This window comes from Ictalurus punctatus, chromosome 13, assembly GCF_001660625.3.
Source record: "Ictalurus punctatus breed USDA103 chromosome 13, Coco_2.0, whole genome shotgun sequence".
Taxonomy (NCBI): Eukaryota; Metazoa; Chordata; class Actinopteri; order Siluriformes; family Ictaluridae; genus Ictalurus; species Ictalurus punctatus.
Window position 1 is genome coordinate 12,261,662 of NC_030428.2, and position 143,323 is coordinate 12,404,984.

At 38.1% G+C, this 143,323-nt stretch overlaps 11 protein-coding genes and 1 long non-coding RNA gene across 17 annotated transcripts in view; 9 read left to right on the forward strand and 3 right to left on the reverse strand.

Moving 5' to 3' along the window:
* The window catches only part of LOC108273651 (uncharacterized), a 5,716-nt gene extending 3,209 nt beyond the window's left edge, over nucleotides 1-2,507 (forward strand). The window contains exon 3 of the long non-coding RNA XR_001814336.3: nucleotides 1-2,507. This exon is cut by the window's left edge and continues 709 nt beyond it. This is a non-coding gene — a long non-coding RNA (uncharacterized LOC108273651).
* Nucleotides 2,508-9,576: 7,069 nt separating this feature from the next.
* On the forward strand, nucleotides 9,577-47,297 carry fam20cb (FAM20C golgi associated secretory pathway kinase b). Its single transcript, XM_017484210.3, has 10 exons — nucleotides 9,577-10,382; nucleotides 10,998-11,173; nucleotides 11,865-11,943; nucleotides 36,847-36,939; nucleotides 40,897-41,012; nucleotides 43,052-43,232; nucleotides 44,397-44,506; nucleotides 44,597-44,678; nucleotides 44,815-44,874; nucleotides 45,352-47,297. The coding sequence occupies exons 1-10, from the start codon at nucleotides 9,865-9,867 to the stop codon at nucleotides 45,608-45,610; spliced, it is 1,674 nt and encodes a 557-aa protein (XP_017339699.1). The 5' UTR covers nucleotides 9,577-9,864; the 3' UTR covers nucleotides 45,611-47,297.
* Nucleotides 47,298-49,622: 2,325 nt separating this feature from the next.
* Nucleotides 49,623-51,848, forward strand: foxl3 (forkhead box L3). Its single transcript, XM_017482754.3, has 3 exons — nucleotides 49,623-49,862; nucleotides 50,581-50,749; nucleotides 51,050-51,848. Exons 1-3 carry the CDS (start codon nucleotides 49,759-49,761, stop codon nucleotides 51,470-51,472), a joined length of 696 nt encoding a protein of 231 aa, XP_017338243.1. The 5' UTR covers nucleotides 49,623-49,758; the 3' UTR covers nucleotides 51,473-51,848.
* A 3,079-nt stretch (nucleotides 51,849-54,927) lies between these two features.
* On the reverse strand, nucleotides 54,928-74,818 carry tom1l2 (target of myb1 like 2 membrane trafficking protein). 4 transcript variants are annotated; one of them, XM_017484198.3, is made up of 15 exons: nucleotides 74,695-74,818; nucleotides 73,917-74,001; nucleotides 72,730-72,808; nucleotides 72,421-72,570; nucleotides 70,931-71,065; nucleotides 70,619-70,765; nucleotides 70,414-70,530; nucleotides 70,089-70,222; nucleotides 69,964-70,012; nucleotides 66,087-66,252; nucleotides 65,876-65,996; nucleotides 61,629-61,704; nucleotides 61,077-61,136; nucleotides 60,562-60,598; nucleotides 54,928-60,174 (listed from the first exon to the last, which is right to left on the reverse strand). In XM_017484198.3, the coding sequence occupies exons 1-15, from the start codon at nucleotides 74,744-74,746 to the stop codon at nucleotides 60,020-60,022; spliced, it is 1,563 nt and encodes a 520-aa protein (XP_017339687.1). In that variant the 5' UTR covers nucleotides 74,747-74,818; the 3' UTR covers nucleotides 54,928-60,019. The 4 variants fall into 4 exon arrangements, with proteins under 4 accessions (XP_017339687.1, XP_017339690.1, XP_017339688.1 ...); XM_017484201.3 differs by lacking the exon at nucleotides 70,931-71,065; XM_017484199.3 differs by lacking the exon at nucleotides 61,077-61,136.
* A 376-nt stretch (nucleotides 74,819-75,194) lies between these two features.
* On the reverse strand, nucleotides 75,195-79,808 carry atpaf2 (ATP synthase mitochondrial F1 complex assembly factor 2). Its single transcript, XM_017484488.2, has 8 exons — nucleotides 79,429-79,808; nucleotides 79,289-79,333; nucleotides 77,465-77,613; nucleotides 77,276-77,373; nucleotides 76,959-77,039; nucleotides 76,741-76,853; nucleotides 76,039-76,154; nucleotides 75,195-75,860 (listed from the first exon to the last, which is right to left on the reverse strand). Exons 1-8 carry the CDS (start codon nucleotides 79,553-79,555, stop codon nucleotides 75,723-75,725), a joined length of 867 nt encoding a protein of 288 aa, XP_017339977.1. The 5' UTR covers nucleotides 79,556-79,808; the 3' UTR covers nucleotides 75,195-75,722.
* A 15,569-nt stretch (nucleotides 79,809-95,377) lies between these two features.
* Nucleotides 95,378-101,049, forward strand: noxo1b (NADPH oxidase organizer 1b). Of its 2 annotated transcripts, none has more exons than XM_017484470.3 (8): nucleotides 95,378-95,541; nucleotides 95,629-95,709; nucleotides 97,330-97,402; nucleotides 97,497-97,680; nucleotides 98,378-98,577; nucleotides 98,672-98,788; nucleotides 98,929-99,043; nucleotides 99,967-101,049. In XM_017484470.3, exons 1-8 carry the CDS (start codon nucleotides 95,476-95,478, stop codon nucleotides 100,496-100,498), a joined length of 1,368 nt encoding a protein of 455 aa, XP_017339959.1. In that variant the 5' UTR covers nucleotides 95,378-95,475; the 3' UTR covers nucleotides 100,499-101,049. The 2 variants fall into 2 exon arrangements, with proteins under 2 accessions (XP_017339959.1, XP_017339958.1); XM_017484469.3 differs by having other exon boundaries at nucleotides 95,379-95,541; nucleotides 98,926-99,043.
* Nucleotides 101,050-103,002: 1,953 nt separating this feature from the next.
* On the forward strand, nucleotides 103,003-109,094 carry rnf151 (ring finger protein 151). Its single transcript, XM_053685179.1, has 4 exons — nucleotides 103,003-103,354; nucleotides 107,898-108,066; nucleotides 108,160-108,256; nucleotides 108,396-109,094. Exons 1-4 carry the CDS (start codon nucleotides 103,003-103,005, stop codon nucleotides 108,888-108,890), a joined length of 1,113 nt encoding a protein of 370 aa, XP_053541154.1. The 3' UTR covers nucleotides 108,891-109,094.
* A 163-nt stretch (nucleotides 109,095-109,257) lies between these two features.
* On the reverse strand, nucleotides 109,258-118,711 carry tex2l (testis expressed 2, like). Of its 2 annotated transcripts, none has more exons than XM_017482781.3 (12): nucleotides 118,264-118,711; nucleotides 115,021-116,300; nucleotides 114,253-114,453; nucleotides 113,850-114,111; nucleotides 113,322-113,512; nucleotides 112,919-113,059; nucleotides 112,690-112,789; nucleotides 111,195-111,327; nucleotides 110,681-110,809; nucleotides 110,242-110,454; nucleotides 109,899-110,019; nucleotides 109,258-109,712 (listed from the first exon to the last, which is right to left on the reverse strand). In XM_017482781.3, the coding sequence occupies exons 2-12, from the start codon at nucleotides 116,287-116,289 to the stop codon at nucleotides 109,548-109,550; spliced, it is 2,925 nt and encodes a 974-aa protein (XP_017338270.1). In that variant the 5' UTR covers nucleotides 116,290-116,300; nucleotides 118,264-118,711; the 3' UTR covers nucleotides 109,258-109,547. The 2 variants fall into 2 exon arrangements, with proteins under 2 accessions (XP_017338270.1, XP_017338269.1); XM_017482780.3 differs by having other exon boundaries at nucleotides 115,021-116,322; nucleotides 118,264-118,710.
* An 11,208-nt stretch (nucleotides 118,712-129,919) lies between these two features.
* On the forward strand, nucleotides 129,920-131,411 carry neurl2 (neuralized E3 ubiquitin protein ligase 2). Its single transcript, XM_017482828.3, has 2 exons — nucleotides 129,920-130,858; nucleotides 131,105-131,411. The coding sequence occupies exons 1-2, from the start codon at nucleotides 130,138-130,140 to the stop codon at nucleotides 131,218-131,220; spliced, it is 837 nt and encodes a 278-aa protein (XP_017338317.1). The 5' UTR covers nucleotides 129,920-130,137; the 3' UTR covers nucleotides 131,221-131,411.
* A 430-nt stretch (nucleotides 131,412-131,841) lies between these two features.
* On the forward strand, nucleotides 131,842-133,795 carry msrb1b (methionine sulfoxide reductase B1b). The gene is made up of 4 exons (XM_047159432.2): nucleotides 131,842-132,024; nucleotides 132,257-132,399; nucleotides 132,887-133,001; nucleotides 133,129-133,795. The coding sequence occupies exons 1-4, from the start codon at nucleotides 131,970-131,972 to the stop codon at nucleotides 133,146-133,148; spliced, it is 333 nt and encodes a 110-aa protein (XP_047015388.1). The 5' UTR covers nucleotides 131,842-131,969; the 3' UTR covers nucleotides 133,149-133,795.
* A 945-nt stretch (nucleotides 133,796-134,740) lies between these two features.
* On the forward strand, nucleotides 134,741-140,159 carry meiob (meiosis specific with OB-fold). Its single transcript, XM_017484113.3, has 14 exons — nucleotides 134,741-134,832; nucleotides 134,961-135,061; nucleotides 135,343-135,400; nucleotides 135,539-135,670; nucleotides 135,769-135,841; nucleotides 136,485-136,680; nucleotides 136,788-136,888; nucleotides 136,964-137,016; nucleotides 137,109-137,204; nucleotides 137,363-137,461; nucleotides 137,566-137,710; nucleotides 137,798-137,984; nucleotides 138,530-138,616; nucleotides 139,839-140,159. The coding sequence occupies exons 2-14, from the start codon at nucleotides 134,996-134,998 to the stop codon at nucleotides 139,944-139,946; spliced, it is 1,401 nt and encodes a 466-aa protein (XP_017339602.1). The 5' UTR covers nucleotides 134,741-134,832; nucleotides 134,961-134,995; the 3' UTR covers nucleotides 139,947-140,159.
* A 64-nt stretch (nucleotides 140,160-140,223) lies between these two features.
* The window catches only part of mlst8 (MTOR associated protein, LST8 homolog (S. cerevisiae)), a 3,521-nt gene continuing 421 nt past the window's right edge, over nucleotides 140,224-143,323 (forward strand). Inside the window, exons 1-9 of the mRNA XM_017484114.3 lie at nucleotides 140,224-140,364; nucleotides 140,588-140,761; nucleotides 141,011-141,062; nucleotides 141,143-141,305; nucleotides 141,385-141,460; nucleotides 141,573-141,725; nucleotides 141,848-141,972; nucleotides 142,080-142,243; nucleotides 142,982-143,323. The exon at nucleotides 142,982-143,323 is cut by the window's right edge and continues 421 nt beyond it. Coding sequence (XP_017339603.1) covers nucleotides 140,633-140,761; nucleotides 141,011-141,062; nucleotides 141,143-141,305; nucleotides 141,385-141,460; nucleotides 141,573-141,725; nucleotides 141,848-141,972; nucleotides 142,080-142,243; nucleotides 142,982-143,100 — 981 coding nt within the window. The 5' untranslated portion in view covers nucleotides 140,224-140,364; nucleotides 140,588-140,632 and the 3' untranslated portion in view covers nucleotides 143,101-143,323. The remainder of the gene's footprint in view (nucleotides 140,365-140,587; nucleotides 140,762-141,010; nucleotides 141,063-141,142; nucleotides 141,306-141,384; nucleotides 141,461-141,572; nucleotides 141,726-141,847; nucleotides 141,973-142,079; nucleotides 142,244-142,981) is intronic.

The window sequence follows — 143,323 nt, forward strand, 5'->3', positions numbered from 1 at the left end:
ACGTATTCAAGTAGAAACTATTTAACAAATTACGCAATTTTAAAAAGTGCTGGAAAAGGTTGTTTTAGGGTGATTTCATTAAAAGGTTTCCTTAAGAACTTTTTAATTGAAATATCTTTCAATCTTTCCATCAATAAAGCTTTTTTGATGCTGCCACAGAAAACTAAAAATGTTATCATAAAAGCTACCATTATGTGGAAGGATGCTTGTGGTGGAAAATGGTTATTCCATTTATTGTGGAAACAAATTGGATAAAAACAGTTACAGTTACAAATGACTTGATAGAAATGTAATCAGTAACATAATCCAAGTGTCACAATATGAAAGTAATGTAATCTGATTATTTTTGGATTACTTCAAGGTCACATATGTAAATAAATTCAGGAGAAAAGTAACATGATCTGAAATACTTTTATTTAGAGATTATTTTAGAGCTTAAAAACACATTCAGTGTTTGGATTAGTTTTAATAAAATAATTTGTTGCTCGTGTGAGTCACAACAAATAATTATTTGCCTAGTGCTCAGTTCACCGATAAATAAAAGCTTATATTCCCGTGCATGGGTGTCTTGTAATTTTATTTAAAAAAAGTACATTAACACTTACTAGCACTTAGTAACACTTACAATAGTAACTGACATTTCAACACAGTGTTCTAAGGTCTCTAAATGGAAACAATGACTCCACACTGTTAGGCTGTGCCTTTGTTACACAACCTGGGCTATGTGCTCTGATAACTGATCAGATGATGTGGAGGAGAGAGGAACCCTCTGTGGTTAGAACTTAGTCAGAAAGTCTCAGTTCCCCTGTTAGTTTAAAACTAAATGCTGCATATGTGTGTATGTATATTTTTATTTCCAAAGGGCTCCCAAAGAGTTGTAATAAATCAAATGTAAAACATTACACTATGTTTATCACTGAAGCTAAATTTAGTTTCAACTTATGCTTAGGGCTGAGGTTTTTTATTATTAAGTATTGGTTAGAGTTCATATTAGAGTTGTTATGGTTAAGGTGAAGGCTATGGTTAGTTTTATGGGTTTAACTTTCATGAAACAACAGTTGCACACAAATATAGGTCCCCACAGAAATGGATACTGTCTGAGTGTGTGTCTCAGCCACTGCTGCAATATTTTTGCTCTGATGTTCTCTCCACCCAGCGAGAAGTACACTACTAGGTGTGGAGCATAATGAAGGGTCTTGTCGAGGCATGGCAAGACAAGGCAAAAGAGCTCAGAGTGAAAGGGTGCGGCCTTATTGGAGTTTTTAAAAGCTCACTTCTGCACCATACTGGCGACGACTAAACTCAGAAAAAATGGGCAAAGAATGCTGTAGCTGTGTTGCTGCCCTATGACGTAATGCTCTAATTGAATTTCTCCCAGGAAATTTCTGTCTCAAGTTGCCTGTGCAGACGTTCTGACCTTTATGGTATCAACCAGAAGTCACTTATATTGTAGTATTATTAAAGACAGAAGTTCATGCAAACGGATATGACATAGACATTAGGGTTTGTCTTCCAGTCCTATCACTAAGGATATTGCACATGTGGAATAGTAGACATCAGAAATTTTGGTTAGTGTAGAACAAAATCAGGATGAACACTCGACTTTGCATGGTGCAGTCAGGTTGGTTCTATTTTCTGTTCTCACCTGATGCACCGTATTTTTCAGCTGGTTAAACTCACTGCTGTTTGCTTACAGAAAAGGCCATCAATCACCACGGAAAGCACTACCTGTTCATCAATTATGCAGCTGTGCCACAACAAAGGGGGTTTCAAAGAAAACCAATTAAGGGCTTCTGTTTTAAACACTCAATACATTATCTCAATCTCTGCCACAAATAAAGTGCCAAATTATACATACCCATATGTCATCACAATACATTTATCATCCTAAGTCTGAAGATTGAAATAAAGTCTGTTACTTTATTAGAGACATGCAACAGAAGCAAGTTCTTATTTTTCATGCTCATAGATTACAATTGCCCTTTGTTGAAGCTTAAACTGTCTGATGTTGTAGTCCTGTCTGAGTTTTTTTTTTTTACCCTATTTTTTAGTACAAATTTGTTATAGATTTTTTAATTTTATGACTTCTACATTATCAAGTCAGTACAAAAACATTTTAGATTACCAAACATTAGTTTTCTAGCACAAAGTTAAATGTTATTAAATGTTAGAGAAAAATGTTGTATGTCATGAAAGAAGCGTATTACATAAGAGACACTTTTCAGACAAAAACCATAATGAAGGCTGCTGGGTTTTGCTGCAAATATAAGAAGCGAGTGTGACAGTCAAAATCTCCAGATGAACTGTGGCTGGGTCTGAAAGATGCTCAAACCTACCAGCCAATTTCTTTATAAAACTGCACAAATTGTACCAGAGACTACTATTTTTATTTTTTATTTTTAAAAATAATTCTGATATAAACCTGAAGTTGGTGTAACCTAAACTGATTTTTTTCTATTCTTGTCCTTTATTTTTATTTTTATTTTTTTAATTAAAAAGATATGTGCACAGGACTGTTTAGTTTTTTTGTTTGGTTTTTTTTTTTTTGTAATCCTCATCAGGAAATTACTAATGATGAATATATGAACACTGTAAACACATGGCTGTTCATTATTCAAAAGTTTCTGTATAAAAGTAAAAACCTTGCCACTTGTCTTTTAACTTGTGTCCTGTGGGATTCCAACTCTTACCAAGTCTCAGCAAGATGCCATGTAAACTTTTCTGGCAAAACAAACACACAAACATGTATAGAGTGCCTCCTACTCTGTGTTTCAGCACTTTGTGCTTTTTGATACTCACCCACATCCACACATTACTGGACCTTCACCAAATTACTTCAAACACCACTTATCAAATAATTACTAGAAAAAAGTGCAAAAGAATTACATTTGGATTTCAGAGGACGGAAAATATATTTGTTTTCTTAAGCAACTCACAGGAACACTATAGCAACCACTATGTACCACATATTTAATCACAGATGTCTCATATTGTAGTATCCCTTTAAAACTAGAAAATAAAACCTTACAGTACAAAAGATATGTTTTAAAGTGATAAAAAGGTCATGGAGATGCTGAGTCCAGCTGTTTTACTGAAATTGTTACTATTATGGTCTTGAAAGCGGATGGTATTTTATTGACTGTGGTTTTCTTTGCCTGTCTTTGTCTCATGGTTAGGCACTGAGGTGAGGGACAGAGTTCTGGTCTGAGTTAGTGTGTCGTGTCAGCTCCCTTCAGCACAAAACTCTGAGCCCACACCAAACAACTGCCACAACTCCACAAGCTCAAGTGCACATAGCCACATGGACTCAAGCCTTGCAATTTTAGCAGGCAATCAGCTATGGTAATAAAGGCCTTAGCAAGCAGTGTTACCTGCTACAGCCAAATGTCTTGTAACTTACAACCAAGAGAGGCTGGGAGTAGATACCCTACTAAGTCAGGGCTTGAATAATTGCAGGGGAGTGGTGAGCCAACTTCAGGATCTGAGACTCTGACAAAGCTCAGGATCATTCTGTAAAGCTCTGGATTGGATTCAACTTCATGGATGCATATAATGACACACAACTATGTTCAGGTCAATATGCACCTTATAGTAAAAGTATTAAAGTATCTTGCTTTAAATATGTTGCAATCCTCAGAGATATCGATAAAGACTTTTTTTTTTTTTTTTACATTTTTTACCTATGGCTTTGTATAATATTTGGCAAAGATCTTCTCCTATGCCTTGTAATGGATCGGCACCCCATCCAGGATGTCCCCCGCCTTGTGCCCCGAGTTCCCTGGGATAGGCTCCAGGCTGTCCCTTAACCCTGTGTAGGATAAGTGGTATGGAAAATGGATGGATGGATGGATGGATCTTCTCACATTTAGAGAGCTATTTAGAAGAAAAATTCAAAGTAGTAATAAACAAATGATATGGCCTACTTCATCTAACCAATCAGAACAAGAAAGCATCCTGATCTACTTACATCATCATGTCATTACTTCATTAGTCATGTTGCCTTTAAACAGAAATGTTAGGAGGAGACATCCTGTTTAAAATATGAATGGGGTAACACATAACTTTACATAAGCCCCACCTTCAGTCGCCTTTAAAAACATTATCAGACTCTTACAATTCCACATGCACACACTGAGATTGAGATTCAACTTTATTGTCAGTGTACACGAACACAGACAATGAAATGCAGTATTAGACACTCATTAATTATGCAGAGATGTGCATGTGCATTATCTGGAGCCATGAAAAATTGAGACGTTTATGTTAGTCCTTTTTCATGTCCTTACATTCTGCCCTGGAACATACAAGATGGCACTCGAATGCACATATTCACATTACATGCAAACATTCTGACATGATTGTGCAAACTAATGTCTGCACATGATTGTGCAAATGCTCAGCAATGAGGAGCTCTAGTCTAGGCAGTGTTCTAGGGCGTGACTTTGATGGGAACACTGAAAGGACAGGCTATGTTTGAAATCTGAGTTTCAAAACAACAGGCTACAGTTAACTCCAAAATTACTAACTACACCTCTAATAAATAATATGTACTTATATTATTGCTTCCACACTTACTCTTCTAGGATACTCTATATTTACTTATAAACATATTTCCTTGGAATTGTCCTATACCTGTAGCTTGCTTTTGTGCAAAGTATCATTGCAGCATATTTGATGTAATACACTCGGAGGGAGTGATCTTTTGCCCACAACTGATTGCTGACAGCTCAGTGTGCTGAAATAGCAGGTGGTGCCAGATTAAGAAGGTAAGGAACATCTGTCAGACAGAAATCCACTCAACGCAATATACATTATAGTGCTATATATACTGCTTGATTATTACTGTTCTGCATCTGTTTAGTAACCATTACTGAGTGAAAAAGCTGTATGGTGTGGAAAAAATACCATATACAAGATACTTCCAAATATTTAAAAAACAGAATCGCCATAGAAACAGGACCACTGTTTAGGTTCACTTGGTAAACAGATTGTGGGGAAAAACACTCTCATCAAGTTGAGTTTTATCAGCTGCACTCTTCCGTTAAAAACAAACCAAGACTCCTTTGGCTGTCATTTTCAGCTTTGAATATATATAGCTCTTGAGTAAAATAACTAACTGTGGCATAGATGACTGTTATTTAGGCAGGGTAAGGGGGTCGTTACTATAATCAGTGCTGACCAGTCATCCTTGGAGACATGCATTAAAACCCACACACTGAAATAAACACAAGCCTAACGCAATGATCTGAACCAAAGCCTTTCCACAGTTCTAGCTCCTGCTCATTAAAGCTGTCCGCTTGGGGCTAATTATAGTGGTATATAGAGCTTATGGGGCACTGGCACTGCATCATCTTATCTACATACAAACATGGAATCCAGTCTTACATGACCCCTCACTTTTTTTTAACACTCAAACAAACCGCATGTGTGTAAAGTACGGTAGAATATTCTGGGAATATACACCTGTTTTTATCAGTCTGTTGAAATGTTTAGTATCCTGTGTCAACCTGCTAGGTTGTGCCTACTCTGCTGCATATTATAATTTTGATATATGCAATATGTATATGATGATAACTTTGCATAATTCATAATAGAAAATGCCTGGGAAATGTGTATGCATGTTTGTAAGCTATGCATTTCTTCAATTTATAAAGCTTCCTGAAAAATGTCCATAGTGCTCATATGAGAGACAAAAATGGATCAACTGCAGTTTTTCATGCCAGATTATTTATAAGCTAGAAACCTCTTCAGTGCTCACTCAGTTAGTCTTTCAGATGGTAAAAGGAACACTTAAAGAATAACAGTGAAATGCAGTAACTTAATTTCTTAGTGTAATTCATTCAAACATCTCTCAATACTCCATCACCATTCAAGCAAAGTGCAGTGTAAATCTTTGACTCAATAATAAATAGACACATCACCAAATACTTTCACACTCTCACCCTATCTGTATCTATATCTCAGCTTCTATCTCCAGCGTAATCCTCCTTTCTCTGTCCTTGGAACTGTATCTAATGGTCTTGCCTGCTACCTTGCAAAGACATACGGTACCTGTTCATAAATCTATTCTGGCTTATTTAGAGCCGCTGCTGTAGTCAGCGCTTTGAACAGTGCAACTCCTCAGGTGCCTTTGCCATCTGCAGGACTCTAGCTGATGCCAAGCTGCTCGTCAGTGCTGAGGAACCTGAAACAGAAGAGCTTCTACTGCTGGACTGCACAACAGATATTCACTATGTCCTCTTATGTCCATTGTCTTCCTAAATACACAGCTCTGCTTTTAGGACACAATAAAGGGCCTGTTAGGAGCTCTGGTTAGGTTACAACCAATTACAGAAAAAGGCAGTGGTTATGTTAGTGTAAAAAAAGGATCTTCATCCAAAGTTTCTCAAGCAGTACAAATAAATAGAGTGGTTTCTAATGATGGGTCAGAAACAGAGGTGCTTATTTGGAAGTGAAAGCCAGCACTGTTTTGGGTCAATGCTGGTTTATCTAGGCTGACCTCAGGTGTTCATCCTAACTCAATGGATCCTTCATGAATAAAATGGGCAGACCCTAGACAAAGCATGACATTGTGTTGGTGTGGTCTAATGACAAAGACCCTCAGCACACTGTCATCTGAGTTAAACATCAGAATATCTTCTGCGATTGAGGTCTTTCAGCATGCAGAGAAAACGAGTGCTGTAGTGAACAGTCCTTTCTTGAAACCTAGAATCAATAATAATATGATAATAATGTGAGTGGCATGTAGTATATGATCATAATACTGTGCATGCATACATAAAGCATTTATATTTATTGAATATTGTACATTTTAAAGCATTCACTTCTTTCCATTTCCATTTTTTAATTTTTTTATTTATCTTATAAAATTCAGTGTTTAGTCTTTTTTTTTTTCTTTTACTGTTTCCACAACAGTTGGATTATGTTTTGTGAGGTTTCTAGGCTCAATTGTATTTTCACTATTTTAGCTATGTTTTTTGGCACAGTATGACTGAGCATTGTCTGTTACTTTGTAATCAGTGGAACATACTCTGACACATTTTATGTGACTGCTTTAGAGGAATCTGTCAGTGAGAAAGTGCTGGGAAAAATACCGGTGAGGAATACGGGTGACCAGAGCAAAAAAAACAAACATTTTTTTTTTATATCACACTGAAGCCACATACACAAGCCCCCAAAGTGCATGTACAGTGCAAGAATTATTTGCACTCTTCATAAAAATGAGCAAAAAATTATATATATATATATAAAAAAAAATATTTAAAAAGAATAACACATGGTTACCTTGGTTCTTAGCTCCTGCTTATTAATTATAGTGTTATAAGCGGGACCATGAGCTCTGCATCATCTTATCTAGAAACAAAAACAGCAACTGCCAGTTTATTAGGTACACCTACCTCATCCATTTAATAAGGTATCTACCGTATAATTTGACTGTAACCCATCTGTGCACAATTTATTAGCCCTTCAGTTAAATGGTATTACCATAGGACCACCACTAACCAGATAGAGCCTGGGAGGTAGACTGTTCTCAGCACAGCAGTAACACTGTCATGACTGCAGCATTATTACGGGGTGTATATTTACTGGCCACTTTATTAGACATCCTTGTTGTTTTGGTCTAACAGTTGCAGTTCTACAGCTCTTAGATTTCCAAACACAATTTGTGTTTGTGGACTATTCTTACCATAAGGTTCTTGGCCCAGATGTGCCTGATAGACTCAAATCAGTGCCAGGTAGTCGTGTTCGATATTTGACGATAGCCTAGCATTAAGTCATGAATGATGATGACGTAGAGAAGGACTATTTTAAGTATCGTGCAAATGACCTGCTATCCCATTTATACATCAGTTAAAAATAATAAATGCTAATAATCAATTTATGATTCTTGTCTTGGTTTGAATCTCGTTTAACAGTCCCTCCAGGATTTTGTGATTTTACGATCGCAGAAATGAACGTCTCAATATTCGTAGGAGCTTGCAATTTTTCAAAATTACCGTAGATTTACCGCAGAGCTGGTTCAAGATGCGTCATGTGACGTCATCACAACACGCATTCAGCCAACACTCTCTTCGATTCACGTGCGTCGTGAATCTTTGTCATGAGACTTTGAAAGACAGTGCAAAACAATTTTGTGCAATTGCAATTTCGCCAATTCAAGTAGTTTTCTGCAAAAAAAAAAGCACATCAAATTGCATTTAAAAAATGGTAAAAAGCTGCAGTAAAACCAGCTCCGTGAAATCCTGTACGGACTGATTTAAACTGGTACACTAATCTTAGTCATTCATTTGAGTACACTCAGTGGTGGTCCTATGACTGTCCCATCTCACTGATGGACATTGTAGAACATCCATCCATCCATTTTCTATACCGCTTATCCTTCCTTCAGGGTCACAGGGGAACCTGGAGCCTATCCCAGGGAGCATGGGGCACAAGGTGGGGTACACCCTGGACAGGGTGCCAGGGTGCCAGGTTTGGTGGCATGGTGGTGTAGCGGGTAACATTGCTTCCTCACAGTGGGAAGCCTCTGTGCACATTCTCCCTGTGTTTGTGTGGGTTTCCTCTAGAGTTCTCCAGTTTCCTCTTGCTCTCCAAAAGACGCAGGTAGACTGACTGCAAACTGAAAGTCTGTCTGCGTGGTATCCTGCATCCATCCCATCCCAACAGACCCATCCAGCGTCTATTCCCACTTCACACCCGGTATTCCCAGGATAGGCCCCAAACCAAGATAAAGCAGTTACAGAAGATGAATGAATATCCAAAGTAGGTGTAGTGCAGACCTACTTATTGAACACTCAGATGAAGCAAAACCCGGATAAAGCAGTGGACGGGGTAATACGCCCTCTTCTTGCACAGTGTGGAGTTGCAGACAGAAGCAACCTCAGTCTGGGCTCTGATTGCTCTGCTGAGCTCCACTGCTCAGCTTTAGCCAATCCCGTGTCTTTCTGAGTGACGCTGAGGCGGATCGGAGGAGCGCCCCTTTAACACACACACACCCCCACACACACACTCACGCGCACACGCACAAGGCGACGCAACAGAGCAGAGCGCGAGACGCTGACCGTTTCAGTCTTGTCAACAGACCGAAAAATAACAATCCTTCCCGCTTGTCATCGCGGCTTTCTCGACGGCGGTGTATCTAATGTGACATGTGAAACTTCCTCGAAGAATTTCTCGTCCTGGTCGAGGAGAGGCGCAGCGCTTTCTTCTTCTTCTTCTTCTTCTTCTTCTTCTTCTTCTTCTTCTTCTAACCTGCCCCGGGTTTTGTTTTCGGCTCGCGTCACGCTGTGTTTGATCGAGCTTGCTCTGTCGGGGATAAAAAGCAGGAGCGATCAGTCGCACGTTAGAAGATCCGGCGCGTCACTGCGCTCATGAGGAGCTCCAGTGTCTCACTGCGACCTGCCAAGTCCACATGTTTCCTCCAGAACCATTTGATTTGGATGGAAAGCGGTGAGTCGCACATTTCCAAAACAGACCGCAAAGATGTGCCGTTGCGTCTCTGTGGAGATTTTCATGGCTTCTTGTGATGCCTTTGAACTTTTCCAAAAAGAAGTGTAAGTGAAGCTGTAGCTCAATTCCGGAGCGTATAGCGTGACTCATTTTGACTTCTTTACTGGGATTTGCTTGTCACTGGGCTGGATTACACTTGAGACAGACGCGTTATTGAGAAGGAACTGTTTTCACATCCACAAAATCGCAGCATCCCGTTTGAAGCTGGCGCATGAAAGCCACGCTGCGCCGTGCGTCCTGCTCAAATTGGCCACTCGCGTCGTGTGCACCGTGTGCGATGTAGCGCGCCTGCTCACTTTCCTCCTTCTCATTCCCAATAAATCTTGGGGCTTCACCGAACAGGAGGGCCTGAAGATGATCCTCTTCCGCAAATTCCGCGTCTTGATCCTGACCGTGTTCCTGATCGCATGCTCCTTGCACATCATGATTGACTTGTTGCCGCGGCTGGAGGGTAAAGGCACCGGCGGCTGCTCCTGCTCTCACACGCCTAGCGAGGAGCCGCGCAACTGGGCCCAGCCTCCGGGCCGAGCCGCCGCCCCGGAACCTCTACCGCTTCACAAACACACTCTGCGAATACTGCAGGACTTCAGCAACGAGCCCGGCTCCAACGTGTCCTCACACTCGCTGGAGAAGCTCAATCCGGATGCCGAGAAGACGGAGGCGCGGAGGACAGGTGAACACCGCGCCAAGGCGGGACACGACCGGAAGCAGGAGACGCACGTAGCGGGGGTGAGGACACGCTCCAGACTCGCAGCGCTGTTCGAGCACCCGCTCTATAAGAGACCTTTACCTGTCCTCACTGACCAGGACACGCTGTTCAACGTCAACACAGACATCAGGTTTGACCCCAAAGCAGCGGACAACCAAGAATGGTTAGTTTCTTCCTCTGCTTTTCTTTATAAAGCCAAACGATTTGGAAAACATGTATTGCTCCCACAATGTCTTATTTACTAATTCATGAATGCACAATGAAGTATATTTTAATTAAAGGATATAAACATAAATTATTTATAGGCTCAAATCTATTTTTTAAATACACAAATATAAATGCGTAGCCTGATTTATTTTTACGTTTTCTGTTACACGGAATATATATTATTCTAAATATATCAGATGATGTATAAAGTATATTAAGTGGCTTGCTGTTATTAAAATAATTTGCTTTTTAAGTAATCTCCCTCTCTCTCTCTCTCTCTCTCTCTCTCTCTCTCTCTCTCTCTCTCTCTCTCTCTATATATATATATATATATATATATATATATATATATATATATATATATAGTATAGTGTAGTATAAGAACACAATAAAATAATTACACTCTCACTTGACGGTTAAATTATAAGTACTTGGTTCTGAAGAACTGTCTTCTGAATTCAGTCATTGTTTAGTATCAGCAGCTGGTCCTTTCAATAGCTATAGATGTGTGTGTGTGTGTGTGTGTGTGTGTGTGTGTGTGTGTGTGTGTGTGTGTGTCCATGCTCCACAGGCATGGACAGGAGAAGAATGGGGAGTACACCCCTACAGGTGAGCTAACCGCAGACTCCTACCCTAACTGGCTGCGCTTCCACATTGGCATCAATCGCTATGAGCTCTACTCTCGCCACAACCCTGTCATCGATGCAATGCTGAAGGACCTGATTACACAGAGAATCACCAGTGTTGGTAAGATCCAGCAGCTGGGTAATGCATGTGTGTGAGTTCATGAATGCTATTCAACGAGACAGCAGCATTGTTGGAGCTGGAAAGCTGACAGAGATGAGAATTTATTAATGTATTTTCTTTTCCTCAAACAGATGTGACGGGATTTTTTTCATTGTATGTAGGTGTGCATTGACTACAGGCTTCCTTTCATCTAATTATCAAAGTTAACTACACTGCAGTTTCAGTTTCAATGACATTTAATTAAAATGTGAATCAAAAAGAATACAGTGTTTGAATACATGGCATGTAGGCAGCCAAAGCTGTCTAATAAGAATCAGGCAGTGATTAGTTGGATGCAGCTGTGTTGGCACTCACGCATGCACTATTGACTAGAACAGTATGTAGTTTACTTACACTGCACAGTAGAAAATCAAAACCTGTTAAGGACAACAGCCTTTTTTTTGTTGTTGTTTTAACTCAGTGTCTTTATTTGTTATTGCTCATTCTGTAGGCAGAGGCCTTTGTGCCAAGCCCTACAAGAAATTCTCAACATGGTTGTTTCCTTTCTGTTTCCAAATTCATTGAATATATTTTCTGCACTGAATAGCATGTGACTTTTTAGGTTTAGTAAGAAAACGGTTGCTACATTAAGTGTGACAATGATGTGACTATGAGAGTTTATATGATGGGCTCACTCTTGTTTTCTGTAAAGCCATGAAATCTGGAGGCACGCAGCTGAAGCTCATCATGACATTCCAGAACTACGGCCAAGCACTCTTCAAACCTATGAAGTAAGTACTATTTAAATGGCTGCTGCAGTGTGTGTGTGTGCGAGCGCGCACGCGCGTGTGTGTGTGTGCGTGTGCGCCTGTAAATTAACACACGGCTGTCAGCGTGTTAATTTTTTATCTTTATGTTTAAACAGACAGAACTATACACACACACACACACACACACACACCCACACACACACCCACACACACACACACATATATAAGACAAACAGTCTTTTATTTGCTTTCCATTATTATTTGTTTTCAGTTTGAGCTGAGGCACATAGACACATATTTTCTGCTTGGAGTTCCTCCAGGAGCAGTTGCTTTCAGAATTTCACAACTAAAACACAGTGAATCTGTTGGCTCATGTCTGATGATATTAAAGGGATTGTAGCATTAGTCACAAATAAGTCCTAGAGTCGGAGCTGCAGTGTGTAGAATTCTTTTGTCAAGCAATCTTCCTCTGGTTTATCCTGACACTTCTGATTTTACCCTGTAAAATCGGCCTTGCTGTTTTGGGAGGTACGCTTTTAGCACTGCTGCTTTATTTAATTTGGAATCATCTTTCATTATAACCATTCAATAATGGCATTGGATTTGGGCCATTGATGGAGGATTTATTGTAGCCATCACAGTACGTTATAGAAGGTGGTTTATCTTCTGTCATAAATATAGGTTACAATGGGAGGGTTGCTGTGTGTGGATTTGTCATGCCCTTCTCTACAAGTAGTAATGGCCTCCCTATAATTTTGGAAGCTATAAAGGGCAGGAACTGAATCACCTTAATGTCGATCCACAGCTATTGTGCCATCTGAATGCAGGTGACCTGACTGGTGAAATTCTTTTGGATCACACTATTGTGTTTGTACTGCATTATAGTGACTCGCAGTTATACTTGGTTCCAGGGAGCTTGAAAGTGATATATGATGTAGGACTGATAAAATGATAAACATGATTATTTTATTCTGTATAGAATTCAAGCATATTAAAAACAAATATTCAGCGAACAAATCGTTTTCATTACACTTTATTATTGTATATAAATAAAGATACCATCAGTCAATAAACACAGATATGTAATGTGTTCTGTTATGGTAACTTTAGCTAAGCGTAGCAGTATCACAGTGGATGATGGTTAATACGATTAAAAACTACTAACTGTATGTCCTTAATGTACAGGACGCACACCTTAGTAACTATGACTGGTGATGAAAAGTTCCTCATATGATCTTCCTTTTAAACTGGTCGACATGACCACTTTCAAAAATCAAGACTAGCTGGTGTTTTCTTCTTCCCAGTTTTATGAATTATGTGAAGCACAGTAGGTCTGTTTATAAAAGCAGATCTGTCGTTCACACACATTTATTTGATGTGGGCTTCCATTGAATTGCAGTCGTCTTTAGCTCCGACTGAGGTTTGGAACATGCTTAGGTCCTTTTCAATGGATCAGGGATGTCTGAAACACAAATGTGATTTGGTTCAGATAAACGTGAATGTGAAAAGAAGCAAAAGAAGCTTTACCCTGTCATCTAAGCATGGCTATTAATAGTGATTATGTATAGTATGTAGGTAAACACCCCTTCATCTGGTTAAGGGTATGCAGCAGGTTAGATATGGCATACAGCAATTTATGGTACACAAATACGTCTCCCACACGGCTACTTTCATCAACAGTGTGTTTGGTTTCTGCACAGGGAATATTTAGGACAGATGAGAACAATGGTCCATTGGTGAGAAGATAAATGTTATTAGAGAGCAGGGATCGGCATACAGTCTGTTCCTTCTATAATTAGCACAAAGCAAACAATCTACTCTGGCTTCTTCTAAGCTGGAGCTCATTCCTGTATTTTATTTTCAAAATCTGTCATTTTAAAATAAAAGCCTCTCAAAGTACAGCTTTATAATTTTTCCTTGCTTAGGTAAAAAGGTCAGGAGCTTGGATTTTTTTTTTAATGGTCAAAGTACAGCTCAAGTGTTAAATCCAGCTTGTGCTTTTGTGGCAGGAAAAACAATGGCTGTTGTGAGTTGTGTTTGATTATGCCGGGCTTAAGTAAGGCCTTAGATCATTTTTTATTTCTTTTTGAATTAATCCATGGACATGTCCAGGAAAATAGACAGTCCTTCCTGTACATCCTTCTACTTTAGTGTTTGCATTTTCATTGAATTTTTCTGAAAGTGTTCCCAGACAAATATCCATAGTTGCAACATTTGTGGTTTAGTGAATCATGTGCATAAAAAATGATTCATGTCTGTCTGCCCAATGTTTGGCATGCAGTCATATCAACCTTAACAGAATGCATAATGTCTGTGAAATCCCCCTTGAAGCTTTAAGCTACAGTTTTATACTGTGAAAATTATCCTCCAGGTCATTCACTTAGCAAGCTGCTTTAAAGCATCTGAAGAGGAGTAATATTACACAACGCACAAGACTGCAGTGATGAACACATTGATGATTGAACTGATAGAATTTTGAAGGTAATTCTTTTGGTCAAATCTCCTACTCAACAGTTAGTATGACAAGCATAAAAATAGACCAAGGAGCAATGAGTCATGCTGTGTTGCAATAAAATAACAGAGGCAAAACAACTTTCCGTGACATAAAATACTGCAGAAAATATCTTTTCCTCTTTTGTGAAACGGAGACTGTTTCTCAACCGTCTCATTAATACAATTCGTCTTTGTGCCCCAGTTGTTTGACGTCATATTCTAGATGTCATGTGACTGGTACAACACGTCCTTAGTTTGCTGAACTACTTTCTGGTCTGGCTGATTGACCAAAATTGTGACAGTTTTCATGGAGTTGCGTTATTGCAGTATGCTAAGTGTTAACTGTAGAGAGTGGCAGGTGGTGAATGTTTGCCTGAGATTTATCTCCAGTGGGAGAGGCCTTAGTGTTGATCCTTTATGTGGCTGGCTGTTGCAGCTCTGGCAGCTCTCAGAGGAGCCAGACTGCTTTACCGACACTGACATGATTCAGACTTAATTAGCACCTCTATAAACACACAACAACAGATTTTGGACAATTTTGTTGCCATTGATTACAATGTTTTGAAGAGTTCATCTCAGTTTGGTGTTGCGCCGATGACAGATGAAGAAAAAGAATAAAAGACTTTCTCAAGAATGCCTTATAATCAGGTGATTGCAGACTTAACAAATGCAGGCTTATGTATTTGGTTAACCGGAGACATGTAGTATTTAGGATGTAAACAAAAGGAAAGCTATTAGATGTATCCAAGAATAATTGGGGGGGGGGGGGGGGGGGGGGGCGACGACGACGACGGTTTCAGCATTTAAAATGTTGTGCCTGAAAAACGAGCCACTGCTGATCATCGGATCTGCTTTAGTGCAGCAGACCACTGGCAGTTTTGGTGTAGTTGCCTTCCAAGCAGTTATTTCACGCTGAGCTTTGATTGTATGTGACATTCTGCATTAAGCCAGAAGTATAAAAATACCTCCCAGCCACTAAGCAAACTCATTGACTTCACACTGTATAACCTTATGCCAAACACAACAAGCTCGTTTGCCATGTAAATTATAACAAGCATATAGATAGCTAAACCTGCACACCCGCCTGATGACCACTGTCAAAATGTTTCCCTAATGTTTATTTATTGCACAATTAGCTTTAGGAGATGAGGAAATGGACTGACCAGCAAACCCAACGATTAGGTGTATTCTTAGAGACAAGTGCTTGAGTTAAAGTCCTTCATAATGAATTAGTGTTGGAATGTCTGATGAGCTACAGGGTTTCGCACATAGCAAAGGTTAATGGTGTGCGCCCTGTCTTCACAGAGGCCATAGATCTATCGATTTTCAAGATATGACCTTAAAGGTGTAGTATAGAACTCCTTTAAATGACACATGGCGTATGACTCAGTGCTCAGTTCCTGTCTATACTGGCTTTCCTTAATACTTCCCCTTATCAGATTTTTGGAAGACATACTGACTCACATACCTGGTCTATAAATATCAGTACAGTGCAAGTAAAATGAGATTCACATAGAAAATTTTGTTCATTTAAATGGAATTAGTATTTAAATTTGCGCATATTTGTGGTATTGGCCATATTATCTTCTTTGGACAAAATATCAGGTTTTTCTTTGAGTCTTAAACCTTCCACTGAAGTATAGAAATGCTAATTCATGGTGAACATAACACACATAAGGCACAGCTGGTTATATACATTTTGCGCATAAAATGTGCTGGAATGAAGTTCATAAAAGGTCACCAAATCATCATATTTAACAGCCCCATATGTCAAATGAATGTTCTGCTTGGTTTCGTTTAATCACATTTTATCGACTGCCAGCTACGATGATAAGAAACAGAATTAACCATTCAGGATCATGCATGTTCCCCTGTTTGTGTTTGAACCCAAATACCACCACCGCTTATGCTACTGTCTGGCAACCAGGCAAATTTCATGAGTATATCACAGTTATCATTGTAAAGTACATATCAGACAGTGATTTTATTTAGCACATTTCCTCATTCCCTCCTGAAATGAATTCAGTGCTACACCACAGCATCACATTACATGTAGTTACAGTCAGGAGGTGTCCTGAGAAATAATTAGCCAATAATCAAGCAGAAAGGAAAAAATTCAGCATTGTTAAACTTCTTGATTGTCACTTTTAATTATAAAGGCACAGGCATAAGCTCTGAGCTTATTTTATTTCACAGTAGGACAGACTGTCTAATTGGCACTCTATGTACTAGGCTATCTGAAACATGGCTTTGAATAAGACAGATAATTAGAAGACAACAGGAAGTGCACCACCATAACTCTATCAGCCCCTGCCAGTGTGAGCAGTTCATGGCCCTGAACAAGGCTTAGAAGACATCTGTTGTACATCTTAACTATAAACATGCACTGCTCCAATCTTTCTGTCCACCCCAGGCTGACTCACATACTCTCTAGTTCTAAGCCTGAGGTGAATTACTTGTCTGAATGGCCTCCAATTTTTTCTACTGGCCATTCCTCTGCTTGTGTTACTGAAAAGTTGTGCAGGCAAAACCAGTCATGAATCTCGCCCTGGATTCAGATTCGCAACTTTCCCCCATTCTTTCTGAAGTTGATGTGTATTTCTGTTTCGCTGTATCAGATTGTATTTGTCTCATCCTCACTGCTCCCTCTTCCCTGTGTGAGTCTCAAAAGTTCATTGCAGATGTTTGTGTTGTGATCAGTACCGCAGTTATTACAGCAGAAGCTCGGTGGATTGCATGTATGCCATAAGGCCCAGAAAAAAAAAAGCATATGGCCCTTTTGTAGTAATAAAAGAGAGATTAATATGTGATAAAGCTGAGAAAAAGCTTGCTCTTCTGCTTAAACTAGCTTTAAACTAGTTCTTAGAAGGTGTTAAAACTGGAGATGAGGGCACTAAAAGCACTAAAGCAAAACAAGCTTGCAGGAAATCATTGATCTGTTTACTCTGCAGAGATGAGCAGAAATGGGAAAAAACACACATTCGCCTGTTTGTTTTACAGCATATGCAAATATGAGCTTTGGAATCTAATTTGTGGTTAAAGCACGGCCTGTGTTTGGGAGCTAATCTCAAATCATGCAAAATAATGTGCATGTATAATTTCAGGCACAACAATAGTGCTGGCAGACAGCAGAGCACAGAGGAGGCACTTATTTCTGGAGCATAAGTTCCGCAAAATTCCAGTGTTCTCCGCAAGGCGCACCTCATAAATGTCCTGAATCCGAGAACCTCGCATGAAGAACTGAGCCTTGTTTCTTTAATCCTCCCCTACAAACAGCCCATCATAGTAATATTATAAAACCTTTACTGTTGAATCATTTAAAGGACTTGCTTTAAAAAGAGGGTTACAGAATCAGAAAGCCAGCGTAGTACTCTCTGTGAGAGCTTGTCATCTTTTCTGTTATTAAACCGTTTTTATTGAGGTGGGTGTTAAGAGTTGTGGTGGAAGTTGCGTATGTCAGAAAATGTTTCTGTTAACCACAGGCAGTACGTTTCTCAACGTAGACTAGGTATTTTGTATTTTGTGATGTGAATGCAGCTATTCAACCAGCCTGACTCTTTTGCAGTTGACTCTGGAAGATAAGTAGTCTGTGTGTTTAATATGGACGCTGTAATATTTGTGTATTCAAATTCTGTCATGGTGAATGGGGAATGTTTTTTTAAAGGGTTCCTTACATTACTTTTATATTGAAAACCATACATGATGAAAAGAGCTGTTATTACTACTAAAACCTGATGAGATATTGGACAACAAATTGTCTTGAAATTATTGGCAGGAAAATAATGGGAGCCACTGTTGATAATAAAAAAAACAAAACGTCTGATTCACATAATGCTTTTTACCCAAATATAGTTATGTTTAATGTTGTGGAACATCTGCAAAACAAGTTCCTGTTATCACGTGTTATAGCAGCACCTCTGATTTTTTTTCTCTCTCTTGAATTTAATAAGTCAAAAAGCAAAAAATGCAACATGGATGACTGAGAAACCACAAAATGCTATCCTGCAGACTTTACTGTGTCAGAAAACCCAAAGTTACATCTTTGCCTCTGAGTGCTGACATTGGAGACTCCTTCCAAAAATGCTAAATAAACGTCTCCTCACAGAAAACTGCTCCATCTGCCTTACATGTCCCTGTGTAAGCTGTTATTATAGAATCGATAGAATATTGCTGTACATTGGAGTACATTGCATAATATGAGTGCATTAATGCAAACATGTGATTTTTCTTGTAGCACTGTTGTCAGCACTGTTGTCAGCACTGTTGTCAGAGCTCCTGTTATGTAAGGAGCAACACATGGCAGACCGTGCTGTTATATGAAAATAATGCACGCTCAGGAATGAGGGTGGAGGGTGGGGAGTGGGGGGGGGGTGATACAGAACAATGCGGAAGCAGACATGCAATGCTGTTTTTATATAACAGCACGGTCTGGAGTGTGACATTCATCTTATACCACAGTAATTTGCCAAAGATTACAATGTTTAATTTATTAAGAACAACGGAGAGACAGGTCAGTTCCAGGTCAGTTTTGTTATAGCTGTGAGAAACAATCCCTCACCAACTTTTCTCTTTGTCTTTCTTACTCTTTCTTTCTTTCTTTCTCTCTCTTACTCCTCTCTCTCTCTATCTATCTATCTATCTATCTATCTATCAAAAAATGCAGCTTGTCATTTTAGTGTGAAAACAGAGAGCTCCTCTGTCCTGAAGACTATCCTGTGCTGATAAACTTCACAAAGCACAGTGACGCTTACAGTACAACTGAGACTCCTTTTAAATGTTAAATAAATGTCTCAGAACAACAAAAAAAAAAAACCCCACCACAGTAATGATTTTAATTTGAAAAAAATCTGTTTATTATTAGTCTTAGGTTATTTGGAGCATCCGTCCTGTGTATGAGCTGTTACTATAAAAACAAAAGCATTACAACAAGCAGTTGTTTGTTATACGGAAATTACGCACACCTTCTGACCAGTCAGATTCGAGAATAAAATAAAATGTACAATGTGTGATGCAGTATAATTATAAATTTTGATTTTATGTCTGTGCCATTCTATATGAAGACACAAAGTGCTGTTTGCCAGAAAACAGCCTATGTGCTGGGAAGTCCTTTCCCAGTTCTTCAGCTTCACCTATTCTTTAGTCAGAGAGCTTGGAGCCAGGGCAGTGTTTTATTGTTGTTGTTGTTGTAACTTCTGTTCTCTGTGTTTGGGCTTTGAGTATTATAAAAGAAATGTCTACACATAGCTGGAAAATGTGAACACATCAAACATCACTATTGCCAAGAGTATAGTGAATCTGTATTTATTTTTTACTTTTTTGGCTTGTATTTTTTTAGTCACCAATAAAGTTTCATAGACTGTTCTCATAAATATTTAATGATTAAGATAACTACTTTCCTTTTTTTCCCCCTGTATGGCTAGTACGCCACATTGGCATTCAATGTGGATATAATGTGAGGCTAGGGTTCTCACAGCATTCCAGATTAAATTTATATAGCACATATAGGTAATCTATAAACCACACTGGGAACACTGTTATGGGAAAATAATTAATGACGGCGTAGTATATTGTGGGATTACCACCCCTAAGTTAATTGTTTTCCAGTAACAGCACATGTCTACGTGTTTTATGTAACAATTCCACATCGTTCTTTTTATCGTTTCTAGTTATAGTTACATTTAATGATATAGAACATCTGTAAAAACAAGTTCTGTAAAATGAATTCCTGTTATTATTTTCATTATAGCAAGTATAAGCGGTTGTTCCCTCACCAGCCTTTCTTTCTTCTCGCTCTTGAAGTTAATGACAAAAATGACCAAGAAACCTCAAAATACAACATGGTAGAAAACATAATGTTACAGCTTTACAACTGACTGTTACAAAGTCCATGTCCAAGTCCATGCTGCAACTGAGCTCTTATTTAACACTTTTCATGACCACAGACTAGGACGCTTTTCTCCTCAGTTTAGCCAAGATTAACATCTGAAGTAATGCTTTCATTTTATGTTAGTGTTTATGAAATGTAAGGATTTTAGATTTAATGATCACGCTTTGTGATAAACAGATTGCCTGTATTGTGCTCTTTAGAGGCCTGTAAGAGGGCATGGAGCTATATTTTTAGAGCAGATTTTTATGTTTCCTCAAATGCTTTAAGATCGAGTTCAAGAGCCACCTCTTTTGTAATTAAGCATGAGGAAAATGAGAAAACAACTCGACCACAAGTCGAATCTTGTCAACAGCCAGACCAGACCAAACTGTATAATTACTCTGAAGTGTTCCTGCAATAAATCTGAATCCAGACATGAAAGAATTTAAGGAAAATCTTTAATTATACACACAGAGAAGACCAAATAAGCACGGTACCTTGGGAGCAACTTTATGTAGAAGTTATCTGATGTGCTGAGTTGCTTTTTTTCAGCATATCTGATATGCTGGGGGGGGAAATGTCTCAGATCATATTCACACTTCCCTTATAAATGAACACTGGTTCGATTTATTATTTAGCACAATGTATTTGAACAAGTGAAAGCATTGCCATTCAAACACTGGCATAAACGAGACCATGACACTAAGACCTCATGACAAGGTCACTTTTGGTCTGCTTTCAGAAAGATATTTTTGAAGGAATAGAATCAGTGTTTCTTTGTTTGACACGTAGTAATATACTAAAATGAGATGGCATTTTCTGACTCAGAAAGTGTAAGGATTATATTTAACACCTTTTGGCCTTTAAGTGAACAGGAACTAAAATGCTGCAGTGTGTAATTTCCTTTCCTTTCTAAGAAACTTGTGTTGCAGGTGTGAGTACATTGTCAGAGCTCATCGTGAAGAAGAACAAAGCACAAACCTCAAAATGAATTTGGTGCTTTAAATATCCCTCTGGAAATGAAGATGTGATATGACAGATCTGTAAATAGCAGTCAATCATGACACTGATTTAACTGATGAATTTAACAGTACAGTGTGTATTCATGACTCTATGGCAGTGTTTCATGTACTTATGATATATTTATTACACTTTGCCTGTAATAAATGAACTGCTCATTATTGCCCTTGCTCTAATTCAATTCAATTCAATTTTATTTGTATAGCGCTTTTTACAATAGACATTGTCTCCAAGCAGCTTTACAGAATTATCAAGATCTCTCTTAGTTAATATAGACAGAAATAGAGATGACTTTTCGGTAAAAAATCATGACCCGCCTCCTCGCCCGATCTTTGTGTTGTCAGGAATTTCCATGGTTGCGCAACAAGGCAGTATTTAGGTGGTGCTTTGGAAATTTGATCTCTGCTCTGTTTTTATCCAGAGGACCTCAGACAAGCTTGAGGTGGGACAGAGGAGACTCTGTGCTGCCATTGTCCTGCACTCTTGGCTATTGTCTGCCCCCTGATCACCCCTTTATCTGTAAGAAATCCATACCATGGAGGAAACAAGTAGAGTGTATTAGCTTACAAGAACAGTGAATTGAAGGTGTTTAGGAGGTACATTGACCTATTATAGGAAAGGTCGAAGGTGTATATTGTAAAGCGGGAATTTGTTAAGTTGTATGCTCCAGATTCAGTACCACATCCTGATTTAATAGAGAGGGGAAAAAAAGAATTTGTAAGGCTTGTATTAGAGAGGGTGTATAATAATATATATATATGTATATATAAAATACTTTGTCTGTTAAATAGTATTTGATATATTATGCCTTTCAAGCATAGGAGCTCACAAGCCAAATTGTTTCTACATGTTTGCATCTCTGAATGTATTCTGTGTATGTTTCAATTGTAAATAAGCTTTCAATCAGTGTTAAATCACAGTAGAAAGACAAAAGTGCTCAAGGCCAATTGAAACAAATCAGTCAAACCTTGTTTATCAAGTGTTGAATTATTATCAATAATGATCACTCACTCCCTATCAGTAACCGCATTATCCTGCTCAGGGTCAGAATTACTACAGAGCCTCTCCCAGGAACACTGTGTGTGAGGTGGGAATACACCCTGGATTGGACGACAGTCCATCGCAGGGCTCAATAATTATCAATATTTTCTATACACCTAGTGAATCTGTCTATAATTCCTGTTAGCAACACTTGAAGCCTCATCAGTGGCTGTGGTTCAAATGTGGCACTTACATTTCCTCCAGTTATCTTACATTCTACATCCTCTCTCTCTCTCTGTATCTCTCTCTCGCTCCTCTTTCTGCCCCCACTGTGATATATATATATATATATATATATATATATATATATATATATATATATATATATATATATATATATATTTGATATATATATTTTTTAATATAAAACCCCTGGTAGCGTTTGCTTGCCTTGAACAAGAAAACTCATGTCATTGTGTATATTTCAGTGTCACAGTATGTGTGAGCTGTATGTGTTCCAGATTATAAGAAAACATTACCAATTGATGTGAGCAAGTGTGCAGTTATATAAGCCGTAAAGACATTTAGGAGTAAAGTCATTTGAGTAAACATTTCCGATGGTTTCGATACCATGGAGGTAACATGAAGCTATGCTTCTTGAAGTTCTCTCCACGGACATAGCAGTGATGTAGCTGTAATATTAGCAGGTAGCCTCTTTAATCTGATATTTGAACTGGCCCTAAAGCATATGGCAAGTGGTAAGTGCTTTGACACTATCTTACCTGCCTGCCAGTTCAACTAGCTAGAAAATGAATGTTACATGACATTTTTGACTTCTATAAAATAATTCACTCGTGCTGCTATTGCTAATTTCACTACTTACTTTTCAACTGAATTGCATTTGCTGGAATAATGCACAATTCTAATTGGCATCTTTCTTTTATAGCAGCTTGCAGCCACAGAAATTGGATTGCGAAAAGACATGACAGGTTCATTATATATCTCTCAAAGAAAGTGAGTGGTTAAAAAAAATAAGCCTTGTCTTTACTCAATCTTTTACAATTTTATGAACCTTGTTTTTGTTTGAACTGACATGATTTGCTCTGAGGGTGATATTACTACGTGAGCTTTATGGGCTTTCGACTTTCACTTTAAAATGTCTTAAAATAGCATGCCATGGTCCATGTGTTGTCTTTTTTTAGATTTAGTGTAGATTCATGTTTTGAAACGGAAGGGGGAAGAGCAGAAGTAACAGAGACGTCCCTGCTTATATGGTATGGTGGTTCAGAGGGTGAAGACGATGTTCGCTTGCCCCATTAGAGCACCAGCAAAGCATTTCTGTTACAAGTCTCTCACAGCAGGAGCAGCTTTTATAGTACCAGTGACTGAGAGAAGCAGGACTTGCCTCACTCATATGTTTCTTCCATCTCCTTGTCCTCTCTGAATCCCTGAGGGCAGCTGTTGACACTGTAGACAAGTATGAGTAGAGAGATGCATCCCAGCATCCCAGTGAAGAGGAAATGCCTTTCACGCATAGGAGCTCACAAGCCAAATTGTTTCTGCACGTTTTTGCATCTGTGAATGTGTTCTGTGTGTGTTTCAGATGTAAATAAGCTTTCAATCAGCGTCAAATCACAGTAGAAAGACAAAAGTGCTCAAGGCCAATTGAAACAAATCAGTCAAACCTTGTTTATCAAGTGTTGAATTATTATCAATAATGATCACTCACTCCCTATCAGTAACCGCATTATCCTGCTCAGGGTCAGAATTACTACAGAGCCTCTCCCAGGAACACTGTGTGTGAGGTGGGAATACACCCTGGATTGGACGACAGTCCATCGCAGGGCTCAATAATTATCAATATTTTCTATACACCTAGTGAATCTGTCTATAATTCCTGTTAGCAACACTTGAAGCCTCATCAGTGGCTGTGGTTAAAATATGGCACTTACATTTCCTCCAGTTATCTTACATTCTACATTCTCTCTCTCTCTCTCTCTCTCTCTGTCTCTCTCTCTCTCTCTCTCTCTCTCTCTCTCTCTCTCTCTCTCTCCTCCTCCTTCTGCCCCCACTGTGCACTCTGGCCTCAGAATGCTGGCCATTATCTTTCACCATGCTGCTCTGTAATGCGAAGGAATGGTGTGCCCTTGGCAGGATGAAATCGTGACTGGGTCATCGTTAACACATACCGCACTAATAGCCTGCCTGTGTATCTGCTTGATGTGGAGCTGTGATTGCTGCATGGCTGCTGATGACCCTCTCATGACACATATAATGTGCTTGGATTATCCTATTAAGAGCCAAGGTAGAGAGAGGAGGAAAGCAGCTATGTGTAAAGCACAAAAACACCTTTCTGAATGCCAAATTGAGCTAATCCCTGCCTTTACAAAAAGATACATTTTCCTTAAGCTTTCTCATAGGCACCCAGTCTCACTGATCCAAGAATATTTTCCGGCTGCTCTCATACAGATTACTCTTATTGCTGATATAGAGAGTGTTCAGATATTTAAAATCCCTGCACTTCTTAAACAGATCAGATGAATTCTTTATTGAATGAAACCCCACAATATCCGTGGCTTATTATTCAGCTATGAATTATTCAGTAAGTACGCTTTAAAAAATAGTTGGATCCAGTACACTTAAGGGCTGTTTGGTTTGTCCTTTTGGGATATGTATAGTAGCTATAACTCCTTATGAATTATCCAAGGAATCTTTAAGAAGCTTTTTTAAAAGTATAAGAGTAGGTCAAATAGGAAAGTTATGTAGTTACACAAGTGAGAATTCAGTTTATTTAATCAGTGTAAACAAAATATTAACGATTTACTGTCAATCTGCTGTCAAACGTTCACTCTAGGTTCTAATTAACTTATGACTGTAAGACAGTGGTGGAATGCCAGAGATTCCTGGTAATACCTCTTAAAAGATCCTGCTCAAAGGATGAGGAATAAAGGAATAGTTATAAATTATGTAAAGCCCACTCTCAAGATGTTGAGACACATCCTGCCGTGCTACTCCACTCGTTCATTTCTCTGCAATCCTCTAGTGTTTTTCCTTTGGAGGATAAAGCTTAATGCTGGACCTTGAGATTTTCCTCAGAAAAAAAGCCTTATCGCAGCATTCCTCCCCTGCTGCTACACAAAGGCTGATATTCAGGCTTTGTTTCAACACTAGCAGAGAGTTCTGCATGTATCGAAGATGTCAGCTGATAGTATCCTTCCCCCTTTAAAGCCGTTACCCCGTGTCCTTTATGCCCTTCTGCTGTGGTCCAGCGCTGGCTTTCTGTGGCGCTCAGCTTGTGATGTTCCCCCGCTGCTAGATAAATGCTGTTTTGCTATCCATGGGGAAGAGGAGCCTGAAGAGGTACAAATAAGGTAGACTACGTGCACCGAGTACAGAATCAAAAATGGAAGATTCAGGCCTGCTAATTAGTAGTAATTGCTGTATAGGCAAAGCAATTTGCTTGTTTTCTCTTGAGAAATGTAAATTGTACAGCTTTAAGGCTTTGCTCTTAAATTATGTTCATGATCTCTGAATGAGAAACTGCCTAGGTTTTTATATGTGCATGAAAGGTCAAGCCAGTATATTAGCAGACTGTAGTAATCACTGATAAAACAGAAGAAAGGAATAAGTATTTACATTGACTTCTTAGAAAAACATCATTAGTGTATGGTCTAGTTATACATCAGTTATTGATTAAACTATGTCCTATTACCTGTTATTAGATTACTCTGAATTACACACAGACATACAGAGATGTGCTGTATTTATGTTGTTAAACGCACAATTTTATAACTGGTTTTAAAATGTACATTTACCAAAAAAAGGGCAAGCCCTACCCGTCTCATGCTTCCGGCTGTTTTCTTTGCGCTCCAATAGACAGGCAGAGATGAAGTGATCAATTTTAATTACACAGATGTGTCTGGATCTCAGCTCAAGCATAAATACAGCTCATATGATATGTGATTTTAATATATACATAAATCTATGTTCATCAAAACAGGCATTGTGCGATTCATTTGTAGATCAGCAAGTTATGGCAGTCGAAGCTAATTGTGGCCTATTTAATCAATAAAACAAAGATTTCAGTCTATAATGGACAGTATCTCACAAAAGTGAGTACACCCCTCACATTTTTGTAAATATTTGATTATACCTTTTCATGTGACAATACTGAAGAAATGACACTTTGCTACAATGTAAAGTAGTGAGTGTACAGCTTGTGTAACAGTGTCAATTTACTGTCCACTCAAAATAACTCAACACACAGCCATTAATGTCTAAACCGCTGGCAACAAAAATGAATATAACCCTAAGTGAAAATGCCCAAATTGGGCCCAATTAGCCATTTTCCCTCCCCGGTGTCATGTGACTTGTTAGTGTTACAAGGTCTCAGGTGTGAATGGGGAGCAGGTGTGTTAAATTTGGTGTCATCGCTCTCACACTCCCTCATACTGGTCACTGGAAGTTTAACATGGCACCTCATGACAAAGAACTCTCTGAGGATCTGAAAAAAATAATTGTTGCTCTACATCAGGGGTCAGGAACCTTTTTGGCTGAGAGAGCCATGAACGCCACATATTTTAAAATGTAATTCCGTGAGAGCCATACAATATGTTTAAAACTAAATACAAGTAAATGTGTGCATCTTATGTAAGACCAACACTTTTAAAGTACAATAAGTCTCTGAATTATTTTTAATAACGTTGTTATGCTGTTGCTAACCAACGACGAATAAAGTACTTCTTACCATTAATGCGACTTGTGGTGCTGCATGGTTTTACTGATGGCTTTGTAGTCTGGTTGATACGTGGTGAGGTTAAGCTTCATGCAGGCGTTGAGACTTCCATCCGGTAAACGTGAGCGTAGTTTGGTCTTACTGTTCTTTAGATGTGAGAAAGACTGCTCACATGCATACGTAGAGCCAAACATTGTCAGTACAGCAATACTCACACGCTGCAGTGTGTGCTATGTGACGGGAAGCGCGTTCCGAGTTTTGACAATCAGCTGGTCCGCGTGTTGAAGTTTTTTCATTTCTCCCCACTCGTGTTTGCTCACCAACTCTGCTTGCTGTCGTGCAGGTCTTTCCAAATCTTCATCCAGTGACTTGAACTTATTCACCCACGTGTCTGAGGCCTTCAGGTCAGCAGCTTGTAGCTCAAAATCTCTGACGGAGACACCGGGGATGTAACTCAGGTCGGCGCTGTCCACTGCACACTCGTGTGGATGGGTGATGAACTTAAAAAGACGAGTGCGCTCACGAAATTCTCCAAAGCGTGCTTTGAATGACTGCAGGAGATTAGATGTGAAGCCCGCGATGTAGTACGGCATGTGTCGAAGTGCCGCTTTATATTTGACCGTTTCATCGATGCAATTTTATCATTACATATTAGACACACTGCAGAACCTGCTCTCTCCACAAAGGCGAATTCCTCTGTCCATTCCTGCTGAAAAGTACGATACTCATCTTTTTTTCTTTTAGCCATCTTCTTCGATAAAAGGGTTTCTGCAATTAGCTAGCTGACTACTTGATTAAAAGGAGGGAAGTTTACTTCCTGACCTCACAACGACCCGTGTACGTTACACATTATCCAGTAAAAATTTGGTGTTGTCCCAGAGGACAGCTGTGATTGGCTCCAGCCACCCGCAACCATGAACGTGAGCGGTAGGAAATTAATGGATTGAAATACATGAGAATGTTTTATATTTTTAACGTTATTATTATTTTTTTATTAAAGATTTGTCTGCGAGCCAGATGCAGCCATTAAAAGAGCCACATCTGGCTCGCGAGCCAAAGGTTCCCGACCCCTACTCTACATAAAGATGACCTAGGCTATAAGAAGATAGCCAAGACCCTGACACTGAGCTGCAGCACGGTGCCAAGACCATACAACGGTTTAACAGGACAGGTTCCACTCAGAACAGGCCTCGCCATGGTCCAACAAAGAAGTTGAGTGCACGTGCTCAGCGTCATATCCAGAGGTTGTCTTTGGGAAATAGACGTGTGAGTGCTGCCTGCATTGCTGCAGAGGTTGAAGCGGTGGGGGGTCAGCCTATCAGTGCTCAGACCATACGCCGCACACTGCATCAAATTGGTCTGCATGGCTGTCGTCCCAGAAGGAAGCCTCTTCTAAAGATGATGCACAAGAAAGCTCGCAAACAGTTTGCTGAAGACAAGCAGACTAAGGACATGGATTACTGGAACCATGTCCTGTGGTCTGATGAGACCAAGATAAACTTATTTGGTTCAGATGGTGTCAAGCGTGTGTGGTGGCAACCAAGTGAGGAGTACAAAGACAAGTGTGTCTTGCCTACGGTCAAGCATGGTGGTGGGAGTGTCATGGTCTGGGGCTGCATGAGTGCTGCCGGCACTGGGGAGCTACAGTTCATTGAGGGAACCATGAATGCCAACATGTACTGTGACATACTGAAACAGAGCATGATCAGTATGCAGTATTCCAGCATGATAACGACCCCAAACACACCTCCAAGACGACCACTGCCTTGCTAAAGAAGCTGAGGGTGAAGGTGATAGACTGGCCAAGCATGTCTCCAGACCTAAACTCTATTGAGCATCTGTGGGGCATCCTCAAACGGAAGGTGGAGGAGCACAAGGTCTCTAACATCCACCAGCTCCGTGATGTCGTCATGGAGGAGAGGAAGAGGACTCCAGTGACAACCTGTGAAGCTCTGGTGAACTCCATGCCCAAGAGGGTTAAGGCAGTGCTGGAAAATAATGGTGCCACACAAAATATTGACACTTTGGGCCCAATTTGGACATTTTCACTTAGGGGTGTACTCACTTTTGTTGCTAGCAGTTTAGACATTAATGGCTGTGTGTGGAGTTATTTTGAGGGGACAGTAAATTTACACTGTTACACAAGCTGTACACTCACTACTTTACATTGTAGCAAAGTGTCATTTCTTCAGTGTTGTCACATGAAAAGATATAAACAAATATTTACAGAAATGTGAGGGGTGTACTCCCTTTTGTGAGTTACTGTATAATCTGCTATACTGTTTCTGTGTTACTTCCCTTTATGCTTGACTGGTATTCAATTAATGATCCTTAATGATCATAGATTGGAAGCAGCTAAACTACTGTTTCTGACTGTGTTCAGTTTCTGACTGTGTTCAGCTCACTGGCCACTTTTTATTCAGAAGCAATCAGAATTATTCAACCCCCATTGCAAATCAGGTTATTGTCAAAATGTACAGACTTTCAGCTGTGTGCAGTGAACAAATCAAACAAAAACAATTGAAATAGTTAATCACAAAGAATGCTTCAAGTGGTTTCCCCAAATTCAACTGAAAATGCAACTTATAACGATTTGGTTATAAGTTATAAAATTATTCAACCCCCTGAATAGAATCCCTCACAGCAGCACAAATATGCAAAAAAGGTGTTGTCTCAAGCATACCTGATGCAACTAATCAAGGGCTTCATTAGTTGCACCAGGTGTGCTTGAGCTGCAACCGGAACTGGCTTGGGGTAGAAAATAAATGAAATACCTGGACGAGCCAGAAAAAGGAAGCCATCAATGGCTGCAACCAGATTTCTGAGAACGTAGGTTGTGAAAAACCCTCGGGTGACTGCAAAAGACCTGCAGCAAGACTTGGTGGCAACAGGGACTGAGGTTTGCACAGTAAGGCACATACTGAACACAGAAGGTTTCCATGTCAGAACTCCAAGATGTACGCTACTACTGACGAAAAAGCACAAGAAATTCAGCTCAAAATCATATAAATAAGCCACAGAAGTTTTGGGATTCTGTTCTGTGGAGCAATGAAACAAAACTGGAACTTTTCGGCACGATGGATCAGCGGTATGTCTGGAGGAAGAAGAATGAAGAAAGAACTTCCTGTCCACAGTCAAGCATGATGGTGGCTCGGTGATGCTCTGGGGCTGCTTTGCATCCTCTGGCACTGGGAACCTGCAGCGTGTGGAAGGCGAGATGGATTCATTGAAGTATCAGGAAATCCTATGAGAAAACATCATGCTGTCTGTGAATAAGCTGAAGCTTGGGCGTCATTGGACCTTCCAACAGGACAACGACCCCTAGCATACCTCAAATTCCACCAAGGCCTGGTTGCAGAAGAAGTCCTGGAAGATTCTACAGGGCCATCACAGTCACCTGACTTGAACCCCATAGAAAATCTCTGGTGGGATTTGAAGAAGACGGTTGCAACACGCAAACCCAAGAATATTACTGAACTGGAAGCCATTGCTCATGAGGAATGGGCTAAGATTCCTAGTGAACGCTGCCAGAAGCTATGCATCTCGTTTGCAGCAGGTCATAACAACAAAATGGTGCCCTACTAAGTACTAAAGACGCTTGCCATGAAGGGGTTGAATAATTTTGAAACTGAAGAAATCATTATAAGTTGCATTTTTAGTTGAATTTGGGGAAACCACTTGAAGCATTCGTTGTGTTTAACTATTTCAACTGCTTTTGATTGATTTGTTCATTGCAAACAGCTGAAAGTCTGTAAATTTTGACAATAAACCTGATTTGCAATGGGGGTTGAATAATTTTGATTGCAACTGTATTATGATGTCTAAGTTCCTCCCACACACCCACTGAGGCATTTAGTGTGTATTCATGCTCAAAGAATTCCAATCACAGCTTCTCTCCTGTCTCAATGGGTTTTCTAAAATGAGCCATACTGCTTTGAGGCATACCACATGCTAAGGCTGGGTACTCCGATTCAGTTTCCAAAAAGACATATACCACTGAGCAGAAAAATATGTAAAATTCCATGCCCAAGTTTGCTACAAATTCATTTTTCTAATGTGGTTTCTACTTGCATGCAAAACACAAAGAGCAAGTTCTCCGACATGCTCAATAATTTGGCTGTCAAATCTAATGTAACATATGATTCAGTGAATTAATCTATGTTTTTATATGTTAGCTGTGAACTTGGCAAACAAGATGTTGATGTTAGGCTTCAGGTCATTTCAGCCTCAGACACTCCACCCACGGGCCACAAATCTTTGATACCTTTTGTACACTTTTCTGGAACAAAACTTCATGCTTGAATGCTGATTGGCTATCCATATTTCTATGTATAAGCACTTCTGTGTGGTAGTTTCGAGCAGGAAAAGAAGCTTTTAAATATGGCATCCAAATGAGCATTTTCATCAAAGAAATTTTAATTAAATGAAAGGCAGAATTTCAATCCTTGTATATTTCCAAGAAGGTCCCATTCAAGTGTTTCTGAAATCACTGCTATGGTTCATTTTGGCTGCCATTGCACACCTCATTTTGCTCCTAATAACAGCGGGCATCAAATTTTTACTTTGTAATTGCATAGAACCAAGGGGTTCTAAGGGCCTTTTGTCAGTACTGCATATGAACACCATGATCAAACTGAGTAGGTCTGGGAAGCCACAATCCAGTGCTCCAGTGCACTTTATAACATCACATGAGACATCAGAAGCACCTGTGTGTAGCAAGGTGGGTGGGCAGTGCAGGCTGTGTACGTTTATAAGATCCTGGATGCATTATCAGACAGAGAAGCTTAGCAGCCATGGCTGGTAAACCTGTCAGAGATTATGTGCAGATGATGGATTCCTCTTTATGGTCCATTGATCTGGCTGGAATATTTACAGGATGCCATTATGGGAGTGATGGACCATGGAGGGGTTGATGCAGCAGGATGTTTAGACCTGCCTGTCGTTCAGCTCGGTCGGTTACTTTCAAAGGCGGGAAGGATTGGTTTTCTGATTGTTGCAGCTGTGCTGTCAGCCTTCTGTCATCTTGAGCGGGCCTCTTTAAACTGACACATAGTCAGTTGTGATAGCGAGGAGAAATCGATTGCTGTCTTGGCCACCTGATGCTCTCCACAAAGGTACATCTATCCAAGGTATCTAACAATCTGTGAGCTCTCTGATAGTTTGAGCTTCAGGCAAAACTGCCTGCTACAAATCTGAACTCAGAAAAGCACAGCCTCCTGTAGCCCACACCATCTCCTCATGTCCACATTTTCCCACACATGTGCTGACTGAAAGCAAACAGCTGACCTCCTTTATCGTGTATCTGTGTTTCACACCCCAGGGCACTGCTGACAGTTAGTGGGTGATATGATTGAGGGAGCAATATAGCATTCAACATAGAGTACTACTACCCAAACAGTAATGTTCCCTTATAAATATACCAACACAGAAGCAGCAATCTTGCTAAAGCACACATATGCACACAGACACACTCATTCATGGGTAAAAATATATAACAGCCCCAGACATGCACAAACATAGACACCCGAGCCTGAGTTCCAAAAAAACAACAACAAAAAAAAACGGAATCTTGTGACTGTCCAGTGACAGAAACATGCTTAGTGGAATTTTTACAGCATGGGTGAGTATTCCTCCTCCCATAAAGCAGACTCAAGGCCGTCATTGGACTCTCTCAATAAACAGCTTTGCCAGCAATGTCAGACACGGCACTAAATAGTGGCCATCTGGGCTGAGCTGAGCTTGGTGCGTGTGGATGAGTGCAATGGCCTCGATTCTTGCTCGGGGCCAGTACGCCCTTCACAAGTGAAACTGCACCAAGCACTTTAATGTTGAATGAGAGAAAAATGATAGCAGTGTTTTATCTGACAGGCCGTTTCAGACACCCCCCCACCCCTCACCCCCCATGCTTCTGTTCCACACCTCATATGTTTTGTAGCTGCACAGACAGAAATTGTGGTGAAATGTGCTTGAGGGCATTTCACCTCACTGAGTGCCGTGGTGAGGTCAGCTGGAGTAGTGAGGCTGGTAAAACAAAGTGCCTCCTGGCATAATGTGTTATCTGTTATCACCAAGGTGCCAATGAAAGCTGTTTTATTTTCTCCCAGGTACCCCTTACACCCTGCCCATCAAGAACGGTTCAGTCTATGAGAGCCAGGGCATTAGCTCCAAAGGTCATCTCTGTATGCTTCAGCAGAGTTTAAACAATGCTCCATTTGCTAATCATAGTAAAGTCAAGAAGTCACAGTGCAGTCCCAGTGGAAAGTGCGCATAAAGTGATGAAGTTTAGCATGTGGTTCAGCAGCATGTGGTTTCAGTGCTCAGTTGTTCCTCTGCATCACATTAACTGGAATGATGGAGTGAGCTTTTAGAGCATGTACAGCTGCCATGCATGTGTATTGTTCCTGTTCTCAAGACAGTTATCAATGACATATGTTTAATGGTATTTACTGAGCAAAGGGCCAGCGAGGGACTCAGGCAGTGTGCACAGTCACAGCTGTTTCTCCAACCATTAATCTGTTCTTGCCTATTTTCTCGTGGTATTAGATTTTGTATGGTGCACACCTTTTGTGTTCCCACCCCCACAGCATTTTGCTATCTACTTCCTATATTTTGCTTGCAAAGCAAATAGTCAACTATTTTTTTGCTGGCATGGTCCTCTAAGCCTTTGGTGTGTGTGTGTGTGTGTGTGTGTGTGTGTGTGTGTGTGTGTGTGTGTGTGTGTGTGTGTGTGTGTTCTTTGTGTCAGTAAGCTGTCTTCCTGTTAAGCGTAAACAAGAGTAAACAGTGTCTTTACACCCATGCAAAATGCATACTCAGCCGATTTTGATATCTCATGAGGCCCTTGTCTCAGCAGACTTTAATTTTAAAAAGTCTACACTATAGACACACATCCCAAAGGCCCATCTTTGCTTTCTCTGAAATAGGTGTCAAGTGGGAGGCCAGTTTATGATAGATGTTACACACACTATGAGTTGTACACAGGACTGGAACAAAGAAGTGGCTAGAGCAAGCAGTTTTTGCTCTCATGTGGGCAGTCAGATATGAATCTAGCTGGACAAAGAAAGGTCATGTATATTAATACGGGAGCGCACGGGATGTGGTGAGGTGCTTAGATCTGGGCAGGGTCAAATTACTTTGGCTTAAATGACTTATTGTTTGTACTTTGGGAAATAGCACCAATGAAGTTCATTAGAAGATACACTATATGGCTGAAAGTATGTGGACTTGACCATTGCACACATATATGTTCCTTCCTCAAACTGTTACCACAAATTTGGAAACACACAATTGTCTAGAATGTCTTTGTTTGCGGTAGCATTACAATTTCCCTTCACTGGTGCTAAGAGCCCAAGTCTAAACATGTCCCAGCATGACCGTGCCCCTGTGCACAAAGCGAGCTCCATGAAGACATGGTTTGCCATGGTTGGTCTGGAAGAACTCCAATGTCCTGCACAGAGCCCTGACCTCAACCCCACTGAACACCTTTGGGGTGAACTGGAAAGCGCCAGGCCTCCTCTCCAAACATCATTGACATCACTGACCTCACTAATGCTCTTGTGGTTGAATGAGCACAGATCCCCACAGCCACGCTCCAAAATCTAGCGGAAAGCGGAAAACAAAAAGTAATACAGCCTGGGTGGGGGGCCAGACATTCAGAGAGTACCATGTGCACATATTAACACCAAGGGGAAATTTATAGTAGCCAGTCCACCTACTGGCATGTTTTTTGGGAGGTAGAGGGAACCTGGAGGAAACCCTCACGCACATGGGGAGAACATGCAAAGAAACTCTACACAGACAGTAACCCAAGAACAGGATCAAACTAGGGACCCTGAAACTGTGAGGGTGGAATGCTACCTGCTATCAAATTAATGCTTAAATATTCATTCACATCTTCAGTAAGGACTTCAACCTGGTCAGGGCTATGATGGACCCTGATCCAGGAACACCTGGTGCGATGCAGAATAGCAGCGAGCCACTAGCACTAAGAGCACTAGCTGCATCTCAGAGCAGAGGAATGTGGACTGTCTCTGGCAGATTCAGTGCTAGCTTATTTAATGATCAGTGCATATGTCATCCTCACAGCTGTATCTGGAACGAACAGCCGGCACAGGATGGCACTCCACACGGAAATATTGCTACGAACCCTGGGAGAGCCAGTGCCAAGTTTATTAAAGGAAGAGCCTCTTGGTTGACATTTAGATGTGAGAACCCGGAGCAACGCAGAAATCTTGAGTGGGTCTGAAATGAGCTCTGCTGAAAACATCCCCGTACCATTGTATACAATGTAAAAATATCCTGACCAAAAACATGGCAATCCAGTTGATATTCCCTACCTACAGTCCTGTGCAAAAGTCTGAGGCACCCTATTTTTGTTAGTACAAACTTTGTTATAGATTTTTAGTTCATGATTTCTACATTATCGAGTCAGTGCAATTTCCAAACATTAGTTTCACAGCACAAAATGAAATGTTACAGAAAAATGTTTGTATGTCAGTAAAGAAAGTAGCATATTATGTAAGAAATCACTTTTCAGACAAAAACTATAATGAAGGCTGCTGGGCGAAAATCAAAGTCTGTGGCTGGTTCTGCAAGATGCTCAATAAAACTTATCAGCTAATTTCCTTATAAAACAAATTGTACCTGAAACTACTAATACATTTTTTTTTTTTTTAAGTAAAAGGTCGTCACACCAAATATCGGCTTTGTTTCATTTATTACTGTTTACTGCTCTTTATAGTATTTTTTTAAATGTAGAAACATTTAATTGAATTATTTCTGAAGGTATCTTTGCTTTACAGCATTTCTTTGAATGTGCCTAAGACTATTGCACAGTACTGTACGTTGTTTTATAGCAATAAAATTCAAATAAATAAAAAAAACTAAGTGAAAAGGCAATGACAGGAAGACAGTTATAGGAATAATAACATTAACAGTACATTGTGTCTCTTGCACCATCAATGCTTTACACCTCTGGAGAAGATTCAGAAAGTGTGTGTGTGTGTGTGTGTGTGTGTGTATGTGTGTGTGTGTGTGTGTGTGTGTGTGTGTGTGTTATTCCCTCAGGGGCCCTATAAAGTTCCTTCAGTTAGCAGACAGAAGGTTATGTTGTGATCCAGAGCATCTCACAGGTGCTCTATGGGGTTAAAGGTCAGGAATATGAGAGCAGATCTTGGACTGTTGACCATTTTCCTGCCAGTCTGCTGAAACTTTGTCTGCTGTGGCAACACTGGCACATGAAACACAAGCCTGCAGCATACTGGCGTCACTCTCACTAACTTCTCATTATACTTAGGACTATGGTACATACCTGGAACCCTGGAACATGTATAACCTTTACGCAGCATATTAAGCTTAGAATGACCAAAGCAAATTGAATCTTTTATAACAAAAGACAACAATAAGCTTCTTTTTAGTATAGTTTTTCATTCCACGAATGGCAAATCTTATCACATTTTACTCTGATACTCGCTGTACATTTTATGTGTGGTGTGTGAACCTCAATATTGATTGGTTCTTACTTCATAGGATGCCGTACATTTTTTATTATTGGGAGATTTCTCCACTGTTTAGTATAGCCAAGGATTTTTGAGCTTCTTGAGCTTACACGGCTTACGCAGCGCTCGCTCTAACCTCTGGCTAAATTTGGCTTTCGTATATCAGATACTTTTGGGACAGATTTTTAGTAATCCAGAAATAGTTAGAGGGTAGATGTATTCCAGAATGTTTTTGCAGCCCACAATGGACTCTCTCAGAGTGAAATGATGTGGGTTTTAAATTTTTTATTTTTGTTTATCCAGTTGGGACTTAAAGCACCTTTGTTTTGCAGGCAGACACGGGAGCAGGAGACACCTCCGGACTTCTTCTACTTCTCTGATTTTGAGAGACACAACGCAGAGATTGCTGCTTATCATCTTGACAGGTAAATATCCCTCAACAGGTGCTGTAAATGTCAGACATTGGGATGAACATAATTCTGTGATTACATGTATGTGCTTGTATTTACACCATAAATAATTGCTGTTGTGTTTACAATATTACGGCATGTCCTGTATTACAAATTTATAATAAACTCCAATAATAGTATAATGAATTGTTTACAACAAATGACTGGAAATGGACTTTTCCTGAATAATTGTAAGGTTTTGAAATGTTGAAGTTTCAAAAGCAATGGAATTTATGTTTATGCACTAGATTAATATGTATATTTTACAGGATATTAAAGTGCAATGTATAGGTTATTTTAACTGGTTTGTTATGTAGGACAGTTGAAATAGTGAAATGTGAGTGTGAGGTGATCTGTTGCATAAGCTGGGGAAGTATTTTTCTGTAATTTAGAATATTACATTTGTTCTAAGTTAGTGTGCAATTTGAACTATGGAGGCTTGGGAGAACCTTTTTGGTAAGTCAGCAGGGTTGCCAGGTGCGTGGTTTTCCCAATAGCTTATTTTATTATTCAAGGGTGAGTCGAATGAAAACCTTCAAGTAGAAGGGGATACTGAGAATAGTGGACCAGGAGTATTTTTATTATTATAAAAATTATTACTTTTGCAACTACACATTTTATGTACCGTTTCTCTGATTTATGTCTCACTTTTATTCTTTTATTTAACTCACACTTGTATTTTATATTGTTGTAGTTATTTAGCTGTGAAGATAAAGAAATGTTCAGTACATTTTCCTATATTTTGCATTAAAATATATAAAAAGGTTTATTTATTTCTGGTTTTATTGATTATATATATATATATATATATATATATATATATATATATATATATATATATATATATATATATATATATTACAGTAGTTTATTGTATAGCTTATTACTGTAAAAAAAATTCTACAGTATGATATAGAGAATTTATAGTACTAACTAAATTAATCATTACAATAATAACTAAATTGACTATTTTCCCTGTGAAATTACAAAATCAGCAGTAAATACAGTTTTACAGTACTTTTAAGAACGTTAGGAATTTGCTATAAAATCTGCAAAAACCTTTTACAGTGTATATATACAATTCCCTCCACTAATATTGGCACCCTTGGTGAATATGAGCAAAGAATTTGCTTTATTGTTTAACCTTTTGATCTTTTTCTCAAAAAATATTCTGCTGTCATGGATATCAAACACAACACAGTTTTATCCAACAAACAATCTTTGTTAAATGTAGGTGTGCAACAATTTTTGGCACCCCTATGAATTCATATGAGAAAAATATATTTCAAGTCTATTCCCATTGATATTTTAAAACATTTTTAGTAAACCTGGGTGACTAGGAACAAGAAATTGTTCAGCTGTGACTTCCTGTTACACAGGGGTATAAATATGAGGTAACACATAGGCCAAATTCCCTTAGTCATTCATCACAATGGGTAAGATCGAGGAATATAGCTGTGATGTGAGGAAAAAGGTTGTTGAGCTTCACAAAATGGGAAGTGGCTATGAGAAAATGGCACAAGCATTGAAAATTCCCATTTCCACCATCAGGACAATAATTAAGAAGTTCCAGTCAACTGGAAATATTATGAATCATCCTGGAATTGGACGTGTGTCTATATTGTCTCAATGTATAGTGAAATGTTGCACACCTATATTTAACAAAGATGGGTTTTTTTTTTTTTTTTTTGGATAACCCTGTGTTGTGTTTGCAATTGTTTGAGATCCCTGAGAGTAGAGTATTTTTTTTTAACAAAAGATCAAAAGGTTAAACGCTAAATACAATTTTTCACAGCCTTCTTTGCTCATATTTACCAAGGGTGCCAATATTAGTGGAGGGCACTGTATATGTCTAGGATTTGTTTGCAGAAGGATGTTGCACTGTAAAATCCAGCATACGTGTGTGAATGTGTGTGTAATGATGCACATTTGTTGTGAGTGCAAAGGAACACTGTGTGTACGAGAGCGTGTGTGTGTGTTAGGAAGAGCAAATGGACTTAACATGGAATCCACAGAGGCCACAGTGACTCACTCAAAATCAATGCAACTCCCATTCCTAAACACCCACCTAGCTCACTTCAAAACTATTCTATGGGCTGAAGGATATATACATACAGTCGCATCTGAATGCACTGTGCTCACTGACAAGAAGTGAAACAGAGGGAAAAGACTTCAGTCAGTTAGTCACTCTGTCATGGGCATCTGTAGGTGTAAAACTGAATGCTTCACCTTAGAGTCTGATTTCCGTTTTTATTGAATCTGCCTACCTCATTAATTGTGTAGTTAATCTACCTGCGTGTTAAGCAGTTCTGTGATCCTCCTGCAGTCTGTTCATGTGGATTTGATTCTATTCTGTTAGGATGAAGTGTAATGATTGAGCAGGCCCAGTACAACCTTCCTATGCTCTCTGCACACATCTGGCCCTCAGCTGTAACCTCTCATTGCCCACAGGCATGCATGTGGGAAGAGAGAGGAAACCAAGAGCATGAAAAAGCCACCTTCTTTCTAAATATAAGTTTTCTGGGTTAGCCAAAAGTGCTGGTTTTTAGTTCGGTGCCGGGTGAATGCAGCATTGCCGAGTGAACCTCATGCTCTTCAGCCACGACCTCCACCATCACATCATTAATTATCTGATTTTAGTCAAAGGCGTTCGCTCATGGAAGTGGCCAGGAACCATGCCAAAGAAGAGGCTGAACCCCTTTTCAGTTTCTCTCATGGCTGACACTGTGCTCAGACAGTGAAGCAATATTTCCTCCACATCCACCCTCCTTCTGCTGCCAGTGTGAATGCGACTGCGCAATTAGTAGCTTCAAGTACAGTCATCCCTCAGGCTCAGTCAGTCCATTACAGGTTTTTCAGGATGAATATTTAAAGTTGTTCTGTCAGCAGAAAGCCTCTGAGGAGAGCCGAGCACACGTATAAAATGCATCATGCATGCTGAATACCTATTAGAGCATGAATGGATGGAGACATTCTCATGGCATGGCAGACTACATGTTCATTAGTGGCTCAGAGAGACATGCTCAATAACTAGGTCAAAGACTGAATGAAATAATGTGGAAATATCAGGTAAAGATTTTCATCTTGTGTTTGAAAGGATTAAAATTATATGCACAAAGAATAATCCTTTATTTGTCATATATACATTACAGCACAGTAAAATGATTTTTTGTGTGTGTGCATATGCCAGCTTGTTAGGAAGCTGGGGTCAGAGTGCAGGGTTAGCAGTGATACAGCACCCCTGGAGCAGATAGGGTTAAAGGCCTTGATCAAGGGTCCAACAGTGACAGTAACCCTGTTGCACCACCACTGCCATAAAAGAATTACCTTATAAAAGAATCTAAATGGTATCTAAAAGAATCTAAAATATATAGTTTTATTATTATTTGGAATTAATTGCTTTTGTATCATGGGGTTCTTTTTCATGGCAGTCATTTTTATTGCATTAAAACAAACAAACAAAAAAGAACATTTCCACCTGCTTGTTCCTCTATCCTTCCGAATTTCATGTTTCAAGTCCAAAATATCTAAGAGAGTAAATAGTGTGGCTAAAGCTCCCTCTGCTGGTAGCATCAATTAAAATACACAGTTTCTAATTGATGAATGAATCGTATTAATTTATTCATTCATTTATTCATTCATTCATGTAAAGCAGACACTTCATTCTTGTCAGGGAAATCCTTGCAAAGCAATAATAACTCTTCATGGTGAGGAAGTGATAACTAAATGACATAATGCATGTGTGTGCAAGCACCTGAATACGTTTGTGTTTAAATGCAGCCCACTAACTGGTGCCAGAATATGAGCCATGTTGTGGAACAGTTATGGATTTCTGTTGGACTCTAAGATGTTAAGTGTTTTATACTTTGTAATGATTATTTCACCCTTTTGATTACTAATCGCAAATTGTGAAAATCCTCTGATTTTTAACAGCATCTTGGATTTTCGGCGTGTTCCTCCAGTGGCTGGTAGGCTGGTGAACATGACCAAAGAAATCAGAGACGTAACCAGAGACAAAAAGCTGTGGAAAACGTTCTTCATCTCTCCAGGTACTGAGCACATTTTAAAACTCCCAAATGGGACATAGGCATTATTCCACTCACACTTTTTCCTTCTTTCTACTCTCCTCTTCTATTTAATAATGCAAGCAGATTTATTGTAATCACTCTAATCCATTCAAACCTGCTGCTCAAATCGATGGTTACGGATGTAACCGTGGTTCTGTGAATTCCGGATGACCGCCAGAGAGTGTGCTACAGTAGAGGATGATTGTAGCGCCAGCCAGATTGGTCAAGATAAATAAATTCCAACTAATCACATGTTGACGTGAGCTGAGCAGAGGTGATATAAGCCACTGCAGGTCAGCACTCCACCTTGGAGCGTCTTCTCGCACACTCCAAGTGACCGGGAATTCCGGCGGTCATCTGGAATTCACAGAACCACAGTTACATCTGTAACCGGCAATCTGTTTCAGTCTTCCTGACCACCATAGAGGGTGCTACAGTAGTGGATGGCTCATACCAGAAAAATCATGAGGAGTAATTCACCAGAACAGATCAGGGGTCACCGGCGAAGCACAGCTGAGCCCACATCCTGGGATGAAGCAACACTGATATTATAGAATCTCACAAAGGTACAGAGAGAGGAACATGTCGCCTCAGCACAGATGTCACTAAGAGAGACAATAACCTCAACTACCAACCATGACAGCCTCTGTTTAGACAGAGGGGCACCTTTCTTAACACCTCCATAACAGACAAACAACTGTTCCAACTGTCTTAACTGCACTGTAGCCTCTACATAGCATCTCAAGGCCCGTACAGGGCACAGGAGCCCATTGGCTGGAAGGAACACTGGTGTAGGAGCACTTTAGGAAGGAAAGTCGGATTGGGCCAGAGGATAACCCTCTGGTTTCCATCTCATGCAGGACTGACATCCACCTTTCCCTTGCCATAGCCCCCATAACTCCTCCGCTCAGCTCATGTCACCACATGACTTCATTGGTATTTATTTATCTCGACCAATCTTGTTGGTGCTGCGATCATCCACTAACTGTAGCACCCTCTCTGGCAGTCAGGAGGAATGAAACAGAACCAACCGGATGTACATTCGACTAAATACTCTCTGGAATTACAGACTGATTCTGATCACTAGATATGATGATATAATCACTGGCATAATGATTTCTTCTCAGAATACAAGCATATACAAAACATACAAAATTGTTAAATTCACTAAAAGCAGCTTTGGGCGGCTGTGGCTCAGGTGGTAGAGCGGGTTGTCTACTAATTGTAAGGTTGGCAGTTCGATTCCTGGCCCACGTGACTCCACATGCCGAAGTGTCCTTGGGCAAGACACTGAACCACAAGTTGCTCCCGATGGCAAGTTAGCGCCTTGCATGGCAGCTCTGCTTCCATTGGTGTGTGTGTGAATGGGTGAATGAGACACAGTGTAAAGTGCCGTGGATAAAAGCGTTATATAAGTGCAGACCATTTACTTATTGTATAGTGTAAAAAAGTTTTGCATATAAATGAGTGTAAAACCAGATCTTCAGTTGCAGGCCAGACTTCTGCCTTCTATGCTATACAGTATGTTCAAGCAGATACAACACTTGCACTCTTACATTCTAGGATGAATACTGTAGGGTCAAATCTGTGTGTGTGTGTGTGTGTGTGTGTTGATGAACACGAACACGATTTAATGTCGAGACACACGAACTCTATAAAATCACCTCGCCTCAATTCCATATAAAAATGTAATTATTTGGACCAGCAAGTGAACTATGAAACTAGGCATCATGCACTCTGAATGGTGCAGTGAAGGACTGAGCTATAATGCGGGCGGGGTTGCATAACCAAGCATTAATCACCAAGTACAGAGTAACCGAGTACAGGGGACACTAGGTGGCAGTGTTGGTTTTGAATTCTGATATTGCACAGCAAAAAAAGCAAAAGGGCCAACACAGAGTGCACCCTGCTTTGACGATCAAATCTTTGCCACAAAATCTTAATTAAGCTTACATGCATTATATTTATCTCTTTATACCATTGTGTTCATATGACCCTAACCCTCTTTTTCTCCTCCACAGCCAATAATATCTGTTTCTATGGTGAGTGCTCGTACTACTGTTCCACTGAGCACGCTCTGTGTGGGAAGCCAGATCAGATCGAGGGATCTCTGGCGGCGTTCCTCCCTGACCTGGCCCTGGCCAAGCGCAAAACCTGGAGGAACCCCTGGAGACGCTCCTACCACAAGCGCAAGAAAGCTGAGTAAGAACTGCACGATCATGTCCATACTAGATCTACCAAAAGGGCAGGGTTCACATTCAGCCTTACATAAATAATGACTTAATATATAGATAATGAGATAGATATTCAGTGGATAAGCTCAATGCTTAAGACAAGGTCCTTACGGTGACTCCTGAAGTATTTATGTTTGTCTTAGGGATTAAATAATAGCACACATTTCCCTCAGTGCTGATATACTCAGGCTCCACTATCAACTCAAATCCTGCTATTATTATTATTATTATTATTATTATTATTATTAGTAGTAGTAGTAGTAGTAGTAGTATTGTTCTTCTTCTTATTGTCCTTATCTTTGCTTATTGTTATTATTATTAGTAGCAGTTGTATTATTCTTTTTCTTGTTGTTGTTGTTGTTGTTATTATTTTCTTTATCTTCTTTTTATTGTTATTTTTATTATTATTATTTTAATCATTACTATTAATAATAATAAATAAATACTAATTATACTAATTATTAAGTAATTAATTTAAAAGAATGGAAATGGGCTCCTATTTTATAATAATAATGCATATTAATAGTAGTAATAGTAATAGATAATGATGATGATATAGCATTACCTATAATAATAATAATAATAATAATAATAATAATAATAATAATAACAACAACAACAACAACAACTCCCTTTATAATATACATCTTTTTCTTTAGATTTGCACCAATATACCAACATTTTTGGGACTAATTTCAGAACTACTTTATTTGTCACAATAAAAATTCAGTAACACAACAAATGCAGTGGAACAAAATAAGTAAAACAAAGTGAAGACTGAGGGTATAAGCTTTATTAGCAGAAGAAGATTTAGAAGGAGTACTGATGGTGTCTATTATGACAAATGTTCAGTTGGGTGGCAGGAAACTGATATTAAAAGACTAAGAATCATTACAGTTGGAATCAGAATTATTGAGCGTGTAAGCAAGTGTATTGGGTGTAAGGAAGTGTAGTGACTCCGAGAGCAAGATCCTGAATAAAACTGAGTAAAGATGAGCAGCCAGTGCTCCATGTGGCATTCAAACATTACTGAACAGCGGCCATGGATTTAGGTTTATTCTAAACAGATCCTGCATTTTTACATCAGAAGTTCTTGATAGTCTGCTGTAATGGGTTCTGTGTGTGTTCCTAGGTGGGAGGTGGATCCAGATTACTGTGAGGAGGTGAAGCAAACTCCCCCCTATGACAGTGGCACTCGTCTGCTGGATATCATGGATATGACCATCTTCGACTTTCTCATGGGTAACAGCGCTCTCTTGGTTGTGATGCTAGTTCATGTTGTACATATTCGAATGAATCATAATCAGAAATAATTATTTACATTCTTTACAGGGAACATGGATCGTCATCACTATGAGACTTTTGAGAAGTTTGGAAATGAGACCTTTATTATTCACCTTGATAATGGGAGAGGGTGAGACAAGGCTCTTCTTTGTTTCATAAGCAATCATTTAAAATAAAATGCATTTTTATTAATAACTATAAACTGTAGTTTTAATCTGTCAGTATGTTAAGGACACAGAAAACATGAGTTTTCTTTCTCATCTCAGATTTGGCAAACATTCCCATGATGAAGTCTCTATTTTGGCACCTTTGAGTCAGTGTTGCAGGTTAGTCATAAAAATGTTTACATTTTGTTTGTATTATTATAATATATCATTTTTTTTTACCTGTGGTATGATGCCTGAAACTTTGTTGAATATCGTTTTAGTTCATTTATCTTGACAGCCTTAATGTTCATGCTCTTCCTGTTTTGCAAGACAATTTTCTATTCTTAATTAAGAAGACAACACAAAAGTTTAGTACAGTATTGTGTTGTATTGTATAGTATAGTAATTATAAAGGCGTACATTCTGAGATCCTTTCAAGAATACCTTGTGAAAATGTCGGAATACCTTTATACTGCCATTCTTTTAGCATTAAATAGTATTGCGTAATGAGACAATAACAAAGAAATCACAAATTATTTTTAAGCATTTTATTTAAAAAAAAAAAAAGCAGCAGTGATGCCATTTTCATAGCTGTTGTGCGTGGCTTATTATACGGTCTGGCTAGATAATTACTGGATGATCGCTGCATTTCAACAGAGTGAAGAAGTCGACTCACTTGCGGCTGCAGCTCCTGGCTAAAGAGGAATACAAGCTGAGCGTTCTCATGGAGGAGTCACTGCAGAGAGACTCACTGGCCCCCATCCTCATCCAGCCCCACCTGGAGGCTATGGACCGGCGTCTGCGCCTCGTGCTGCAGGTGCTAGCTGACTGCATCGATAAGGAAGGCTACAGCAGTGTGGTGGAGGACGATATGACGTCGGAAAGAATGGACAAAGGCTCGGCTCCTCTGAGGTAGTAGGTCTGGAGGAACTGCTCTTCCAGCTTTCCAGCACGTCTCAACAGACAAAGAACTTCTCACAAGGGAAGCTCTCGGAGATGACTTTTCTGAATTCAGTGAATTCCAAAGACTCCGTCCGCAATCGGTGGACCGTGTCTGTCACGTTAAAGACATACATGTGGACAACGTGTGCGTCGCTGCCTGAGTTTGTGGACATATGTGTCTTAATGCAGTATAATGGGGGTCTTTTATTCTTGCTCTTTATGGCAAAGAAGAGCTGTGCATTTAACAGAGGTTTCTTTTTTTTTAAGTCGAAGCGCTTTGAGTGGAGTGCAGGTTAGCTCCAATATGTGTAGCTGCCAATAATTATTTATTAAGTTTTATATTTATTTTCAAGAATTGTTCGACCAACTTCTTATATCAGTGCAGAAGAGATGGATGATTCAGAGACAACTTTAATGAAATTTCAGTGTTTGTGATAGCATTTAGAAAGTGATTGTTTTGTGTATTAAAGACATTCCCGATATAGCCTGTTGGATACCAAGAAAATCCTACTTATCACTCTCTAAATATCAATAAATCATATTAACGCGATCTGTATGATCACCTGAAGGGTTTTTTAGCAAATCTAATCATAAATATAATAACAGAGCATTAGAGACGTTGCCTAATATTGTGAGTGCTGGGTGTGTTCATTTATAAGACAAGCTGGGTTGACATACAGAACACACAGTAAATCAATTGCATCATAAATATTAGAGGTAAATACTCGAATGGACCAGCATTCTTTGCGTTTTTACCTTGAGGTTTAGCCGACATGTATAACAGTGGTATTTCGGCAATGCACACACACACACGCAACCACATTCACCAGATCCTCTGCATATTTAACAGTTTGATTTTGACTGATTTTCAATATTTCAATGGGCTTTGTATAAACTGTGGCGTGATCGTGCTAGGCTGGAACGCTGCTATGTCAGAAAACTCAACGTTAGGATTTCGGAGCAAGCAGGGTACTGTGATATGCATAACTGTGCAGGAAAAGCGCTCTCTTTCTTGCTTTATCTCCCTCGTTGGAAAGACAACCTGGTCTCTCCTCTGCTATTACGCACGAACTTGTGTGTGTTTGGTCGTAAGGCTTTTATTTTATTCAACAAAACACCCTTTCTTGTTTATACTTAACCTTATTTGCAAGGGTTTTTACAGTCTATTTACAGATTCTGATCACATTTATTTCCAATATATTTTTAAAAAAATCCTGGTTTGGACATTATGTATAAGCCTTGTATTTACTTTACCATTATTTGCTGTCCTTTTTTATTTTATTTAATTTTTTTTAAAGGAAGCGTGAAAGTGGGTGTTAATGTACAAAGCAAAGACTTTAAACTGCACTAGAGCATATTTCAGTATCTGCTGAAGAAGACCTGTACATATGATGTGAATCCATTACCTGTGCAATCATAGAAAAACTTGAACATGTGGGTTCTATATAAATGGGTTACATGACTAAGTGATGGCATTGCATTACCAAATGAAGGTCATTTGTTACATTCACTGTACATTATTTTACAGACTTCATATTGAGTTCGGTCAGAAATATCACTAACATATGAACTTTAGAGATGCATATATGCTTTTTAATTGCACCGTTTCTGTGTAAGGTTTCTTTTTCATGTCCAAGTGCAATAAACTGACCATTGCAACACATCTGTGTACTGATATGTTGTAGCTGGCCTGAGTTTAATCACAGAATTATTGTTATAATTATTAGTTTTATATTGTATAACAAATATTTATTTCATTTCAGTTTTTCACAGCTCGAAAACCAGGAGTTTATCTTCAGCCATGTGACAAACAACCAGTTGGGAAAAACAACAACAACAAGAGGAGGAGTGAATGCCCCCCCCTACACACACACACACACATGGTTAGTGCTGGCCTGGAAGTCTTTAGTCTCTTAGACAAAAAGCTGTAACCTAAATAGTAAACCTCATACGAAAGAAAAGCTCCTCTCAATCATATTTGATATATTGAAATATGTGTGATGCATAGCAGTTCTCGTGCTAATTATTGCAGTCCTTTTGTTACCCCTGTAAGAAGTTATTGGTGACATCACAGGGGGACATTGAAAACACAGTTACATGTTCATGTCATACTCACGAGGACATCCACTGTAAAATGAGCGGAGACAGCAAACGTTGGAGATGCCAGAGACTCGGCTCAGCTAGTTAGCGAGTTACGAGATGCAAGCATGATGATGCAGATGGAGATATTAGCATGAAAATTGACGCTTCTGAGCCTTGTTTGTTTGAGCAGCGTGTACAAATGAGGAGGTGAGAGAGCTGAACAGACTAAAGTATTAAAGCACTGCTGCACTGCTCTCTAGGTAGACATTAAACAAGAGCTAAATCTCACTGGTGCCACTACTACCAAAAGGAAAACAGATCCCACAATGATTCTATTGAATTTAATTCCAAAACAAATCAAAATAAACAGATCACGTGTTAATTATAAAGATGAATATGCAAACTGTTAAGGATGGCGTTTTCCTTTAAATTCCCCTCAATTTGAAATGCGTGTTATTACGGCGCACATTTCATGTTAGAATAACTTTCCAAAAAGGTAGAGGTGAAAAAATACCCACCCATCCTAAATATTTGGTGTAACATAGAAGAAGTATAACAGGATTTCGTGCGTTGTGTAAGTTATGATGTCCTCCACATGCCCTTAGCTGAGGAAACCAGCGTCTAAGTTTAGAGACACAACAGTCCTACTAACAGAGGACGGAAACGGAGCAGAAAGTAAAGTCCCTTGGGTCAGCCAGAACTCAGTAATCGCGATCAGACAAGCCGCAGACACCAAGCAGAGGAAAGCGCGACATGGGAACGCAGCAGGACTTGTACAGACACAGGGGGTTGCCAGATTGGACAAAGACAGTTAAAAATAACCTTGTGTTTCTTGCTATAATCTATGCAGTTTTTGCCGATTATTCGAGGTTTACTATAGTTTTGGATGGCTGATAAAATCTGGCAAACGCACATCATTCCTGATTCACACACGCGCGCACTTTTCCTGCGTATTTTCGCAGTCAGATCTTTTCCAGGCATTTTAAAACTATTGTTTTTTTCCCCAAAGGTATTTTTTTTTTATTCATATCACAGTAATATATCTTTGGTTCGCCTATAGTTTATGACTAACATTAGTTTGTGTTCAGACTGAATATACACACCTCCGGAGTTTTTCAAAAGCATGTCACACACAAAGATAAGTAAATGATATGCATTCGGGAAACAAACTAAAACCGAACACACACACACACACACACACACACACACACACACACATCATCTCATGTCGCTTATAGTTCCTTCTCAACACAAGTGTGCGTGCGGGTGTGTGTGTGTGTGTGCGTGTGTGCGCGCGCGCGCGAGCGCTCCACCAGGCAGTAGCTGCAGTCTCTGTCAGATTGGAGGCCACACACACACTCGAGCCGCCGCAGGCTGTTTGTCGGCCTCGCAGTAAACCCTGGCCCTTCATCTGGTCCGTTTAGGCTCCTTTTGAACACACACGTCCTCCCGTTTAGTCACGGAAACGCAATTTATGCTCATTACACAGCATTATAGATTATATCTACGGAACTCGATTGGCTGCTGGAAGATTGGTGCGATTCGGGCTGCGCAAACACGGCGCTGTGTGGAACAAACTCAGTCAAGAAACGCAAACACTGAGAGCCGCTCACCTTCCCTGTGTGTGTGTGTGTGTGTGTGTGTGTGTGTTACAGAGCCTGGGTCCACGTTCAGCCCTATTAAGTGGTTTAAAATTAAAAAAGAAAGAAAGAAGCATGAGGAAAGAAAGCCTCAGTTTTAAGACAGGACTGGACCACCCATAGTCCCGGTGTGTGTGTGTGTGTGTGTGTGTGTGTGTGTGTTTTGCTGGCTTCATTATTAAAACCCATTTAAAGCAGCAGCATACACGGAGGAGGGGGGGGGGGGGGGGGGTGTTACAGAACGGGGGAGAAGGGGAGGTAAGGGGGGCAAGAGGGGGGTTCCGCCACACCAGGCCAACACTAAAGTGTGCTCACTCCACCAAGTTCCCTTCTGCTCTCAACAGCTCTGAATTACACTGAATTATCATCGCAGGTGACTCTCCATCCTGCACTTCACACAATGTTCGACAATTCACAATATCCTTACAACTGCTTTAATTATGATGGAGATTATCCGTCCTGTGGCACTGAGGAGGAGAAGAAAGTGTGCAGACCTGCTTACAGGTATCTAAACATTTAAATCTCATTATTATTATTCTCATTAATGAAGTTTGGTATTGTGGCTGTTGATAACATTTTTATACAAAAATATACCGGGAACTAGTATATTGATAACAGCTCTTGTAATTCTATTATTCTAATTATTATTTCTTATTTATTTAAAAATTAGTGTCATTAACCATAATAATAGTAATAAAAATAGAGTTGATTAACAATAAAGTTATTATTGTTGTTGTTACATGATTATAATAATAAATGGAATTAATAATAAAAATACTTTTGATAATAATAGTTATAGCAAGTCTATTATTCTAATTATTATTAATCATCCTTATTTAAATTTATTGTTATTAAACATAATAGATGTATTGTTAAAACACATACGTTTATTAATATGACTTTTTTTTTTTATTACTAGGAATGTTGAGATTAAGTTAATAAAATCTTAGCCCAACTGTAATATAACTATTGCTGTTTAAAATACAATTTTCATTTGATCTTTTTGTGGAGTCAGAACTAGTGTGAATAATGCTAATATGATTCGTGGTCATTAAAAGTTTGTGTGTAAAAGCAGCTCACTTATACAAACAGCAAGAATAATGATCTACTTTCTGTAATTTTTGTAGCATTTGCTTAGTGCTTTCACACCAGGACTTGAAACCTCTTTGCTGTTATTAATTGTGTCTTTCACTCATCATTAATTTCTTTCTTCATCTCACAGTTATATTGCGCTGATAGCTATGGCCATACAGCAGAGTCCAGAGAACAAAGTCACCCTATCGGGCATCTACGAGTTCATCATGAAAAGATTCCCTTATTACAGATCCAACCAGAGAGCCTGGCAAAACTCCATCCGCCATAATCTCTCCCTCAACAGCTGCTTTATAAAGGTAAGAAGGGTGCCAAAACATTATACCGCACAAATGCATGCCAAGATTAAATTAAATGAAAATGTAGTGAGTGGAGCGCGTGCAGAGCCCTGCTCACAAACAGTTTCACTGTTTCAGGGATGAACTTTTATTACACGGCTTGTGTCTGTTTTAATGAGCTTGTGTCTTATTTACTTTTTTAGCATCTGAACCCTCTGCCTAACAGACACCTGCAACTAACTACACACACATATACACACATGACTGAGCCACATTTACAATTTTCTACGAGATCATGAGGCCAAAATTTGTTTTCCTCAGGTACCTCGCACCGAGGGCAATGAGAAGGGGAAGGGAAATTATTGGACTTTTGCCACAGGCTGCGAGTCCATGCTGGACCTCTTCGAAAATGGCAACTTTCGACGCCGTCGGCGGCGGCGACGCAACTTAAGCCTGGGATTCAGGGAGCCGGCTGAGCCCTTCAGCCCCCTGGACTCGCAGCAGAACGCCACAGTGCGCTCACTTCATCCTGAATCCTTTTGTCCAGAAAGTTCAAACCACAGAGTGGATCAGCGCAACCCTCCACTCAGCAAACCCGAGCAGGAGATCAAATTCAGCATCGACTACATTCTGTCTACGCCAGACCCCTCACCAGGGTTTAGACCTCCACACTGCAGCTCTGCAGGAGCCGTGATACAGCACCTGGAGCCTCAGCAGCTCAACCTGCACCTCTGGACCCTGTAACCTACACACTCTGAAAAACTCGCAGAAATCATGAAACCTCACTGAACTTTTTGAAGGTGTGGTGCAAATTAGTTGGGGCAATAATGTGATGATTGTTGTATTGAGTGCATCTGATTTTTGAGATAAAATCTTTAAACACAATGTAGGTACAAATATCATGGACTGGACTAGCACTCATGGTACAGTGGATTAAAAAAAAAATCTGTAAGTTACCAAATGCACATTTTTTTTATTTATTTTTTTGCCGTAGTTAATAGGCTTGTTAGCAGAATTTGTTTCCACCTAAATACTAGGTATAAAGTTGTTCTGCTTTAGTTCACTAACACATCCTTTAGTTTTAAAGATAATAAACCAAAGTTTTTTAATTGTGCTGACATTGACATTATATATATATATATATATATATATATATATATATATATATATATATATATATATATATATTCTTTCCTTGGTTGGGTTGTATAATTTGGACGGTTTTGTTTAGAGTGTGGTGTTTAACCTGCCTTTGGTGTTTAAATGTTTGGTATTGCACCACCTTTTGGAGAAAGAGTTGAGGGTTGAGGTGCTATATTGCTATATTGTTTGCACATTTCAGCGTTTATATTCTATATAATTTCCCCTGACACACACTGCTCTGTCAGACATTTATAGACAGACCATATCTCTTACAGACGAAAAACAATTTGACCCGACCTTTTTTTTTTTGTTTTACAAGAGAGATGTGTTCACTAATTACATACACTCAATTTAGCTGCTTCTTATATTCTGTGCTCAGAGGACAGATTTCAGTTTAATAACTTAATAACCACTGTAAAATGTAACGTTGATAATCTGTGATCATTCAGTAGGTTAGAGGAAAGTGAAAGAATCTTTTTGTGCAATACCAGCATATACAGTATGTGCGTACTATACTGATTCTAATTGTATTTTATATTGTATATAATCTGTAGAACTGCTTTCTGGGGATGGGGGGGGGGGGGGGGGGGGGGGGGGACCACATCCACACATGACAAATTAGACAATTAAAACAAATCCTTAATCAGGTGGTAGATCTATGACAATTTGTAAACTACACTAATCTTATGCAAATATTAAAATAGCCACGAAACATCAAATTTATTGAGTATTTTTGTGTCATAATATAAAAAATTATACTTCAATTTAAACTTAAAGTACAATATACCTTAAATGAATTAAATCTGCATTAAGCATAGCATAGAATTTGGCTTAATGAACATATCTTTCTTCAATAAACAGCTGCCTACTGAAAATTGTAAAACAATATCAATCCGAACACAGTTTATTACAATTAAAGTGTCAGAACAGCTAGATTAAAACTGTGTCATTCTTTGTATTTTAAATTCCGTGTTTCCGTGACATGGTAATTTACATGCTGCCAAACCAGTGCGGTCTAACCTTCTCCAAATCTGACTAATCTCTCTGACTGACCTTTTCCTTTGTGCTGAAACAGAGTCACTCTCAATTTGATCCCGCTGCTCTATTAGAATACATATCATTCATAACAGTGCACGTTTAAAATGGAAGCCTGTTAACATTTATTTTCCTTCTAAGGTGTATCAATCATTGCGGTTGTACAGGAGAGGGGACATTTTTCAATTTAACCTTTATATTATGGTGTGACTACATCAGGAAGGTTTCGACACACTTACCATGAGTGGCATTTAATATAGTATTACACTTGCAAGGTTAGCAGGAGATGTGACCTTATTCAAATCCTGCTGCCACTACACCACTCTCGATGCAATTATAATTAAATGCCTTATGCCGGCTTGCAAATCCCCTGATCGATCATTGATATTAATGTTAATATTGCACTGCCCCCAGCCCCTGTCTAGCTGTAGAACTGTTATGGATCAGCAGGTTTCTATTAACAGAGCTGTTGATGTTGTGGGCTGTGGTGTGGATATATTTGGGTAAATTAACTTAGCATAAAGTGCTCCAAGGCCTGGGCTTAAAAAATAGTGGAAACAACAAAAAGACCAAAGCCATAAGGCTCTATATACGCTTTCTTCATGGTGTTAGCTTAAGATTACCGTCTGTATAAATGACTATTTATTGATATTGCCTACAATTTTAAATATGGGTTATTTTACCTTCGTCTATGCAAATAAAAATGTGTCTTTTTATAATATTACAGTCATCTTTTTCTTTTTTTTTCTTTGCATAACATCATTGCATTATGTGGTGGCAGTGTGACATTGGTGAAAATAGGAGCTTAGGGCTAAGTAAACAGAATTGAGAGAGGCAATTGGGAAATCAGTGGTGTGCAACAACAACAGCAGCCATATCACAAACATAAATAGCCAATTTACTCAATTGTTTCTAACTTTTCGCCACAGTTTATAATTGCCTTTTTTTTTTTTTTTTTTTTTATAAATATGACTCAATAACTCATAAGAAATATACTTTTTTTATGCATTATTGCATGTTTATGTATAAGAATGGCAATCCAATTATGAAGTTCCTGATTAATAATAATTTCCTCGCGGTCTGTTTTCACTGAAGAGTAAAGATGAAGTACGCGCTGGAGATTAATGTACATGTCTGAATGCTCTGGGTGCTAATGAGGATTATTTCAATAACTTGAGGCCAGAGACATAATAATGTAATTCTTACCATCACAGAAAAATTCACCATGTTGCAATTTTGATATAAATTCTGTGCATCATGTTTAGACTTATTTGAACTTAATTTACCCATGATCTTTACCCATACAGCTGATAGTTCGTGGATGTGCCTCAGAGGTAAACTGGAAAAGCATTTTCCCTAAATGACCTTGGGGGACAGTGGAGAATAAAATCAGACAGACAGGAGTGTTAAACCTACAATATAAAAGAAAATGACGTGTGTCCAAGCAAAACAATATGAATTGTATTGAGAGAGGAAATTCACAAAAATCCTATATATATATATATATATATATATATATATATATATATATATATATATATATATATATATATATATATATATATATATATATATATATATATATATCCTATATAATATCATAAATACCATCTGGGTCTTCAGCACAGGATAAGAAATATACAAAACAATAAAAACAAAATAAAAGTCTGTCACTTTGTCTCATTGTCTGAAATAGCTCAACTCTTGGAAACATTTAGTACTTATGTAATTACATTTGATGAGCTTTTTGCTGCTTGAACTGTTTGATTTCATCATGGCACTTCTCTTAACTCTTTACATCAGAACAGCCTACGGCATGAGAGCTTTATTCTTAATTAAGCTTAATTACTCCCAAATTACTGGCTTCTATCATTTAAGCAAATAATCTAGACAGCATCTGGAGAGTAATAGCTGCTCGAGAGTATGTGCCGTCTGACTAATTCTGATGGATCTCCTGGACATGATCATAAAAAAAAGGACACATCACTGTAGTCATTGAAAACAAACCCAGAAAAAGCCAATTTGATGAAAGGTCACCAGCTTGGTATGTTTTATTGGAGATTAGCACATGCATGAATCAAAGAGCACAGTGCAACTTGAGGTATAACAACAAGTAAGCACACAGACAAGCACATCTGTACACAGCAGTGTACGGTATAGCCGTGCCTCACACGCGCTTGAACACAACGCACTCGAAATCTTGTTCTCCTGTCTCTCCATAAAATGAACATTTCCTGAAGCGGGAATGGGAGTATGCTTACACAGACACATAACACTTCAAATACATATCCAGACAAAGAAAAGTACTACTCATATATGTATATGAAAATGCTATGAGGATGCACTGATTTTGAAGAAATTCCTTCCCACGTTAAGTAAAAAAGAGCATCACTGACCACTATGTGTGATCCTTTAAGCAACTCTCTTACTTATTTTCAATCGCAGTGAAGTCAATGATTTGTATTTATCTTTCAACTGATAGTCATGATTATTGAACCTTGAGGTGCAAAAAGCTCTAAACAGCTTACAAAACGCAAAACACAAACACTCAGGTTTCTATTAACACAAGCTTTAAAATCACACAAATAATAAAAAATAAAATCAAATCAAAAGCTGTGAGGTTGATCACGGCATTCAGTTTTACCATCCCAATACTGACATTATGAAATAAAAATAAAATAACTCATTCCTACATTCTCCACATATAGACCACAGAGTACGTTACACTCCCAATCACACTGAAATGCAAACAATAAATGATGTAGTGCAGAAGCTGACGAGTATTATTCTACCCATAAAAATATCCATACACAAAAATTGCACATACAGTGCCCTCCACTAATATTGGCACTCTTGATAAATATGAGCAAAGAAGGCTGTGAAAATGTGTCTTTAGTGTTTAACCTTTTGATCTTTTGCTCAAAAAGTTCACAAAAATACTCTGCTCTCATGGATGTCAAACACTTGCAGACACAACACAGGGTTATCCGAAATTGGTTAAATATAGGTGTGCAACTATTATTGGCACCCTTTTAGTCAATACTTTGTGCTACCTCCCTTTGCCAAGATAACAGCTCTGTGTTCTCCTATCAAGCCTAATGAGGTTGGAGAATGGCAAGGGATCTGAGACCATTCCTCCATACACAATCTCTCCACATCCTTCAAATTTCATTACCCCACAGGTTTTCTATGGGTTTCAAGTCAAAAGATCAAACGCTTAAAAAATAAAGACAATTTTTCACATCCTTCTTTGCCTTATTTACCAAGGGTGCTAATGTTAGTGGAAGGCACTGGATTTGATTTAACAAAATGAATTAGTGTTGTTATACATGTTCATAAAAGATTTCCTCATAGACCAGGGGTTTAGCATCACTGAGGAAATTATGCGAGTTCAGAAATGAAGAAATTTAATTTAATTAATTAAATAAAAACAAGTCCATTACACAAGAATTCATTGTCAGGCATGATGGTGAAAAGATAATGCAATGAATGTTTTCCATTCTTCAAAACTGAACATTAAGTTGCTCCAAAAATAACTAAATAAATGAAATGACTCATTAAAATAAAATTACTCAATTTCTTTCTTCCCAAGACTTTTCCAAGACATAGTGACGTTCCATTACTCTCATGAGGCTGACATTATAAATATATTCTGTGAAACTTAATTCTACAAATGTCAGAAACCACTATTCTGTTGTAACAGACCTCCTTACCAGACCACTGACAAGCTAAACAAAATGTCAGCAGAGAATAACATGCAGAACAAATCTGTCAGCCCTGTCTCTTTCTCTTCTATCACATCACTTTTCTCTTTGCTTACTGGACATCCAATTTAAGCTACCAGAATTTACTGTTCAACAAAAAAATGTTATAAAGCTCCAGATTGTGTCCAGGACAATGGGATAGTTCAGGTGTCACCTGCTTTTGTGAGAGCAGAATTGAGGGAAGTGCATTATTACATTAAATTAGTGTTTCTGCAACAACATAATGTCTCTCTGTGGTCTATCCAATCAGCACACAACAAATACAGAGTTAATATGCAATCTGAACAAACATTACACAGGGTTTTCCTGACTGAAAGTGAGACAAAGATGACAATCTGTCAAAGCAGGCAAGTGTGGAGTATTCTGTTCAGGATGCTTGTACTCTGTAGTGTAATTAAATAATAAGAAATATATTCTTTATTATTACAAAAACACCGTTTAGAAACAAGCCATATCTGCACAGCTGCAACCGCCTACAATGCCATTTAAATCCTGTATGGGATGTAAATTCAGGAATTAAAAGGATTTATTTAGAAAACTTTTATTTAGATGGCTGTTCTGTCTTTCACAAACAAACCAACTTTGTACCTGTAGAATGTGAAATATCCATGTTTACTAGTGAAAGAATTGAAAGATTTTTTGAAGTGCCTCTGCTATGTAAGGGATAATCCACGGCTAGGTGTGCATTACACGATTTTAATGCATGACGTGGAGTCAAAGAATCACCTGACACGAAACGGAGTGCGTAAAAATCATGTAATGCACACCTAGCCATGGATTATCCCACTTATACCATGGTCACTTACATGATAAAGCTGTCATTGCTGTTTGCAGAGCAAAATGTGACTGAAAGGATAAAAATAACGGTTAATTTTCTGCCTGCTCTAAATCATACACAGAGATAAAGTAGTGTGATAAAATTACATTTATTTGAATGACTTATAATAGTAGTAGAGCGAGAGAGAGAGAGATTGTGCATGTGTGAATTACCTGCATCTGTACTGCTTCTCCACTAATCATCAAGCTGTGAGTTTAACTACTGTATGCAACTGTAACTGGATGTTGCTATGGTTGCAGTTGTTTATAGGCAGCACATTAATTTAGAATGATCATTAAACTGATGGAAACTACCTGTGCATTATGCGGTTTCAATGCACACCTTGCAGCCAATCAGAATCGAGTATTCAGACAGACCATGGTATAAAACTTACTAGTTAACTATATTAGCATGTTTTGTGTTTTTTGATTTTATGACTTGTAATTCCTATGCTTAACATTTAATGAAATTGGCATTCATAAGGATGATACAAACACAAACAAGAAACAACGACCTGGCCTAGATTTCCTGCTTAATAAGCAGTTCGCTAGATTACAGTAAGTCTGGGGGGAGGGGAAACAGTTAAGAAACTATTAACAGCTAGTTATTATTAAAATGCTTTAGCTAGCAATATTTATCTATAACAGATATTTCAATTTTGTGGCAGCTCACAGGTCAGCTGTTGAATGACAGATGAATTGTGTCTGGGAAAAAATGCAGACAAAATGGCCTATTTTGTCTTTTCTGTTATGGTTTGGGTTTACTTCTCTCGTCTGGCCAAAGAAGTGCTGTTTTTGACTATTTATGTCCAAAATCTTTCTCTGGCATCCCTAATAAATACAGTTGACTGATAGCTAACATTAAACAAGTATGTATTTAAGTCGAACATACATTGATAGATTTTGTTTTACATTTGATATTTTAACAAACTCTAAAAATTCTCTATTTACTGTAACAAGAAAGCCAAAAACTGAAGACGAGAGACTAATGCGAGACTGGAGAGTTCAAAACATTTCTGCAACCTGTCAATCGTTACAGATTTACATGTCAATTGTCATTTTTATTAGGGATAGGGGGTGACTGTAGAAGAAGATTGCCCTTTTTGCGTATTTTTGGTTGACAACCCATAACAAGATTCTCTGCAGTTAAAATGCGGCATTCCTACTCAAAACGCGTACAGATTTGTGAATCTGATTTTGCAAGTGTTTTTTTCATGAAGTCGGGGAAGCAGAGACAGTTGGACATCTTTTAAGTCCCCATGGAGGAAATCCCGATGCAAGCTATTCTTCTGGACACCTATATGTCGTTTGGTCCATTAAAACAGTACACATCTGTGAGTCACACCACATGAAAACACTCAAATGTATCAAACAGCATATTCGACATACAGAATTCAAAATTTTACCCTACTTAGCTACTCATGGCGTTTGTTCATTAAGGCAGATCCGTTTCATTTCCTAGTAACAACACTTAGCTTGACATCACTTCAACAGTAGATGTGTGAGGGAAAAATCCAATTTAACCTGCCTTGCAGTCACCGTCAGCTTTGAACTCTATTTACTTGGAATATGTCTCGTATAACAGGCAGCATTTCAACGAACGACAGCTAAGATTTGCATTTGAACAAAAGCTCCATCTGCACAGCCTAAAAGACTGCTTCAGTGCAAATGATCCTAAATATACATATTAATGCTCTTTTGCTGAACCATCACTTATACGTTCTTTTCCCTTTCTCACTCCTTTGCGAGGTAGACCAAAAAACAGCGCTCATGTAACCGAAATCAAATGAACCAGTCTCCCAAGTTCATGTATTGAAATTAATATATACCTCAAAAACCTAACCAATCCTTCCTCTGTTCATTTTCATTTAATAGACATAATAGATAATGTAATAGATCAAGCTGAATTTACTGTTATTAGAGCAAAACTTTTTCTAGGAAAAAAGAAATGAGTGAAATCGATTCATTTCCCTTAACCGTAAGGTTTGTGTGCTACTGAGGTCTTCAGATGCATTATATCACAAGAGATATACACAGCTAAAGATCATATTACATGTTTCTGTATTAGAAGCATCTGCTAACTGGAGACTTCTGAGACGCATTAGCAGTAGCTTGCTGAACAACACTGCTGTGGAGTAACAATTTCAATAATCTATGCCCGAACAGAATTACAAAAAATAAATAAATAAACCCACTTCTGACATTTAAAGAAATTGATAAAATTCTATTCTTCTTGAGAATCCAAAGAATGCTGTTTTTTAAGTTTACTAGTTCCTTGCATGTGCTTCATTAATGAAATATCAATGACGTCTTACATTCAAAGAGTTGAATTGTGACTTTTTTTTTTAAAGAAATGAATGTCTGAAGCTCATGAAAATGTCTGTCTTTAGGATCCGTTCACAAACCAGGCTGGATAGGAGGCAGACGCCGTAGTGTTGATTGTGTAGTAATGCGGGAAGCAGAGGAAAGACAGGGGGCCGCTGAGTCTGCAGGACCACCTACTTACCACACACCCAATAGTCCCAAAATCCTTCTAGAGGACAAACGTGGAGTCTTCAGGTCGATCAGGCTTTTTCCCAGCATTTACAGCTGAGCCAGCTGTGCTGGTGGGATCTGCACTCAGCGTCAGTGGAAGTGTGGGGACCATTTCTGCAGCTTTAGCCCTCTCCTCCAAAAACTTATCAAATTCTGAAGGAGGAAGAGACAAAGCAATGGTAAAGTCATTGTCATTTACTCATATATCGTACAGTTCAATTCAATTCAATTTTATTTGTATAGCGCTTTTTACAATAGACATTGTCTCAAAGCAGCTTTACAGAAATATCAACATGGTACAGTGATGTGTCTGGTGATGTAGTGTTACTTCAACAATGCGTGTGACAATTCAAAGTTGTTGTTATCTATCTGCCTGTCTTGATTAGTGTTTCACCATGTACCGGCGTCGCATTTACTGATTTAGTCTTGTGTAGTTTATGCCTGTTTGCTGATCGTCGGAGTGTTCACATTGATTTTAATAAAACCAGAACGCTGCACTTGCTTGTGTCTGTTTGCTTCACGTCAACAAGATGTGTATACCTTCACTCGTCACGCCTTCTTCTCCTTCATCTCCTTTCTGTCAAAGAAATAGAATCTTTTTTAAAAGAAGTAAATATTAAAGCAACATTGATGATAAGCTGTGCTAAATTTTTGTAAGAACACTGTCTAAATGATCTTGTTTAGAATTCACACCAATGCCAGCTAAGTCAAAGTCAAGGGAAAGATAAAAGTGACAGAAAAATGTATAAATTAAAAGTAAACTAGATGTTGGAATTTGTTAATTGCACTTTTAGAGAAATAGGGAAAGAAAACCCAGAAAATCCACAAAAAGTCCATATGAAAAGTGAACTTTTAAGAAAAGCCATTAATGGGCCACAAGCCTTCTAAAAGAAGATGCTAAATAGCAGAGCCGGTTGTTTAACAAAATTAAACATAAACAAGAAAGAAATATACTGTTAATGGAGCATATTTCTTTTCAGGAAATCTTGTTATGCAGCATCGAAAAAGAAGCAAAAAGTCGGAATTAAAAAACAAACAAACAAAAAACATCTCACCACATCAGTACAGAGCCATTCCTCAATGTCATCCATGACAGAGGACTGGGCAAGAGCGAACTTTGGGCCGAAGTCATGGACAAACCATGGGACAGAACCAAACAAACAACGAATAAAATAAAAAAAAAAGAAAAAGAAAAAAAAGCCAGAAAACATAAAAAATACATAAAACAATTTAACAAAATTCCTTAAAATGAAAACAACTGCAATGCCTCTGCCTAAACACTGAAATGATCTAAAAAACAAAAACACACTAGAGAAAAGATGTGTAGTGAAACAGCGCTGCATACAGACAACAGGTCTGGAGTTTTACAGTTCCTACTGTTTTCACATTTAGGAAATTAAAGGCATTTAATATTCATTTAATATTCAAACACATTAAAAATTTAATTCAAACATATTCAATGCGTAAAAGAAATTATGTTTCATAACAAAACAGAAACTGTCATCACAATTGTTCTCTTAGAAATGGCAATTACATTTGAATATTTCACCGCATGTAAGAGAAGAGATAGTACGACAAGCCTCCACACACTCGTTACATACACTCACCCCTCCAGAGTTCTGTTGTCTAAGCTCGAGAGTAGGAGCGGCTCCACTTGCAGCCTGTGTGTCTTCAAAAGGTGGACTATAATTTGGACAAGAAAAGTCAATAAACAATTGTGAAAGACACTACATGCTTATCTGATTTATACCTTGTTAAATTGACCTCACAATCAAAATTAACACACAGTGTTGCAAATGGTGTGAAGGACATGAAGTGCTTTAAGACATGATTTTTCTACCCTGTTCATGAATGCACAGGGAGCACCACAGGACTGAGGAGATATTGTTTGGGAGGTGGAGCACAGAACTGACACTAAAACAGTAATGAAATGATTGTGTGTGTGGTGATGGTGCATCACAGCAGAATTTATTTAGTTATTTATTTATTTTTAAACTGACCACTTTTATTATCCTGAATTCCTACCTGACACATTGTGCAATGTGTTGTTACTGTCCACACTGCAATCCACACTGTGTGTATTCCTCTATAGTGCAGTTTGGATTAGCAGGTGAGAACACAGCAATCACACACAGCTGGGCACCAACACAACAAGCCCAAGATCGACTGATTGTGGTGGTCTTTTTCTGGTTCCTGTCGACTCTAGCATGGTTCAATTGCAGTGACAAAGTGACTCGATCCCAAACTGATCCAACTAAATGAATCAAACCAAACATGATGTGTATTATGGGTTATGGGAAAAAAAATCTGTAGATGTAAGCTGCTAAACTGAGAAAGGACCGAGCTGAAGCGCTGCGTAAATGTGGTGTGTTATTGATATTTGGACTGACACAAAAAATGAGAAAATAAATACAGGATATGATACACAAAATGGCATACAGTAATTATTTACATTATTATCTAATTATTTATTTACCACCAGCTCCATGTTTTTGTGATTTCTATGCACACTTGCCAAACAATGACCTTTTTAAATTTAGCCATACAGTACATAACCCTCTTCCAAAGTTCTTGTTTTTTTTATTCAGTTAATAATAATAATAATAATAATAATAATAATAATAATATGATGTTCAATTAATATAGCACCTTGCCAGAGATCAAGGAAGCTTTACAATAGCAGAGGGAGTGAAATCCAATTTTTAGGGGCTACAACACTGAAAGACCTGCCACCCATGGTAGAGTGACGAGACCTAGGGACAGAGAGCAGTCCGAGCCCGGAGGACCAGAGAGAGCGGGTCGGGCTGTAGAAGAGAAGCAGATCACCAAGATAGCAAGGTGCCAAACTGTGAAGTGATTTAAATGTAAGCAAGATTATTTTATATTTAATGCGAAACGAAACCGGTAGCCAATGCAGTTCAGACAGGATTGGAGTAATGTGAGCTGAGTGCTTGGTATGTGTAAGAAGTCTAGCGGCAGAGTTTTGAATATATTTCATATATATATTCATATATGCAGTGGTGGCTTAACGGTTAAGGCTCTGGGTTACTGATCAAAAGGTCAGGGGTTCAAGCCCCAGCACTGCTAACCTTCCACTGTTGGGCCCTTGAGCAAGGCCTTTAAACCTCTCTGCTCCAGGGGTGCTGTATCATGGCTGACCCTGTGCTCTGACCCCAACTTCGTAACATAGTGGGGTATGCGAAGAAGAGAATTTCACTGTGCTGTATATGTGACTAATAAAGACTCATTATCATTATATTCTCAGTCCAAGTCACCATCTACTGACTGCAGGACGCACTGATCGCTGATGTATCTTAACCGCAATTCGCCAATCATCCCCAATGCTTCACATAGTCATTTTACTCTTCTGAACTGCCAGTCCATCTCTGATAAAGCCTCATACCTCAACAAAATAATCACGGACAAAAACCTCGATATGTTACTACTCATCGAAACCTGGGAAGTACCCAGAGATTACTTGCAGTTGAAACTACTTACACCAGATGGATATAGACACCTATCCAGACTGTGGCTACATGGCACAGGGGGTGGCCTTGCTGTCATCAGTCGAAATGATTTGCGTCTCACCCAAACACTAATTATGTGCAGTGTGAAACCAAACCATAGCAAATTAACCAAAGGTATCCATTTCTCTTCGATTCAGACTTGGCAAATTCAGTAAAACCATAAGACAATGAAAAATATACACTCAGTCAATCACTTTATTAGGAACTATAAAAGAACTATATGTACACCTGCACATTCATGAAGCGCATTCATCCAATCAGCCAGTCATCTGGCAAGGTCTGCAGGCGGAAACAGCTTGTTGACGAGAGAAATCAGAGGAGAATGACCAGACTGGAATGTGCTCAGAGAAAATCTTTTGTACATTCACAGAAACTGGACAGTTGAAGACCGGGGGGAAAAAACAGGTGACTTTTTTTTTTTCAATTCTTAAACCTTCCAGTTTGGGTGAGTCTGTGCCCATGATAGCCTCAGATGCCTGTTCTTGGCTGACAGGAGTGGAAGCCAGTGTGATAATCAGCTGTTGCAGCCCATCCACCCCTAGGTTTGATGTTTTGTGCGTGCTGAAAAGCTTTTCTGCTCAGCACTGTTATAAAGACTGATTATTATATAAAGAGTTACTATATATTTCCTGGAAGCTCTCGAACCCATCTGGCCATTTTCCTCTAACCTCTCTTATCAACAACATGTGTCCACCCACAGAACTGTCGCTTAGTCAGTGTTTTTTGTTTTTCTCACCATTCTGTTTAAACCCTAGACACTGTTGTGCGTGAAAACCCCATGAGATCAGCAGTTTATGAAATACTCAAACCAAGCCATCTGGTACCAACATCCATGCCATGATCAAAGTCAGAGATCCTATTTTTCATCATTCTGATGTTTGATGTGAACATTAACTGAAACTCTTCACCTGTATCTGCATGATTTTTTTTTTTGCATTGCGCTGCTGCCACATGATTGGCTGATTAGATAACTACATCGATGTGCAGGTGTACAGGTGTTCCTAAAAAAGTGGACAGTTAGTGTATATTCAATCCAGTGTGTCCTAACTTTAGACTAGTAGTGTACATCACATTCTTATTCAAACTGATTAACCGAATAAGATGTGTTAAATAAGGAGTTTGAAAATTATTAGAATGCATTAATAAAGACATATAAAATCCTTGGAGTAAGAGAGAATCATTGTAAAACCAAGGAAACCTTTTGGAACAAGTAGAACTCTATGAATGTCACCAACAAATCTGTTTTTTTTGTTTGTTTGTTTGTTTGTTAGTTTGTTTTGCTGATTGACCATGACCCTGTTTGGATTACAAATGACAAAATCTAGTAAGTTCATCTGTTGGTTACAAGGATAATTCCATGTAAATTATACACATATTCAACCACTCGTTACTGAGATATCGTGGTAATGAGAATCTTGGACAGATGCACGGACAGACGGATGGATAGACAACCCAAAAAACCAGTGGCATAAAACACTAACTGGGTAAAGCAGTTGTAAATAAACATGTGCTGCATTAGTTGTTGCATACTCAACTAACTGTAAAATATTTTGTACACAAAAAAGTTTAAAAATCTGATTGCCAAATGTGATCCCAAATGATTCACATGTAAATGAATCATACGTAAATGAATCACATGTAAATGAATCATATGTAAATGAACCATATGAAAATGAATAAATAAATTAAAGACAAAAATCTGATGTTGAAACCTTTGTTGTGTCTGGAAAATATGATACACTCACTACCGGTCAAAAGTTTAGACACACTCATTCATTATTTAAATTTTTCCCCCCACATTTGTAATAATAATTATAATAATAATAAAGTCATCAAAACTCTGTAATAACACAAATGGAACTATGGGAATTATGTTGTGATAAAAAAAAATCCAAAATAAATCTAAATAATTTAGTATTTTAGCATCTTCAAAGTAGACCCCCTTTTTGCCTAGAATTTTCATAAAAGTATTCTTGGCATTTTCTCAACCAATTTCCTGAGGAATCTCCCTGAGATGCTTTATAAATAGTATTAAAGGAGTTCCCACCTACGCTGCACACTTACTGGCTGCTTTTCTGAATATTTTTACTCCGAGTCATCCATTTAAAAATATATATTTTTTAAAATAAAATGCTAGTTTTCTAATGAAAGAAATGAATATGTTGGCACGATTATATTTTTGTCTACAACACCGATTTCAAACATTTAATCACAGACCTTCAGATCAAAAGGTTTTTAAGATCATGAGAAGCATTTCAGTCGAGTGTCTCCAAACTTTTAAATGGTAGTGTACACGTATAATAGAGTATCATTATAAGTTTTCCTACTTCTTCCTTTGGTCATTCAGGGTACCGCTCCTGGTCTGGGCAAACATGTCAAAGTCATCTGACAGTGGCTGACAGCGACTTAGAGAACTCAGAGTGCCACTGACACTTTCAGCACCTACATCTGAAAACGCACATTTATCACAAAGTGTTACAATTATTACTAGGGCTAGCATGCGGGAGAGACAAATAATTAGCGCAGGCAGAGCCTCACCCAGGCCTGCCAGTCGAGAGGAGAGTGTGGCAGGTGAAGCAGAGCGAGCAGGAGCTACTGAAGCCGGCAGGCTGGAGGGAGGAGTGCCACTGATCCTGGGGCTCACCACTGCAGGAGAACCTGGCCCAAGGTCAATCAGATTGTCATCCGTGGCCTCACTCAGGACCTGCAGATGCACAACAATTACACACCAATAGGCAGGGCAACAAACACAAATGACCCACGGAAACGGCACATTTGACACAGCTTGGATTTGGACACTAATAAAAAAATAATAATAATATGTTTGAATTATATATTTGATGCAAGATTAGTTGGAAATTTAGCCTTGAAAATGAGATTTAAAAAGCAACTTGAGGAAGCAGTTGTGGATGTAGCTCCCAAATAAAAATAAATACAAATCTACACTCTACAAACACACAACCCACAGAGTCTCTCTCTTGTAGGAATTTTGATGCACACACACACGGCCATCCACATGATGTAAAAGAAAACCTGATTTATCAGACCGGGCCACCTTCTTCCATTGCTCCATGGTCCAGTTCTGATGCTCACAGGACCATTAGGTGCAATGGACAGGGGACAGCGTGGGCACTCTGACTAGTCTGCAGCTACACAGCACCATGCGCATCAAGTTGAGATGCACCATGTGTTCTGACATCTTTTTATCATAGCCAGCATTAACCAGACAGGCTAAGCCTTCGCTCCCCACGTTGGGCCATGGGCGCCCATGACCATGTAGCTGGTTCACCAGTTGTCCTTCCTTGGACACCTTTTGTAGGTACTAACCCCTGCATACCAGGAACCTCCCACAAGACCTGATGTTTTTGAGATGCTCTGACCCAATCATCTAGCCATCACAATTTGGCCCTTGTCAAAGTCGCTCAGATCCTTACTCTTGACCAGACCATTTTCCTGCTTTCAACACATCAACTTTGAGAACTGACTGTTCACTTGCTGCCTAATATATCTCACCCCTTGACAGGTGTCATTGTAATGAGATAATCAATGTTATTCACCTTATCTGGTGTGTCTACAAATATATATAAAGGCTAATTTCACTACCATCCTGCATCTTGTACCATAATTACCATCTTACACTAGAGCTGCAACAACTAATTGATAAACTAGGGAGATTTACTCATTACGTTACTTCTGTTCAGAAAACACGCTTCGGGGAGTGTAAATACTAAACTTGTGTCCCAAATGACGTTCTATACACTTTCATTATGCATTACCCGGCTAGTGCAGTGTTTCTCAACCGGGGTCCGCAGAGCCCTATTGGTCAGTGGTGTAAGTTTTAAAAATGTTTAAATATTTTTTGTTAAATGTATAAAAACATATTCAAATGAGATGTTTTAAAATTAATCAATTTGGTTATTCGCAAATATCGTTCATTGATGGATTTGTTTTAAATTTATTTACAAATGAAATGAAATTTGCAAAAACCTATGAGTGGTAGAGAAGTTCAAGTGTTGCATCGATAGATAAAATGAACAAAGGATAATTCAGACAGTCAAATTTAATGTCACACCAACAATAAAATGTAAAAAATAAAATCTTGAAATGTTTTGATTTAATCTTAATATTATTAATGTTAAATATTAATAAAATAAAGTTACAATATATAGAATTGACTGTTAAATATATAGCCTATAATTGTTGTGGAGTGAGGGGGTCCTTGTGGATTGTTCGAAATATGCTAGGGGTCTAAAGCTCACAAAGGGTTGAGAACCACTGGTCTAGTGTATGAATTTTATAAAGGTAATATCGCCTCAAATGGAACACATTAGCTTTTTACTAACCTGAAAGTTTGCGCCCCATCCGATTAATTTAATTAATTAACTAATCAATTATGAAAATAATTGTTATTTGCAGCCCTAATTTACACCATGGGTTTTCACTACATCGACCAGAATGGAACCCATATTTTTAAAAGGGCGTGGTGAAAGGGAGTCAGTGGCACGCAAAAGCATTCTTGAGACATTTTTAAATTGAATGATCTATATCAGAGGTGCTCAAACTTTTTCCTGTGAAGGACCGAAAACCGAACTTGATTTGAGGGCCATGGGCCAAAAGTAAACGTTGCATAATACCAAACTGTATTATATTAAATTTAAAGTTGCCATGGTTCCCCTCATTTATAATATTTAAAAATAAATAAATAAATAAATAGAAAACATTACTCTGTAATCTGCTTAACTAAGGCAGGTTTATTTTCCAAGGTTTATAGTTCAATGAAACTTATAGTACAATGAAAACATATAAATAACCCAATTTATAGTACAATAGAGTTCACTGCCTCATAATTCAAGCTATAAGCAATGCAGCCATATGCCTGCAATAGCAGTGACATTTAATGATAGACATGGAGCTGGTCCTTATTTTTCAAAAGTTTTTTTCCCAATTGGGCTGCAGCTGACTTACTGACAAAGACAGGGTATTATGTAGGTGAGAGTCAGTTAGTTTCCTTCTTAGTTTACACTTGTTTAAGTTCATCAGACTGAAAGTCTGCTCACAGAGGTAGGTATGCCAAACAGAGACAGCATCACTTGTGCCTGTTTGCACATCTTTAGGTACCTGTTTGGTGGGACACGTTTGTAGAGGTCTGTCACGGAAAGGGACCTGAAGTTGTGTTTGTGTTCTTAATCACACTGAAGCTCAATTAGTTCCATCTGAAGATCATCACTGACTGTGTCCACACTGATGGTGAAGGTTTGAGCAAACAACACAAATTCACACATCACATCCACAAGCCTGATGGATTTGGCACATAGCTGTACTTGATGTAAAATACAGTAGTCACTAATCACTTTCCTCCCACATTCACTGACTTTATGAGACACCAAGGTATCAAGGCCAGATTTCCACCCTACCATTGCTGGGACTCCACCAGTTGTTATACCAGCCATATTCTCCCAGTTTAATTCATTCTTTTTCAACACTTTCCCTCTTCTCATATATGGCATGGTGGGCCAAATCAAAAGTCACCACGGGCCAACTTTGTTTGGGCACCTCTGATCTATATGATAACCTCCCATTAATGAGAAATCAAATGTAGAAGTTAGTGGAGAAGGTTCCAGAATGAAATGCAGCTATTCAATGCTGCTACACTGAACTAAAAGGTGTTGGTTGGGTTGGCTAGTTAGCAACATACAAGATGTCATCACAATTTCTTTGATCAAGAACAGTAGTATTTGCATGGACGTTGAAGACTGGATGTAGAACTCTGTTTGAGGCAGAGTGTACAGATGAGGATGTGAGAGAACTGGACAGACTAAAGGACTAAAGCGCTGCTGCATTGCTCAAGAGATTAAGCAAGGGCTAACCCCCACCACCACCTCCAGCGGCAGGCAGTTGAATGGCATTGTGGGTAATGTAGAAAACCATAAACCAAATTGAAAATAGACCAACGTGTCGATAAAAGACTTTTAAACCAAAAAATGGTATAAAATAAATATTGGATGCCATTCAATGTCACTTATCGATGTGCAAGTCATTTGATCGTTTGACAGCTTGATGGTTAAGCACTAAAGGCTTACCATCTCTAGAAAATTGGACGCAAAGAGACACTGCAAACACTGTGATAATACAGGAAATTATGATTTGTGAGTGGTGGTCACAACAATGGTTTAGGACCTGTCTAAATGCTTGTGTGACTCTGTGATGTGTATGCAATCACTATATAGCCAATGTATGTAGAAAAAAAAAGCAGAGTGCGCGCATATTAGGAGATATCAAAATGTTTTGGGATGCAGGTGTTAGTTGTCCTAAGGTCTGTTTCTCAAGACAGTCTTACTTTTAGCCTTACAGTTCCCTGCAGATTCAGTATTTAACTTACATGAGAGTTTAAATTAGATAAAACAACAGAGCTTACCCCATTATTGACACCATGACCAGCTCGACCAGACCGGAACCTCTCATATCTAAGTATAACAAAGTATTCATTTAACATAACATTTAGATATAAACTATATGCCTTTAACAGTGAAAAATAAATACCTCTCATATCGCAAAAATATGTTGTTGAGGTCGTCATTGACATGGAGCAGTTCCTCCGTGACCTCCTCGTTGGACACACGAGAGATGAGCTCTACTATCCTCTGCTGCATGGCCCTGCAGGTTCTGTTCAGCTCCTTAACATAACCACAGAAGTCACACAGTCACTTTCTTCGATTCTAAAACCCAGTTTGGCCATGAGGTGGGAAAAATTGAAGATTATCCCTAATTAATGTTGTCTTTGATTTTGAGACTACAGGTGCTCATTGTCTGAGAACACAATAATAAACTATACAAAGACAAAAAAGCTGAGTCAAGAGTCACTCACCTGCAGAAGCTCATGGTCAGATGGATCCTCTTGGCCGGGCACCATTTCTGTTAACATCTCAGACATCACCTTGGTGTTCCCACGCACAATATCCAGCTCACTGCGCAACCTAGAAATCTTCAGGGTAAACAGCCAGTAAAACGTGTCAGTGCATTCTAAGCACAAGCACTAATGTGGCAGTGCTGTTTTAGGGGAAGCAGGCTACCTGGTCCAAGGTGGGGTTGATGGGTCCAGCCATGTGCATGTTTGGAACCTGAGGTGGGCTTTGGACAGGAGGAGCAGAGTATGCATGGGCAGGTTTTGGCTGTGCTGGAGCACTGGGTTTGGGATCCACCTCTGAGGTACTCTGCAACTGAGACAAACACCACCACACCAGAATGTGACTACAAAATAGGAATACAGCACTGAGTACAGCACTTTTTAAACCTGTAATTGTAACATCCCAAAATATTCAGCTAGAAGTAGATCATGTGGCACATGCTGAATCTCTGCCAAGCAGGTCACCAGGAAGTCTCACCCGCTGTGGTGTGTGGATAGGTGATAAGGTCTCCAGGTCTGACCTTGGGAACTCTATGCCTTTTCTCTTCATTTCCTCATAGACATGCACCACACCTGTCAAATCCGGACTACTCCTGAAAGCATCAGCCCAAGCCTGAGCCACACAGCACACAGTGTTAATAACTATTGACTTCAATGGCCTTAAATCTGCCTTACTCATGATACCTCTGTTTCAATAGGCAGCATTACTGAATCAGTGGAGAATAAACCTCTCCAAAACCAGGAAACACATGTTTGTGGGTTTTTCTACAGGAGTGGAGCAAACATTAGGATAAGGATAAGGAGTTGTATGCATCCCAATCTCTTAAAATTGCATTAGAAAAGAAATATAAGATAAACAAATAAATAAATAACTGAAAATATGCTTTCCCTAATTTACCTCAATATCAAAACATACACACACACAAATCTCTGCTAAGTAAAGCAATATTTTTGCACAATCCGAAATGTAAAGAACAAGTGTTAAACCGTTTCTTACACGTTCATTCCATAAATGAAAGCCTAAAAGTGAATGGAAAATTATTATAAAAGGACAGAACAGCTCAAATAAGAAAACGAGCACTTTAAAACTCAGTTAACGTTACCAACCCTGAATGTGCACCATGTAGGTAGAATGACTGATAAGTGTAATAAAATATGTTCAGCCAGACCTCGGAACATTAAAGTGTGATTATTATACAATAAAATGGGTGCAGCACACAAGTCCAAGCAGATTAAGATGCTATCTAGATGCTGTGATCTACATGATAGATAGCAATGAGAATGAGGTAAGAGTTTACTGATAGAATCCATCATATCAACATAATTACAAGAGAGATTACATAACGAACAAGATTTCAACATTTTAAAACAATCTCTCACTACAAAACCCGAGTGACAGGGACAGGGGAAGGTAGGCGTTAAAGGTGCTTAGTGAAACACACAAGATATTAAGGGAAAAAAGTGCCAAATTATATTTTGTCAATATTGTGACTATGCAATGCACAACACTGCTTTAACAGGAAAATTAATGTGAAGTATTTCTTATTCTGCTCTGTGAAAAGCTCTGGAAAATTCTCTTTGTGAAATATATATATATATATATATATATATAAGATCATACTCTCTTTCACATTACTCAATTACAACTACTTAAGGTACTGTAAGAATCTTTACATAGCTCTCACAGCTTTCACTGCAGTTCTATAAAGAGCAACAGCCTATCACAGACACAATCAAGTTGGCCTCAGACACCTGAGATGCTTGAGGTAACTAGATCATGCATGGCGATTATTAGCAACTCCTGGGACAAAGCACTTGCCAGGTCTCCTAGGCTACAGGGCCTCTTGTAACCATGCAGTACCAGAAGCGCTCCTGAGCCTTCCACCTCATGATATTTCAATGAATGTGTTTCAAATTACAAAAGCATCATATTTTCATCTTCATCACATTAGTATCAAGTTACTGCACCTGTATAAGGGCAAGTACTTTGTCCTGTACGATGGCTGGGGGGTTGTTTTTAGGCGAAATGACCTTAACCAGAACTCCATCAATAAAGTCCCGGGTAGTGACGAGAGCATGGAAGCGATAACCACAGTTCTTCACACATGTCTCGAGAACCTAGCGACAGAGGAGAAAAGGGGTCATAATCAAGGTGATCTGATTAAACAACAATTAGATAAAAATGAATAAATAAATCTTATTTATTTAAAATTATATATATATATATATATATATATATATATATATATATATATATATATATATATATCTGCTTACAGTCAAGGTCAGCATCACTTCTCTGTAATTCTTATTTCCATTAAGTCTCTTCTTGACAGCCCTTATGGCATCCTTAGGCCTGTCGAGAGAAAAGAAAATTAAGACAACTACATTCAGTACTGTAGAAATGTTTAAATGGAGTATCAGTCACATGGTCAAAGCAAACGGTATAATTATACATAATTACTGCTTTGCTCAGTTATGAATTTTCACCTTTGTTTTACATATCTGCATGCCGACTCATACTTTTCCTGTATAATCATAGCGATATGTTGTTCCTGTTTTATTTAGATGTCCATTCTGTAGAAAGACTGAATGTTACAGTGTATTATCCCATTCTGTGTATATATGATCTGAATATAAAAGCTGTAGCTATGACTTATAGCTATATCGATTGCACAAGCTTGTTGTCTTGTTATGTGTAATACACACGGACAAAAAATATACATTTGCTAAGAGTATTGTCGAAGCATATCCACATACACATTTGGCAAACATATTTACTTTTTAGTTACAGAGTCCAAACATAAATAGCATTGTTACTGCTTTTACACAAGCGCAGAGAGCTTCAATCTCATTGGCCATTTTGACGGGTGACAAATTAAAAGATGTAGTGCTCATAAAGTGTTTTAGCAAGGTTCTACTGGCAGATAATTTTACTCATTTGAAGCATTTATTTCTAGAAAGAAGCTAAATTATCTGCCAGTAGATTAATACAATGACAAGCTTGAAATGAGTAATGTCTAAAAATAAGTTTAATTATCTTATATATTGTTTATTGCAATCTTATAAATAGGACATGCTACATAAATGTGACTATATGCAAGATGTTCACTTGCTGAATATCACCACATTGATTTATAAGATTTCCACACACAAAACCCCAAACTATTTACGTTGTGTTAAAACGGAGATTAGAAGGATGTGGGATGGTATTCACCACACGTTTAGTTAAATGAAACTTGCACTCGGATTCAAAGCAACTTTCGATAGGAGTTGACCGTGATCTATTGCAATGTAACAACATTGTTTAAAAAATAAAACTCAACAAAAACAAAACTGCAGACACACTGCCTATGCTTCATAAACCCTAGTGTCACTGTGACTCACTTTAAAACCCATGGACTGTTCGATCCAAACAAAAAAAATGGAAAGATAAAACAAACTCGTGTTTTTCCCCCCCTTACCCATCCTCTGTTTCATTAATGAGGTCACATATCTCCATGTTTAAAGTCCAGTCTTCACTCTGTAAGGAGCCATCTGTGGCTTTTTCTATGGAAGAAAACAAAATTGGTTTTTAGCTAACATAATCTATAACCATCATCATAAAATACTGCATTAAAAATGGCTATTACATTGTAATCACGCGATATAACACTAGTGTAAAGGTCAATCAAACTATAGTCACTGAAAGTAGCTAGCTAAACGAGCAGACTACATCTAGCTGGATGACAGATGGGCATTAGCTAGCTCAGTAAAGGGCAGTGATGTCCTTCAGTAGCAAAGCTACCTTATAAACATTTTCACCCTCTGAATTTTAGCTGCAGACATTTCTTCTGATTACAGCAACCTTGAATTTCCAGACACTATCTAGCCATGTTTATGAGCTTAGTTCACACACAGGGAACCCAAACAGTGAAATTCATCCATACATACAGCTAATTCAGCTAGCTAGCTTAGAAACAGTTTACAATACTACAGTTCTTTTAATAATACAGCTACTTTTTGCATCACAAAACAGCAACATGTGCACGAAGGAAACCATTAAAGGACTAACTTTGTTTAATCATGACAAATGAATTAAAACGCTGATGTTAAATTGGCTGCGAATGATCAAGATTCCTTAGTTATTGGATAGGACTCGTACTCGGCCATGTAAGCAGCCAAACTGACATACTACAAAGCAGACAAGCCTCCGTGTAAGAGATATAAAACGTTTCGTTCATTTCTATTTCAATCCCATACCAATGCACTGTCCCACCGGAGTACCGTATGGATTTCCCAACAAGAACTCCATCTTGTCAACAACAATTCCATCGACTAACGGAGAATAAGGTAATAAACAGTGAATCCCCGCCCTCTCAGTCCTATTGGAAGACGCACCACAGGGCTTGATATTCATTGGTCGAAACTCCTGTCTATCAAAAAAAACCGAAAACCGTTTCATCCGTTAAAGGGCCACATCAGGAGGTGGATTTAAAAAAATTGCGTATTTGATATTTTATTTTAAACACTGAAGACTGATTATACGTATTTCTAAAATATTGTTTTTACATTTAGAACTCTATATAATGGGGATACTTCATCCTACTAGCTTACACACGATATGCTACTTGTTTGAGAGCTTATCTTTTGGACATTTATGGAACCTGATAGCATTAGTGTAGCACATGCTCATAAAGTACACTAGTCTTAGCTAATGTTTGACCTTAACTTAACAAGATAACATTTACACAGAAAGTCAATTCATAGTTCATTCAGTCACAACGACAGAATATTTAATGTTTCACAGTAATATTATTAGAATATACAATATATATAACTTAACATATAATAACCCCATTCATGTTTAGTAATGACTTTATCTTGATCAGGATCAAGGTGGATCTTGGGGAGTCGGGAATGCACCCTAGATGGGAAGCAAGTCCATCACAAGGCCCGTCTCACACACGCACAAATTTATGGGGAGAACACGTGAAACACCACACAGACACCAAGTTCAGAATTAAACTAGGTATCCTGAAGCTAGGAGGCAGGAAAAGGTACCCTAAATACCCACTGAAAATAGTTGGAAACATTCTTACACTTCATTAACATTCTCACATACTACAGAGAAATTGGATAAAGGCTTTAGACTTTTTCAATTAAACAGAGAAATGTCACAATTCCAGACACATCAATACACAAAATTCAGTTTCCATGATCATCCTTATATTACAGTAATAATACTATAAGCAGAGAAGATGTATTTTGTCTCATGTGCACGGGTCAGATCAGTCCCGAAGCAGTTTTTTCTTCAGTGTGGAACTTTCAGATGACAGATGGACAAACAGGGCACCTGCTGCTGTGCGAGCCCGCAGCTCATACATATCATAGTCGTGAGCCCATTCGACATTTCCCCAATGCTGGATCTAAGTGTGAACACATACAGATGTTTAAGCAGTACAGACATGCCGGACAATGAACACTGCTCTTATAGTGAAATAAGAACAACTCAGAAAACTGAAAGCAGCATTACCATTATGCATCTTTTTTATTTTCTGTGTTCATTACAAGGTAGTCTGCTGAATGATATGTGGATCATTATACCTGGTATTCCTCCTCTAGTCGAGACAGCAGAACTGCATGTTCCACAGTTAAATGTCTGTCAATCAACCCAAATGACAGAATCACTGACTTCAGTTGTGAGATCACATACTCGAGCCCTGTGGAAAGATGCATTATTTTTTTTCAAAAAGCTAATTTAAAGAGCAGAACAAACTCCTGTGCACCTTATACTAGACAATATATTCTCAATGAGTACATACATGAAATGATAACGTGGAATCACCTGGAATAACCCTGTGATTGACATTGCTGTTTATTAGTTTAAAAAAAAAATTTTTTTTTAAAAATACACCAACATCTCTGTTTATACCTGGTTATTCATTGTAAATTGAATAGTAACAAAACAGTAGGTGTAAGTGCACCTAAAAAAATATAATACATTCAAATCCAAACAAACATTCAGTGTATTTGAAGCTTCACTCAAAGACAAATTTGATGACCAAAACTTCTGCCACTACATTACATCATAAAATACAAAGGTCATGATAACTAGAAACACGAGAACAATGCAGTTAGGTGCCTCATTAGGGTACAACCCAGATATAAGAAACTACCACATGTAAACACAGTCAGTGTACAGTCAAAAACTAAATGATGACACACAACTCCTACTTGTGTGACAAAAAGAGTTTTTAAAATCAATTACACCAAATAAAATTTTTAGAAACATATACTTATCTATACCTGTCAGAGACCACAAATTATAAGACTCAAGGTGCTGGCGAAATGTTTCCTTGGTCTCCTCTGGAATTTGCGGGCCCATTATACTAGAGGATGACCCGATGATAACGTTGTACCTAAAAAAAAAATAAAAAAATCCAGATTAGCAATTTTTTCTGCACATGCAGTTAGATGTTTATGTCATACAAAGACTGTCTTTTTAATAATTCAGGGACGGTTACCTTTTTTCAATCCAGTCCATAACAGGGTCCCATTCATTCTTCTGTAATTCGACAAGTCCTGGAGGGTCTTCTACTCTGTAACTAAAGGTATATCTGGGTCAGGTAGCACGCAATCATATTTTTCTGATAAACCCTGACATGGTAACAGCTCAGCTCTCAATCAGTGCAACCCTCCTACACGCACTGCTCCCTGTTAAGCACCCCCCAAAAAATCACTTAATGTATGAACTAATTAAACTTTTTAGTTCTGGATTAAGAGATCCAAGTCCTTTCATCCATTTTAACTGAAAATGCCATAAGCCAGCCACTTAGCATACCAAATAGTGTCAGTCTCCAGAAATTTCAGTGCAGCAGAGATCATTTGGTCCTTGTTGCGCTGTGTTGGGTTATCAAGAGCTGTATTGCACAGAGTGGTCTACAAAAACAAAAATACTTGAATGGATTAAAAAAAATAATCCCAGAATAATTTCACAAATCCATGTTTCATTAAATTTAAAGTATCTCACTAGATGCATGGTGTAGAACTTGAGTGTGTCCTTCTGAGCATCCCATTCAGTAGCAACAGCTATGGCCAGGGCTTCATTGGGCACAGTGAAAAGTTTTCCTCCTGGAGTTTTTAGCTTTCTCCTATCCAGGTTTATCTCAAACAGGCCACCTGCAGCAGACAACAACCAGTATTCAGCCACAACAGTACGTTTGTACTAGATACACAATACTTCACTACATAGTAATACAAAAGGAAGACATATATTGCATCTATTGCATACATATCAGTTAAACTGTAATAAAAAAGCTCAGACTCAACAGAAAATAGTTAATTTCTTTTTTGTTTCTCAACTTGCAACTGCAGCATTATCTGACAATGAGCAACTTCGGTGCCAGCTCTACCTACTTGGTCCAATCACATCATGGCATATGCTCACTAAGCACTTTTTTAAAGGGACATCTGTACACCTGGCAGCAGTGCAATGCATAACATTATAGAGATACTATCAGAATGGGGGCAAAGCATGATCTCAGTGATTTTGACCCTGGCGTGATTGTTGGTGACGGACGAGCTGGTTTTGATTTCTGATCTCCTCAGATTTTCACACACAAAGAGTCTCTATAGTTTACAAAGAATGGTGCAATAAAGAAAAAACATCCAGTGAGCAGCAGGTCTGAGGATGGAAATACCTTGTTGATGAGAGAGGTCAACAGAGAACGGTCAGACTGGTTTGAGCTGATGTAAAGACTTCAGTAACTCAGACATCCACTCTGTACAATTGTGGTGAGCAGAAAGGTATCTCAGAATGCACAACATGTTGACCCTTGAGGTGGATGGGCTACAACAGCAAAAGACCGCATCAAGTTTCACTTCTGTCAGCCAAGAACAAAAAGCTGAGGCTGCAATGGGCACAGACTCACCAAAACTGAAAAAATATAGCCTGGTCTGATGAATCTCGATTTCTGCTGAATCACACAGATGGTAGGGTCAGAATTTGGCACCAACAGCATGAATCCATGGACCCAACCTGCCTTGTGTCAACAGTCCAGGTTGGTGGATGTGGTGTAATGGTATGGGGAATGTTGTCTTGGCACATTTTGGGCCTGTTAATACCAATCTTTCATCTCTTGAATGCCACAACCTATGAGTATTGTTGCTGACCATCTGCTTCCCTTCATGTCCACAATTTACCATCTTCTAATGACTACTTCCAGCATGATAATGCATCATGTCACAAAGCAAAACTCATCTCAAACTGATTTCATGATCTTCTGGTTCAGTGTTCTTCAGTGGTCTTCCCAGTCACCGGATCTGAATCCAGTAGAACACCTTTGGGATGTGGTAGAACGACTAAATCACTGCATGAAAGTGCACTTGAAAAATTAATCATCAACATGGACCAGAATCTCAAAGGAATGTTTCTAATATCTTGTGGAATCCATCCATGAAGATTGAGGCTGTTTTGAGAGCAAAGTGAGGCCCTACCCAGTATTAGTATAGTGATACTAATAAAATGCTCACTGAGTGTATACTTAAAATTAACTTTCCTTTAAAAGTCTGTCTCTTGAGTGTGTCATCAGCAAAACAACATCAAAAGGCAAGGGTTTTGTTTTTAATATTTAATAAGACAATGCCTAATTTGCATAACATATATATATTTTTTATTAATTTTCAAAAAAAAAATCCAATATAAAAATACTTGTAAGAATATCAGCAACCAACCATTCAAGGTTTTTAATTGATTGTCTTAACTATTGTTTGGTTTGTGTGTGTTTTAACGACCCTATTCATCTCTAGTGTCTTGCCTTAAAGTAAAAGCAATGCAAACTTCATGGATGCTCACCTTCACCTTGAGAGATACTGACATCCTGGTAGAATTTCCTGCGCTCTGTGGAACAGTGTTTCACAATAGAATAAATAAACAGAAATCAATCGTCACACTTTACCTAACTCCACACTGAGCATAGCATCTGAAGACCTCACCTGCTGTAGCACTTCCGTAGTTTGCTCTTAGCACGTGCGCTGATGAAGTTAACGTTAACGGACGAGCAGCAAAAGGCAGAAGAGCTCCAGCGAACCGCCGGTGAAATTTACACAAACCCTGTAACATCTCCGTTTCACCAAGCTGAACGACTCCTGCAGTAAATTAAATGCTAATACTGAGCATTAGCCATAAACACAACGAGCTAACACACACTATTCAGCTCTAAAGATTAGACTTTCAGTTGTAAATCACATGTAAATGCTTTTAACACACGATTAGCTCTTCAATCTCACAACACGAGTTTGAAACCTCCATATTGACCTTCCTGTGATGTGTGAAGCAAGAAACGTCCTTTTCAAAATAAAAGTCGTTTTTCATTGCGCTGTCGGTTACTGTGGGTTATTTTTTATATAGTATTTTAGCTCTGGGGTTCCCAAACTTTTACAGGTCAAGGCCCCCCAAATGGCATTAACATTTGACCGAGGCCCCCCTTTTGCAAGATGTCTTTAAAACACATTAAAATATATGTGAATATACCCCCCCCCCTTTTATTATTAATAATTACATCTTACATCTTTACATTACAGGGAGCATGGGGAACAAGGCGAGGTACACCATGGACGGGATGCTAGTCCACTGCATGGCACAATTGCATACACATTCACGCACCCATTCATACACTATGTACACTTTGGACATGCCAATCAGCCTACCATGCATGTCTTTGGACTGAGGGAGGAAACCGGAGTACCCGGAGGAAACCCACACAGCACAGGGAGAATATGCAAACTCCGCACACACAAGGCCAGTGTCAGGAATCGAACTCGAGGTGTGAGGCGAACGTGCTAACCACTAAGCCACCGTGTTTGTTGCTTTTTATTTCATTCACAAGAAAAAAAAACATTCAGTTTAAATACAAAAAATGTACATTATAATAGTTTTGGATTTTAATTTACATGAAATCTGTCGAAAAGGTCCCGTGTCAACAATAGCATATTTATCATAAATTGATTAAGTAACATTGCACACTGTATTGAAATAACCTTAGCTACATGATATTTTTTTTAAATTACATGCAAACTAAGTCAGCTTCAAACATACTACGAAATATTAATATATTATAAATAATCCATCCATTCACTCACTACAGGCAATGTGGAAATGTCAATCAGCCTACAGTGCATGTCTTTGAACTGGAAAGCAGAAAAACTGGAGTACCCAGAGGAAACCCCAAAAGCACAGAAAGAACATGCAAGCTCCGCTCATGCAGCGATAAACAGCACATAAATTCATCTGGATTCAAACAAATATTTCAAAAGTAAAGTACAGTATAGTATAGTCCACTTTTCTGTTCAGCCCAAAAATGGGTAATGAATTATTGGCTCCCTTGGTAAAGTTGAGCAAAGGTAATTTAAACTGTCTTTATGGTTCATTTCCTTAATCTCACACTGAAAATTTGAGAGACATTTAATTTAAGAGTTTTGTATATATAATTTTATTTTATAGGCTATATTATAAGTCATTGGATTTAACTTGTTGGGAACTACAGTAAATTCAGTTAATCTTAAACTCTGATTGGAATTAGTCTGTGTAGTAAATCTCCATTTTAATTTCAGTCTCAATATATAAGCAAATATTTTGGACTCTAAGGGACATTTAAAGGGATAGTTCTTAGTTGCCAAACTTACCCTAAACTGGTAATTAATAAATAAAAGAAATCAGTGGGGTCTACCAATAAACAATTTACAGTCCTCCCGCTATAACAGCATGGTTTTGTTGTTTAATTTAAACACGGATAAATAAAGCGCAGTTTTGATGAGGTATAGTAGCTCTACAGGTTATAATAACGCATGTATTGTACGCATGCACACACGGACAGTGTGTATCTACTGCCACCTACTGAATATAACATCATTAACAACAACATTAATATTGCCTGTATACCATATGCACTTAATATTGCCTGTATACCATATTGTTTAGGAATTGGTTACTTGTATTTGAACCTACCTTCTGCATCTTCAGTACTGTAGGTCAGAGCAGATGAGAAGCATGCTGTAGATTATATATACTGTAGACAATACTGAAGCATAGTGTAGACCAGTGGTCACCAACACTCTTCCTGGAGATCCACAGACTATACTGGAGTGTTGACTATACTGAAGCATACTGTAATCTATACTGAAGCATACTGTAGTCTATACTGAAGCATACTGTAGTCTATACTGAAGCATACTGTAATCTATACTGAAGCATAGTGTACTCTATACTGCAGTATATTGTAGTCTATACTGAAGCATATTGTAATCTATACTGAAGCATATTGTAGACTATACTGAAGCATATTGTAATCTATACTGAAGCATATTGTAATCTATACTGAAGCATATTGTAATCTATACTGAAGCATACTGTAATCTATACTGCAGTATATTGTAGTCTATACTGAAGCATACTGTAGTCTATACTGAAGCATATTGTAGACTATACTGAAGCATACTGTAATCTATACTGAAGCATATTGTAATCTATACTGAAGCATATTGTAATCTATACTGAAGCATATTGTAGACTATACTGAAGCATATTGTAATCTATACTGAAGCATATTGTAATCTATACTGAAGCATATTGTAATCTATACTGAAGCATATTGTAGTCTATACTGAAGCATATTGTAGTCTGTACTGAAGCATACTTTAGACTATACTATTTCTATAGTAAAAAAAAAAGAATGAAAGTCATATCATGAGAACTGTAGCATCTACATTTTCTAAATATATTACATATTGCAGTTAACAATTTAGTTTATTAATTTCATGGAAATAGAAATGTATGTAACTGAGCACATAGAACAGAATTAATGATCAGTAGTGAAATCTGAAAAGTCAGGTCATGTGTACTTGAAGTCTTCTTCATCAATCTTTTGGAGTTTGTGTGCTTTAACAGACATTTAAAATTAACTCATTTTAATTTACTAAAATGTTATTGGGACTTTTCTGTTTCATAAATATTACATAGGCTCAATCCTAACAGTTTCTGAGGGACAGCTTCATTAATTAATTTGCTGAACTTCTTCACATTTTCACAGTTTAATGAAGTGGAAAGACCAAACAGAAACTCCCTTGTTACAATAAAACGTAATGCACATGCATGTGCTGAAGCTTAATTATAGAGCCTCAGGTTAATTATTAAGCTGCAATGTATAGCCTTATTTAATATAATGCATTTTCGATTCTGATGGCCTGAATAGACTCAATTTGTTACACCCACTTTAGGTTTGCTCAAGGAGCACTAAGCAGATACAGACACAGATAGTGGTATTGCGTTACAACCCTAGCATGCAGTTACAAAAGTGAGTATACTGTATTCCAAATGGGACATGCTTCATTTCTGCCCAAACATCCTGCCTACCTAGGGATCCTACTGTATATTTAGCTATAACTAATGAAGGGTGTATAATTAGTGCAGACTACACCTTTGCACCACATATGTAAGTATTATGGTATATCGTGTAACAGAGTACTCACCATGTCCTGACCAACTTCCCTCGCCTGAAGCATAGCAACAATGTGCTCGACCTACACAAACACACATAAATACATACATGTATATGACAGTAAATTAGAGTGGTTCATGTATGCCATATGAATATGATGATTGAATAAGCAAGGGATATACATTAATGTGAATATCTGTAAATATGTAATTGGTAGGTGGGGTTTTGTTTCCACACGGCCAAAGCTAATTCATGTCAACTGCATGAATCAAACATGGCACACTTTGTATATTGCTAAAATCTACAGTGTTACTAAAACATTTAGTCAATTGTTTAAAAAAGAGGAATCCTCTGTGTGTGTGTGTGTGTGTGTGTGTGTGTGTGTGTGTGTGTGTGTGTGTGTGTGTGTGTGTGTGTGTGCGTCTGTGTGTGTGTGTGTGTGTGGACCTGGGAGCGCAGAAGCTTGGGGTCCCCAATCATATTTAGCAGGTCATAGTTGTTCTGGCTTTGCATAACCATCCAGGTGATGTCTTTAGCTCGAGTTGGGTGGATTTCCTCCACCAGTGGTAACATGTACTCATCTGCAGACAGACAGAGAGAGAGAGAGAGAGAGAGAGAGAGAGAGAGAGAGAGAGAGAGAGAGAGAGAGAGAGAGAGTAAGACATGTGTGAGAGTGCGAGATACTGCTTTGTGGTTTGTTTGCTTTCCTATACACAGAAGTGAACATTTTCTGATCTTTTCTGATTTTCTGAACCCTTTAAAATTTTCTATATCTCTGCATAAATGTGATCTCATACATCATCAGATTTTCACACAGTCACACAAGTCATAAAAGTGGACAAAGAAAACCAATTAAACGAACGAGACAAAAATGTTATACTTGGACATATATTTATTGAGGAACGCGATCCAATATTATATATCTGTGAGTGGCAAAAATATGTGAACCTCAAGGATTAGCAGTTAATTTGAAGGTGAAATTAGAGTCAGGTGATTTCAATCAATGGGATGACAATCAGGTGTAAGCGCCCTGTATTATTTAAAGAACAGGGATTATAGAATATATTGATAAAGTGTAATCAATATGTATAACCAACATTTAGAATTATTACTTAGAAGCATAATCTAATAATCAATATTAGTTCACAAGCATAATCTATATGTATAATCAATATTTAGAAGCGTAATCTAAAACCATAGAACACTTTTTGATCGTTATATTCTCAGTGTGTATTGAGTTAGATGAACTCTGTGTCTTACTGTACAATAATTGTTTTTCTGTATCAGTGTGCATCTTTCTGCACAGCAATAAACTGGCATTAGATATTCGCTGAAAACTGCTTTTGTAAGTAAATAACTTTTAGGCCAGATAACAGTTAACGAGTTAGGATAGGGCCTCACGAAGGGAGGTAGATATCAGCTAGGACAGCAGATAGAAAAAATAGACAGAAGCTCATTGAGACAAGAAGGAAATGTTGGTCAGAGAGAAACAAAAAACAAAGGCTCCATCTGAGTGAAACCGTTTTTTTTTTTTTTTTTTTTTTTAAAGGAACCTTGTCCTCATAAAACCTTTTCAAGAAAAATAACTAACTGCACATGCTCCACAAATTTAAGACAACATATAGATGTGAATAATTAATTGTGGCAAAGAAGATTGATCTGTTTTTAATGAAAAAAGGTAAAATCCTGCCTAAGATGAGTACGCTGTGGAGAAAGGTATAAAAAAAGGGCTGTGGGTGTTTGCATAATTGAGACTCTCTGCAGACTGTATTGTTTCAATAAAGTTTGATTACTTTTTGACATCTTCAAACCCTCTGTCTCTGTGGTTTTTTGACTTAGGCTGGAAAGATTGTTTTCCATGACAGGATCTATCAAATTGTAATCTTCACAACACATGTTTGTGGAAGTATATCATGGCATGAATTAAGGAGATTTCTGAGGACCTCAGAAAAAGAGTTGTTGATCCTCAACAGACTATGAAAATCTGATGATGTTTTGGTCATATTCATGCAGATATATAGAAAATACTAAAGGTTTCACAATTTTTTAAGCACCACTGTAAGACCCAGGTGACACTGAAAAAGCACAACCGCAACAGATTTGTGGTAGACTGTTAAGATTTAACATAGCCACTAGGTGCTCCTTCAGTGTCAAAGGGCAGACCAAACCTTAAACATTCATCTTAATAAAAACAAGTAAACAAAACCCACAGGCACTGGATTATGTCTCAGACCAGACAACCTAAATAAATAAAGGTGTGAAAACAAAAAGTGCAATGGCAAGGTTATGTGGCATAACCACATGCTTTTCTGTGACTTATAAACAGTATTTCCTTACAAGAAATTTCATGTTTCATGATCTTATCCGTTTACAAATAGCCAGACTACACAGACACTTCTTCCTGCTGCATTCAAGTAAATGTAGAGGTATGCACAAGGAAATAACAATTTTAAAAATACTTTCTATTGACATAGCAAAATCAAAAGCAATATATTAACAGTTTCTATTCACACCCATTGGGCAAGGTCCTGGATAGGTCTGGCTTTTTCAGTGTCAGAACAAGTTTTATAATTACTTCACTCATGTTCATTAATCCACATTCTATTGGAATAAGAAAAACTGCAATGTAGATATGTACATATACTACATAGATTGATTTGTATGCATCTGTATGCCTACTATTCTGTGATCTTGAATGTTTTCACAAATTCTGTCCTCCAGACTAGATTCTATGGTCTATGATTCTGATAAACTATGGTCTAGAGGCTCTATATTACCAACTATATTTATATTTACTATATTTAACTGGAGGGCGCACGGTGGCTTAGTGGTTAGCATGTTCGCCTCACACTTCCAGGGTCTGGGGTTCAATTACTTGCCGGGGCCCTGTGTGCGCGGATTTTGCATGTTCTACCCGTGCTGCGGGGGTTTCCTCTGGGTACTCTGGTCCCCCCCCCCAGTCCAGAGACATGCATGGTAGGCTGATTGTCATGTCTGTAGTGTATGAATGGATGTGTGAGGGTGTATGTGATTGTGCCCTGTGATGGACTGGTACCCTGCCTTGTGGGAACCTGGATTGTGCCTCTCTGGGATAGGCTCCAGGTTCCCTATGACCCTGGAGAAGGAGTAAGCAGTAGAAGATGGATGGATATTTAACTGGGTCATCATAACCCATTTAAAATCAGGTGTTAGGAACATAAAGATTAATTGCAAACATTACATTTGATTAATCTAAAGTATATATTACTTTATTATTATATTATATTACCAATAATGAAATTTAATATTAAATTAAATCACGTGTTATATAATGGTGACAGGCTTCAGTGATGAAAATAAAATATACCATTACACTGTCATGGAACCATTATACTGTAGTAAAGCTGTCTTGTATGGACAATTTAAGGAGAATTTTAATTTTTAAGCCAGTTTCTGCAGCTGCAAACATTCCCATTTCTTATTCAGAAAAGAAAAAAAAATCCTCTGTTGGCATATTGTTGCATGGTTTGTTAATTTGCAGTTAAATTTCCTTTAAAACCCCAACTTAAATAAATAAATAAAGATTGTGCATTTATACCTGCTAGAATTGAAAGGAAACTCATCCTCAGATGATATGAAATTGTATTCGGGCAATGTTTCTGCTCAGTTTTAATGTAATGTGAATAAATCTCGGTATTTTGCATAAGAAATTTGGTAGACCTGAAAAAAAAATTAGGAAACATAATGATATACGTGAGATTTGGAACATCTAGTTTCCAAATTTATGAAATATTCTTGTTCACCACATTCCAAAGTTAAGGCCAAAGTTGAGGACATTGTGCCCTTTTTTGACCAACTTTCTCATTCTTTTTCTTTCTTGACCAAGCCAACGAAATATCTTCGCATTTGTGCTACAAAATGTAGTGCCTTTGGAACAGGAAATTGTTGGTACAATTGTCATCACAATTCAGTGGGCTCTAGTGTACTCAACTGTTTGATTAATATGATCTAAAGAATGCTGGGTTATTTAAACGCTGGGTTGAGCCTTTTGGGTCATTTAATTGGGTTATTTTCTCAGTCTTGGGTAGTTTTTGGGTAGTAAACCAACTGCTGGGTTAGTGGCTGGGTCCTTTTCACTGACAGTTGAATCAACCACCTTGACACATCAGCCCAGCTCCTTGGGTCATATTTACCCTTTTTTTGACCATTTGAATTCACCTCAGGTGGAGGTAGCGGTTTTCACATGGACAGACTGTTAGATTTATTTGGAGAAACAAGGTTCGTATCAATATGGTTATCCATAAAACCATTACTGTACACGAGATAAAGCAAAAATGTGCAATAACAATCCAGTTGACATGACTTTAAATGCACCGATAGCTTCATTAGCTTTGGATTACTTGTTTGTAATGCCCACTGGATCGTAAGTTGGTTACTCAGTTTTTTTGGATGTTTTAAACGTCTCCTTTGATCAAAATCTGACGTTTTCGTCTTAAATATATGACTTATTTGAGTCATTTACTTTAAAGTCTATATATAAACACCACTTTAACAGCTCTAGCAATACATTTCTGAACACTTTCTTGTGTATAAATAAAGGAAATACCATGTTGACATTTGTTTGTAATGTGGTATATTTGACATTTTCAGAGGGTAAAAATAACCATGAAAATATTAACCCATTTATGAAATAAAATTAACCTAGGATTTTTGTAAAAAATTAAACCATCCTTGGGGTTGAAAAACAACCCATTTGCTGGGTTAAAATTAACAACAAAAGTTGATGGGTCAGTTTAGCCCAAAATGTGTTCTGTCCTATATTTATACAGTTGGGTTGTTTTTAATGCAGTGTTTTTTTTTTTAGAGTGTATTTACCTGTAATTAATGTGAAACTATTTACTGTAGCATTAGGAATTAGGTTAGTCTTAAAGGTATTGATGTCACTTTCCTTTAAATGAAAATCTTATGTAATATTTCCTGTAAGACACAGGAGTTTTGTTTCCTTGTTTGACCAGTAGGCTTGCTAATCAAAGACAACCACTTCATCCCATTTGCCTTTCTATTATGTAAACATGCAACAACTGAAGCCAGTCTTTATGTGCTCTGAGTAACTCTTAACAAATGAGCATTTGATTGCTCATGGAATTCTACACCACACAATTTAAAACTTTTTCCTGGTGGTACTGTTATATTTGTGAGAAAACTTAAATGTAACTTTTTTCTCTCAAAGTTGTGCAAAAATGGTGAAGGCCACATTTAAAAAATCACATTGAGATATAGGGAAAAACCCAACTATAATGGCAGAAGTCCAATACACAAAGGTTTACATTTGTAGTATTGGTAGAACTTTCTTACTGTTTGTTGCAAATAATAAAAAGAGAAATATTTATTATTGATATAGTATTGGAATATATTGAAGCACACCACTCATTGGAGGCCAGTCAGGCCACTCTGACATTCCCACAGTAGTGGACAAAAGATGTCCACATGTTATAACAACCTTTAGGTGGAAATTACTAATGTGCTTCTCAGTTTCTGAGGAATACACACACACACACACACACACAAACATATATACATACACACACACACACACACACACACACACACACACACACACACACACATACATATAAAATCAGCATTGCGTCTAATATCATTCCCTGGGACTCTGGTCAAACCAAACCCATTATACATAAACTATAGAATAGACAAGGATAATCACTATCATAATACACTATCCTTTTTATAGTTTTGCATGCAGAACAACACTTAGGCCCCTCTAAAGAGTTTCTTTCATATGTATGTACTGGAAGTGACAACTAATGAAACTAAATGCCTTTGAGCTATATGCAGTGACTAGGATTATTATACAGTGTATTAATAATGATTCATCATTAGCTGCATTATCAGAAAAAAGTGCAACGTTTTGCTTACATCAACTAAGTAGATGTTGGCCTAAGAGTGGATATAAAAAAGTCTACACACCCCTGTTAAAATTACTGGGGTTTTTTTTTTGTGTAAACAAAATGAAACCAACTTAAATCACGTCAGATCTTTTTCCACCGTGAATGTGATATCGCAACCAACAAAATTCCAGTGGAAAACAAACAGAAAAAGAAACAAACGTAAGTGTACACACCCATTTATAATGGGGTGTGTGACTGTGTTCAAAATTAACTCATGTTCAAAAGTAATTACAATGCATCTGTCTGCAATTAAGTGATTCTGATTAACTCCAAAAAAGATCAGCTGTTTATGTAGGATTTTCTTGACATCTTCTTGGGCATTAGAAGTCATTAGATGTACCATGAAACATTGTGAAGGCCATCATCAACATCAACAAGAATAGGACATCCCTCCAAAATTGACAAAAGGACAAGAAGAAATCTTATGAGGAAGGCTACCAAGAGACCTACAGCAACATTAAAAGAGCTACAATAATATCTGGCAAATACTGGTCACTCACTGTGACAACAATCTTTTATATTCTTCAAGTGATCTGCATTTCTCAATAAAAATATATCCAAGCTAGATTAAATTTTGCCCAAGAACACCATACACATGGTAAAGCATGGTGGTGGCAGCATCCTTCTATAGGGCTGCTTCTCTTCAGCTGGGACTCGGGCTGTATTCAAGATAGAGAAATCATAGATAGCTTCAAATATCAATCTATTCTGTAACAAAACCTGAAGGCCTTGCAGGAAAATTTTTGTCTTCTTCGGCCTGCACTGGCCCTGCTAGCTCAATAACTTTTAATACTTATGTACTTTATTACCTAATCTGACTTATACTTTAGAGAAATAACTAATAAAACTCTGAGACTGGATACAGATGAGGTAGGTCTATTCAGCAAGTTACCAAACAAACCAGAAATACTGGACCAGGGATACATACTTGACCCGAGGGTAGCAAGTATCAAAGTACAATCATTTACAATATGTCTTATATACAATTAAAGCATCCATGTACCTTTAGGGAATGCCCCTTATCTCTAGCTCGCACCTTTTTTCCTCACGTTTTTCCTAGTATAACTTTTGCCTGCATCTGCTCTCTCCCCCCATTTTACTTTCAATTAACAGAAGGACAGACTGCCACTGAGATTTCACATTTCTAAGAGTTAGGACTATTGGCTGTGCCCTGCAATGGACTGGCACCATGTCCAGGGTGTACCCCGCCTTGTGCCCGATGCTCCCTGGGATAGGCTCCAGGTTCCCTGTGACCGTGAAAAGGAGTAAGCGGTAGAAGATGGATGGATGGATGGATGGACTGACCATGAGGTGGTGACCAGGTGGTGACCTTTTTCACATTCAGTCTTATGTTCAAACCTAATTATCATACAGCTGTCATCAATAAAATTATTCTGATTAACTCCAAATAAAGACCAGCTGTTTTGTTTTTTCAGTCTAATGATGGCCTCCTTCACTTTCATCGACACCTGTTTTATACCTATGAACCACTACAAAATGCAAATTCTACTCTTGGAATCAACCCCAGAACTTTTATCTCCTTAATTTGTCATGAAATAACAAGGAAACAGGCCACACCTGGCCATGGACCTGCTTATCAGTCAATTGTTTTTTTAGAATGAGTGCATGCATCTTGCAGACAGCAATAAACTTTCTGATCAATCAGATTTGAGAGTTCAGCTGCGACAGCTGTGGCATTGTTCATTCTCTGTGGCCATTGTATAGCAGGTAAGTTTACACACAGGGAAGTTTACCTCACAGAAGACAAAAACATACAGATGGAGTTCCTATCCCAGGTGATGATGTCGTCACATGGTAGCCCTGACAGTTTGGACTTCAGAGATCTTGTGCAGCCCTCTATGGAATGAGCCTTGGCAGTCTTTCACAGGTCTTAATGATGCTAGTAGCCTCAGATCAGCTGCCTTCCTGTCTGAATAGCCAGCTTCCTGTCACCACCCCTGGCTTGAAGAGACACCTGCACCATCTTTCCTCTGATTTGCCTCTATAAAAACACTGTGTCGTTGTGGAGAAATTGCAAATAGATGATAGCTTGGATTGACTTCTTTTGTTGGCTTATTTTGATTAATGTCAGGGTAATGACAGTAGCCTCTCTGATTTAAATGTCACCTCTCTCAAAGTTGCATACAACTTCCTGCTGTGAGTTTGGTTTGTGATTTTAATATATAATGATAAAACTATCATGCTTTTACCTATGGAATTGTTCATATACAGTTCAAGGAAAAGTATGTGAGTCTTTTGGAATTTCATGGTTTTCTGAATAAATTTGTCATAAAATGTGATCTGATCTTCATCTAAGTCAAGGGTATTGACAAATATAATGTGCTAAAAATAATAACACAAAATAAATTCTAATCCCTCATGTCTTTATTGAACACACTCATTCAACATTCAAAATGGCAGTGGAAAAAGTAAGTGAACCTTTAGAATTAATAACTGGTTGACCCCACCTTGGCAACAATAACCTCAACCAGGCGCTTCCTGTAACTGTGGATCAGAACTGCACATAGTTCAGGAGGAATTTTAGCCCATTCTTCCTGGCAGAACTGCTTTAGCTCTGTCATACTCTTTGGATGCCTCATGTGTATGGCTCTCTTCAAGTCATTCCCATAGCATCTCTATTGGGTTGAGGTCTGGGCTCTGAGCCACTCCAAAAGGTGGATTTTGTTTTTCTGAAGCCATTCAGTTGTGGACTTGCTCCGGTGTTTTGGGTCGTTGTCCTGTTGCATCACTCAACTTCTACACAGTTTCAGCTGACATACAGACATTCTCACATTATTCTGAAGAATTGTCTGATATACTTGGGAATTCATCTTCCCCTCAATGATTGCAAGCTGGCCAGGCCCCGATGCAGCAAAGCAGGCCCAGATCATGATGCTTCCTCCACCATACTTTACGGTTGGGATGATGTTTTCATGATGATATGCCGTGCCCTTATTACGCCAGATGTAGTGCTGTGTGGTTTTTCCAAATAGTTCAATCTTAGTTACATCAGTCCACAAAACATTTTGCCAATACCGCTGTGGAGTGTCCATGTGCTCTTTGGCAAACTTCAGGCGTGCAGCAATGTTCTTTTTAGTAAGCAGTGGCTTCCTTCGTGGTGTCCTGCCGTAGATACCCTGCTTGTTCAATGTTTTACTTATTGTAGACTCATGAACAGAGATGTAGCCAGTTCCAATGATGCCTTCAAATCTTTGGCTGTCATTCGCGGTTGTTTCTCTACCTCATTGATGAATCTTCGTTGTACTCTTGGTGTCATTTTGACTGGGCGCCCACTTCTTGGTAGAGTAGCAACAGTTCCAAAGTGTCTCCATTTGTAGAATGTTTGCCTAACTGTAAACTGGTGAATTTCTAAAGTCTTTGAAATCACTTTGTGACCCTTGCCAGCTTTATGTAAATCAAACATTCTTGATCGTAGATCCTCTGAAAGCTCTTTTTGGCGAGGCATGGCTCACATAAGCATGTGCTTCTTGTGCAGAGCAAACTCCAAAAGTTTGAGGAGTTTTTATCAGTCAAACTAGCTGTAGTCCACACCTCCAAACTCATTTTCTTAACGAGACACCAGGTGTGCTAAACCTGACTCCAATTAGCTTTTTTCAGGTCATTAACTCAAGGGTTCACATACTTTTTCCACAAGCACTATGAGGTTTTTTTTGTTCTCAATAAAGACATGAAAGATCAGAATTTTTTCTGTGTTATTATTTTAGCACATTATATTTGTCAATACCCTTGACTTAGATGAAGATCAGATCACATTTTATGACAAATGTATTCAGAAAACCATGAAATTCCAAAAGGTTCACATACTTTTTCTTGCCACTGTAATTAAAAACAATTAGACAGAATAAATTATACATGTGAAAGTAGACCTAATAGGCCTATTATTGAGGCAATCTGACTTTTGGAATTTGATAGGCGTGACATAATCACCCATGCACAAACGCGCACACACACACACACACACACACACACACACACACACACACACACACACACACACACACACACACACACACACAAAGAGACATGGCTTAAAGAGACACCTGTGGGCCCTCCTTTTCTTGTGTCATCTTCAATGAGAAAAACATGTAGGAAAAAACAGGGTGAGTTTTAAAGGAAAATAATTAATGATGGATGATATGATAAGTTACCACTGCACATATATTTTCCTATATATGTATGTTCTAAAGTGTTTTATTCTTCTTATACCACAGAAATTAGACAAAGCTAACAATTGTTTTTATTTGTTAAAGAACAACATGCCATGCTTTTTATTATTGGACTATAATTACATTTAAAATTGTAGATAAATTTGTGGATCAAGTTTCTATAACTTATACAAGTTTATAAGTTTTAACTTTATACAACTATTACAAGTTTCTGTAACTTATATTAAAGCAGCGGTAAAGGGTCATTCTGTTGCCAGTCTCTCTTTTTTTCTCTCTCTTGGTTCATAAGTTAAAAAAAAACAAAAAAAAAAAAACTTTTTATTTGGTTCTAAATTAAATTTTTCTGAACAAGCATAGGAAGACTCCTAGCTGGCTCGAAAAAGCATTCGCAAGCAGCGATATCTGCAGAAGGTCATGGCACAAAGTATTAACTTAATAGGGTGTCCAAACTTTTTCTCTCACTTTTTCTTTTTAAGTTAATCAAATACAAGTAACTGATATTCAAAAATCAACAAAATAGGGTGTCCAAACTTTTGCATACAACTGTATAAACACCTCAGTTTGTTTTTATCTTAATCCCAATGTGGTATTCCCCACAACTATTCATTTCAGATTACACTGTATTACATTCTCAGTCCTAGTGCCCAAAGACTTTGGAACTGTCCAACAACTTATTGGCACAGCTCTCACAAACTCCGCCATTGTTAAGCGATATCTACAGCCAACCAGAAAAGCAAACACCCAAGTAGGATTTTTCCACATTAGTCAAGCCAAACAATTAGTGTGACAAAATAAATTACGCTTACAAATGGGATTTTGAAGAGAGAACACTCACAGCTGCCATTTCTAAGTTATTCAAGCTGTGCACTGTGGCCTATTTATTTATTTATTTATTTATTTATAAAGTGATAGTTTTTTTCACTTTTTCTCTTTATTTGTTCATGTTTTTGTTTTTATTATTTAGCATGATAAAGCAACAGTTCAGAGGATGATTTTCATTAACAGAACCTCCTGTTTGGGCTAAACTTACACTGTTAATGACTTAATTCTGCCAGTGGTCAGATCTGTAATCATATTCTAGAAAGATAATGGCTAGTTTAGGCTCTATGGTTGCACAAATGCCTGCATACAGTGGATATTAAAGGTCAAAAAAAAAAAACATTGTTAAAATTGCAGGTTTTTGTGATGCAAACAAAATAAAACCAATATTAATCATGCTGGTTCATTTTCTACCTCATTTTCATAAAATAAAAAAAAGAAAGAAAAAGAAAATTCTTACAATAAACTGAAAAAAAGTGCATGACTTTTCATTTTGGATTCCACTGTATTACTTTCATATGCCTTGTACACATACAAAAGACTTGTGTTTCATTAGGAAAGTCACTATTGTTTCTATAATCTGGTTTCCTTAGTCATGCAGAATGTGGCTTTTACAAAATAACAGAAGCCTACATAGGGGATTTTGAAGAAGTGCTAACAGCAGCCATTTGTGGATTATTCATTTGGCTATGACTCAAATTATGCAATATGCCCTATATTCTTTTGCAATTTTCACATTTAGAACACATTTAAGAACATAAATAAACACTTCAAGAGGAGGAATCTCAAAACCATAAACAATGATTTAGAATGATATGTTTTTAAATCAAATGTTACCCCTAACAAGCTGTACATGTATTATATACACTACAGATAAATAAGAATTTCTGTTAATGGGACATGTACCGTATATTAATATATATGAAATTCATATTCAAATACATTTGACAACTCCCAAGCTCCATACACTCTACGTTTAACTACAGGCTACTGTATCACTGGCTTAGATTGACTTTCAGCAATGCTCACTGTCAGTTATTCAATTCAATTCTATTCAAAGGACTTGTTTGTCATTAAACATACACAGGTGTACAGTATAATGAAATACTGCTAGATGTCATCAGGTGCTCACAACGTAGTGTATGTTAGACAAAAAAAAAGGCAAATATGAAAAATACAAGACCTGTATGTACTGGTAGTAATTACAAACATTAGTAAAATGTTCCACAGTTCCAGAGAGACTACACAATTCACAGTGGTTAGAGATTGAAGTCTCCACTGTACAGATAAAGTGACTGAATATGTGCATGCATCACTTTGGCTACAGTATCACCATAATTAGGTTTATATACGTAGCCGGATATACTTGAGTATATCCGGCTTTGATGGAGTGGAGGGGAGCATGAAACGCGCAAAAACGTTAGCACCGCCCACTGTGATGTGATTGGCTGGCGCGTTGGTAATTTTAAAAAAGCGGAGCAGGTGAGAATCTGCTGCATAAACAAAGCAGCAGTTGTGTGAGGACAGTAACGGGTGGAGCAAATATTTAAGCCTTAACAGCCTGGTTACGAGCAACATTCTGCGCAGATCATTATGGATGAGCCTCGCTATCCTCTGCACGTCCGAATAATCGGCATAATGTGCAAAGGCAACAGCAAGGTAAGAATGTATTGTGATGACCAAGATCTAGCATATTGATTACAAAGCTTTTCACTAACATTAGAAAACATCTGTTTCGTGTTTCAGTTGTACATGGCATCTGTGCTGTGGTCGGATCAGACCGACGTGACTGTATACAGGTCTCTCCAAGACTTCAAGCAACTTCACGTAAGAACCAGAAGATGGTGAAATAATCCGATTTCTTCCGCATGTGGTCTCAGAGAGATTTTACTCTGATTTGTTTATTAGGGATGTAAATATAAATATGCATCTGGAATTCTTGTCTATTGGTCTATATTCTATACGCACTTCATTGCCTATGTCTACAGCCTATACGAAATTGAATTCTTTTGGTAGTTTTAAGCAATAAAATGCGGATTTCTATTTTGCTGTTTTCACACATTAAGTAACGATAAGCTGTTTATTATAACAGTTTGTTTATTGGGGCAAAGCTTAATGTGAAGCTGTGCTTTATTTAATTCATGGGATCATTCTTTTGATAGTAGATAGATACTTTTGATCAATATATTTTCAATTTATTAAAACAAAAAAAAAATAATTGTAGTGCTTTTAGGTTTTAAACACATTATGTGTTGTTTAGCTGTTTCCATATATAATGGGATTGTGTGGAACGTGAAAATTGTCTTATTTTTTCGACTATAGTTTTGTCTTTGGACAGCGTCTGTAGTTTTTCTTTTTTTTTTATCATAGAATTTTTATTGAAAATTTACATTTTACATCACACCCCACCCAACAACCCCAACAAACAACCACAGCCAAAATCAAAAGAAAGGGGGAAACAAAAAAACAATAAACAAACAACCAGAGAAAACAAACAAACAAACAAAAACAAACAAACAAAAACAAACAAAAAAACAACTTACAAACATAAAAACCCAAAACAACAACAACAACAACAACAACAACAGCCTCTAATGTTTATGCCAAGGTAAATGTGTGGGAGATTCCCGGTAGCTTGGTACTGTCATACCGGAAGAGAAGACTAAACATTCACTAATAACACTCAGGGAATGTTAATTGTCCTCTATGCTGCTAGTTGTGGTGTTGACTTTACCCATCACACACCAGTCTAGTCACTGCTATTCCTGCTATTCCTGCTATACAACTGTTGTGCTGTACTAATCATAGTGGGTCACACACAGTGTGTATAGTGTCAAACTGTCTGTTAGGTGCTGTAACTAAGATGTTACATGATTTGCACTACGTGTTGTCTGGTGATTATTTTGTACAACAGTATTGCCGTTTTTATCTAATACATTACAAAGGCTTGCACCTGTATACATGTATGTGACTAGAATGAAAATAAAGTCTCTCTCCTGATGAAAAATGAACAGTAGAAACCATCAGAGAGATTCTAATGGTTTCCACTACAAATACCATTACAAAGCATCAGCTAACCATTGAAGCCATTACTTTTTTTTTACATTACATTGAAGCAACAAATTACCAGTAGAGACCATTATAGTTTCCATTAAAACCAATACAATTCCCATTATAACTATTAAAACCATAATAATAATAATAATAATAATAATAATAATAATAATAATAATAATAATAATAATTTAAAAATTAGGTTTTCTATTGTTTTTTTCAGCAGGGTTTCTCTCTCTCTCTCTCTCTCTCTCTCTCTCTCTCTCTCTCTCTCTCTCTCTCTCTCTCTCTCTTTATGTCTCTCTCTTTCTGTATTAAGCCACATAAAGCTTTCCCCCCCACTTTAAGCATTTTAGAAACTCCAACCTTTTATTTACATTAATTTCACAACAGAGGCAACTAAAGAAGAAATTTCCAGTGCAAAGTGCATTTCGCCATCAGGACAGACTGCTGCCCAGATTTGGAGGTACAGTGGCAGCAGCTGCTTCACCGATAGCGGGCATTATTCATCCAAACTCTTTTTGAGTGTAAAAAGTATCTTTTCCTGACCCTTCTATCAGGTTTAATGATGAAGCTGAACTTCCAAATGAAGACCCCGGCTCGGTGTGTGTATCGAGTGAATGCTCTGGAGCGCTACTGCACTGAGCTGCTGCGCTCTGAACCAACAGTCTCTCAGTCCTCCGAACTCATTCATTTCTTTATTCCCAAGGAAGAAGAGCTGCATCCTGAGTTTGCACACAACAGGTATCCTAATTTCTACCCTGACATTAATAACTGTCTTTTGATGTGAGTTAGTATACTTAAAAACAGGTGTTATATTGGGATATATGGGGAAGGTGGGAAGGCCTGTACTATCATGAAAAAAGTACTAAATTGTACCTTTTTTTTGTCACTTTGGACTTTATCTTATATTTATCATGTGTCTTTTACGTGATCATATGAATGTAGTGTACCTGTAAACATGATTTTAAAGTACATAATTGCACATTGAGGACCACTGTTGTATTTTTGAGCATTTAAAGGAATACCTTAAAGTTACAACTCCTGCACATTTGCAGCTAAAAGGTATACAATAAATGGTGCAAAAGCTGAATTGAGGTTGCCATCCCAGGTATAAGGAAAGGTACAATTTACTTCTTTTTTGAGAGGCCAAAAATGTGGGAGTACCTTTAATTTATTTTATTGTATGGTGATGTTTAACATTGGTGCCATCAAAACTTTTTAATATATCTAATAAGCCTAAGGGCTTTATTTAAGGCTTGATTGTATGGCCAGACCTGACGTTTCCTTGTTTATTGAACTTTTTTTGACATGGAAAAAATATTGTCAAAATATTATATTATAATATCAAAAGATTTTCTTTTTGATTTTTATAATAAAATAAGGCAGTTAACAACTGCTTTGACTAAAAGAGTATGTGTATTTTATTTATTTTTTTCAGCGTAATGATTTTTCAACTAGAAGATGATCAGCCAAAAGTCAATCTGAGCAATAAGCGCCTCAGTGTTGGGAATGTGTCCCAGCCATTTGTCACCAAACTGTATCGGTGTTTAGCGCCATATGAAACCAAGGACATCAAGAACAGACCATTTAGCGTGACTGTGGACGAAATTCTGGAAGTACTCATTAAAGATCAAGCTGGTATGTCTTGCCCTGTTTCTATGCAATAAGGGAGAAAGATGATTTGTTGTTGTTTGTGCAGTTACCTGTGCTTGGTTCCATCTAAAATCATCAGGATGGTGGCTGGTAGAGAATGAAAAGAAGTGTTTAGCCTGGTTTCCAGCTCCCTACTTGGAGTTGTGTGAGGATGAAGAAGAGGGAGAAGATGAGCTTGGCAGTGCAGGTGGCCAAAGTAAGTTACAGGGCTAATAAGATGATGATGATGATGGTGGCGATGATGATGAAATTGTAAATTTGCATTTATTTGGTGCCATTTGAAAATGTCTAAAAGTCATTCAGTTTTAAAATTCTTAATTGTTGTCCCCACAGCAGCTCTCTACTGTGCTGTAAGGAACTACACCTCTACTATGACGGATGAGCTATCGGTGAACATCGGAGCTGTGGTGGAGGTTATTCAGAAGTCTAACAATGGCTGGTGGCTCGCTAGGTAATTCAGTCTATCCGCTTTTGCAGATGTTGTACCAGTGGAATAAGGATTATGTTATCGCATCATGCGAAAACGAATATATGATATAATTACTACACAGGACACAGTTACTGGGGAAAAAGAGGTTCCTCTAGTGTTCTCTGCGTTCTTTGTTTACCAAAGGGGTTCTACCTGGAACCCTCCCTGATCGGGAAACACTGTTTAACCATTAACCTTTTAAATGCCCAGGACATCTCGGCAGGTCCAGAATTGTATTCCTCACATATCTACATATAATACCTTAAAAAAAAACAAAAAAAACTGTAGTTCTCTGTAGTTATTAAATAATTCATAGTACTTAATGGATAATGTTTTAAGATGAAAAACAGAGTAAAGGCTGGATGTTTCATGGAGTAAAAGGTTATATTGAACCTTTTTTTCTTATGCACTTGACATATCTTAGAAAGATGTCTTAATAAAATCAGTGCAGCAACTATATTTTATTATGGAATACAGACAGTGGGCAGTTTAACTGCTCAGGACAAACAATGGACTCGTGACTCGTCATTGATCATCCAGGTAACAACACAAAGTATTAAGAATCAAGGGTATGTAAACTTTTTAACGGTTTCATTTGTGTAAATTAAGTTATTATTGTGTCTTGTGGACTATATGTAAACATTTGTTATGTGAAATAGCTTCTTCAGGGCAGTACTAAAAAAGAAGAAGCAGTTTTTATGATCCCTCTTATTATTATTTAGTTATTAATATGTTGCAGATTCTACAAGGGGTATGTAAATTTATGAGCACAACTGTAGATATTACAGTTGTGTTGTACATGCTTTTAATAAGTGACTGTGCTTTATTTAAGTGCTCTTTATTATTATGTGGTTGATTTCATAGTGACTCATCCTGGACTGTATGATATTACTTTGCTTTTACAGATATCATGGAAAGGCAGGCTATGTGCCCTCTATATACCTGCAGCCATACTCCAACCCTATGATTAGCATGCAGAAAAAGTTGCACAGCTCCAACTTAAATCTGTCCACTCTATCTACTGTGCTGTCTCACCCCACCCACAAGTCCCACTTCCACAAGTCCCACTCTATGGAGGTGTTCTCTGAGCCTCTGGGCCTCGGCGCTCCAGACCAACACAATGAATACAACAGCCGCAAGAGCAGCTTCAGTGATGACAATGACGTCTGCTCTAGCTCCTCTGGTTCTCTGGGCCTGAGTCTGTATGGCTCTGTGGGGGAAGAGAACCTGAGACTGTCAGAGAAAGATGCAGACTCGGACAGTCCTGACAGTGGTTTGTGCATGGACCTTCAAAGCCCTACCAATTCAGAAACCAGCAGCCCTTTCAAACTGTACCCACAGGTGCCCCCTCGTCCACAAACCCAGGAGATCCTCAACCGCTGTACCACCTACACCCGCAAAGCAGCCCTGGAAACCCAAGCTCGTCTGTTTTTATAGAACTGAGATTCAGGCCCAGTAAAAGACAAGTCAAAATTATTTAAAGAGATGTTTTGCAATCCTGGACTGCTCTCATGCTAATGCATGATGCTATTATGTCTGGTACAGTGACTATGGATGAATACCTTCATGTCTGAACCAATTTTTAAAACTATGAATATGAGCACTCAACCAATTATTATGCATATATTTTCCTTCCCTTATCTGATTACATGCTACTCCAATTATCCTGTTGAACAGAACGGCAGCGTAAATACTAACGTACGCAGTGAACATTATTGCATCATCCACTTACTTCCACTGGTAAAACTAGTTCTATTCTAAAGATAGGTTCAATAATAATATGTTTTCCTTTCTTTTTCACAGTCACTTGTCATGTTTTATAATAGACCTGTCGAGGTGTCAGAGAAAGCAGGCCGGTAACTATTATATAAAATATTTTAGATTGTTTCCCCATAAGCTGTACTATGTTTTTCAACATTGTCTGTCTGTATTCCAGATGTTAATTCACAGTACATTGGCTTCGAATAAAATTATAAAACATGAAACTACTTCACTCAATCATTCAGGTTTTTGATGGTAGAGTGGCAGGATACTCCATAGAGTTCCAGAGTAGACTTGTGCTTGTGTAATACTGTGTATGCTGTAATTGTTTACAATCCCACTATTCGATATCACCCAGAATTTAATGGAATTTCCTTTTGCTTATGGTTCCTGTCAATTTCTTTCTCATGTTTTTTTCCTTGACTCATTCAACTCAGGCTTGCTCATTAGAGATCTAAATCTATATCCGGGGAATTCCTACTGTTGAAAGTGTTATACACATGAATTAAATTTAACATATTAAAGCTTGTAAAAGTTTCTCAGTGTTTCTGGACACCCTCATATGCTAATTTTGGTTATCAGTAAATCAGTCTTTCTGCATGAATACATGACTGCACCATCGATTTAAAAAATGTCAGTATCCTTTACAAGAAAAATTTGAAGAAGACATGAGTTCCTGAAATACTTCATTATCTTTTTGTACTCAGACATCTGTGCAAGGAAATTGTTCTGATTTTCCCTGTTGTGTTTCGAGAATGACATCTATTTAAAGTTTTGTATGTCTATATTCTATACACAGGTCATTGTCTATGTCTACAACCTATACAAATAATATTGAACTGAATTAAATTGAATTCATTTGGTAGTTTTAAGCAATAAAATGCAGATTTCATTTTGCTGTTTTCACACATTAAGTCATTATAAACTGTTTATTATAACAAGTTTCTAATTTTGGCAAAGCTTAATGTGAAACTATGCTTTATTTACTTCATGGGATCATTCTTTCAATAGTAGAAAGTTTTAATCAATAAATTCTTAATTTCTTAAAACTAAAAAATAATTGTAGGGTTTATAGGTTTTAACACATTACGTCTTGTTTAGCTGTTTCCATATATAATGGGATTGTCTGGAACATGAAAATTGTCTCATTTTTTCGACTATAGTTTTGTCTTTGGACAGCATCTAATGTTTATGCCAAGGTAAATGTGTGGGAGATTCCCGGTAGCTTGGTACTGTCATACCGGAAGAGAAGACTAAACATTCACTAATAACACTCAGGGAATGTTAATTGTCCTCTATGCTGCTAGTTGTGGTGTTGACTTTACCCATTACACACCAGTCTAGTCACTGCTATTCCTGCTATTCCTGCTATACAACTGTTGTGCTGTACTAATCATAGTGGGTCACACACAGTGTGTATAGTGTCAAACTGTCTGTTAGGTGCTGTAACTAAGATGTTACATGATTTGCACTACGTGTTGTCTGGTGATTATTTTGTACCACAGTGTTGACACTTTCCTGTAATATATTACATCAATGCCTGCACCTGTATACATGTATGTGGCTAGAATGAAAATAAAGCACTCTCTCTCTTGTACTCTCTCTCCCCTACTGAAAAAAAGCCCCCAGTAGAAACCATCAGAGATATTTTAATGGTTTCCACTGCAATTTCCATTACAAAGCATCAGCTAACCATGAAAACCATTATTATTATATTATTATCATTATGGGTCCTTAATGATATCCACTAGACATATCTTTCTTCCAATAGAAGGCAACAAATTACCAGTAGAAACCCACTGGAAGTGTTACAGTCTTTTGTCTTGTGGACTATATGTAAACATTTGTTATGTGAAATAGATTCCTCAGGGCAGTACTAAATTTTTTTTAAAAAGGCAATTTTTATGATCCCTCTTATTATTATTTTTAATTATTAATATTTTGCAGATTCTGCAAGGGGTATGTAAATTTATGAGCACAACTGTGGGTATTACAGTTGTGTTGTACATGCTTTTAATAAGTGACTGTGCTTTATTTAAGTGCTCTTTATTATTATGTGGTTGATTTCATAGTGACTCATCCTGGACTGTATGATATTACTTTGCTTTTACAGATATTATGGAAAGGCAGGCTATGTGCCCTCTATATACCTGCAGCCATACTCCAACCCTATGATTAGCATGCAGAAAAAGTTGCACAACCTGAATCTGTCCACTCTATCAACTGTGCTGTCTCACCCCACCCACAAGTCCCACTTCCACAAGTCCCACTCTATGGAGGTGTTCTCTGAGCCTCTGGGCCTCGGCGGTCCAGACCAACACAATGAATACAACAGCCGCAAGAGCAGCTTCAGTGATGACAATGACGTCTGCTCCAGCTCCTCTGGTTCTCTGGGCCTGAGTCTGTATGACTCTGTGGGGGAAGAGAACCTGAGACTGTCAGAGAAAGATGCAGACTCGGACAGTCCTGACAGTGGTTTGTGTATGGAGCTTCAAAGGCCTACCAATTCAGAAACCAGCAGTCTGACCCAATGTCTGAACCAATTTTTAAAACAATGAATATGAGCACTCAACCAATTATTGTGCATATATTTTCCTACCTCTAGATTAATTCTACTCTAAATATAGGTTCAATAATAATAATATGTTTGCCTCTCCTTTTCACAGTCACTTGTCATGTCATATAGACCTGTCAGTAAATCAGTCTTTCTGCATGAATACATGACTGCACCATCAACTTAACAAAGATCAGTAGCCTTTACAAGAAATGTTCCTGAAATACTAGTTTACCTTTTTGTACTCAAACATCTATGCAAGGAAACTGTTCTGGTTTCCCTGTTGTGTTCCCTGAATGTCAGTCCCTGAATGGCATCTATTTACAGTTTGTTATGCTCTATAATTATAATAATTTCACTTGTCAAAACATGTCTCATGGTCCTAAGCTCTACCTGGATGATTCTTCTCATTTGAAGATATTTGAATATGTAAGTGAAAAAAATAGGAAGGGCATCCCCACCTGACCTCTGTAGAGGCATCCAATTGCACCAAGTTTGGCTGTGACAGACAGCAGCGTGCATCCAACGCCCAGTAAGGGCACGCCCCTTACCTGAGTGCATAAATTACCTACACGTGTTCCCCTTCCTCATTTGACATTTGCTTCTCATGAGTTCTAGTTTATTTTGTGGGCATAGCTCACTGGTTCGCTGACTTGCACTTTTTGTCTGCAGGAGAACATATCCCTCAGATCAGTGTCCATTGGATGTGTTTATCTTGCTAGCCAGGTTAGCTGTGTCACATCAGACATTGAATGCTCTGTGTCCTGTGTGTGCTTTTTGGGCCTACATGGATAGGACTAGACTTTTCACGCGGAGTGACCAGCTCTTCATTTCCTGGGCCCCCTTGCCCATGGAGAATCCTATTTCTAAGCAACGCCTATCTTGGCTTGTAGATGCTATTACTTTGGCATTGAATCAAAGGGATCTGTTTTGGGGTGTCTCATTGCAGGACATCTCTTTTGCTGCAAGCCAGGCCTCTCCCCATACATTTGACAGCTCACTCTGCCGTAGGATTGGGCTCCTTGTAGCCTTCCTCCCTTAAGCCCTCTTCTCCATCTTGAAGCTTGGGCTGTCAGGCTTACCTTATTCATGTCACCAGCATGTCCTTCATGTTCCACCTGCGTATCACTATCACCTTCATGCGTTGTGTTTCCAGGCACCTCATTATGGGATGCATCACATACCACCTATCTAGGTGACCATCCCCTGTCGTACAGGGCCTCACTGTGAATGTTTTGGCCATCAAGGAGTTGTCCATTTCTCCCATAGATGGATCTTGAACATGAGATGATGAAAGAGAAAAATAGTTTACTGTCCTTAACCCCAGTTCTCTGAAACATCGAGTGGAGAGATCCACAAGTCTTGACCCGCTTGCCGCACGAGAAGCGAATTTGCTCACTGAGGAAGAGGAGCGTGTTTGGGTAGTTTATGCACTCAGGTAAGGGTGCGCCCTTACCTGGCATTGGACATGCGCTCCTGTCTGCCACAGCCAGACTTTGTGCAATTGGATGCTTCTACAGAGGTCAAGTACGGATGCCCTTCCCATAGCTGGATCTCTCCACTCAATGTTTCAGTAATCTATTGTTATACATCCAGTCCACATTTCAGATATTGAAGCATTTGATACGAATGAATTGTACAATATTCATACAATATTTAGATTAGTGGCAGTAAAATGGGTGAAGCAGGACCAAAATACTAGATTAGTTCAACAGTATAGACATGGGATCATGATGGAATTGAATTGAATTTTTATGAAAGCTCAGTCAAGTCGGGAGTAATTATATAATGGCAGCTATCATAGGGAACTCATTATACAATACAATGGGAATACAAAATAAAAATGTGTTTTGATCTGAATAAAATGACTGAGTCGTCAGCTGCTATGCTAGTTCTTTATTAGCTGGTGTTGGTTGTTGACAGGAGAGAATTTTTTTTTAAACATTTTTTTATAATTGCTTTCTTTTCCTCTTTACACCTATGAATATGATTTGCCAGTCATAACGGCCTATGGTACAGCTGTGATTAAAAACTGGTAGTGTATTTCCACTAGTATATTATTATGATATACTGCTTCCTCTGCTACTACATGCATGTTTTGATATACTATACTATACTATACTATATTATACTATACTATACTATACTATTTTAAAAGTGTGTGAAGTTATTGTCTTCAAGTGCATACTATATTGGTTGTCTACCGATTCGGACTACAGTCCAAAAAGCAAAACCTTGGATGTGAATTATTTCATCTAGGTAGGTATTTCATTCAGGTAGTTTGCTACAGTAAGAAATATTAATGCTGCCAAATACTGCTAAATATGTGACCTAACTAACCCATTTGCATACCACCTTAACATACAGTTATGTATGTTATGTATGTTATTATTATTTTTTTATCTTTATGTATGTCACATCTGAATTGTACACTGTCACTGCACACAACTTTGGGGTAACCATGGACAATCGACGGTCCTTCTCCTCTCACACTGCTAAACTTACACACTCGTGCTGACTTCTACTTTACAAATCAGAAGGATTCGTCCATTTCCATCCACAGAAGCCACCGAGGTGCTTGTTCAGTTCCTTGTCATCTCGAGACTGGGCTGCTGCAAATCGCTCCTGGCAGGTCTGCCTCTGCGCACCATTCAACCTCTTCAGCTGATCCAAAATGCAGCTGCACAACTTCCCAAGTTTTCACACACCACTTCATTGCTACACTCCGTCTACTGGCTTCTTGTATGTGCCCACATGTGATTTAAAACCTGATAGTTGCCTACAAAGCCAAAAACACTCCCTCCAATCCTCTAGCACTGCTTGGTTAGACCTTCCATCTCTCAGGGTTCAAGAAGGCATGCATAATGACCCTTCTGTGTTCTGGCACCTAGGTGGTGGAATGAATTTCCCCTAGATATCTGAACAGGTGAGTCACTGGCTGTCTTCAAACGACAAATAAAGACGTATCTCTTCATTAAGTATTTAAATATGCGTTTTGTTATTTAAAAAAAGTGCTGTGTGTTGTTGTGTTTTGTGTTTTTCATACTATACTACACCCCCAACAGAGTTTTTAGACTGATAGTACTCTTAGTCCCTGACCTAGTGTACCAGTATGAGAGTGTATTTATCGATAGAGACTTCAAAGCGCTTCTGTAAGTTACTCTGGATAAGGGGGTCGGCCAAATGCCATGTAATTTTGAATGTAAATATTTTATGTCCAAAACAAAACCAGAGCCAACTGAAAACATCACTTCTAGATATCATTGTAGAAAGCAGGACAGGACCAGAATATATAATATAAAGCAAGTCCAACAAATACAAGAAAATAAATAAGCCATTTCTTTGTCTACAAATAGTTACGTCGTGTGTAATATTGTGTTTTTTTCCTCTTTTCTTAACAGGGAACCATCTAATAACCTTGAGAACTTTGAGACTAATAACTAAGAATGACCAGCTACCATCTACAGATGAAACCTGAAAAAATATTCAGGCTAAGATGTTAAACCCGCTTTAAACACTCCTGCCTGCCTCAAACACCTTCACCTTTGTTAGAAAGGTGAAAGCTGATGTTTCTACTTAAACATTAACTCACCTTAAAATTAGGCAAACAAAAACCTTGATGACTGATCAAATCTGATATAAATATGATTCAGTAAAATAGAAAAAATGGTTTGCTCCACTAACAAATAATTATTTTTGATTAAAGTAAGCATTAAGTGGGTAGTGTGCAAATTTCTGCTTTGATGAGGAATAATATACAGATATTATGTTGATGTCTGGTTATTTTTTATTGAATATCCAGAAGATGAAAGAGTATTACCATTACATATCCAAATGAGTCAACTTGCGGAAAACACCACTGTGTTCCACTGGCCATTCAGAGACAACAATGTCAAGAGAATAGAGTTTGTAGTCTGTAGAGCACACAAGCCATTGAAAGCTCAGTGATGTCCACAGCACTGCCTTTGTCAACTAAGTAAAACCTGGACGGTACTAAAATAGGCCTCTGTTGGTTGGGTGTCTAACACCTTCTAGACACGTGTGGTTAGCACCTGACAACATTTACAACAACTGTGCTAGAACGTCAAAGAAAATAAATATGAAAACAGGTAATAGATTTCTGAGTCATTGGGTGCCAGATGGGCATGGTTAAGCTGTGCATTGTTGGATGGCAGCATCTGCTTGGACTTCATGGAGCACAACGATCTTTAGGATGTATATTTTCATTAACAGCTGTGACGTTCTAACACAGTAGAATATGGTGAGTTCTGATATACTTGTTCACTGACTTCACTGACTGTGATCCTACAAAAAAAAAATGTTTTGTTTTTGCATTTAAAGATGATTTAAGGCTTTGTTAGAAGTAGAATCAGAGTTATTAATATATTCTGTGACAGTGTTCATTATTAAAATAAAATTGAATTAGAATAGAAGTAATGACATGGATTTAATTTTTCTAACATGAATAGCACTGAGATTAAACCCTTTCCATGAATTTAAGTCACACTCCATAAATTAAAGCAACTTATTATGTTTCATGTCAGAGTGGTGGTTATGAAGTGGACCTTTTTGTGGATTCCCCAGACCATGACCTTATCTGTATCATATGTAAAGGAGTTCTACGCTGCCCTGTGCGTGTGGCATGTAACCATGTCTTTTGCAAGAAGTGCATTTTGCAGTGGATGAGGAGGTATGAAAACTACAAATTACATTTATATTAAAATTTATATATAAAACAGTGTTTTCAATGCGAATATGCTAATCAGTGTGTAAACTAATCCAGACAGGAAACATGTCCATGCTGCAGGAAGCCTGTTAACCACCGGCTTATGTTTGTTATGTTCAAGCTCAGTAAATCCATTGGCCGTTTACCAATCAAGGTAAGAAGAACATTAAATAAGAATGATAGGGGAGACTAGTATAATGATTACCAAATATTTATAATGATAATCATTTTTACATATTAACCCAGAATCGCAACCAAAAATTCTTAATATCCCATCACATTATTATACTCAGTGCCGAAATGAGCAGCAGGGCTGCACGGCCACCTTTCCTCTCTCAGAGCAGTACCTCCACAGCTCCACATGCCCGTTTGAGTGGCTGCTGTGCCCGCAACAGGGCTGTGGGGCTAGGGTACTGAGGAAGGAAGCCCAGGCACATGAACAGGTTTGCAGCCACTGGAGGCAGTTGTGCCCGATGGGTTGTGGCACACTGCTGAACCGCACTACTCAGGCCGAGCACAACTGCTACAGAGAGCTGCAGGAGCGTTACGAGGCCCAGCGACAGACGCAGCAAATCATTGCCTCTGCACTGCGCAGGAAGATGCAGCGTATGCAAAGGCGCATGGCCCACATAACTCGGCAGATCAGCCTGATCTGTGAAAGCCTGGAGCTCAGTGAGAACCTGGAGGATGAGGTGGAGGAGAGCCCTGGTGAGGGAACCAGCACAGGGAGAAATTCCAGAGTCGGCCACAGCTCCATCACACCCACCAGCTCTAGCAGCAGCTCCTAAGAAATATGCCCTTTATATTTTTTTAATAAGATGTTTGTTAATGTGTAATTTCTACCAGTAAACCCATACTTAAATATACATCAATTGCTTGTCACATCAGCTGTGTGTTTTTAACACTAAATGAGTGAACTCTAACAGCTGGGCTAAGCAATATTATTACACTATGTGTTGAAGTATGTTAAGACCATATAAACTAGCTATATTGTGTTGAGCATTGTGTTTACATGACCAAATGTTAATAAAACTTTAGTGTTAATTCAAATTCATTCCATGTTTCTTGGAGAAAATAGCATAATAAAACCTTAAAGTCAATAAAAATGTACATAATTGATGTCATTGCATGTAAATCAACTTGAGTACTTTTATAATCAATTTATTTCACAGTGCACTCTTCAGTACTGGTAGAGAGAGATCACATCTAGAACCAAAACAAATCTAAAAACAAAAACTTCACAGTATGTAGTATGTGCGTATAAGAAGCACATTAAACAGTGAACCCATGTTCTGCTTGCAGTGAGTTTATAATAATCTAAACAGTAAATTTAAACATATTTAAACTGCACTACTGTTTTTATATAATTTATTTTTTATAACTGAATAAACCTACCAAATGAACAGTGGTGATGGCATATTGTCATAATTGGCCACAGAGAGGCACTACTCTAAAGGGAAAGAATGGTTCAGCACGCAGGTCTCACTGGAGCCCAGAGCAGAAGAGTGAGATGGCTGTGTCGGAGAATGTTGAGGTGCTGCTTGGCTCTCCAACACTGAGTGCATTAAAGGGAGGTATATGTCATCCATGTTCGGCATCACAAACACTTTCTGTAACACAGTTCAAATAAACTTTACAATAAAGTTTGTAAAAGGTATTAAGCAGCAGGTTTCAAAAAAATCTTTCGATGGACGTACAGTAAGTACATCAATTAATTATGGTCATATTTGTGCTTGTGCAAAAAAAAAAAGTGAGGCAAGAAAAGGAAATGTAGCAGAATACAGCAAATGTTTAACCTGAAACTCATCTTGAAGTTTTTTCTCAATCCATTCAGTGACATGGCAGAAGGTCACTTCCCGTTCCCCCAATTTGGGCTGAACTCGCAGGTCAAGCTTTGGAGGCACACAGAAACTGTACCTGGGGGGGTGGGATGGGTGGGTGATGGGGGTGGGTTGCATTAACCATTTTATCAAGCATGCATTGGCAGGACAGATAAATTTACATGGTTATAACATTAATTGGTGGTAATCCAGGGGATGATCAAGTCTGATGTAACTCGATATTTGCTAGTTATTTCACATATACTGTATTCAGATTATAAGGATTACCACAGAATGTGTTTGCAAGTAAGGACTGTACCAGATTCTATCCGTAGGGGGAGGTGGAATGTTGACAGCGAGTTCTCCAGAAAGTTCTTTAACCTCAACAGTGAGCAACAGAGGTGTGTTTGACATCTCCTCAATCTTCTTTTTGATGTACTCATTTTCTGTAGCCTTCTGGAAGTATTTGGATTTAGCAATTTTGTCTACAAGTCTCAAAATCCGCCGGCCAGTTCTACCACCAGCCAAACCACTGTAGAGGAGAAGTTAAGAGATGTCTGACATCTGGACTGAGTCAAGCATTCAATTTTTTTATTTGACAACATGCATGAAGCACGAAGATTAAACACAGCGGGGTCATGGATCTAGACTAAATCTAGATAAGTCTAAAGCCTTTTAAATATATAATCCATGCATCACCATGTAAAAAGTTAACTGGCTTCTCTCCATTACAGAATATTTGAGGACGTTTCAGTCACCTCTCAGCACCAGAAACTCCCTGAGTTTCCTGAGGCTCAGTGGATGGAACGTCCTCTTCATCAGATGATCCTGCACTTGAGGATTCCTCATCACTATCAGCCAGTACAGCAAGTTTGGACCTGGTACTTCTAAAGAAATCCATAACAGCCAGAAAATAACTATGCTTGTCATCACATAATAACAGAGGGTTATTATGTGCAGAGGGTTAAATGAGAAGTTCTTTATTTTTAGAACTCTCTGCTATGCAAATTGCAATTACAGTAAAAACAGCAAGCCTTCCTTTGTAAAGAAAACTACTTGGAAAGTACTTCCATTTTAACTGATGAAGCTAATTTCTGGGCCAGAAAAAAAGCCCAAAAAAGTAAACCATATCCTGAAATGAAGAACCCAGAGATTCATTGTATAGAAATACTGCAAATCATAGTTTCTCTAAGGAATATTTAAAATGATATAAATATGATGAGTCTAGTTAATACTACAAACAGCACCTTTTAGTGTTCAGCACAAACTAACCTTACATGGTAGGTCTGCACCTCTTTGACTGCTTTCAGTGCTTCTTCCTTTCCCAGTTTTGACAGGTTAAGCTTTGTCTCTAATGTCATCTGCAGGGCTCCTGTGTACTCAATATTCAGCTGGAGCCACAGACCTAATATAGAGAAACACATAATACAGTGTTAACTTGCAATGGCAATTTTCTAATGCTTTAAGCACTTAAATGCTTAAATTCCTCACCCTCATTACTACATGCCTGCCATTAGTTTCAATGTAGGTATAGAATAATTTATTGAAATGAAAAAGGAATAACTAAATAAAATGGAATTTTAAGGGCTTACATTAACTGTTTGTGTGTGTGAAACAATAGCAGAACAATCTGTGATTATATTCCTCCAAAAACAACCAATAAATAGAGGATTGTGAGGAATAAAATTAGATCACACAGACTACAAATGACAAACTATTGCAGCAGATTATGAGGCCCAATCGCATGATAATGAGTGCGATAAATCTGTAAGTGGGATGAAGTGTGATTAGAACAGGAGGACTGTGACGCACAGCATTGCATAACAACTGCAGATCATGGCAGGGAGCATCAAAAGAGTCCCTCTCTCTCGTTCTCTCTGTCTCTGCCTCTCTCGCTCTCTCTCTCACACACACACACACACACACACACACACACACACACACACACACATACACACACACACACATACACACACACACACACACACCTTCCTTCTCTTTCACAGAGAAATGCCATTCATTCATATGCACATATCCACTATATGGCCGAAAGTTTATGGACACCGGACCACCACATTCATATGTGCTTTTTGAATTGATTGATACAATTGATTTTATTTTAACAAAAAAATGTCATGCATGATCATTTTTACTTTCATGCAGATGAGATCAGATATGAAGCTTGCAGGGGGAAAAAAAACAAGTTCATTAACATGAATGTGAGGCATTCATTCATTAATCCTTAGTAAATGCCTCATCAAGGTCACAGTATTTAGATTAGGCTACTAGTATATTTATATTTTGGGAAATAGAACCAACTACATTTATTTAAAAATATTTACTGTGCTGAGATGCAGAGAACTTAAGTGAGCAAGGTTGAGGAAATTCTGGCAGAGCCGGAATTCATAGACCATACTGGGCTTTCCACCTCTGAGGGTTTTTTTTTTTTTTAACAGTATTTACAGGTAATTGAAGACAAGGTTTAGGCCACACCCACTTCAGGTTTACAGAAAATCTGAATGCATACATGGATATCTGGAGCACTAAACAGATACAGATAGTATCACGCATGCACACATGCCCACATTTCTTTTTTGTCACAACAGGCAATGACAGGCTCCAGCACACTAAGATTTCACCAGCATAATAATGTTCTATTCAGCTCAGTGCAGGAAGACGGCAGCACATATGCACACCTTCCTTTCTCTGTGTGAGAAATCATCTAATCTGTTTTTGTAAGAATATCTGTTGCGGTTTGTTCACACACCTCTGGCATCGACCTGCGGCTGAAACAAGCCTGTGATCTGGGGCATGCAGGAACCCATGGAAAGTTCAGTTACAGTCAATTCATCCATGAAGTAAGGCAACTGTGGAGGAGAAGGTGGTACATAGCAGAGTAAAACTGACTTATTTGAAAAACAGTAATTCACTCCTTGTTATCATTCATAATAATGGCATTAATTTTGATGGGAATCTGCTGTTTTTTTGTGGCCTACTCTTATTTTACTCAGCTTGCGCTGAATCTTCTGAGCTATTTGATCAGACCAGTACTTCTCACAGAGGAAATCCCAGAAGATACGACCAATCAAGGCATTAATCCAGACAGGCTGCATTAAATCTCCATGATGACATACGTTCTAGAGTAAAGTAACAAAATGAGGGGGGGGGGGGGGGGGGGGGTTACAAATAATTACAGTTCATGAAAGGTCAGACACATTCATTGGCCCAAAGCATTGAAAGCATTTGCTGCTCTAATTAAAAGATTAGCATGAAAGTTACTATAGAATTAATGCTGCATATTAACAATTCCCATATTCTCTTCAATAATAGTTTCTTAACTGTGTTCAAATGCAGTATGTGAACTTTAAGAGGAAATGGGCATAAAGTATTTTTGCAGACCTGATCTTTTTCAGTAGGACTGCTTTGTTTGTTGTTATGGCAGAAGCATGGTGAACACCTGCCCTGGCCTGAAGAGATAACATCAGTCATGTAGGTGGTGTAGTCATACGTAGACATAGATGAGATATTCTCAATGCTGCCATTGACCTGCATTGAACTCCAGGATTTATCCTCTTGCGATACAGACATATCTAAATGGGGAGGAAAAAATACTTGGATGATTAACAGGATTGTACCAGTAGTTATACAGGTGTTTGAACAAAATATCTAATCACTCCAACACTGACATTATATGCCTGTATATTTAAAATAAGAATTTTATTTTGTTTTATACATGAAGTATCTTTCACCAAAAAGACATTTAATCCCTTACAGTTTACATTACGTTTCCTCTTAATTTCACTAAATTTACTGAATAATTCATTCTTGCAAAATAATAAGAATACTAGAATAATGAGATGAATAACTGAATACTAAGCCAGGATTTTGGTACAATCACTGCAGTATCACAGACACTTGAGCTCTTACCAGATTCATACTGGCCCTCATTTCTGTACATGGATGCTGCACAAAAGTGATGGAACCACTCTTCTTTCTCCCTTCCTGTTCTGGCAAAGAGGTAGAGTGTGGTGTTGTGATTGGTTTTAGATGATGATTTCTCATTTAAATGTGGGTGCTGCTGATCCTCAACCTCCGCTGTTAGTTCCTTTGCCCTTGCAACAGTGATGCATATAGGATACTTCCTGTTCCACACTCTTTTCCGTGCCAGGGTTGGGGGCAACAGGAACACCTATTGCCAGAATAACATCTTTCATGTTCTTGTGTATTGTTTGGTCAAAGCATATGCAATGAAATAAGAGACACAATAGGAAAGAACACTGTGGTAGCCTTGATATCAAAAAGAAGTCATAATAAGATGTGGAGCACATACCTTGCTGCCATCCAGGTGAAACCTACGAGAGTGGATGAAGCTTTGATCATAAAATGGCTCATTGAAGGTGGCCCACGGGGGTATGTTGCTGCGGGGATAGTCCAGGTGAAGACTTGACCCCTCCAATGTCGCATATACAGAGTGCATAAGAGAGGGGTGGAATGTTTCTGGATCATATTCATACATCTCATTAATCCAGCCCTGAAATACAAAACATGTTTTATTCCCTCTTATCTCAACATAAAAAATAAACCTCTGTGTTTACCAGTGCAGCATTCCCTACAGTGTTTCAGATATTTCTCAATATGTTTATCAATTTATAAAAATAGTTTAAGCAGGTTTGGGGACAGCCTGACTTCAAAACAATTAGATCAATAAAGGCAGACATGTTAAAGAACTGTCTATTCTCTTTAAGAGCAGCGTCTGGATCTGACAAGCCGTGGGTGGCTGCTGTTCTGCAACCGCTGGTGAACAGGCTCAATCCCAAGGGAGAACGATAATAAAAACATCAGCAACAGCTCAGAAAGGCAGTGAGACATTAATTGCATACTCTGAGAGGCAGCACACTGGGATATGAATTAATAAAGCTCCAAGGACCAAAGCTCTGAAATAAGTACAAAAATAAATCAAAAAATTTCAATTAAGCCGTAGTTTTTAAAATACTGAACTGAAAACCCTCTGATTTTTTCCTAAGAGTCTATACACTTTATTTGTTTTACAACAATAGCATTAAATTAAAAGGAACATGTTTTTATTAAATCAAATTACCTTAAGAGTGTTCTTTTTGTGCTCACCCTGAATCCAGTCACATGTGCTCTCATTAAACCTATCTGAGGGACCAGAATAGGGATGTCTGGTCAATCCTAATCGAATAAGGAGGAGCCCCAGCATGAAGCCAAATGCCAAGCCAACAAATATTCCAGACCAATAAGAAGACAAAGGCAAAATGAAATAGCAATATGACAAAATAGCAAGATAGCTGAGACCCATCCCAGGGACTGGAGAACAGGGCTGCTCTGATGTGTACTCGGCTGCCAGATTACTTTTATTTACATTTATATTTTGTAAAGTATCTTCATGTGTGCAGATCTCAATGGGCTCTTCACCCTCCAATTTGGCGAGGTGACTGTGGGAATGGCAGGAGCTGCAGTGAATACATTTCCTATAGGGTCTCACAGGCTGATTAGACATGGCCAATCCCTCACATTCTACTTTCTTACAGCTCCTCATAAGACTCTTAGTCACTGAGAGCTCACCACATGATCTTCCAACTTCTTTAGAACAGAAAGAATCAATGGAACCTGTGCTCTTTTGGTGCTTAAGCCTGCCCGTGCAGTCCTCACGCATGATCTTATTGAACACATTGAAAGGCTCATGTATGGCCTCAGTAAGCTTCCGACGAGTGTCTTCTAGCTCAACTTTAAAAAAGCCTGTTTTGGCCTCAGTTGGGGAAAGGTCAACAGGAGATGGTGGAGCAGTGCGAGAGTCTCCATTATGGCCTTTAGACTGTGTGAGCTGGGTCCACAGGTGCAGGCTGAGCTTAGAGTCTGACTTGGATTGGGACACCTCAGGACTGCTGCGAGAAAGCTCAGAGGAAATGGACTTCACCAAACTGATGAAAGGTCTGGTCTTGTGTGTTGAAGCGTCTTTCAGCTCCAGCTCTGTGGACAGAGACTTCACCAGGCAAGCCAGAGGCTGGTGGGAAGGGGAGAGGAAACCCAGACTGGAGGATGAGCAGTCTCCAAGGGAGCCTGGTGAAGATGGGGACAGGGGAACGTGGAACATTGGAGAGTGGAGAGCCCACTCATTGTCTTTATCTAACTGCATGTCATTGGAGGATGGCTTAGGCTTGAGGAATTTCTGCTTACTCCTGTCAAGTGTGACTGAAAGATCACCGTCATCGAGACTGTCCCATTCACCCTTCGTGCCTGTTAGCTGGATGACAATGCCACTTCTACCAGACTCATGCTGCTCAGTCTGCAGAGCTGGGTCTTCAATCTCAGTGGATGTCTTGTGGCTCATTTCATTTCCTGCCATGCTTCTTATCTCTATGTGGCACACACAAAGCACCTTCAAGTCAGCAGAAAAGACAAAACAGACTGTCAGCTACTTTCCTTACAAATATGGCATTATCATTTCATAGCATTGCTTCCACTTATTATACACCAGCGTTTTTTTAATTTATTATAAAGCACTGGAAAAGATTGACTGGCACTAGGTTATTACTCTCCATTTTACTTTTTTAATATAAAGCATTGAATGGATATCCTTCTGATATAATGCACCTGTGTGCCAGAAATAATATGATGTCATGGGCAGTGGTAACTTGATGATTAAGATATTGGACTTCTAAGTGGAAGGTCACGAGTTCAAATCATGATCCTTAACCATCACCTGCTCAGTTGTATAAATAAGATGAATGCAAGTTGCTCTGGATAAGGGCACTTGCCACATGACAAATGTAGCTTTACACAGAAAAATTGAAGAGGGAAATATGAGGGCTGAGCCCTTTCTGTACGATTATATTAAATTCTTAGTGTATATTGAATTGTCAAATTAGTGAAAGTGAATATATTTTAAAAATAATACTGCACCAGCAATTTTTGTCTAATAATTAAGCGTATAGCAGCTGAATCAATTGAGCAGGACTTAATATATCCTGAGTGGTTGGATTGACTTCAGGTCCTATGCTTTTTATGAATGCATGTCCCATAAAGTAAAATTTTGCCCCAAAGGCATGTCTATACAATCCACCTATTTTCATCCTCTAAAATTAGGTTACTTGGTGCAAGACAGTGCTAATGTGTTTTCTATTGCTGTTGGGGAAAGGGTCCATAATGCATTCTTAATACAGATGTTTTTGTGTGGTTGGACTGTTGACTATCAGGAAAACGGACTAGAAGTTGATCATGTGAAACATGGTGGTTCACTGATTCATGAAGCCTAGTTGTGCAGTTGTGTAATTCAGTGACAAATTCTACAGCAGGCAGCAGGCAAACTACCTTCAAACTTTACTTTGACCTACAAAAGACGGAATAACAGGTAAACCAGACACACACCTGCCACATCAGAATTCCTACCATTAACACATTCCAAGCATTAACACACATGTAAGTCCTGACTCATCTGCATTATAAGCAACTGATAATCAATAAGCAAAATTACAAAAACAAACAAACAAACAAACAAACAAAAAAAGATTAGCAAATGACCATCCATCCATCCACCCATCTTCTACCGCTTACTCCTTCTTCAGGGTCACGGGGAACCTGAAGCCTATCCCAGGGAGCATCGGGCACAACGCAGGGTACACCCTGGACAGGGTGCCAGTCCATCGCAGGGCACAATCACATACACACTCACACAGATTAGCAAATGTCACTGATTAAAACCATAATTGCTATGGACCATTAAAATGCCAAAGTTCACAAAGCACTGATTGATATCTGATATATTATATTAATAGGAATTAGATATCAATTCCTGTGTCCATTGGTCAGCTGTTTTGTGTAAACGCCAACCTCAGATATTTCTTAGGAGAAATTGTAAAGTAGAAAGAATCAAATTTCATTTTGAAGGAGTGGTTATATTTTAACTGATTACTTTATACACAAACCATTGACCTCAACAAAATATTTTCAAATGTTGCTTTTTTGTTTTTAAACCCATAACTTCAGGGCTAAATGCAGTACGTCTCTTCGAGTATGTCAATATTGCCCTGCTCCCTTTCTGTCGTCATAACTATTAAGCTCACCACTTGAATCTCCAAGCCCTTTAGAGTTTAATTAATTAAGATTAATGCAAATAAACTGAAAATCGCGGGTGCGTTTGTGATCATTATCGCCATAAACAGGGAATCGATCAACTCCTGGTGACGTGTGAATAGCCTATTATATTTATTTATTTATTTTCACAAAAAGGCATTCCATATTTTTAATTAAGTAACAGTTAATCGTGCGCATGATTTCATCTGATTTAAAATCGATAACGGTATAAGGGAAGAAGGCTTACCCAGTTGCGGTTGCTCTTTAACTTCAGCACAGGGCTTGGTTACGCGCTGCTGCCTGCGCGCAGCGCGTCCGGAACCCTGCTCATCTTTCTCTAGCAGACCCCTTCAAGAACAGCGCAAACGAGGACAGGATTTAACCACGGTTTGAACGCATTAGAAACTATGATTCTGGCATAAAGACCGAATTGTTTTGAAGCCCGCAGTATACGCACTGAGTGCCTGATAGTATATTAAAAAAAAAAAAAGAAAAAAAGAAATTACATCCAGACATTTAACAGACGTAGGCTATATAATTACACAGTCGTAGTATTTACAAGAGACTTGTGACAAGACAGCACGGGAGAACAGATTACTAGTATGTCTAATACGGAGGCAGCTAAAAATCTCTTCGTTTCTGCCTCTGTCCAGATGTGATCTGGTGAACAGCAGGGTGATTATGGAATGCATGGTTACAGATCACTTTAATCCAGATTAGGTAATGCAGCCCCAACATACTCACTCTTACAACATTTGGGGCATTGAGCTTGGGGCATTTGAGATTTGAACATTAACAAATATTAAAAGTGGGCAAGTTGAAATTCTGCCAGGCGTGAGTAGAATTATTTGAAAAATTCACAATCTAATAGCCAAACTTGTGGCTTCAGTATTCAGTGGCATCTGCATATTGCATTCAAAGAAGATGGCATTCAGTGAATTACAGTCCCCTCTAAACATATTAGAACAGCAAGGCCAGTTCTTTTGTTTTTGCTATACACTGAAGACATTTGGGGTTGAGGTGGATCAGAATTGTAGTTTTCATTTCCTGAAACATCTAGAGGTGTTAAACAATGTAGGACATGGCACTTTTTGTTTGAACCCACCCACTTGTCAAGTGAGGAACAATATATTTAACATGTGTCTGGCAGTTGTTTTTTGTTGCCCAAGTGTGACCTGTTAGAGTGATTGTTTAAATATTTAATAGCTCTGAATGTCTGAATGTTTGAGCCCTGGGTTTAACCATTGAAGACTGCATTTGTTGTTAAAAAGGATAAACCAACGTGAAGACCAGAGAACTGTCTAAGGGAGAAAAGCAAGCAATTTTGAAGCCAAGCAAAGAGAGAAAACCGATTAGAGCCATCATCCAAACATTGGGCATGGCCAATACAGCAAACTGAAATGTTCTGATAATGAAACCACTGGTGTAATAACAACCAGACATTGAACATGTCAGCCAAGGAAAGCAGCAGTTGATGACAAAAAACATTGTGAAAGTTGTGAAGAAAACCTTTAAAGAAAAAAACAGTCAGAGACATCACCAGCAACCTCCACAGGGCAGGGGTAAAGGTATCACAATCCAGAAATATAGAGGCCATACCACAAGATGTAAACACTCGTCAGCAATAAGAATCTTAAAACCAGATTGGAATTTGCAAAAATATCCAGAGATGAGCCACAAAAGTTCTGGAACCAAAATTAACCTCTATCAAAGTGATAGAAAGGCCAAAGTGTGGAGAAAGAATGGATCTGCTCATAATCCAAACCAAACAAGCTCATGAGTCAAGCACAGTGAAGGTAGTGTCATGGCATGGGCTTGCATGGATGCTTCTGGAACAGGCCCACTAATCTTTATTGATGTAACTCATGATGGTAGCAAGCAGCACAATCAACTCAGAAGTCTACAGAAACATTGTCTGCCAATTTACAGAGAAATGCATCCAATCTATTTGGGAGGAACTTCATGCAGCAAGACAATGATCCAAGACACACTGCCAACACAACAAAGGACTTTCCCCTGATGAAGAGTGAAAATTGAGCATGCATTTCACATCCTGAAGAAAAGTCTTTTAACCCCCTCAGGTTAAGAATTGTCACTAGGAATAACAATTGCAGAGTGCAATAAGTTCTGACTCTTTAATCACTAACAACCAAGGGCAGCTGACTGGGGATTAGTAACACTAATTGAAGCCTGTAAAACAGGGGGAGGCATCAAAATGTCATCAAGAAATGGCAGCAAAGGGGAATTGTTGAAATTGAGGCAAGATCTGGAAAACAGATAACTCAGAACTGCCTGTGTGCTGTATTGCCACAAGAGCATGGTGGAGCACTGTTCTACTGTGTACCTTTGCTTGCACAAACATGATCTGCATGGAAGAGTCATCAGAAGGAAACCTTACCTGTGAGCTCATCACAAAAGTGAATCTCTGATGTATGCAAAACAACATATAGATAAGTGAAAGACAGAATGCTGTATACTGATGAAGTAAAAATGGAACTCTTTGGCAACAACCACCAAAATATGTTTGGAGGAAAAAATGGAGTACTATTTGATGGGGAAAAAAGAAAAGAAAAGAAAAAAAAACCCACCACCTTGCCAACTGTTGATTATAGGGTTGGATCTATTATGCTTTGGGGTTGTGTGGCAGCCTGTGGCACAGGAAACACTGCATGGGTAGATGGAGAAAGCAAATGTGATCAGTGGTCAGTTTGTGGCTAGATCTTAAACATGCTGTGCATACAGGATGGACCAAGAGGTGCAGAGTGTCATTTTTACAAGTGTTTGTAGATTTAGATTTAGTAGAAGTCATCCCAACTCCCCCTCCAAGCAATGCTGACCAGGCAATGTTCGTGGAGTTTTTGATTACTGCTAATACCTTGAGTACCCAAAGTGTTTGTGGGAGAGATTTGAATGGAAGCTAATGGAGTGAAAGGCAACTGGCTCTTGTGTCTGATAAAAACCATGAACACTACATCAAGAAGAAAATGGACAGCATAAACCAGGGGTCGGGAACCTTTTTGGCTGAGAGAGCCATGAACGCCACATATTTTAAAATGTAATTCCGTGAGAGCCATACAATATGTTTAAAACTAAATACAAGTAAATGTGTGCATCTTATGTAAGACCAACACTTTTAAAGTACAATAAGTCTCTGAATTCTTTTTAATAACGTTGTTATGCTGTTGCTAACCAATGATGAATAAAGTACTTCTTACCATTAATGCGACTTGTGGTGCTGCATGGTTTTACTGATGGCTTTGTAGTCTGGTTGATACGTGGTGAGGTTAAGCTTCATGCAGGCGTTGAGACTTCCATCCGGTAAACGTGAGCGTAGTTTGGTCTTACTGTTCTTTAGATGTGAGAAAGACTGCTCACATGCATACGTAGAGCCAAACATTGTCAGTACAGCAATACTCACACGCTGCAGTGTGTGCTATGTGACGGGAAGCGCGTTCCAAGTTTTGACAATCAGCTGGTCCGCGTGTTGAAGTTTTTTCATTTCTCCCCACTCGTGTTTGCTCGCCAACTCTGCTTGCTGTCGTGCAGGTCTTTCCAAATCTTCATCCAGTGACTTGAACTTATTCACCCACGTGTCTGAGGCCTTCAGGTCAGCAGCTTGTAGCTCAAAATCTCTGACGGAGACACCGAGGATGTAACTCAGGTCGGCGCTGTCCACTGCACACTCGTGTGGATGGGTGATGAACTTAAAAAGACGAGTGCGCTCACGAAATTCTCCAAAGCGCGCTTTGAATGACTGCAGGAGATTAGATATGAAGCCTGCTATGTAGTATGGCGTGCGTCGGATGCCGCTTTATATTTGACCGTTTCATCGATGCACTTTTATCATTGCATATTAGACACACTGCAGAACCTGCTCTCTCCACAAAGGCGAATTCCTCTGTCCATTCCTGCTGAAAAGTACGATACTCATCTTTTTTTCTTTTAGCCATCTTCTTCGATAAAAGAGTTACTGCAATTAGCTAGCTGACTACTTGATTAAAAGGAGGGAAGTTTACTTCCTGACCTCACAACGACCCGTGTACGTTATGCATTACCCAATAAAAATTTGGTGTTGTCCCGGAGGACAGCTGTGATTGGCTCCAACCACCCGCAACCATGAACGTGAGCGGTAGGAAATGAATGGATTGAAATACATGAGAATGTTTTATATCTTGAACGTTTATTTATTTATTTATTTATTTTTATTAAAGATTTGTCTGCGAGCCAGATGCAGCCATCAAAAGAGCCACATCTGGCTCGCGAGGTTCCCGACCCCTGGCATAAACAGTAGCGGTCTTGACCAAAAGAGTATTGGTATTTCAAGACAAGCTATTTCACGTCATTGTCTAACAAAAACCTTTTCCATGAAGAACTGCTTGTAAACCACCAGATAGTACCCAAACTTAGACATCTCAACTTGGCCTATCTGGTAGAATGTCCTCCATAATAATGGAAAATATGACAAGTCCAAAAGATTGAGAACAGTGTGATCAATGGGACTTATATGGTCTGGAGAAGCAGGAAGCCAGACCTCTTACTTCACTTGAAGCCGAAAACCCTTGGCAACTAAAGGCGGTTCATAGGGAAGGAGATACTCGTTGACATCGAGATTGAGCAGATCCAGCCAGCAGTAGCTGTTTCCTGACAGATGACAAGTGCCTTTGTCTCCACTCCTCAACCAAGTGATGATCAACAGCAGCCAAGTACTAAGCCATCAATACTAGAACAATAGGCTACAACAATAGGCTGACAACAATGAGGAGGTTAAAGAGATAAATGCAAAGATCAACAACAAACTATTTAAAATAAGGACCTGCAGTCTTAATGAGCCATGCCCACAAGGATTTTGAGTCACCAACAGCCTTTGCCAACATTGATCTCTCAAAGATAGCACAAGGCAACAACCTGAATCTCACCAAAGTCAACAAATGCATGTATGAAGACAATATTATGTAAATTTTCACCACCTTCTTTGCTCATATTTAACAAGGGTGCCAATATTAGTAGAGGGCAGTGTACAGTATATGATGAGAAAAATGGAAATAGAAAAATGGATCAAGTTTGTCAGACAACGGTACTATGAGACAGGGCCTAAAGCAATGAAACTCCTATCTTGGAGAATACAAAAACAACAGGCAAAGGACAATCTATAAAACCAGGAATCGTAAAACCCAAAATGTTTGCAACGAATTAAAAGACTTCCAACAATCCTTCAAATTTTGTTACAAAGATTTCTAGACTCTTTGGATCTACCATCAATAGGAGAACAAGAGAGCAAAGTGGTATTCAGTTCTTCTACCATTATTTCAGCCACCAGCACTATGCATCTGAATGGCATAAAACATTTAGGTGCCAAATAATACCTATACTATACCTGTTTTAGCCATATATTGAGAACAAGGGAACCCCCACAATCATGGAGAGAAGCATTAATTTCACATTAATTTCAAAATAAGGGAAAGATAAGAAGGAATGCAGCTCATATTGTAGACCAATATCAATACTAAATGTGGATTATAAATAATTTGGTTCAGTCCTGTCTAAGAGACTGGAAATCATTATCCCCGAGTTAGGGGATCGACACCAAACTGGTTTCATACAAAACAGGCAGACAAAGATTAATTTAATTCTTAAGGAGTATGTACAAGTAATGAGCCATATTACAACAGAAAATATAATTGCAATGTTGGTGAGCCTAGGTGCTTTTTTTTATTGTGCACATCTAAGCGGGCGCACGGTGGCTTAGTGGTTAGCACGTTTGTCTCACACCTCCAGGGTCGGGGGTTCGATTCCCACCGTGGCCTTGTGTGTGCGGAGTATACATGTTCTCCAGGTGCTCCAGTTTCCACCCCAAAGAGATGCATGGTAGGCTGATTGGCATGTCTAAAGTGTGTGACCCTGCGATGGACTGGCACCCTGTCCAAGGTGTACCCCGCCATTGTGATTGATGCTCCCTGGGATAGGCTCCAGGTTCCCTGTGACCCTGAAGAGGATAAGGGGTACAGAAGATGGATGGGTGGATTGTATTGATGTATTGTATTGAACATTTGGCTCAAGCAATAATAAGAGTAAGATTACACTATACCTAGGGAAAATACCAGAAACTGTACTAAAGAAGGCTAAATACTTAAAGATACTTCTGGCAAGTGGTAGAAAAGCATAAAAAAGCCATAACTTGTAAATGGTTCACTTATTTTAAGGCTTAATTTAGAAAAATGTGAAGAGTACTGGGGTGTACATCAAGATAAATAGAAAATGTATTGTGATATGATATCTGCCATTAACACCCATGATGACATTTTGTTCTTTGTTTTCAAATAAACAAAAAAGGAAGAAGATAGGGGATAGGATCAATTGCCATGATTTCTTGATGAGATCTAGATTCACACCAGAATCTTCCCCAGCAGGACCTGTTTAAGGGCCAAAATAGTTTCAAGGAAAGAAGGGCTGCCAGTGTTTGTACCGATTCACCTTGCAAACATAAATGAGATATAGACATGACAACTTGCACCCTTAAAATGAAGTGAATACTGGTACTAGTGATGAGTCCTAACATTTTTGTGTCAAGCATCTTTGAGTCATGTTGTTGATGCAGCTCTTGGGTTTCAGTGCTGGTTTTGCAGAACTATAAATGCAGGCACTGTTGAATGCTGCACTCTGGCTCTCCACACACACACACACACACACACACACACACTGGAGAGACCTTGGGAGTTAAATGGTAGAGCCTGGGCAAGCAGCAGTGGGCTGGGAAGACTGTATATATATATATATATATATATATATATATATATATATATATATATATATATATATATATATATATATATATATATATATATATATATATATATATATTTGTGTTCTGACCGTGAAGGCTAGATTGGTGCAAGAGTGGTAGAAAAATTAGGCATCTATCTGAATGGAAGACAGGAGGGTCCATGGACCTGAAGTCTGAGATGGCCAACATGAGGACCTTTTCATTCACCGGGACAATCCACTGCACTCGTGGGTTTTGTGGGAGAAGGAGTGACCATGACATGTGCAGACACATGCATGAATACACCAACACCAGCTGTTAGAGTACATGAAAAATAAACACCCATGCATTTTTTTATTTTAGATTGAAACCATTCATATCTGTTCATTTTTATTTATTTTTTTTTTTTTAATACATCACCAGTACCCGTTTGTTGAGTTTTGTTTTAAAGATCACCAATAGCTGTTTGTATCAGTTTTGGTTAAACATCATGTTAAACAAACATCCCCTCCAAAAAAAAAAAGAAAAAAAAGATCACAAGTAACACCTGTTTGTTTCAAGTTTGGTTAAAGAGCACCAGTACCAACTGTTTGTTTTGCTTAAAGGGCACCAGTACACTTTTTTGTAGTTTTGTTTTAAGCAGCATCAGTACCTCTATGAGGGGTTTTTTTTGTTTGTTTGTTTTTTAAAGATCATTAGTACCCACTTGAGGGTTTGTTTTCAAGTTGTTAAAATGTGACATGTTTGTGTGCTGGAAAAATGTATGTAACTCACCTGCATCTGTGTTCTCCTGCATTCTCCAGTGTGTTTAGAGATCACCTGTACCTGTGTGTGTGTGCACGCATGTTACTGTGTGCATGTGAGTTTAAAGATCACCTGTATCTGTGTTCTCAGTTTTGTTTAAATATACCACAGGTTTGTTCACAGATTAGGTTTAAAGGTTTGGTTTGTTCTCAGTTTTGGTTTAAAGAGTACCAGTAGCACAGGCTTGTTTTCAGTTTTGGTTTAAAGAGTACCAGTAGCACAGGCTTGTTTTCAGTTTTGGTTTAAAGAGTACCAGTAGCACAGGCTTGTTCTCAGTTTTGGTTTAAAGAGTACCAGTAGCACAGGCTTGTTCTCAGTTTTGGTTTAAAGAGTACCAGTAGCACAGGCTTGTTCTCAATTTTGGTTTAAAGAGGACCAGTAACACAGGTTTGTTCTCAATTTTGTTTTAAAAAGTTTTGTTTTAAACAGCATCAGTAACTGTTTGTTTTCAAGATATCAAAATATGTGTTTGTGTACTAGAAAATGTGCATGAACCTCACCTGTATCTGTGTGTTCTCTGGCATTCTCCTACGTTCTCCAGTGTGTTTAAAGCTCACATGTATGATTGTGTGTGTGTGTGTTTTCTCAGTTTTGGTTTAAAGACCCCCCAGTACCACAGTATTGATTTCAGTTTTGGTTTAAAGACTGCCAGTACCACAGGTTTGTTCAGTTTTGGTATAAAGAGCCCCAGTACCACAGGTTTGTTCTCAGTTTTGGTTAAAAATCACCAAAGATCACCATACCCATATATGCCCAACGGGGTGTTTGCATATGTACCTGTTTGTTGGTGTGGCGGTGATACAGCGCTGTCTGAGGGCACAGGTGTGGGGTGTTAAAAAATAATTCAACAAGTACATCATAACATTATTGCATGGATAACATATTGTATTATCCATGCAAAGGTCTGTATTAAGCAAGGAATAAAAACACAACAGCGCATACTGTTATAGGAAAATCATCAACAAAATGAAGTGGAGGGTTGCTACGACCCCAAAGTTGATTATACTACAGCAGTTTGCCTAAAAATAACTGTATCAATCTGAACAATGAACAGCAAACCACATACTATGCTTCTAAGTCATAAAATTTGGGTTTAAATCCATGTTAAATTCAGAAAAAAAGAAAAAGACGTTATATGATGATATATGAGACGATATATAAAAACATGTAAAATCACAAGCTCAGACATACTATTATTCCTAAAAACTACATTCAACTACATTATGAAAAGTAGCATTTTGCTCAATTTTAATTGGTTGACATAATTTTAAAGTGGTTTAATATTTTGCACAAAAAATTGTGTTAAATAAAACCAATTTCAACGAAAAGTAATTTGATTACAAAATGTTTTTGTTGAGATGACCTTAGACATCTAACAGATATATTTGCATTTAAATGGTAAATAGTAAGTGGTCTGCACTTATATAGCGCTTTTTTTTAACCTTAGCAGTTCTATAAAGCATTTTATGTTTAAATGTAGGAATTATGTCAAATCATATGTTTATGCATTATGTCACATCATCACCTTATTTCTAACTCCTACAGTAACTAGTAACTAGTTTCAGAATACTCATTTTCCTTCTAACAACATTCTTTCTTTTTTTTAAAAAATAAACTTATTATGCTCTACACAAATTTCTTCTGTTTTAACAAGTCACAATTTTTAATGTAGAGTCATGAAATTCATTGGAATGTTAGATCCTATACAGGAATAGTGTGCTTGTGTTTTTGTGAAGGATTGGAATTATGGTTGGCATGTAGCAACGTTACAAACGGTGTTTTATTTCCCATGGGAACATATTGGAAACATTTTAAAACTGTATACAATTTGTTCAATTCAAGCTACAACCAAATTACAGACAGATTGCACTTATCCTCTTTCTATCCATCCTTTCTCTTCCACTATTCATTTTAATGGGGAAAAGCTAGAGTAGGTGATGCCATCAGAATAAATTGTCTGAATTCACGGTTTCAAACTATTTTCCTCTTAAATCCTTACCTTCACCTAGAAACTCCATTCAAGCTTTACACTGTTGAGCTATTCCCCCTTTCAAAAACCTAAATATCTAATAATTTCAACATATATTTAAGTTATGAATGTTTGTTTGGCCGTTGGGGAAGAAGAATGTCCATTCACTTGCATCAAAACAATCAGCAAAGTCTCAGTTCACAAACAGTTTCATTAAGTAGACAATTTGGTGAATATATATTTATATATATATTTTTAGTTTTGAGCGTTTGCTTATAATGGTGAAAACTCAAACTGCTGTAAGAATTTTGTAATATGCAGTCAATAACAGTACACAAACAGCAAAACCCCAGCAACCATCTGGGCGTAATGGCCAAATCACATTCCAGCACCCTAGCAACCAATTTGAATATGCTAGCAACATTGTAACATAGCCTTTTGACCTTTACAGGCTTAACAACTGTTCAGAGCAACCAAGTAACAACACCCTAGCATAACAACCAACTAACAACACTTCAGCAACTACATGGAATATCATAGCAGAGTTTTACCATTTATAACCATTAAACATGTTTAAGCACTTTTACCCTGTTATCCTTTACATATTATACATATTTAGCCTTTTAACATTTACACACTGTTAAACATTAAGATTTTAAAATCAATGACAAAACATTATCATTTTACTCTTTTAGTATGTTTAGCAGGTTCTTTCAAGCCAACTGTTTCAGCCTTTCAGGTTACTTTCTAAGCCATAAAAGGAAATAAAGCCTTAGAATTGTTACAACCAAACACCCATATGTGTCAAACTTGTCAGTTTATTCTCTTAACCCTTGTTTGAGTTCTTGAGTCAACAGCTTACCAGAAAAATCAGTGTTGCAGACCTTGACAGGCCATTATTATTCAACACACTGCACATAATAGAGTAACACACATAATAGAATAAAATCAAAGTGTCAGATAAAAATGGGATTTGTGGAAACTTTCACTGATTTTAGATTTTAAAGAGTAAAGATTTTACTCTTTAATTGCTTCATATGTATTGAATTATGAGGCTTTGTTTCTTTTTATGGCTTAGAAGATAAATATTGTATAATGCCAACATGTGTGAAACCAACCAAAAGCATTAAACTAATCTGTGAAAGTTTTCACACCTCCATTTTTCTCTGAATTATGATTATACAGTGTGTTGAATGAAAATGGTCTTCTTTGGCAAGTAACAATGAATTAACAGGTCATACAAATGTTTAAAAAAAAACCTGAACTGTGAAAAAACAATTCACAAATCAAGACAATCTATCTGAGCCAAGTATTTGTAATTGTAATAATAATTGTAATAATTCTAAGGCTTTATTTCCTATTATATCTTAGAAGATAAATAATTCATAATGCCATCAGAAAGAGTCAAATCAGTCTGTTTTCACAAATCCAGTTTTGTCCGCAACTAGTGTTTTCACTCAATAGGCACTGTTGAATGGTATTGGCCTGTAACACTTTTTTTCTGATAAGCTGTCGACTCAAGATCATCATCAAAAATCCACTTACAGAGAGATGCAGGAGACCAAATTTCAGACTTACAGTTCCTCATAAATAGTTATCTGAACTTAGCTCTGCCCTTATGTTTGACCACACCCCAAACTTAGATGATGCATGTGTCATCCAACCACATCCCTACTAGCTCTCATGCTATAAGGCAGAATTATCTGGTATCAAGGACATTTATAAATGAGAAGAAAAAGTAGTAGAAATAGGAAGGCTACACTGGTATGCCTGTCTGGCAGTATACCAAAATGAGGAAGTCAGAATTAGCTATACTAATAATGTTATGCTGTATGACTATACTATATGACATCACAAAAAAAACCTCCAGGCACAAAGTGTCATTTTAAAATATATTACAAATATTTATACATTAATATGCTACTAGTCCCTAACAAAGCCGGAACTTAAGATGGCAACAGACATACTGAAAATAACAGCAGCATCTCTTTCCAGCAACCTCCTCCCCTCAAAAGTGTGCCTGCTTCACCCTTTGTGCCTGTACTAGATAAGAAGGTAGGGCAAATTAAATCTGTTCTGGCCCAGATAAAGTTTGTGGAGTCCACAAAGGGAATTTTAGAAATGAATAGATAAGAATGGGTACTGTCTGCAGTACAATATTTTTTATGTGAAATGTGTTGCATTTACTTAAACAAAATGTAAAGTCAACTGCAAAAATGATTGAATATACAATAATACATGCCTGTAGGTGTCACTGAAAGGGGATCGTTATTTAGGGATTCTTATAACTCCACCCAGGCACCCATATCTCCTCTGAATACCTTGCTGTCTATTTAAATGACCAGTCACACATGCAGTGGGTCAAAAATAGCAAGCACTCTGAAACTAGAAACTTCTCCTTGCCTCAGTGTGTGGAGTGTGTTGTAGATGCATTTGCCTGCCCCAAAGCCATGCATTCAGCAAGGATTTAAAATATGTAGAAGTAAGTAAAGAAGTTTCAGATTTTTACAGATAGAAGGCACATACGCTTATGAAATCCTGTATGTAAAACTGACATGTGTTAAGATTAAATTGGAGGTCTTCTTAAAATGGCTACAGTTTTGGGGCAGTTTATGGAGTTTCACCCAGTTCATGGTACCAATGTGCAACTGGACTGCTGTGGGACTAAAGCCACCCGAGTTGAAAGTTTTGCTAATGGAATCTGCTTTAGTAAACATTCTTTAAACCCTGGAGAGATTTTCCTGGTGGAAATCGAGGACAAGGAGATAGGCTGGTGTGGCCACCTCAGGATTGGACTAACTGCACATGATCCTCAAAGGTTGGAGACGGTTCCTGAGTATTCCCTGCCTGACCTTGTGGACCAGGGAGGAAGTTGGGTGTTTGCCATAACCAGAAACCACAACAAAGTTATTGAGGATGAGGTTCAGGAGGTCCAAGGAGCAGGAGGGAGGCAAGCAGATGGTCATGAGGGCAGTAATGTTAAATCTTTTTTCACTGAAAGTCACTTGTATATAGAGAATGTGTGCATACCAAAGGACAAGTTGGTAGGACGGAGTCGGCCTGGACGGTTTAGTCACATCCTGGATGATCTTTATAAAATTAACGCTTTGCCTCCCACAGCCAGACGCAGTCGGATAGGAGTTTTGTATGTGCCAAAAAGACAGGGTTTTGCTGATATGCATATTGTCATCAATGGTGAAGACATGGGTGCCTGTGCCAAAGGAATTCCCACCACTCAGCCTCTCTATGCTGTCGTGGATGTATTTGCTGCTACTAAAAGTGTCAGAATTGTACAAGTGGAATATGGCCGTGAGTTCCCAAATGAAATATGCTGTATAATCACACACACACACACACACACACACACACACACACACACACATACATACATACATACACACACATACCTACATACATACATACATACATACATACACATATACATATATATATATATATATATATATATATATATATATATATATATATATATATATATATATAAATCATCTACAGTTGACCTATACTTTTTCTTCTCTCCTCTTTTTGTTCTAGTTCCCTCACTGCAGACACTTTGTCGAAAGACTATTCAGAAGCACATCATTCACAGAATGGCTTTGGACTGGTTGGAGCTTCCAGAGATGCTAAAACATTACTGTAAATTTGAATAACAGAGTCACTGGAGAACTGGAACGGCTCTGACAGCAACACAGTTTACAAACTCTGAAGATAAGAGGTTGAATATAACAGCTGTTAAACACATGTATATAACGAATAGCAAACAATGTATGTATGTAACAAATTATTTAATGACCACTATAATTCTTCTATGGTCATCTTGAATAAACTGAAGTCTACTGTGTCTCTTTTCTAAGACATTTTATCATCCTTAAAACTTAAATTGCCATGCATGTCAGTAAGATATGTCAGTATAATGATGAATGTAGAAAACAGTGTTTCCCTTATACATAATTCCCTTATACACAAATACATAATTTACAAATTAATAAAAAATAAACATCTCCACTCAAGGCCTTTCAAGTCAAAGGCCTTCAAGTTTTAAAGAGAGGCACGGTAGTTTATGTCCTAAATGTAAACCATTATTATAAAAAGAAGAAGAACGAGAAGGACAAGAAGAACAAGAAGAACAAGAAGCGAACAACAAGAAGAACAACAAGAAGTAGAAAAGGGAATAAGGTTTCTAACTGCCCATGGGTAATGAAAATACACTGCCATCTACTGGACAAAATTAGGGTTTACACCCGGTTGAGTTTTGTAATTATCACGTGGCCGGAATATTTCAACAGCGCATGCGTGCTGGATTCGCATTCTGTACATGTTGTGCTGTTAAAATTTTTACTTAAACTCAAGATTTATTAATTATACAGTGAGCTCTACCATCTATAACTTTATAGACAACATGTCGTTTTGTTCTTTTTTCGGAAAGGAAGTGTACAAAGACCATTTTAAACGAGGTAATCATCCTATGTTTTTATCCTAACCTCTGAAACTTAGCACTTTTAATGTTAGTTTCATGTCTCATGTGTTTGTATTTGCAAAATAGTTGAATCAGAAATGAAATGATAGCACTTTGATTATTTTGATGGCGTTTACTCGACACATTTTCTAACCAATGTTAAATTTAATTATATTTTTAAATCATTTATTGTTTTTTTTCCCCCTGACCTTTTATTTGGTTGTCTGCAGGAATATATGCTTGCTCCCAATGTGCAAACCCACTATTTTCCAGTAGATCCAAATATGCCCACTCCTCGCCTTGGCCAGCCTTCACAGAAACTATCCATGAAGACAGTGTGACTAAAGTGATGGAGACACTCACGGCTTATAAGGTTAATGAAACTGTGATCACTGAATATCACTATTACATGAGCTTTAGTGTTAAAACAGCAGACTTTATACACGGTGTCCTAAAAGTCTCCATACATCGGGGAAATTAACACAGTTGAGCAAAATGTCTCCCAAATTTTTTAATTCATATATATAATATTCAGATAACCTTTAAGAATGCCTTTTACAAAAAAAGAATGAAATCATTCTCATGGCTGAGTCAGGAAGCTGTTGCAAGATTGCAAAGGACTTTAAAACGAAACATGTCAAACATTTCACACATGACACTGTTGCCACACTTATGAACAATTCTGAAAGACTGGAAGTGTTGCAAACATCCACTGATGATGACACAACTGACGTGGTGCTCACATACATTGTCCCCTATGTATGGAGACTTTTTGGACACCCTGTAGAATAGACATAAAAAGGTGAAGTTCATCTTCACTGGTTCCATTAGCTAAGGTTTATGTTTGGGTTCATGTGCAGGTCATGTGTGGCAAGTGTGGCAACGGACTAGGCCATGAGTTTCTGAGTGACGGTCCAGAGGAAGGCATGCCAAGATTTTGAATTTTTAGCCACTCGCTGAAGTTTGTCCCAAAAGGTAAATAGGCTATAACAGAGGTAGTCATTAAATTCTTATTTTTCAACTATGTAACAGGTCTTAAGGTCTATGGATTACTTATGAATAACATTACTTTAAACAGTAATTCATGCATTGTATTTTACAGACAATGTTGACAAGAATTAAAGCGAGGATGGAGGTCTGTGACCATGCTCTGTAGCTGTTGTTGCACGCACGTTAAGAGGATGTTCAGTTCATGAAGTGGACAGGGGAAAATCCACTTGGAACCTCTGTTCACAGATGTATGTGGTCATCCTGCTCTGTACCTCAATGTAAAACAGTTGTAATATTTCAAATATGCACAATATTCTAGAAACAAAAACAGATGATTCCTCATGGGTCATAGTAATTAATATTCTTCACTAATCCATATTAAATGGGTTAGTATGACTTCTCTGGACCTATGGTTCTCGAACTGGGATCTGTGATGTGTAGAGATAATTTATTATTACTTTTTAAAAGAGATCAACTACTATTAATGTTATTATTTTGCATCTGCATATAATTAACTAGTCATTTGAAATGAAAGGGGGTTAATCTAAAGCACGTTAATGTAGCAACAAATATTTCAGTTTTATTTAAACTAGGTAAAATATGTTAAACATTTCATTTTCAACACTGTATCTGGATTAGGGTGGAACGTTCAGGAACATTCAGGCTTCAATAAATATGTATAATGGATAAATATGTATAAAGCAAATATATTTACTTATGCAGCCTAGTAATATGTGAATAGTTCAACTATTTGTAAAATAAATCTGTTCTACTATTAATAGAGGGTCTGTGGACTTTCTTTTACCCTGAAAGAGGATCATTGAATGCAAAATGTTTAAGAACACCTCTAGAGCATTGGTTCTCAAAGTGGGGTCTGAGCATCCCCATGAGTCTGTCAAACATAGCCAGGAGGTCACAGGGTTTTTGTTTGTTTGTTTGTTTGTTTGTTTGTTGTTATTTAGTTTTTTGTAATAGTATGGGGAATCATAATCCAACTTTCAAAGTTTATTATATTTATTATTTTTATTCTTAGTTATGAAACGAATTTGTCTGATTATTTTAATTGGTCATTTAATTATGGTTTTATTTCAGACCTCAATAACTCAATCATATAGCCCATAAATACAAATAAAATGTTACCTAATGTGTTTGATCAGTGGAAAGTTCAAGAATGTGTGTGTGTGTGTGTGTGGGGGGGGGGGGGGGGGGGGGTAACCCTTTATGGCTTCAATATATAGCCAAATATATGTTAATACATTTAAATATGGAGCTTGATATGTGCACCTGTGTTGTTCGTAAATCATAACACCTGCCCCACTGCACACCTTTAGATAAAAAGGTGCACCCCAGGCCTCTTTACCTGGCATCAGAGTGCTGACGTCTTATGGAAATCCTTATCAGAAGAGTGGAGATAAGTGGGGTCTAAACCTGGAATATGATGTTCAAAAGCACATATGGGTGTGATGGTCAGGCGTCCACAAACATTTGGGCATAGTGAATAGTTGGTATACGTGTAATGCACTTCTTAACGAACTCCTGTTGTGTCTCGCGCATGAAACTCGCTACAGGCAGCGTAACACAAACACCAACTACCCGTTACACCAATAAAATATATTTGAAAATGTCACTTTTGTCCTTGTTTTCTTCTTAAATAAACAATTTCATATAACTTGCTAGTATAATATCACAGACTGCACACTTCATCATCAAACCAGGAACTTTCCATCACCAACACTCCTGGGATCCTGAGCCGCCGTCAGTGGCGCGCGCTCTCAGCGCTTCTCTCCCCCAGATAGCATTTAGCTAATAGTGACAGGTTTGTCTTGACGATTTCTGTAAGAACGACGTGTTTAATAATGTACTTGCATGTAAAATATGAACGTCTGCTAATTTACTGATTTTACCACCTATAAATACTTTACACTTGTAACGTCTTCTTTTCAGGAATAGCTGTTATATTTTCAGCTTTAGGTCGAAAGATGGAATATGCTTCAACACACAGCAGTGTTTCAATCTCTGACCTGAGCCCGAATATCACGCGTCCGGTGAGAAACTGTTTTTATTTATTTGTTTGTTTATTTAATCTTATACTGAATAGCACTATATATATATATATATATATATATATATATATATATATATATATATATATATATATTATATAGAAGTATTGGCTCCAGTAGTGTAGGATGCTAAATGTGTTAGCACAGCTTTGGAAATAACTGGCTTGATAAAACAGTGACCTTTCATGTTTACTTAAATTATATGCTGGTTTGTTTATAAATAAATAAAAGTAGATAGATATATAAATATATCTTACTTTCAGAGTGTGGTCGGGATTATCATTGGAAAGACTGATGCAAGAGGATTCCCTGACAGGAAAAGTTGGCTATCACATAAATTACTTATTTATTCAAGGCTTTGTTTTAGACTGCTCACACTCTTTATATATATTTCAATACCACTACTAGTACTACTACTACTACTAATAATAATAATAATGTAATTTTATTACATTCTAGAAGTTGGCTCAGAACGATTCACTTTCAGCTTTACAATAAAAGACTCACCAGACCATTTCATTAATGTGTCTTCATGGGGCACTGAAGAATACATTCAAGGGCTTTGCAGTCATATCAAAATAGGAGACTGTGGTAAGAATTAAGCTAAAACACATTTCTGTCTACTCAGTCCTACATATTTCAAATAGCATATTTGTGATTTAGACTTAACTGTTTTATTTCTTTTTCAGTTGTCATTGAAAATCCTCTTGTTGCTACTAAAGATCCAGAGAAAGAGGACCGATTCTGTCCAACAACCCCGAGGTAAATGAGAACATTCTTAGAATAATACACACGGTCCCCCCCGAAACTATTGGAACAGCAAGTCCGGTTAATTTGTTTGTGCTATACAAAAAAGACGTTTGGGTTTCAGATCAAAAGATGGATGCAAGACAACAGTTTAGGATTTCAGCTTTTATTTCCTGGTATTTACATCTAGATGTTGTTAAACAACATAAAATAGGACCTTTTCTATCAGACCACCCAATTTTTAGGCGAGCAAGAGTATAGGAACAAATAAATACTCACCATAAATAACACTTAATATCTACATATAAATACCAGGAAATAAAAGCTGAAATTCTGAAAGCTCCTCTCATATCCATCGTTTGATCATGTGCTTGCTTAGTAGTTAAGACGTTGGACTTCTGATTGGAAGGTCGTGAGTTCAAATCAGCCCCGCCAAGCTGCCACTACTAGACTTACTATTGTAAGCCGCTCTTGATATGGGCATCTGCCAAATACCATGAATGTAAATGTAATGCAAAACCCAAATGTCTTCAGTAAAAAAAAAATGTATTGGCCTTGTTGTTCCAATAGTTTCGGAAAGGACTGCTAGTGGAGCTCTGAAACTATTGATTATTACTATTTCTTTTTTTCATGTATAAAAACATTTCATTGTCCTCAGTTTTTACCGACTGTTGGTGACAGAAGCTCACTCAGCCATAAGAATGTGTACAGATTTAGACACCGAGAGCAGACTGCTTTCTCTCTTCCACATACCAGTAAAGGACTCAGGGGATTTCTACTCACTTGGAGACATTACTGCAAATGGACAAAGCCTAGATGGGAACTTCATTAATATTCTAGCTGCTGTGCGATCAGTAGGAAACTGAGATTTCGTTGCATTGAAACATTACAACATTGTTTTGGCAAATTCATTTTAATGATTTTATTTTTTGTATGACATATTGTAATTTGTACCCCAAAGATTGGAGAGCCAAAGTTCTTCACTACTTCAGCTGGACGAAAAGGGCAGAAGCTAGAGATTAAACTGTTTGATGAAACTTTGACATCCTTCCCTTTCATATGGTATGTTTATATACATTCCCAAATTGACACACTCATCATCGTTATATTTGTTGTTAAAAATATTGTCATTCATAGCTGGGATAGAGAAACAATTCAGTTTGTACAGACCCTGCCACCACAAGAGACAGGTATAGTAATAAACAAAAGGGCAACATATAAATTACTGTAATGTACATTTAATTTGATATAGATTGATAGTTGTAATTTTATTTACTTGTAGTGCTCTTCATAGTGGATGCTCGCATCAGCTTTGATACTTTTCGTAACTGTATGGTGGCAACAGCTACCTCGAAAACAATCATTACTATGAACCCTGGTAAGTTCATAGTAAGTAGTGTCTATTGATACCTATTAAACTTTTCTCATTAAAATATCATTCTCATTTAGTGTACATTTTTAGTGAGTACAAGCTTACCGTCTGTCTAAATACTACATTTTTTCTTTCTTTTTCTTTTTTTATATATATATATTTAGATACATTAGAAGCCAACCAGCTCTTCAGCTATGCCAAGGAATTATCAGAAAGTAAACAGCTAGATGAGCCACAGATAGAAGTGAATGTTAATGTTCCCTGTAAGCATAAACCATATGTTCTTCTTAGCTGTATGTGCATATGTAAAGGTTTATAGGATCATGTCTGGTAGATATTGAATCTGTTTTTCTCATTTATTTCTTAGTGGACTCCATTAGTGATGTACTGACTGTGAGTCAGGTTAAAGCCAGAGCCCAAAAAAACTCTGAAGCCTTTTATGGTGTGATATATGGGTTCATCACCTCTTTAGGGTTAGATTCTTGCATTACTAAAGTCATTCGCAGCAGGTGGTAAGTCGGAAATGCTTTGAAGTTAATGCACTGAGTTTAATGACCTGAGTTTTCTCAACATGGTTGAAGTAATTCTTAATTTTATAGTGACAGATGCAAATTTCGTGTCCATGAGGAGATTGAGGTCTGCACTAACACGGCCTGTCCAAAACAAGGACAAGAAGGTGAAGTCACTGCAGACTTTGATCTGCTGGTGGATATCAGTGATCATACAGGAACTCTGCAGGGCTGCAACCTGTCTGGCACAGTCGCTGAGAAAACACTGGGATGTACTGTAAGTACAAACAACTCAATCTTATTTTTTTTTAAATTAAAAAATTAAATAAACTGCTTCATCTGTATGACAAAGCTTGTAATCCAACACCTAGGGTATGTTCTTTACCCCTAATAAGTCAAATTAAAAACACTGGATGGATGGACTAGGTATGAGGTAGATAAACAGTTTAATATATTGCTATACATTTAGAATGGCTATACGTTTTTGGTACAGTTCAGCACGAGTGCACTGGTACAAACCTAATGCACTTGTATGCATGTTTTTGTACATGTTATAAACCACAATTCAGTCATTTGCAAGTTCAGTATTTTAGTTTCACAAATTATAGCAGTTTGTATAGAAGAAAACATCAATGTGAGTTTAATCTAACTGACATATCAGCTTAAAGATGGTAAAAAAAAAAAAAATGTTTTATTAATACAGTTCTTGATGTTGTTTTGTTTTTTACTTTTATAAATGAGTTTTTTTTTGTTGTTTGTTGGGAAATGCATTCTTGCTGGGAAGAGCTCTGTTTACAAATGCGATTTTTGCTTTTCTTTCAGTCCAAGGAATTTGTGTGTCTCTCAGAGTCTGACCGGACAGCTATGAAGTGGAAGTTTCTGCTGGAAAGATGCAAAATTTATGTGAAGGTTTAAAGATCTTTCTTGCATTGAAATCCCTTTTCCCAATGTATTGAGTTTTATCCTGTCAATATTACATGACTACAATTAGATACTATTGTGTTAGGATAATTCTACACTTAATTAAATATAAATCAAATAAATCAAAGTAAGTTTTGTAATCTCACATACTTATGCACTGTCACTGATCCTTCTGAAAAATCACAGGTGGTTCTGACATCTGTTTCTGATATCTGACTTCTGGCATACATACAGGCATGTGAAAAAATAAGTACACCCCATGGAAATTGTTGGCCTTTTTAAAAAAAAAAATTTGACAAGCAAACATTTGATCATCTTTGAAACAGTGCCTATTAATAATGTTGATATACTTGAACAAAACCACAAGGAAAATTAACATTTTCAATCATTTATTCAAAAGAAATATCAATAGATCTTATATTCTTCTGTGGAAAAAGTAAGTACACCCTCAGAAGCTAGTATTGCCCCCTTTAGCAGAAACAACTTCTTGTAGGCGTTTGCTGCGACAGCCAGCCCTGGACAAATTGCACCATTTTGTATTTTTCTTACAGTAGAGTGTATTTCAAATAATTTGGAGATCTTTTTAAATCCCTTGCCAGACTCCTATGCATCCACAACCTTTTTACTGAAGGCCTTTCAGATCTCTTTAGATCTTGGCATGATGACACCACATACCTCAATAGCAAAGGGAACACCAGACACTAGATATGAGAAGGGTATAAATAAAACTGGTTCCACCTACATTCTCTAAGCAGGTTCTAATCATTGGCACCCAATCTTGAACACCTGATTCTAATTTTATGGATTTGAAGGTGTGATAAATGTAGGGGTATACTTACTTTTCCCCATGTGACTTTTTTATTATTATTATTTAAATTGTGGATTTTAATTCACAATTAATTACTACAAAATGTAAATTTTCTGCCATTTGACAGTGTATTGGCTTTATTAATAGGCACTGTTTCAAAGAGCATCAAATGTTTGCTTGTCCAAATATGCCAAAAAAGCCATTTTTCCACATAACTGTGTGTAAAGGATTGAATGTAGTACTGTGTTAACCCTAGCACCCTAATTAATAATCATAACTGTTCTATTCTGTTCAGGTTTGCCTCAAATGGCTTAATCTCTCTCTCTCTCTCTCTCTCTCTCTCTCTCTCTCTCTCTCTCTCTCTCTCTCTCTCTCTCTCTATCTATGTATCTATCTAACCAGGTGTTAAAATCAACAAAAAGCACAAGTGGCATGAGGACAAGCATCCTGTCTTGCACCCTTGCAGATCCAGTGGAAGTGAAGCAGAGCATGTCTGTCATGACCAGCTGAGTGCGAGTGGGCCCACCAGTTCCTACTAATACACACAGGATATGGGATCAAATAGTTTTAGTGTTCATTAAATAAGTCAGGCAAGGTTAATATTTGATCTGGAAAAAAATGTTTATGACGTTGAAAATTGCTCGTTTGTATTCTGTTTTGGTTATATTTGATACGTATTTGTGTATTAAATGTTCTCCTCAAATAAACCTGAAGATATTTTTTTCCTCATTCGCTTTCAGAAGTTGTTCTTGTGCCCCTTTCTCTTAGCCGGAACTATTAAATGTGTTCAGTGTTTCAGGGGGAATGAGTTCGGGTGCGCATCAGCTTGGTTCTTTGCCGTTCTTGTAAATAAATAATATTTAATTGACTGTGTATTTTAATATTCTCGCATTATTTCTTTATTCAGCCGGGATTAATCGCCGAACAGGTAAAACCTTTATGTTTCCGTTTGATGTTATTCAGTAAATATAGTTGATCTTCTAGTAGAGGTTAGTTAGCGGTAGTTATTTTTCTTTAGTGTATGCTAACAGCGGTTGAGAAAACTTTCTCTTCTTAAGCAATGGATCATTAAACTACAGCAGATAGCACGCAGTGTGTAACTGTCACACAGAGGCACACTGTTTATTGTTTATGCATTGTTTATGTTTCAGCTCTGTGCAGTTGAGCATCGGTGTGTGAGTACTACAGAGTTAACCATGAATGTAAACCAAGGCACAGTCGGGAGTGACCCAGTGATCCTGGCCACCGCTGGGTATGACCACACAGTCCGGTTCTGGCAGGCACACAGTGGGATCTGCACCAGAACAGTACAGCACCAGGACTCTGTATCCTTCCAGCTGAAAATGCTTGGACACACGCTTGCATGCTATTTTACTTTTAAAATGCGACTTTTGCATGACTGAACGAAAAGGACCATTTGCTTAAACCACGTTAGATCGATTGATTGATAGATAGATAGATGGATGGATAGATAGACAGATGCATAGATAGATGGCTAGATGTACTTCATTGATTCCCAAGGGAAAATATGGGATTATTACATTATCCCAATGATTTCTTAACTCGAACACCAGCAGGTGAATTCACTAGAAGTAACACCTGATAGGAGCATGATTGCAGCAGCTGGTGAGTTACAATCCACAGGTTAGAGACGAAAAGTGAACTTTGTGCCAACGCGTGTTCTTACTGTCAACCTCTATTTACAGGTTATCAGCACATACGCATGTATGACCTCAACTCAAACAATCCAAATCCTGTAATCAATTACGATGGCGTTAGCAAAAATATCACATCTGTCGGCTTCCATGAGGATGGCAGATGGATGTACACTGGAGGAGAAGACTGTATGGCACGCATCTGGGATCTAAGGTGAAAGACCGCTACCACTGATTTAGATAAGAAATCTGTTTGAAATGTTCATTTTTATTTATGTTACGTTTTCATTCAGGTCAAGAAATTTACAGTGTCAAAGGATATTCCAGGTCAACGCACCCATTAATTGTGTGTGCCTTCATCCCAACCAAGTAAGATTTGTACTTCATATTTGTGTTAATAAGACTGAAGGCTGTGATATAGGTTCTTGGGTCATTGGATTAGAGTTTATTTGATGTGTGTGTGTTTTTGTTGTTTTTTTAGGCTGAATTGTTTGTTGGAGATCAAAGTGGTGTGATCCACGTCTGGGATCTTAAAACAGACCATAACGAGCAGCTCATCCCAGAGCCAGAGGTGTCTGTCAACTCTGTGCATATTGACCCCGATGCTAGCTACATGGCTGCTGTCAACAGCTCCGTAAGTATCCATATCCCACTTTGTCTGTATCATGTTTGTCCTTACATACATACATATTAATTCTGAATTAAATGCCACATATAGCTTTTTTTTTTTCAATGTTTGCTGTTGTTGGCCCTTAGGGCAACTGTTACGTGTGGAATTTGGCTGGAGGAATCGGTGATGAGGTGACGCAGCTTATTCCCAAAACCAAAATCCCTGCTCACAAACGTTACTCTTTGCGCTGTAAATTTAGTCCTGACTCCACGTAAGTGCATCCGGAATTATTTAAAGAAATTCTTGTAAAGGATTGTGTAAGTTTTTTTTTTTTTGCCACTCTTCCTTTTATCTTTAATCTGTTTGTACTTTATGTAGATTGCTGGCTACCTGCTCTGCAGACCAGACATGTAAGATCTGGAGGACTTCAAACTTCTCGTTGATGACCGAGCTGAGCATTAAGAGCAACAACCCTGGAGAGACTTCTCGTGGCTGGATGTGGGACTGTGCCTTCTCTGGAGACTCGCAGTACATTGTCACAGGTGAGCATGTGATAAAGACTCTGAAGGTCTAATGTGGAAATGTCCCCCTCTGTAAAAAAATTAATAAAAAATTGTTCCATCCCTGTGTTGTTCCTTTTCTTTCCTTTCTCTAGTTAAGAAAACCTATATTGCAACTGTATGTATTGTTAGATTTTTCCTGTCATCAAGGGACAACAAGTTTGAATCGTGAAGATACCACAGAGTATTTCTATTTGTCAAATATCATGACATTAGCCAATCAGGGGCATCTCTTTGCTCATTTGTAAAGAATACAGCAGGTACCATTCTCCTCTCAGCATTATCAGCTGCCCTTTGGCATTGCATTTCAAAAAGATGCAGTGACCAGAACACTGGGAGGAAACTGAGTAAGAAATCATGATGTACATTACTTTTGATTCCCGGACTAGGCCAATGCAATCAGACATTTATGTAAAATTTGCCCTAGTAGTCTGTCTCTTGCAATTAAGTTCCAAGGGACTTAATATTTTGGGGGGATTTTGACGGTCCTTAAAAAATGCAGTCATATTCTGTAGAAGGATAATTTTTACCATGAAGCAGTTATACTTCAATTAAACACTTTACATTTGAGGATGCCATGCACCCACTCTACATACTGTATATCTATGCCTTGGTATCCTGACATACACAAGAATTTTCATTGCAAGAAGAAATATCTTGTTAGTCTTAACTGAAATTTGTCAAGTCTTGCAGCTCATTATGTACTTTTTTGATTTTCAGCCTCTTCGGATAATTTGGCACGTCTGTGGTGTGTGGAGACAGGGGAAATCAAGCGTGAGTACAGTGGGCATCAGAAGGCTGTGGTGTGTCTGGCCTTCAATGACAGCGTGCTTGGTTAAATCAGAGACAGTCTGCCATCATCTCCCATTCTGATGAAATAGGCAGCAGGACTGTTTGCTGTCACAAGTTTTACAGCCTGGAGTATTACATCAGGACAACATAAGGTTAAACTGTAAGTGGCAGAAATGAGAAATGTTGTTCTGATTGTTATTGAAATGGTAATGTATTATTTTTTTGTGTATGACTACACAGTTTATGGAAAAAAGAGAGCATTAATTAGTC

Excerpts from the sequence above, each read along its gene's own strand:
- foxl3 (XM_017482754.3), top strand. The coding sequence starts at position 49,759 with ATGTTCGACAATTCACAATATCCTTACAACTGCTTTAATTATGATGGA. Across the intron at positions 49,863-50,580 it reads GTGTGCAGACCTGCTTACAG|TTATATTGCGCTGATAGCTA; the intron begins GTATCTAAACAT and ends TTCATCTCACAG. Across the intron at positions 50,750-51,049 it reads TCAACAGCTGCTTTATAAAG|GTACCTCGCACCGAGGGCAA; the intron begins GTAAGAAGGGTG and ends TGTTTTCCTCAG.
- atpaf2 (XM_017484488.2), bottom strand. The coding sequence starts at position 79,555 with ATGTTACAGGGTTTGTGTAAATTTCACCGGCGGTTCGCTGGAGCTCTT. Across the intron at positions 77,614-79,288 it reads CAGTATCTCTCAAGGTGAAG|GTGGCCTGTTTGAGATAAAC; the intron begins GTGAGCATCCAT and ends TGTCTGCTGCAG. Across the intron at positions 77,374-77,464 it reads AGTTCTACACCATGCATCTA|ACCACTCTGTGCAATACAGC; the intron begins GTGAGATACTTT and ends TTGTTTTTGTAG.
- meiob (XM_017484113.3), top strand. The coding sequence starts at position 134,996 with ATGGAATATGCTTCAACACACAGCAGTGTTTCAATCTCTGACCTGAGC. Across the intron at positions 137,462-137,565 it reads AGTGAATGTTAATGTTCCCT|TGGACTCCATTAGTGATGTA; the intron begins GTAAGCATAAAC and ends TTTATTTCTTAG. Across the intron at positions 137,985-138,529 it reads AGAAAACACTGGGATGTACT|TCCAAGGAATTTGTGTGTCT; the intron begins GTAAGTACAAAC and ends CTTTTCTTTCAG.
- rnf151 (XM_053685179.1), top strand. The coding sequence starts at position 103,003 with ATGCAGAAAAAGTTGCACAACCTGAATCTGTCCACTCTATCAACTGTG. Across the intron at positions 108,067-108,159 it reads ATTTTGCAGTGGATGAGGAG|ACAGGAAACATGTCCATGCT; the intron begins GTATGAAAACTA and ends AAACTAATCCAG. Across the intron at positions 108,257-108,395 it reads TTGGCCGTTTACCAATCAAG|TGCCGAAATGAGCAGCAGGG; the intron begins GTAAGAAGAACA and ends TATTATACTCAG.
- fam20cb (XM_017484210.3), top strand. The coding sequence starts at position 9,865 with ATGATCCTCTTCCGCAAATTCCGCGTCTTGATCCTGACCGTGTTCCTG. Across the intron at positions 41,013-43,051 it reads AACGTTCTTCATCTCTCCAG|CCAATAATATCTGTTTCTAT; the intron begins GTACTGAGCACA and ends TCTCCTCCACAG. Across the intron at positions 44,507-44,596 it reads CATCTTCGACTTTCTCATGG|GGAACATGGATCGTCATCAC; the intron begins GTAACAGCGCTC and ends CATTCTTTACAG.
- tex2l (XM_017482781.3), bottom strand. The coding sequence starts at position 116,289 with ATGGCAGGAAATGAAATGAGCCACAAGACATCCACTGAGATTGAAGAC. Across the intron at positions 111,328-112,689 it reads GCCGCAGGTCGATGCCAGAG|GTCTGTGGCTCCAGCTGAAT; the intron begins GTGTGTGAACAA and ends TCTCTATATTAG. Across the intron at positions 109,713-109,898 it reads AACTTCAAGATGAGTTTCAG|AAAGTGTTTGTGATGCCGAA; the intron begins GTTAAACATTTG and ends ACTGTGTTACAG.
- neurl2 (XM_017482828.3), top strand. The coding sequence starts at position 130,138 with ATGGCTACAGTTTTGGGGCAGTTTATGGAGTTTCACCCAGTTCATGGT. Across the intron at positions 130,859-131,104 it reads TGTACAAGTGGAATATGGCC|TTCCCTCACTGCAGACACTT; the intron begins GTGAGTTCCCAA and ends TTTTTGTTCTAG.
- tom1l2 (XM_017484198.3), bottom strand. The coding sequence starts at position 74,746 with ATGGAGTTCTTGTTGGGAAATCCATACGGTACTCCGGTGGGACAGTGC. Across the intron at positions 74,002-74,694 it reads TCCGGTGGGACAGTGCATTG|AAAAAGCCACAGATGGCTCC; the intron begins GTATGGGATTGA and ends TTTCTTCCATAG. Across the intron at positions 70,766-70,930 it reads CTATCCACACACCACAGCGG|TTGCAGAGTACCTCAGAGGT; the intron begins GTGAGACTTCCT and ends TGTTTGTCTCAG.
- noxo1b (XM_017484469.3), top strand. The coding sequence starts at position 95,476 with ATGGATGAGCCTCGCTATCCTCTGCACGTCCGAATAATCGGCATAATG. Across the intron at positions 97,681-98,377 it reads CCTGAGTTTGCACACAACAG|CGTAATGATTTTTCAACTAG; the intron begins GTATCCTAATTT and ends TATTTTTTTCAG. Across the intron at positions 98,578-98,671 it reads ACTCATTAAAGATCAAGCTG|GATGGTGGCTGGTAGAGAAT; the intron begins GTATGTCTTGCC and ends TAAAATCATCAG.